This window comes from Cetorhinus maximus, unplaced genomic scaffold (assembly GCF_964194155.1).
Source record: "Cetorhinus maximus unplaced genomic scaffold, sCetMax3.hap1.1 HAP1_SCAFFOLD_138, whole genome shotgun sequence".
Taxonomy (NCBI): Eukaryota; Metazoa; Chordata; class Chondrichthyes; order Lamniformes; family Cetorhinidae; genus Cetorhinus; species Cetorhinus maximus.
In genome coordinates this window covers 819,598-942,897 of record NW_027596135.1, presented here as the reverse complement: position 1 = coordinate 942,897, position 123,300 = coordinate 819,598, and the positions used below count along the sequence as shown (strand labels likewise).

The 123,300-nt window shown below is 52.1% G+C and overlaps 2 protein-coding genes across 9 annotated transcripts; one reads left to right on the top strand and one right to left on the bottom strand.

The window, feature by feature from the left end:
• The first annotated feature begins 24,922 nt into the window (after positions 1–24,922).
• Positions 24,923–76,073, top strand: slc38a5b (solute carrier family 38 member 5b). 3 transcript variants are annotated; one of them, XM_078534865.1, is made up of 16 exons: positions 24,923–25,078; positions 40,813–41,022; positions 43,333–43,417; positions 45,046–45,161; positions 47,573–47,646; positions 51,405–51,497; positions 54,969–55,050; positions 60,816–60,898; positions 62,681–62,739; positions 66,823–66,966; positions 67,604–67,683; positions 68,873–68,973; positions 71,949–72,073; positions 72,241–72,385; positions 73,943–74,046; positions 74,984–76,073. In XM_078534865.1, exons 2-16 carry the CDS (start codon positions 40,922–40,924, stop codon positions 75,089–75,091), a joined length of 1,500 nt encoding a protein of 499 aa, XP_078390991.1. In that variant the 5' UTR covers positions 24,923–25,078; positions 40,813–40,921; the 3' UTR covers positions 75,092–76,073. The 3 variants fall into 3 exon arrangements, with proteins under 3 accessions (XP_078390991.1, XP_078390993.1, XP_078390992.1); XM_078534866.1 differs by lacking the exon at positions 24,923–25,078 and adding an exon at positions 25,328–25,370; XM_078534867.1 differs by lacking the exon at positions 73,943–74,046 and having other exon boundaries at positions 24,938–25,078.
• Positions 76,074–84,641: 8,568 nt separating this feature from the next.
• Positions 84,642–121,830, bottom strand: LOC144672878 (synaptonemal complex central element protein 1-like). Of its 6 annotated transcripts, none has more exons than XM_078534875.1 (12): positions 121,662–121,766; positions 119,960–120,022; positions 118,564–118,623; positions 116,224–116,298; positions 114,655–114,702; positions 101,368–101,422; positions 98,703–98,792; positions 97,886–97,949; positions 96,282–96,348; positions 95,721–95,838; positions 91,676–91,771; positions 84,642–85,037 (listed from the first exon to the last, which is right to left on the bottom strand). In XM_078534875.1, the coding sequence occupies exons 1-12, from the start codon at positions 121,672–121,674 to the stop codon at positions 84,953–84,955; spliced, it is 834 nt and encodes a 277-aa protein (XP_078391001.1). In that variant the 5' UTR covers positions 121,675–121,766; the 3' UTR covers positions 84,642–84,952. The 6 variants fall into 6 exon arrangements, with proteins under 6 accessions (XP_078391001.1, XP_078391000.1, XP_078391003.1 ...); XM_078534874.1 differs by having other exon boundaries at positions 119,960–120,025; positions 121,662–121,702; XM_078534877.1 differs by lacking the exon at positions 98,703–98,792 and having other exon boundaries at positions 121,662–121,830.
• Between the last annotated feature and the right edge of the window lie 1,470 nt (positions 121,831–123,300).

The window sequence follows — 123,300 nt, the reverse complement described above, 5'->3', positions numbered from 1 at the left end:
GTGCATGAGGGGCGTGTGAGGGTTATGCGTGTGAGGGTATATGTGAGTGTGTGTATGAGGGGTGTGTGTGTGTATGAGGGGTGTGTGAGTGTGTGAGAGGGTGTGTGAGGGGTGAGTGTGTGTATGAGGGGTGTGTGAGTGTGTGTATGAGGGGTGTGTAAGTGTGTGTATGAGGGGTGTGTGTGTGTGTGTATGAGGGGTGTGAGTGTGTGTATGAGGGGTGTGTGAGTGTGTGTATGAGGGGTGTGTGAGTGGGTGTGTGAGTGTGTGAGAGGGTGTGTGAGGGTGTGTGAGAGGGTGTGTGAGTGTATGAGAGGGTGTGTGAGCGTGTATGAGGGGCGTATGAGTGTGTGAGAGGGTGTGTGAGCGTGTATGAGGGGTGTGTGAGTGTGTGAGAGGGTGTGTGAGGGTGTGTGAGAGGGTGTGTGAGTGTGTGTGAGTGTGTGTGAGGGTGTGTGAGGGTGTGTGAGAGGGTGTGAGTGTGTGAGAGGGTGTGTGAGGGGTGTGTGAGTGTGTGTATGAGGGGTGTGTGAGAGGGTGTGTGAGTGTGTATGAGGGTTGTGTGAGTGTGTGAGTGGGTGTGTGAGTGTGTGTGAGAGGGTGTGTGAGTGTGTGAGCGTGTATGTGAGTGTGTATGAGGGGTGTGTGAGTGTGTGAGAGGGTGTATGAGCGTGTATGAGGGGTGTGTGAGCGTGTATGAGGGGTGTGTGAGCGTGTGTGAGTGTGTGAGGGGGTGTGTGAGTGTGTGAGAGGGTGTGTGAGGGTGTGTGAGAGGGTGTGTGAGTGTGTGTGAGGGTGTGTGAGAGGGTGTGTGAGGGTGTGTGAGAGGGTGTGTGAGGGTGTGTGAGAGGGTGTGTGTGTGTGAGAGGGTGTGTGTGTGTGAGAGGGTGTGTGAGGGTGTGTGAAAGGGTGTGTGAGTGTGTGAGAGGGTGTGTGAGTGTGTGTGAGGGTGTGTGAGGGGTGTGTGAGTGTGTGAGTGGGTGTGTGAGAGTGTGTGTGAGGGTGTGTGAGCGTGTATGAGGGGTGTGTGAGTGTGTGAGAGGGTGTGTGAGAGTGTGTGTGAGAGGGTGTGTGAGCGTGTATGAGGGGTGTGAGAGGGTGTGTGAGAGGGTGTGTGAGTGTGTGTGAGTGTGTGAGAGGGTGTGTGAGTGTGTATGAGGGGTGTGTGAGAGGGTGGGTGTGTGAGTTTATGTGAGGGTGTGTGAGAGGGTGTGTGAGTGTGTGTATGAGGGGTGTGTGAGTGTATGAGGGGTGTGTGATTGTGTCAGTGTATGTGTGAGAGGGTGTGTGAGTGTGTCAGAGGGTGTGTGAGAGGGTGTATGTGAGTGTGTGTGAGTGTGTCAGAGGGTGTGTGAGTGTGTGTGAGAGGGTGTGTGAGTGTGTATGAGGGGTGTGTGAGTGTGAATGGGTGTGTGAGTGTGTGAGAGGGTGCGTGAGTGTGTGTATGAGGGGTGTGTGAGTGTGTGAATGGGTGTGTGAGTGTGTGAGAGGGTGTGTGAGTGTGTGTATGAGGGGTGTGTGAGTCTGAATAGGTGTGTGAGTGTGTGAGAGGGTGTGTGAGTGTGTGTATGAGAGGTTTGTGAGTGTGTGAATGGGTGTGTGAGTGTGTGAGAGGGTGTGTGAGTGTGTGTATGAGGGGTGTGTGAGTGTGTGAATGGGTGTGTGAGTGTGTGAGAGGGTGTGTGAGTGTGTGTATGAGGGGTGTGTGAGTGGGTGTGTGAGGGTGTGTGTGTGAGAGGGTGTGTGAGTGTATGAGGGGTGTGTGAGTGTGTGTGAGGGTGTGTGGGTGTGTCAGAGTGTGTGAGTGGGTGTGTGAGTGTGTGAGAGGGTGTGTGAGGGTGTATGTGAGTGTGTGAGAGGGTGTGTGAGAGGGTGTGTGTGAGTGTGTCAGAGGGTGTGTGTGAGGGTGTGTGAGTGTGTCAGAGTATGTGTGAGAGGGTGTGTGTGGGGTTTAATATTATGCTCTGAGCCTGCTGTCTCCACTGGTCAGGTTCTGGTGCTGATCCCCCAGGCTCTCTGTGATCCCCCAGGCTCTCTGTGATCCCCCAGGCTCTCTGTGATCTCCCAGGCTCTCTGTGATCCTCCAGACTCTCTGTGATCCCCCCAGGCTCTCTGTGATCCCCCGGACTCTCTGTGATCCCCCGGGCTCTCTGTGATCCCCCAGGCTCTTTGTGATCCCCCAGCCTCTCTGTGATTCCCCGGGATCTCTGTGATCCCCCAGCCTCTCTGTGATTTCCCAGGCTCTCTGTGATCCCCCAGGCTCTCTGTGATTCCCCGGGATCTCTGTGATCCCCCGGCCTCTCTGTGATTCCACGGGATCTCTGTGATCCCCCAGGCTCTCTGTGATCCCCCAGGCTCTCTGTGATCCCCCGGGATCTCTGTGATCCCCCAGGCTCTTTGTGATCCCCCAGCCTCTCTGTGATTCCCCGGGATCTCTGTGATCCCCCAGCCTCTCTGTGATTCCCCCAGGCTCTCTGTGATTCCCCCAGGATCCCTGTGATTCCCCAGGATCTCTGTGATCCCCCGGCCTATCTGTGATCCCCCGGGCTCTCTGTGATCCCCAGGCTCTCTGTGATTCCCCCAGGCTCTCTGTAATCCCCCCAGGCTCTCTGTGATTCCCCCAGGCTCTCTGTGATCCCCCAGGCTCTCTATGATCCCCCAGGCTCTCTGTGATCCCCCAGCCTCTCTATGATTCCCCGGGATCTCTGTGATTCCCCCAGGCTCTCTGTGAGCCCCCCAGGCTCTCTGTGATCCCCAGGCTCTCTGTGATTCCCCCAGGCTCTCTGTGATTCCCCCAGGCTCTCTGTGATTCCCCCAGGCTCTCTGTGATCCCCCAGCATCTCTGTGATTCCCCGGGATCTCTGTGATTCCCCCAGGCTCTCTGTGATCCCCCCAGGCTCTCTGTGATCCCCCAGGATCTCTGTGATTCCCCCAGGCTCTCTATGATTCCCCCAGGCTCTCTGTGATTCCCCCAGGCTCTCTGTGATCCCCCAGGCTCTCTGTGATTCCCCCAGGCTCTCTGTGATCCCCCAGGCTCTCTGTGATCCCCCAGGCTCTGTGTGATTCCCCGGGATCTCTGTGATCCCCCCAGGCTCTCTGTGATTCCCCCAGGCTCTGTGTGATCCCCCAGGCTCTCTGTGATCCCCCAGGCCCCCAGTGATTCCCCAGGCTCTCTGTGTGATTCCCCAGGATCTCTGTGATCCCCCAGGCTCTCTGTGATTCCCCAGGCTCTCTGTGATCCCCAAGGCTCTCTGTGATTCCCCCTCTCTCTGTGATCCCCCGGGCTCTCTGTGTGATTCCCCCAGGCTCTCTCTGTGATCCCCCGGGCTCTCTCTGTGATCCCCCGGGCTCTCTCTGTGATCCCCCGGGCTCTCTCTGTGATCTCCCAGGCTCTCTGTGATCCCCCAGGATCTCTGTGATCCCCCGGGCTCTCTGTGATCCCCCAGGCTCTCTGTGGGACAGCGTGTCTGATGTGGTGGAACTCTCAATGCTGAGTGTTTGGAGGCCCCATTCCTCGAGGGGAGGGAGCACCACAAACAGGTGGATGAGGTTTGTATGGGGGGGGGGGACCAGCGACACAATGGGGGTCAGATTATAACAGAGATCACAGGCCTGTCAATGACCCCACATCAAAACAAAATCAAAACCAAGGAGCTGCTTCCAAACCCGCTAGAGAGTGAGCCAGGGAGCAAGTTGGATCAAAGCTCGACTAACACAGGAGGGCGAGGCTCAGGTCAAGAATAGAGCCTGTTACACAGGAACAGGAGGAGGCCATTCAGCCCCTCTCTCTCGAGCCTGTTACACAGGGACAGGAGAAGGCCATTCAGCCCCTCTCGAGCCTGTTACACAGGGACAGGAGAAGGCCATTCAGCCCCTCTCGAGCCTGTTACACAGGAACAGGAGGAGGCCATTCAGCCCCTCTCTCGAGCCTGTTACACAGGAACAGGAGAAGGCCATTCAGCCCCTCTCGAGCCTGTTACACAGGAACAGGAGGAGGCCATTCAGCCCCTCTCTCGAGCCTGTTACACAGGTACAGGACAGGCACGAGTTAAATGTCAGGCCCCAAACATGTAAAGGTTTTGCCCAGGCGGAGTGGGGTGGGGGGCAATTAAATTGCTGATTTAATTTTTTTCTGGCAGCTGTCACAAGGCCCCTGTGTTTATTAAAAAATGTTAAATTAAATAAGTCAGAAATAGGAGTTGAGAGTCATATGTTAAACTGGAGAGGTCAGAGCTGAGACGACAGCGAACGTTTTACTGAACACTCTCCACCCTCCATTCCTGGAATTCAGCCTCCTGTCAGAGTACAGATAATATGGGCAGATTCACCACCAAGACCTCACGCTACACTGGCAGGTCCACATGGTGAGGCTTCACATCCACTGGCAGCATCTTATAACCCACCTAGTGCAAATTACAACCTCCAATCCACAAACACCAGGAGCAGGAACCCTGGCTGATTTCCCCTCTCTCTCTCTCTCTAACCCAGGGATCACTGGACAGTGATCAGGAGCAGGAACCCTGACTGATTTCCCCTCTCTCTCTCTCTCTAACCCAAGGATCACTGGACAGTGATCAGGAGCAGGAACCCTGGCTGATTTCCTCTCTCTCTCTCTAACCCAGGGATCACTGGACAGTGATCAGGAGCAGGAATCCTGGCTGATTTCCTCTCTCTCTCTCTAACCCAGGGGTCACTGGACAGTGATCAGGAGCAGGAACCCTGGCTGATTTCCCCTCTCTCTCTCTAACCCAGGGGTCACTGGACAGTGATCAGGAGCAGGAACCCTGGCTGATTTCCCCTCTATCTCTCTAACCCAGGGATCACTGGACAGTGATCAGGAGCAGGAACCCTGACTGATTTCCCCTCTCTCTCTCTAACCCAGGGATCACTGGACAGTGATCAGGAGCAGGAACCCTGGCTGATTTCCTCTCTCTCTCTCTCTCAAACCCAAGGATCACTGGACAGTGATCAGGAGCAGGAACCCTGGCTGATTTCCTCTCTCTCTCTCTAACCCAGGGATCACTGGACAGTGATCAGGAGCAGGAACCCTGGCTGATTTCCCCTCTCTCTCTCTCTCTAACCCAAGGATCACTGGACAGTGATCAGGAGCAGGAACCCTGGCTGATTTCCTCTCTCTCTCTCTAACCCAGGGATCACTGGACAGTGATCAGGAGCAGGAACCCTGGCTGATTTCCCCTCTCTCTCTCTCTCTAACCCAGGGATCACTGGACAGTGATCAGGAGCAGGAATCCTGGCTGATTTCCCCTCTCTCTCTCTAACCCAGGGGTCACTGGACAGTGATCAGGAGCAGGAACCCTGGCTGATTTCCTCTCTCTCTCTCTCTCTCTCTCTAACCCAGGGATCACTGGACAGTGATCAGGAGCAGGAACCCTGGCTGATTTCCCCGCTCTGTCTCTCTCTAACCCAGGGATCACTGGACAGTGATCAGGAGCAGGAACCCTGTCCAGTGATCCCCGGGTTACTCAGGAACAGGAGTCCAGTTACTCAGGAACAGGAGTCCAGATACCCAGGAACAGCAATCCAGATACACAGGAACCGGAGTCCAGATACACAGGAACAGGAGTCCAGATACTCAGGAACCGGAGACCAGATACTCAGGAACAGGAGTCCAGATACTCAGGAACCGGAGACCAGATACTCAGGAACAGGAGTCAAGATACTCAGGAACAGGAGTCCAGATACACAGGAACAGGAATCCAGACACACAGGAACAGGAGTCCAGATACTCAGGAACCGGAGACCAGATACACAGGAACAGGAGTCCAGATACTCAGGAACCGGAGACCAGATACACAGGAACAGGAGTCCAGATACTCAGGAACAGGAGTCCAGATACTCAGGAACCGGAGTCCAGATACACAGGAACAGGAGTCCAGATACACAGGAACAGGAGTCCAGATACACAGGAATAGGAGTCCAGATACACAGGAACAGGAGTCCAGATACACAGGAACAGGATTCCAGATACACAGGAACAGGAGTCCAGATACTCAGGAACAGGAGTCCAGTTACTCAGGAACAGGAATCCAGATACTCAGGAACAGGAGTCCAGATACTCAGAAACCAGATACTCAGGAACAGGAGTCCAGTTACTCAGGAACAGGAATCCAGATACTCAGGAACAGGAGTCCAGATACTCAGAAACCAGAATCATATACTCAGGAACCAGATACTCAGGAACCAGAATCCAGATACTCAGGAACAGGAGTCCAGATACTCAGGAACCAGAGTCCAGATACTCAGGAACTGGGGGTCAGATACTCAGGAACAGGAGTCTAGATACTCAGGAACAGGAGTCCAGTTACTCAGGAACAGGAATCCAGATACTCAGGAACAGGAGTCCAGATACTCAGAAACCGGAGTCATATACTCAGGAACCAGATACTCAGGAACCGGAATCCAGATACTCAGGAACAGGAGTCCAGATACTCAGGAACAGGAGTCCAGATACACAGGAACAGGAGTCCAGATATACAGGAACAGGAGTCCAGATAGTCAGGAACAGGAGTCCAGATACTCAGGAACCAGAATCCAGATAGTCAGGAACAGGAGTCCAGATACACGGGAATAGGAGTGGGGATAATCAAGAACTGGAGTCCGGATGCTCAGGAACAGGATCCTGGATCCTAAGGAACAGCATAAATGCAAAATACTGTGGATGCTGGAAATCTGAAATAAAAACTGAAAATTCTGGAAAAACTCAGCATATCTGGCAGAATGTGTGGAGAGAGAGACAGAGCTAATGTTTCAAGTCTGTATGACTCTTCCTCATATACTCGGGAGCAGGAACATGGAGACTCCGGAGCAGGAGTGCGGAGACCCGGGAACAGAGGCATGGATACTCTGAAACAGGAGCTGGATTCTCAGGAACAGGAGCCCAGATACTCTGGGACAGGAGCCATAGATTCTGGAACAGGAGTATGGATACTCAGGACAAGGGTCCTGATACTCAGGTACAGGTGTATGGAGATGCAGGAGCCAGGAGTGCTGATACTCAGGAACGGGAGCAAGAGTACTTAGGAACAGGAGAAAGGATGTGTGGGGGCAGGAGTTCGGATACTCAGGAACAGGATCTGGCTACTCTGGAACCGGAGTTTGGATACTCAGGAAGAATCCAGATATGCAAAAACAGGAGCGCAGATGCTCAGAGCAGGGGGTCGGATACTCGGGAGCAGGAATCTGGATACTCGGGAACAGGAGTCCGCATACTCTGGAACAGGAGTCCGGTTACTCGGGAACAGAAGCTCGGGTAATGGGGAGCAGGTGCATGCATACTCAGGGGTAGAAGCACGGATACTCAGGAACCAGAGCCTGGATATTCGGGAACAGGAATCTGGATACTCGGGAACAGGAATCTGGATATTCTGGAACAGGAATCTGGATACTCGGGAACAGGAATCTTGATACTCAGGAACAGGAATCTGGATATTCTGGAGCAGGAGTCCAGATCCTCAGGATCAGGGTCCGGACACTGAGGAACAGGGGTCCAGACACCCAGGAGCAGTTGTCCGGACACCCAGGAGCAGGGGTCCGGACACCCAGGAGCAGGGGTCTGGACACTCAGGCTAGAGAGATGGTGCAGGAGGGAGGGCTTCAGATTGATGAGACATTGGGATCGTCTCTGGGGCAGTGGGACCCGTACAAGGCGGACGGGTTGCACCAGAACCGGAATGGGACCAACATCCTTGCGGGGAGGTTTGCTAGTGCCGTTGGGGAGGGTTTAAACTAACTTGGCAGGGGGATGGGATCCTGAGAGGAGGTTCAGCAGGGGGAGATGCACAGCCAAAATTAGAAGAGAGAGCAAGTGAGTCTGGAAGGCATAGAAATTATAGGCTAGTTAAGGCACAAGGGAGTTTGGCAAAGTTGGATGGTATTTATTTTAATAAGAGTCTGACGAATAAGGCAGATGAGTTGAGGGCACAAATTAACACATGGAAGTATGATGTAATTGTTATCACAGAGACATGGTTGAGAGAGGGGCAGGATTGGCAGCTCAATATTCCTGGATATAGGGTCTTCAGGCGAGACAGGGAAAGAGGTAAAACAGGAGGGGGTTTCGCAATATTGATCAAGGAATCAATTACAGCAGTAAGGAGGGATGACATCTTAGAAGGATCCTCAAATGAAGCCATATGGGTAGAACTGAGAAACAAAAAACGAGCAATCACATTGCTGAGTGTACTATAGGCCCCCAAACAGTCAGAGAAATAGAAGAGCAGATATGTAGGCAAATTTCAGAGAAGTGTAAAAATAATAGGGTAGGGATAGTGGGGGATTTCAACTTCCCCGACATTAACTGGGTTAGTCATAGTGTGATAGGTTTAGAGGGAGCAGAATTCTTAAAATGCATCCAGGAGAGCTTTTTAAGTCAGTACATAGAAGGTCCTACAAGAGAGAGGGGCAGTCCTCAACTTAATTTTAGGGAATGAAGCCAGGCAAGTGGTAGAAGTATCAGTGGGGGAGCATTTTGCAGGTAGTGATCATAACTCAGTTAGGTTCAAGGTTGTTATGGAAAAGGACAAGGATAGGGCAGAAATCAGAGTTCTAAGTCGGGGGAAAGGTCGATTTTAATAAGATCAGATATGATTTGGCCGGAGTGGACTGGGAGCAGCTACTTTTGGGTAAATCTGCGTCAGAGCAGTGGGACTCATTCAGGAAGGAAATAGGGAGAGTACAGGGCCAACATATTCCAGTAAAGATAAAGGGTGGGACCAACAAATCCAGGGAACTCTGGATGTCGAGGGACATACAGGATTGGATAAAGAGAAAAAGGGAGGCTTATGGCAGATACCGAGGGCTCAAAACAGCGGAAGCCCTAGAGGAATATAGAATGTGCAGGGGGGAACTTAAAAAGGAAATTAGGAGAGCAAAGAGGGGGCATGAAAAAGCATTGGCAGGTAAAATAAAGGGAAATCCAAAGTTATTTTACAAGTACATTAAGAGTAAGAGGATAACTAGGGAAAGAACAGGGCCCATCAAGGACCATAGTGTTAATTTGTGTGTGGAGCCGGAAGACGAAGGTAGGGTTCTAAATTAATACCGTGTGTCGGTGTTCACAAGTGAGGGGGACGACGTGGGTATGGAAATCAGGCAGAAGGTCTGTGATATAATTAAAGAAATTAGCAAAGGGAGGAGGTTCAAAGTTCTCTGGCAGGCTTAAAAGATAAATCTCGCGGCCAGAATGTAATGTATCCCAGGCTGTTGAATGAGGCAAGGGGGGAGATAGCAGGGGTGTTGGCAATAATTTTCAATACCTCTCTGGCCACAGGAGAGGTGCCAGAGGACTGGAGGACAGCCAATGTGGTACCGTGATTCAAGAAGGGAGGAAGGGATAAACCAGGGAACATCTAACTTCTTAGTCAGTCTAACCTCAGTGGTGGGGAAACTATTGGAAGCAATTCTGAGGGACAGAATTAACCTACACTCAGAGAGGCAGAGATTAATCAAGGACAGTCAGCATGGTTTTGTTAAGGGGAGGTTATGTCTGACCAATTTGATTGAATTTTTCGAAGAGGTGACCAGGTGTGTAGATGAGGGAAATGTATTTGACGTAGTCTACTTGGACTTTAGCAAGGCTTTTGATAAGGTCCCGCATGGGCGACTGATAACTAAGGTAAGAGCCCATGGGATCCAAGGCAATTTGGCAAATTGGATCCAGAATTGGCTGAGTGGCAGGAAGCAGAGGGTGATGGTCGAGGGGTGTTTTTGTGACTGGATGCCTGTGTCCAGTGGGGTTCCACAGGGATCGGTGTTTGGTCCCTCGCTGTTTGTGGTATATATAAACGATTTAGACTTGAATGTAGGAGGGTTGATCAGTAAGTTTGCAGATGACACGAAAATTGGTGGGGTGGTAAATAGTGAGGAGGATAGCCTTAGATTACAGGAGGATATAGACGGGCTGGTCAGATGGGCTGATCAGTGGCAAATAGAATTTAATGCGGATAAGTGTGAGGTGATGCACTTGGGCAGGACAAACAAGGCACGGGAATACACGGTGAATGGTAGGACCCTGGGAAGTACCGAGGATCAGAGGGACCTTGGTGTGCATGTCCACCGGTCCCTTAAGGTAGCGGGACAGGTAGATAAGGTGATTAAGAAGGAATATGGGACATTTGCCTTTATTAGCCGAGGCGTAGAATATAAGAGCGGGGAGGTTATGCTGGAATGTACAAAATGCTGGTTAGGCCACAGCAAGAGTATTGCGTGCAGTTCTGGAATCCGCATTATAGGAAGGATGTGATTGCACTAGAGAGAATGCAGAGGAGATTTACCAGGATGTTGCCTGGGCTGGAGAGTTTTAGTTATGAGGCGAGATTGGATAGGCTGGGGTTATTTTCCCTGGAGCAGAGGAGATTGAGGGGGGACATGATTGAGGTGTATAAAATTATGAGGGGCATAGATAGGGTAGACAGGAAGGAACTTTTCCCCTTGGTGGAGGGATCAATAACCAGGTGGCTTAGATTTAAGGTAAGGGGCAGGAGGTTTAGAGGGGATGTGAGGAAGAATTTTTTCACCTAGAGGGTGGTGGGAATCTGGAATTCACTGCCTGAAAGGGTGGTAGAGGCAGAAACTCTCAAAACATTTAAGAAGTATTTGGATGTGCACTTGCGATGACATGGCATACAAGGCTATGGGTCTCATGCTGGAAAATAGGGTTAGAATAGTTAGGTACTTGTTTGACCGGCGCAGACTCGATGGGCTGAAGGGCCTTTTTCTGTGCTGTAGACCTCTAAGACTATGACTCTATGACTATGAGGAGTCCGGGCACTCAGGAACAGGAGACCGGATACTCAGGAACAGGAGAACGGATACTCAGGAACAGGAGACCGGATACTCAGGAGCAGGAGACCGGGTAATGGGGAACAGGTGCACAAATATTCAGGAGCAGATGCACAGATACTCAGGAACTTGAGTCCGGATAGTCAGGAAGCGGAATCTGTATATTTGTGAAGAGGGATCCAGATCCCCAGGATAGGAGCCAGATAATCAGGAACAGAAGTCAGATACTCAGGAACAGGAGTCGGGACACTCAGAAACAGGAGAAAGGATACTTGGGAGCAGGAATTTGTATACTCTGGAACAGTAACAAGGATACTCTGGGACAGTAGTTTGGAAACTCAGGAACAGGAGTCCAGATATTCATGAACAGGGACACAGATCCTCGGGATCAGGAGCCAAGTTATTCATGAACAGGAGCCTAAATATTCAGGAACATAAGTCCCGACACTCAAGAACAGGAAACCGTCCACCCAAGAACAGGGGTACGGACACTCAGGAACAGGGGTCTGGACACTCAGGAACAGGGGTACGGACACTCAGGAACAGGGGTCCGGACACTCAGGAACAGGGGTACGGACACTCAGGAACAGGGGTACAGACACTCAGGAACAGGATCCCAGATACTCAGGAACAGGGGTCCGGACAATCAGGAACAGGGGTCCGGACAAACAGGAACAGGAACCCGGATACTCAGGAATAAGGGGCAGAATTTTCTGCCTGTTGGGCGGGGGGGCCGGACCCGATCTCCGGCGGGCGGGGAGCCGATCCCTGCTGGACAAGGGGGCCCCGCTGCCAATTAAGGCCCGCCCAGCGTGACGTCCGGCGGGAAGCGCTACGCGCTCCCTGTGCGGGTGGTGATTTCGCCAAAAGCGAAAGAGCGCACATCTCCCTCAGGCTAAGTGCTGCCTCAGGGAGATCGCTTCCACTTTTAAAAAGATTAAAAATAGAAAAATAAAATTCCCCAACACGTCCCCCTCATGTGACAATGTCGCATGAGATGGGACACGTTCATAATTTACAGAATAACTTTATTAAACTTTTAAAAACCCTGCATGAAACCTCGTCCCGTCGCTGGATGAGGTTTCATGTTTTCTCTATTTGCCGCCAGGGCTCCTGGCTGACCTGCCAACCTTAAGGTTGGACGGGCAGGTCCTTTAATCGTTTAAATGGTCCTGTCAATGGCCTCAATTGGCCATTGACAGGTCGGCAGGCCCGCAGCTGATTTTGCTGAGCCCCCGCCTTCCTGAAAATCTAAATGGGGCGGGATGACATCGGGGGATCCGTCTGACATCATCCCGCGTCGGCGAGCGGGCCCCGCACTCTGCTCGCCAACGGCAAAATTCTGCCCAACAGCTCGGATACTCAGGAACAAGAGCTCGGATACTCGGGACCTGGAGCTGGGCACATGGGAACAGGAGCTTGGATACTCTGAACAGGAGTCCTGACACTCAGGAGCAGGAGCCTGGTGCTCTGGAACAGGTGCCGGATACGCAGGAACAGGAGTACGAGACTCTAGAACGGGAGCTGGATACTCCGGAACAGGAGCCGGATACTCTGGACCAGAGCCGAATATTCAGGAGCAGGAGCCTGGTACTCTGGAACAGGTGTTGGATATGCAGGAACAGGAGTCCGAGACCCTGGAACAGGAGTGCGATACTCTAGAACGGGAACCAGATATTCCAGAACAGGAGCCGGATACTCTGGAACAGAGCCGGATACACTGGAGCAGGAGGACAGAGACTCTGGAATAAGAGTTTGGGTACTTAGGAGGGGTCTGGATACTCAGAAGCAGAAGCACAAATACTTGGAATGGGAGCCCGGATATTTGGGGCAGAATTCTGGATTATCACAAACAGGAGCCCGGATACTCTGGAACAGGAATCCGGATACTTGGGAACAGGAGTCCAGATACTTGGGAACAGGAGTCCGGATATTCACGAACAGGAACATGGATCCTTGGGATCAGGAGCTAGGTTATGCATGAACAGGAGTCTGGGTACTCAGGAACAGGAGTCTGGACACACAGGAACAGGAACTTAAAAAGCAGGACAAATCCAACCCGGCCAATTACTGCCCCATCAACCAACTCTCCATCATCAGTAAAATAATGGAAGGGGTCATGAGCAGTGCTATTAAGTGGCACTTGCTTTGCAATAACCTGCTCACTGGTGCTCAGTTTGGGTTCCGCCAGGGCCACTCAGCTCCTGACCTCATTACAGCCTTGGGTCATACATGGACAAAAGAGCTGAACTCCCGAGGTGAGGTGGGAGTGACTGCCCTTGACATCAAGGCTGCATTTGACCGAGTGTGGTATCAAGGAGCCCTAGCAAAACTGGAGTCAATGGGAATCAGGGAAAACTCTCCACTGGTTGGAGTCATACCCAGCACAAAGGAAGATGGTTGTGGTTGTTGGAGGTCAGTCATCTCAGCTCCAGGACATCACTGCAGGAGTTCCTCAGGGTAGTGTCCTCGGCCCAACCATCTTCAGCTGCTTCATCAATGACCTTCCTTCCATCATAAGGTCAGAAGTGGGGATGTTCACTGATGATTGCACAATGTTCAGCACCATTCGCGACTCCTCAGATACTGAAGCACTCCATGTCCAAATGCAGCAAGACCTGGACAATATCCAGGCTTGGGCTGACAAGTGGCAAGTAACATTCATGCCACACAAGTGCCAGGCAATGACCATCTCCAACAAGAGAGAACCTAACCATCGTCCCTTGACGTTCAATGGCATTACCATCACTGAATCCACTATCAACATCCTGGGGGTTACCATTGACCAGAAACTGAACTGGACCAGCCATATAAATACTGTGGCTACAAGAGCAGGTCAGAGGCTGGGAATCCTGCGGCGATTAACTCACCTCCTGACTCCCCAAAGCCTGTCCACCATCCACAAGGCACAAGTCAGGAGTGTGATGGGATACTCCCCACTTGCCTGGATGAGTGTAGATCCCACAACACTCAAGAAGCTCGACACCATCCAGGACAAAGCAGCCCCGCTTGATCGGCACACCATCCAAAAACATTCACTCCCTCCACACTGATGCACAGTAGCAGCAGTGTGTGTACCATCTACAAGATGCACTGCAGGAATTCACCAAGGCTTCTTAGACAGCACCTTCCAAACCCATGACCACTGGCATCCAGAAAGACAAGGGCAGCAGACACATGGGAAACACCACCACCTGCAAGTTCCCCCTCCGAACCCCACACACCATCCCGACTTGGAAATATATCGGCCGTCCCTTCACTGTTGCTGGGTCAAAATCCTGGAACTCCCTCCCTAACAGCACGGTGGGTGTACCTACACCACACGGGGACTGCAGTGGTTCAAGAAGGCGGCTCACCCCCCACCTTCTCAAGGGGGCAATTAGGGATGGGCAACAAATGCTGGGCCCAGCCAACGACGCACACAACCCGTGAACGAATTGAAAAAAGGATACTCGGGAACAGGAATCAGGATATGCAGGAACAGGAATCGGGATAAGGAATCGGGATATGCAGGAACAGGAATCGGGATACTCGGGAACAGGAATCGGGATATGCAGGGACAGGAATCGGGATACTCGTGAGCAGGAAACGCAGGGACAAGAGTCAGAAACTCAGGAACCGGAATCGGGATACTTGGGAACAGGAATCTGGATATGCAGGAACAGGAATTGGGATACTCGTGAGCAGGAAACGCAGGGACAAGAGTCAGAAACTCAGGAACTGGAATTGGGATACTCGTGAACAGGAAACGCAGGGACGGGAGTCAGAAACTCAGGAACAGGAATCGGGATCCTCGGGAACAGGAATCTGGATATGCAGGAACAGGAATCGGGATACTCGGGAACAGGAATTTGGATATGCCGGAACAGGAATCGGGATACTCGGGAACAGGAATCGGGATATGCAGGGACAGGAATCGGGATACTCGTGAGCAGGAAACGCAGGGACAAGAGTCAGAAACTCGGGAACAGGAATTGGGATACTCGTGAACAGGAAACGCAGGGACGGGAGTCAGAAACTCAGGAACAGGAATCGGGACACTCAGGAACAGGAATCCGGATATGCAGGAACAGGAATCGGGATACTCGTGAGCAGGAAACGCAGGGACAAGAGTCAGAAACTCGGGAACAGGAATCGGGACACTCGGGAACAGGGAATGCAGGGACAAGAGTCAGAAACTCAGGAACAGGAATCGGGACACTCGGGAACAGGAATCTGGATATGCAGGAACAGGAATCGGGATACTCGTGAACAGGAATCTGGATATGCAGGAACCGGAATCGGGATACTCGTGAACAGGAAACGCAGGGACAGGAGTCAGAAACTCAGGAACAGGAATCGGGACACTCGGGAACAGGAGCCGTCTCACTCGGGCACAGGGGTGGCGAATGTCCCCCCCCACCCCCACCCCCCCACTTTCCTCGCACAGGCCCTTCAGCCCATCGCCTGTGTGCTGTGCCGGCCCTAGTTCTGCCCCTTCTTAATAAACAGGCCCAGCAAGTTACAGAGCGTGTGGGGGGTGGGGGGATTGGAGGGAAGTTAAGTGGGTGGGTGTGTGGAGGAGGGGAGAGCAGGATCCTGATAATTCACCAGGCAAACAGCAGATAACCTCCAGCAGCGTCCACCCCACGACTGAAAATCTCCAACCTGCCCACCTCCTGTCTGCTCACAGGGGTGGGGGGAACTGGTGCCTTTTCCCCTTAGCACACTCTCCCTCTCTGGAGGGCTGTTGCGTCAGAAAAATCTGATGTAATCGAAACTTCTCATTTGAATGAAATTTTGCACTCCTCTCTCTCTCTCTCTCCCTCCCTCGCCTGAAGTGCCGAGAGGCTGAGGCTTCTGCATTCATTTCTTATTTTATTGTGTGTGCCAAAATAACTTCAGCATAGGTCTGTGTCCTCAAGATGGAAGTGTAAATCATAAATGCTGTTGTGTTGGGGAAGTGAAAAGCAGAAAGTAAGAAAAAGCAACTCCCCCCCTTTTTCTCTGCCTTTTCTGCGGCTCCCGGATCACAAGTAAGTAAGTAAGTAATAAAGTTCCTGTGAACAAAGTTTTCAACAAAAGTTTTCTCTGCTGGCGCACCACGTGTCACCAGATCACAGGCAGCGCCTTCTAGTCGGTTCAGGGGGGCTTTTCTAAACCCCCTTTGCTTCTCTCTAGGTTCAGTCATGTACAGATGTTTGATGTATCGGTTGCTGGGGTGGTATTTGCCCCCCTTCCCCTTTTTGTTTTTTTTACCCCGTTTTGTATAAAAGGCTTTTTTTTTAAAAAAAGTTTTGAGTGAAATTCGTTTTGGGTTTTTTTTTTGGCTTTGTTGCTGCTGGGAGGGTAGTTCAGATTATCGATTGTTAATCCCACACTTTTTACCCCCCCCCCCCCCCAAATAAATAAAGCAGCTGCTAACTGGCTATTGGCACATAGGAGGCATCACACTCGGCTCCTCCCTCCCTCCCTCTCTCTCTCCCGGCCATCTCTGTAATCTCCTCCAGCCCCCTACACCCCTCCCTATCTTTGTAACCTCCTCCAGCCCCCTACACCCCTCCCTATCTCTGTAACCTCCTCCAGCCCCTACACCCCTCCCTATCTCTGTAACCTGCTCCAGCACCGACACCCCTCCCTATCTCTGTAACCTCCTCCTGTCCTTACAACTCTCCCGATCTCTGTAACCTCCTCCAGCCCCCTACAACCCTCCCTATCTCTGTAACCTCCTCCAGCCCCCTACAACTCTCCCTATCTCTGTAACCTCCTCCAGCCCCCTGCAACCCTCCCTATCTCTGTAACCTCCTCCAGCCCCCTACAACTCTCCCTATCTCTGTAACCTCCTCCAGCCCCCTGCAACCCTCCCTATCTCTGTAACCTCCTCCAGCCCCCTACAACCCTCCCTATTTCTGTAACCTCCTCCTGTCCCTACAACCCTCCCTATCTCTGTAACCTCCTCCAGTTCCTGCAACCCTTCCTATCTCTGTAACCTCCTCCAGCCCCAACAACCCTCCCTATCTTTGTAACCTCCTCCAGTCCCGGCAACCCTTCCTATCTCTGTAACCTCCTCCAGTCCCTATAACCCTCCCTATCTCTGTAACCTCCTCCAGCCCCTACAACCCTCCCTATCTCTGTAACCTCCTCCAGCCCCTACAACCCTCCCTATCTCTGTAACCTCCTCCAGCCCCTACACCCCTCCCTATCTCTGTAACCTCCTTCAGCCCCCTACAACCCTCCCTATCTCTGTAACCTCCTCCAGCCCCTACAACCCTCCCTATCTCTGTAACCTCCTCCAGCCCCGACAACCCTCCCTATCTCTGTAACCTCCTACAACCCTCCGAGATCTCTGCGCTCCTCCAATTCCGTCTTCTTGACCATCCCCCGATTCCCATCGCTCCGCCATTGGCGGCCGGGCCTTCAGCTGCCTGGGGGGGGCCCTGAGCTCTGGAATTCCCTCCCTAAACCTCTGCGCCTCTCTCTCTCTTAGATACTCCTTAAAACCAAGCTTTTGTTCACCTGTCTCTACTATCTTCACATGTGTCGCGGGGTCAGATTTTTATATGAACGTATGATTTAGGAGCAAGTGTAGGCCACTCGGCCCCTTGAGCCTGCCCTGCCTGATCTGAGGCACTTCCATGAGTGACAGCTTGCCATAAGACATAGGAGCAGAAATTAGGCCATTCGGTCCATCGAGTCTGCTCCGCCATTCAATCATGGCTGATAAGTTTCTCAACCCCATTCTCCCGTCTTCTCCCCGTAACCTTTGATCCCCTTACCAATCAAGAACCTATCTATCTCGGTCTTAAATACACTCAATGACCTGGCCTCCACAGCCTTCTGTGGCAATGAATTCCATAGATTCACCACTCTCTGGCTAAAGAAGTTTCTCCTCATCTCTGTTCTAAAAGGCCTTTCCTTTACTCTGAGGCTGTGCCCTCGGGTCCTAGTCTCTCCTACTAATGGAAACATCTTCCCCACGTCCACTCTATCCAGGCCTTTCAGTATTCTGTAAGTTTCAATCAGGTCCCCCCCTCATCCTTCTAAACTCCATCGAGTATAGACCCAGAGTCCTCAAACGTTCCTCATATGTTAAGCCTTTCATTCCTGGGATCGTTCTCGTGAACCTCCTCTGGACCCTCTCCAGGGCCAGCACATCCTTCCTGAGATACAGGGCCCAAAATTGCTCTCAATATTCTAAATGTGTTCTGACCAGAGCCTTATAAAGCCTCAGCAGCACATCCCTGCTTTTATATTCTAGTCCTCTCAAAATAAATGCCAACATTGCATTTGCCTTCCTAACTACCGACTCAACCTGCAAGTTAACCTTAAGAGAATCCTGGACTAGGACTGCCAAGTCCCTTTGCACTCCAGATTTCTGAATTCTCTCCCCATTTAGAAAATAGTTTATGCCTCTATTCTCCCTACCAAAGTGCATGACCTCACACTTCCCCATGTTGTATTCCATCTGCCACTTCTTTGCCCATTCTCCTAACCTGTCCAAATCCTTCTGCAGCCTCCCCGCCTCCTCAATATTACCTGTCCCTCCACCTATCTTTGTATCATCTGCAAACTTAACCAGGGTGCCCTCAGTTCCTTCATCTAGATCATTAATGTATAAAGTGAAAAGTTGCGGTCCCGACACTGACACCTGCAGAACTCCACTAGTCAGCGGCCGCCATCCTGAGAAGGACCCCCTTATCCCCACTCTCTGCCTCCTGCCAGACAGCCAATCTTCTATCCATGCTAGTACCTTGCCTCTAACGCCATGGGCTCTTATCTTACTGAGCAGCCTCCTGTGCGGCACCTTGTCAAAGGCCTTCTGGAAGTCTCAGAAATGACCTATTTATGTCTACTCTCTGCTTCCTGTTAGCTAACCAATCCTCCACCCATGCCCCTACACCATGAGCTCTTATTTGGTGCACTAACCTTTGATGCGACACCTTATCAAATGCCTTTTGGAAACCTAAGTACACCACATCTACGGGTTCCCCTTTATCTACGTTGCTTGTTACTTCCTCAAGCAACACTAATAAATTAGTCAAGCACAATTTCCCTTTTATGAAACCAGGTTGACTCTGCCTTGAGATTTTCTCAGTGCCCTCGCTACAGCCTCCTTAATAATAGATTCCAGAATTTTCCCTACGACAGATGTTAAACTGACTGGCCTGTCGATTCCTGCTTCCTGTCTCCCTCCTTTCTTGAATGGAGGAGACACATTCGCTATTTTCCAATCTGATGGGAGCTTCCCAGAATCTAGGGAGCTTTGGAAAAGCGAAACCAATGCGTCTAGTATCTCAGCAGGGGAAGCCCAGCTAGGGGCTTGACAGGTTTTCGTTCGAGCGATCCCCTCGGTACCCGTCCCCCCGGTGATTGTAATTCTTTCAAGTTCCTCCCTCCCTCTCACCTCCCGATTCACAGTCATTTCTGGGACGTTAGTTGCACATCGTGAAGACAGGTACATTGGTCAATTCATCCGCCATTTCCTTATTTCCCATTAATAATTCCCCGTTCTCCCTCTCTAGAGGACCAACACTCACTTTACTTACTTTTTTCCTTTTTAAATACCTGTAGAAACTCTTCCTGTCTGCTTTTATATTTCTAGGTAGCTGTCTCTCGTGCTCTTAATTTCTCCTTCGTTATTATTTTCAGTCACTTTTTGCTTATTTTTAATATTCTGTCCGATCTTCTGCCCTGCCACCCATCTTCGTGGAATTATAGGCTTTCTTTTCAGTTTGATATTATCTTTATCGTCTTTAGTTAGCCACAGACGATGCATCCTTCTCACTGGAATGTACCTTTCCTGAGTATTCCCCGAGATACGATCTTAAATGTCCTCCACTGCATCTCTGCTGACCTAACCCTTAACCTAATTTCCCCAGTTCACTTTAACCAGCATGGTCCTCAGACCCTCATAATTGCCCTTATTTGATTCTAAAACTCTAGTCTTAGACCCGCTCTTCTCTCCCTCAAAACTGAGTGTGAAATTTAGTCGTGCTACGAGCACTGCAGTCTAGGGGCTGCTTCATGGTGAGGCCATTGCCAGCTTTGAAAAGCCTGCCCTCTGCTCAGCACTAGGATGTACCGCTCAAAGAAATTGTCCCGAAAATACTCTATGAACTCACCTTCCGAGCCACCTTTGCCAATCTGATTTGCCCAGTCTATGTGTAGATTAAAATCGCCCATGATTATTGCGTACTTTTTTCGCAAACCCCCATTATTTCTTCCTCTATACCCCACCCTACATTGTGATTACTGTTAGGGGGCCTATAAACCAATCCCACAAGTGACTTCTTACCTTTACTGTTTCTCATCTCTACCCAAACTGATTCTACACCCTGATCTCCAGAACTAAGGTCATCTCTCTCTCTCTATTGTACCGATGTCATCCTTCATTAACAGAGCTACCCCATCACCTTTTTTCCCGGGCTTCCTGTCCTTCCAAAATGTCAAGTACGTTGTTGCTCGCCGCTGCTCTGACCTCAGTGCGTGCACTATCCCGGACTGAGCCGTCACCTCCCGAGACCGAGGGGTCCTGAGGCCAACTCCAGTGGCCACGAGGACCCGACCAGGATTGCACCAGCGTATTCTGCACTGTCATTCTCACCACCTATGTAGGGCGTTGGAAGGCAGCCCAGCCTTGGAGTACAGCCACCACTCAATAATCCCAGTGCTCCTGTGAAGGTTGAATGTGTAGTTTTTCGTTGTGACGACAGTGCCAGGTGAGGGAAGAAGATTATGTTTGTGTTGTTTTTGGGTGTGTTGGTGTTGTTGGGGACAGGGAACAGGATGTCGGAATATCCTATCAAGGCAAAATTGTTCCCATTGAAGTTAGTGTGTATACAAATTAAACAGGTTCACAGTATTGGGGGGTATCAATTTCATCCCCTTAATATCTTAGACTCTCTCTGTCCTCGCTCCCCCTCTCCTTACTCCCTGTCCTCTCTATCTCGCTCACTCTCTTTCTCCCATCCCTCAAGTTCTCACAAACAGCAACGTGATAATGACCCTGTTCATCTGTCTTTAGCGATGTTGGTTGAGGGAACAAATATTGGCCCCAGGACACCGGGGAGAACTCCCACCACCCCCTCACCCCCCCCGACAGTGCGGCGCTCCCTCAGTACTGACCCTCCGACAGTGCGGTGCTCCCTCAGTACTGACCCTCCGACAGTGCGGTGCTCCCTCAGTACTGACCCTCCGACAGCGCGGCGCTCCCTCAGCACTGACCCTCCGACAGTGCGGCGCTCCCTCAGCACTGACCCTCCCACAGTGCGGTGCTCCCTCAGTACTGACCCTCCGACAGTGCGGCGCTCCCTCAGCGCTGACCCTCCGACAGCGCAGCGCTCCCTCAGCACTGACCCTTCGACAGTGCGGCACTCCCTCAGCACTGACCCTCCGACAGTGCGGCCCTCCCTCAGCACTGACCCTCCGACAGCGCGGCACTCCCTCAGCACTGACCCTCCGACAGTGCGGCACTCCCTCAGCACTGACCCTCCGACAGTGCGGCGCTCCCTCAGCACTGACACACCGACAGTGCGGCGCTCCCTCAGCACTGACCCTCCGACAGTGCGGCACTCCCTCAGCACTGACCCTCCGTCGGTGCGGCGCTCCCTCAGCACTGACCCTCTTGTCAGTGCGGCGCTCCCTCAGCACTGACCCTCTGTCAGTGCGGCACTCCCTCAGCACTGACCCTCTGACAGTGCAGCACTCCCTCAGCACTGACCCTCCGACAGTGCGGCGCTCCCTCAGCACTAACCCTCCAACAGTGCGGCACTCCCTCAGCACTGACCCTCCGACAGCGCGGCACTCCCTCAGCACTGACCCTCCGACAGTGCAGTGCTCCCTCAGCACTAACCCTCTGACAGTGCAGCACTCCCTCAGCACTGGCCCTCTGACAGTGCGGCGCTCCCTCAGCACTGACCCTCCGTCAGTGCGGCGCTCCCTCAGCACTGACCCTCCGACAGTGCGGCGCTCCCTCAGCACTGGCCCTCCGACAGCGCGGCGCTCCCTCAGCACTGATCCTCCGGCGCTTCCTCAGGTATGCACTGGGGAGTGTTGGCCGGGTTTATGGGGTCTAGTGCTCTGATGTAGGGGCTTGGACACGCGACCGAGATAGATAGGATCTTGATTGGTAAGGGGGATCAAAGGTTACGGGGAGAATGGGGTTGAGAAACTTATCAGCCGTGATTGAATGGCGGAGCAGACTCGATGGGCCGAATGGCCTAATTTCTGCTCCTATGTCTTATGGTGACGCTGTGACTGAAGAGGCGGGGATGTTCCATGGTGAGCCATGGCTGACACCGAGGGCAGTTGTCATGCGGCGCGCTCCCTTGAGTCTACGAGTGGGCACAGGAGTGCTGGTGCCACCCCCATTATCCCGCCCCGTGTTGCCTGTCCTCGGTGTCTTAGGGAATGTACGAGAGGGTTAATCCGACTCTGCTGCTGAGCAGAGCGGGAGAGGCGGAGAAAGGGGTAAACCCAGTTCCCTTGGGAACTGTCTCTGTGGAATAAGAAAAGGTGGGAGGTAGGGAAACAGAGTGTTCAGTGTCTCTGCTACAAGGAGAGTGGGCGCACAGAACTCCGAGATCCAGGTTACGTGCATGACCTGTGTTTGCTCCAACTCGGCTCCCGATTGTTCGGTGTCAGCGTCAGCAGAACCGAGAGGCACGAGACGACGGAGGGGGGAAATTTAAAACGCCAAACCGGAAACGCAAACTGGGCAGGTGGCAGATTCCAGTCATCGACGCTTTGCTCCCAGCGGCATGCACCTACAATCCTGGCAAACGCCCACCCGCTCTCAATCTTAAATGCACAGACCGTTCAAATCACCGATGCAGTCCTGAGGGAGCGCCGCGCTGTCGGAGGGTCGGTGCTGAGGGAGCGCCGCGCTGTCGGCGGGTCGGTGCTGAGGGAGTGCCGCACTGTCGGAGGGTCAGCGCTGAGGGAGCGCCGCACTGTCGGAGGGTCAGTGCTGAGGGAGCGCCGCACTGTCGGAGGGTCAGTGCTGAGGGAGCGTCGCGCTGTCGGAGGGTCGGCGCTGAGGGAGCGCCGCCCTGTCGGAGGGTCAGTGCTGAGGGAGCGCCGCACTGTGGGAGGGTCAGTGCTGAGGGAGCGCCGCACTGTCGGAGGGTCAGTGCTGAGGGAGCGCCGCACTGTCGGAGGGTCAGTACTGAGGGAGCGCCGCGCTGTCGGAGGGTCAGTGCTGAGGGAGCGCCGTGCTGTCGGAGGGTCGGTGCTGAGGGAGCGCCGCGCTGTCGGAGGGTCGGTGCTGAGGGAGCGCCGCACTGTCGGAGGGTCACGACTGAGGGAGCGCCGCACTGTCGGAGGGTCAGTGCTGAGGGAGCGGCGCACTGTCGGAGGGTCAGCGCTGAGGGAGCGCCGCACTGTCGGAGGGTCAGGACTGAGGGAGTGCCGCACTGTCGGAGGGTCAGTGCTGAGGGAGCGCCGCACTGTCGGAGGGTCAGGACTGAGGGAGCGCCGCACTGTCGGAGGGTCAGGACTGAGGGAGCGCCGCACTGTCGGAGGGTCAGGACTGAGGGAGCGCCGCACTGTCGGAGGGTCAGTGCTGAGGGAGCGCCGCGCTGTCGGAGGGTCAGTGCTGAGGGAGCGCCGCACTGTCGGAGGGTCAGTGCTGAGGGAGCGCCGCACTGTCGGAGGGTCAGTGCTGAGGGAGCGCCGCACTGTCGGAGGTGCCGTCCTTTGGGTTGAGACATTAAACCGAGGTCTCTCAGGCGGGTGAGAAAGATCCCAGGGCCACAATTGGATGAAGCGCGGGGTGGGGGTGGGGCAGGCAGTGGGATGGGGGGTGGGGGGTTAGTGAGGGGGGGGGCACGGGGGTGGGTAAGTTCTCCCCTGCACCCTGGGGCCAACACATATCCCCCAACCAACATCACTAGAAGCACGTTCCCGTTCGTGGGATCTTGCTGTGCGCGCAAACCTCCTGCCGCTTTTGCCGACATTCCAGCGGTGAGCGCACGGCGTCCGCGGTCCCCCGGTAGCTCTGAAAGCCCGGGGGGGAAGGTCCGAAGGTGGGTGAGACACGCCGGAAGGATGGGAGAGAGGGATTTCGGAGTGGGAGTTGGGCCCTCGCTGAGTTCCCGTGTGAGGAACGCACTTGGGTTTAGTTGTTCGGTGGCTGGTGTTCAGGACGCTGAATCTGCCCTGGAATAACTGGGAGAGCTGGAATGAGAGGGTCGCTGCTCTGTGCCTTATCCCTGTTGCTCCTCATCCCCGGAGACATTGTGTGTGTACTTTCTCTGGGAGAGGGCGATGGAATTTGCCCGCACACCTTCAGAGAGAGAGAGAGAGAGAGAGACATGGCACCACCACATCAACAGAGGCTGTGTTTGTGGTTCAGGTGGTGGGAGGTGGGGTGCGGTCTGTCTACGGTTGGGATGTCGGGAACGCGGCTTGCGCACAGCAAGATCCCACGGACAGACATGCCATGAGGACTCAATAATCTGGTTTACCCATTGAGGTTAAGGGCTGACAGAGACAACACTGACCCTCCGACAGTGCGGCGCTCCCTCAGCACTGACCCTCCGACAGTGCGACTCTCCCTCAGCGCTGACCCTCCGACAGTGCGGCGCTCCCTCAGCACTGACCCTCCCACAGTGCGGAGCTCCCTCAGCACTGACCCTCCCACAGTGCGGCGCTCCCTCAGCACTGACCCTCCGACAGTGCGGCGCTCCCTCAGCACTGACCCTCCGACAGTGCGGCGCTCCCTCAGCGCTGACCCTCCGACAGTGCGGCGCTCCCTCAGCACTGACCCTCCCACAGTGCGGAGCTCCCTCAGCACTGACCCTCCCACAGTGCGGCGCTCCCTCAGCACTGACCCTCCGACAGTGCGGCGCTCCCTCAGCACTGACCCTCCGACAGTGCGGCGCTCCCTCAGCGCTGACCCTCCGACAGTGCGGCGCTCCCTCAGCGCTGACCCTCCGACAGTGCGGCGCTCCCTCAGCGCTGACCCTCCGACAGCGCGGCGCTCCCTCAGCGCTGACCCTCCGACAGCGCGGCACTTTTACAGGACATATTACAGTCGGTGAGAGGGAGGGAGGAGGGCGGGCGGGTGATTAAGAAGGAGGAGATTGGGAGGGAGGGAAGAGAGAGGGGGAGGAATCATCGATCGTTCTGGTGCCTTTGGCGTCTCGAGTGTTGCTGGAGTGCAGACGCAGTGACATGCGAGGACTGGAGAGGGTTGTAAAAGTGTCTTTCTAGCACACGACTGTGGACCAGCTGAACCATCGAGAGCCCATCTGGAAGAGTGCATTATGTTTGGAATTAGGATCGGTGTCCTGAATCAGTGCGTGTGCTTGCTCATGTACTATTTTTAAAGTTACAGCATTCCTGGGATGTTTTGTCAGTGAATGCTGGAGCTCAATGATGTGTTTGGAACGAGAGTTTGACTGGTTAGAATGAGAGGGCTGTGCTGTCCTGTTCGAAAGCAATTACTGATCGAGCGGTCTGCTTCAGGACCCTGTGATTCATTCCGGCCGTCCCCAGTCAACTCTGTCGCAATTGGATGTCTGCCAGAGGGAAGTTGTTGGGGCTTTTGAAGTTAGTGCAATGCCGAGGTCAAGAGAGAATCAAATAGGGTCGGTGCTGAGGGAGCGCCGCTCTGTCGGAGGGTCAGTGCTGAGGGAGCGCCGCTCTGTCGGAGGGTCGGTGCTGAGGGAGCGCCGCACTGTGGGAGGGTCAGTGCTGAGGGAGCCCCGCACTGTCGGAGGGTCAGTTGCTGAGGGAGCACCGCGCTGTCGGAGGGTCAGTGCTGAGGGAGCACCGCACTGTCGGAGGGACAGCGCTGAGGGAGCCCCACACTGTGGGAGCTGCCGTCTTTCGGGATGTGACCTGAAACCGAGGTCCCATCTGCCCTCTCGGGTGGGTGTAAAAGATCCCACGGCCACGACTGGAGGAAGAGCCGGTGGGGGGTTGGGGGGCGGCGGGAGAGTGAGTTCTCCCCGGTGTCCCGGGGGGTGGGGAGCCAACATTTACCCCTCAACCAACCTCACTAAAAAACAGACGGTCCGGGTCCAGAAGAACCATAAGACATAGGAGCAGAAATTAGGCCATTCGGCCCATCGTGTCTGCTCCGCTCGTTCCCGAGTTGCTGTCCGTGGGATCTTGCTGTGCGCAAGCACGTCTGCTGCGGTGACCCCTCTCCGAAAAACAAAACGGGACTGGACGTGAGGGGGGGCTTTGGGGAAAGGGGGGCGGGGGCTGGAGGAATTTTAATGCCTGGACCGGGGGTGGGAACTACCCCCTGAGGGGACTTGCGCTGACCTCCTCTCGCTGAGGGTCGGCAGTGGTGCCGATCGTTGCTCGAGGAGCCTTGAAAGTGTTAAGACCGGGAGGAAGGGGGTCCTGTCAGCGCCCGAGGGCCTGCATTTGGCTTATATTTATGACGTGGGAATGGTTTCCTAGAAATCTGGAATAAAACCCCGCTCTATAAATAATGTTTGCTGAGGATCGGCTTTGAGTCTGACCTCGGGGGGGGTGGGGGAGGTGCTGTGGGGGTGGGGGTGTGTGGTGTGGGGGGTGGTTGCGTGTGTGGTGAGGGTGGGGTGGGGTGGGTTGACAGGTTGCCCTGATTGACCCGACGCTCACCGAGGGAGTCCCCCTCACCTTGGATTGTCTTCACTCCCTCGCGTCGAGTCTCCGCGGGAATGTCTGTTTCGGCGGCGATTGGGCTTTGTGGTAGCATGCAGGCCATTCGGCCCGTCACGTCCGCGCCGGCTCTCCTGAACGAGCGCTATGACCTACTGCCATTGCCCTGCCTTTTCCCCTGCGCATTGTTTCTATTCAAATAACCATCCAATTGCCCTCTCGAAAGCCTCGATTGAACCTGCCTCCCCTACACTTCCAGGCTGCGCATTCCAGACCCCAAACCACTCGCTGGGTCAAAAACATTCTCCTCATCTTCCCCCACCCCCTCTGGATCTTTTACCCATTCTCATCAATCTGTGTCCCCACCCCCTTCCTCTGGTTACTGACCCTCCCGCCACTGGAAACAGTTTCTCCTTATTCACTCGATCCAAACCCCCTCCCTCGTGATTCTGAACGCCTCGATTCGATCTCCCCCTTAACCTTCTCCGCTCTAAGGGATCTCCGAGTGGTCGTGCAGAGGCTGAGGCCAGGGTTGGGTTGAAGGCAGAATTGGACTTGGTTGCGACGCCTCTGTGGCCGAATGGCAGACGTCTCAGCTCCATGAAGGAAACGAAAAAGGCATTGAGCAAGAAAGTGTACTGTGTAACACTGGGGTACAGTACTGGTGGGGAGGGGGCTGTCACTGTGTAACACTGGGGTACAGTACTGGTGGGGACGGGTCTGTCACTGTGTAACACTGGGGTACAGTACTGGTGGGGACGGGTCTGTCACTGTATAACACTGGGGTACAGTACAGGTGGGGACGGGTCTGTCACTGTATAACACTGGGGTACAGTACTGGTGAGGACGGGTCTGTCACTGTATAACACTGGAGTACAGTACAGGTGGGGACGGGTCTGTCACTGTATAACACTGGAGTACAGTACAGGTGGGGACGGGTCTGTCACTGTATAACACTGGGGTACAGTACTGGTGGGGACGGGTCTGTCACTGTATAACACTGGGGTACAGTACTGGTGAGGACGGGTCTGTCACTGTATAACACTGGGGTACAGTACTGGTGGGGACGGGTCTGTCACTGTGTAACACTGGGGTACAGTACTGGTGGGGACGGGTCTGTCACTGTATAACACTGGGGTACAGTACTGGTGGGGACGGGTCCGTCACTGTATAACACTGGGGTACAGTACAGGTGGGGACGGGTCTGTCACTGTATAACACTGGGGTACAGTACTGGTGGGGACGGGTCTGTCACTGTATAACACTGGGGTACAGTACTGGTGAGGACGGGTCTGTCACTGTATAACACTGGGGTACAGTACTGGTGGGGACGGGTCTGTCACTGTGTAACACTGGGGTACAGTACTGGTGGGGACGGGTCTGTCACTGTATAACACTGGGGTACAGTACTGGTGAGGACGGGTCTGTCACTGTGTAACACTGGGGTACAGTACTGGTGGGGACGGGTCTGTCACTGTGTAACACTGGGGTACAGTACTGGTGGGGACGGGTCTGTCATTGTATAACACTGGGGTACAGTACTGGTGGGGACGGGTCTGTCACTGTATAACACTGGGGTACAGTACTGGTGGGGACGGGTCTGTCGCTGTATAACACTGGGGTACAGTACCGGTGGGGACGGGTCTGTCACTGTATAACACTGGGGTACAGTACTGGTGGGGACGGGTCTGTCCCTGTATAACACTGGGGTACAGTACTGGTGGGGACGGGTCTGTCACTGTGTAACACTGGGGTACAGTACTGGTGGGGACGGGTCTGTCGCTGTATAACACTGGGGTACAGTACTGGTGGGGACGGGTCTGTCATTGTATAACACTGGGGTACAGTACTGGTGGGGACGGGTCTGTCACTGTATAACACTGGGGTACAGTACTGGTGGGGACGGGTCTGTCACTGTATAACACTGGGGTACAGTACTGGTGGGGACGGGTCTGTCCCTGTATAACACTGGGGTACAGTACTGGTGGGGACGGGTCTGTCACTGTGTAACACTGGGGTACAGTACTGGTGGGGACGGGTCTGTCCCTGTGTAACACTGGGGTACAGTACTGGTGGGGACGGGTCTGTCACTGTATAACACTGGGGTACAGTACTGGTGGGGACGGGTCTGTCACTGTGTAACACTGGGGTACAGTACTGGTGAGGACGGGTCTGTCACTGTATAACACTGGGGTACAGTACTGGTGGGGACGGGTCTGTCACTGTATAACACTGGGGTACAGTACTGGTGGGGACGGGTCTGTCAGTGTATAACACTGGGATACAGTACTGGTGGGGACGGGTCTGTCACTGTATAACACTGGGGTACAGTACTGGTGGGGACGGGTCTGTCACTGTGTAACACTGGGGTACAGTACTGGTGGGACGGGTCTGTCACTGTGTAACACTGGGGTACAGTACTGGTGGGGACGGGTCTGTCCCTGTGTAACACTGGGGTACAGTACTGGTGGGGACGGGTCTGTCGCTGTATAACACTGGGGTACAGTACTAGTGGGGACGGGTCTGTCACTGTATAACACTGGGGTACAGTACTGGTGGGGACAGGTCTGTCACTGTATAACACTGGGGCACAGTACTGGTGGGGACGGGTCTGTCGCTGTATAACACTGGGGTACAGCACTGGTGGGGACGGGTCTGTCGCTGTATAACACTGGGGTACAGTACTAGTGGGGACGGGTCTGTCACTGTATAACACCGGGGTACAGTACTGGTGGAGACGGGTCTGTCGCTGTATAACACTGGGGTACAGTACTGGTGGGTACGGGTCTGTCACTGTGTAACACTGGGGTACAGTACTGGTGGTGACGGGTCTGTCACTGTGTAACACTGGGGTACAGTACTGGTGGGGACGGGTCTGTCACTGTATAACACTGGGGTACAGTACTGGTGGGGACGGGTCTGTCACTGTATAACACTGGGGTACAGTACTGGTGGGGACGGGTCTGTCACTGTATAACACTGGGGTACAGTACTGGTGGGGACGGGTCTGTCACTGTGTAACACTGGGGTACAGTACTGGTGGGTACGGGTCTGTCACTGTATAACACTGGGGTACAGTACTGGTGGGGACGGGTCTGTCACTGTATAACACTGGGTTACAGTACTGGTGGGTACGGGTCTGTCACTGTATAACACTAGGGTACAGTACTGGTGGGGTCGGGTCTGTCACTGTATAACACTGGCCGTTTGTGGGAGCTTGCTGTGCACAGGATCTCCAGCCGTGCAGCCAGGGAGCCCCCTCCCGGCCGGGACAGGACCCCTGCGGGCTGTCAGGCAATGCTGGGCATCTGGTAGGCAGGGCAGGGGTGGGGGGTGGTCATGCACTATCGGAATACACTTTCCCCTTCCCCTGTGTCTCGCTGGTGCAGAGTCACGGGCAGTAGGATCAGCAGCACATGTTCAGAGTCAAACCTGCCCTTCCATTCACAGCATCTTTGTGTCAGTTTGTTTCTGTGAGAATGTCTCCCAGGGACAGTGAGGCTCAGGACGTGCTGTCCCACGCATAAAGGAACTCGTTCTCCGAAATGTCAGAGCCGGAATCTAGAATTGAAGTAAGACCGAGACTATTTTTGGAAGGATGGCTTTAGAGGCGGAGAAATGATGTTCGACTGGCAATGACCAAGTTTAGAGCATGTAGAGGGTGTACGATAGCGGCCTCCCACTCACTAGGGTTCACGATTCGAGTCCCACTCCAGGTCTGGGGTGTGCTCAAATCAAGGTGGGCGCTCTGGTGCAGCACTGAGGGAGCGCCGCACTGTCGGAGGGTCAGTGCCGAGGGAGCGCCGCACTGTCGGAGGGTCAGTGCTGAGGGAGCGCCGCACTGTCGGAGGGTCAGTGCTGAGGGAGCTCCGCACTGTCGGAGGGTCAGTGCCGAGGGAGTGCAGCACTGTCGGAGGGTCAGTGCTGAGGGAGCGCCGCACTGTCGGAGGGTCAGTGCCGAGTGAGTGCAGCACTGTCGGAGGGTCAGTGCTGAGGGAGCGCCGCACTGTCGGAGGGTCAGCGCTGAGGGAGCGCCGCACTGTCGGAGGGTCAGTACTGAGGGAGCGCCGCACTGTCGGAGGGTCAGCGCTGAGGGAGCGCCGCACTGTCAGAGGGTCAGTACTGAGGGAGCGCCGCACTGTCGGAGGGTCAGTGCTGAGGGAGCGCCGCACTGCCGGAGAGTCAGTGCTGAGGGAGCGCCGCACTGTCGGAGGGTCAGTGCTGAGGGAGCGCCGCACTGTCGGAGCGTCCATTACAACAGTGGCCACACTCTATTGGCTGTGAGGTGCCGAGAGGTGTCTGGTGGTTGCAATACACTCGATATAAAAGCAGGTCAATCTTGTTGTCTCGACAGTTATGGTCTCTGTATACTCCAGTTAGGCCACACTTGGAGTGCTCTGTACAATTCCGGCCTCCATACTCTATAAAGGGGATGGGGACACTGGAGAATGGAATAAATAGATTCGCAAGGATGATCCCAAAAAACACTGGCACGGAGCGGAGGGGCCGAATGGCCTGTTTCTGTGCCGGACGTCCTTTGCCACGATGCGGACGGTGACTTCGCAGGCCGGACACCATTGGCAGAGGGCGAGGGTATACCAGAGAGTTAAGGCATCCGGTCAGTGCCCTGTCTTTGGAGCGGGGAGAGTAGAAGGGGGACTTCGGACAGCAAGAGGGGCAGGTTAAAGGCTTAAAAGGCTTTATTAGTGACAGTTGTCACCATTCTGATTCTCCAGGCGGAGAACGTTTAAAATTGAAACTGTCCTGTGGTTACAATGTGCGCATCCCATCCCTCTGAATAAACAGACACAGATACCACCTCCTCCTCCCCAATCCCGGATACAGGTGAAACCTTCTCCCGAATTAGACCCACCTCCCAAGGGGAGCCTGCAACCATTTTCACGGGGAGCGTTTGATGGGGGACGGTGTAGAGGGAGCTTTACTCTGTATCTAACCCCGTGCTGTACCTGTCCTGGGAGTGTTTGATGGGGACGGTGTAGAGGGAGCTTTACTCTGTATCTAACCCCGTGCTGTAACTGTCCTGGGAGTGTTTGATGGGGACAGTGTAGAGGGAGCTTTACTCTGTATCTAACCCCGTGCTGTACCTGTCCTGGGAGTGTTTGATGGGGACGGTGTAGAGGGAGCTTTACTCTGTATCTAGCCCCGTGCTGTACCTGTCCTGGGAGTGTTTGATGGGGACAGTGTAGAGGGAGCTTTACTCTGTATCTAACCCCGTGCTGTACCTGTCCTGGGAGTGTTTGATGGGGACAGTGTAGAGGGAGCTTTACTCTGTATCTAACCCCGTGCTGTACCTGTCCTGGGAGTGTTTGATGGGGACGGTGTAGAGGGAGCTTTACTCTGTATCTAACCCCGTGCTGTATCTGTCCTGGGAGTATTTGATGGGGATTGTGTAGAGGGAGCTTTACTCTGTATCTAACCCCGTGCTGTACCTGTCCTGGGAGTGTTTGATGGGGACAGTGTAGAGGGAGCTTTACTCTGTATCTAACCCCGTGCTGTATCTGTCCTGGGAGTGTTTGATGGGGATTGTGTAGAGGGAGCTTTACTCTGTATCTAACCCCGTGCTGTACCTGTCCTGGGAGTGTTTGATGGGGACAGTGTAGAGGGAGCTTTACTCTGTATCTAACCCCGTGCTGTACCTGTCCTGGGAGTGTTTGATAGGGACAGTGTAGAGGGAGCTTTACTCTGTATCTAACCCCGTGCTGTACCTGTCCTGGGAGTGTTTGATGGGGACAGTGTAGAGGGAGCTTTACTCTGTATCTAACCCCGTGCTGTATCTGTCCTGGGAGTGTTTGATGGGGACAGTGTAGAGGGAGCTTTACTCTGTATCTAACCCCGTGCTGTATCTGTCCTGGGAGTGTTTGATGGATTGTGTAGAGGGAGTTTTACTCTGTATCTAACCCCGTGCTGTACCTGTCCTGGGAGTGTTCGATGGGGACAGTGTAGAGGGAGCTTTACTCTGTATCTAACCCCGTGCTGTACCTGTCCTGGGCATGTCTGATGGAGACAGTGTAGATGGAGCTTTACTCTGTATCTAACCCCGTGCTGTACCTGTCCTGGGAGTGTTTGATGGGGACGGTGTAGAGGGAGCTTTACTCTGTATCTAACCCTGTGCTGTACCTGTCCTGGGCATGTCTGATGGAGACAGTGTAGAGGGAGCTTTACTCTGTATCTAACCCCGTGCTGTACCTGTCCTGGGAGTGTTTGATGGGGACGGTGTAGAGGGAGCTTTACTCTGTATCTAACCCCGTGCTGTACCTGTCCTGGGAGTGTTTGATGGGGGACGGTGTAGAGGGAGCTTTACTCTGTATCTAACCCCGTGCTGTACGTGCCCTGGGAGTGTTTGATGGGGACGGTGTAGAGGGAGCTTTACTCTGTATCTAACCCCGTGCTGTACCTGTCCTGGGAGTGTTTGATGGAGACGGTGTAGAGGGAGCTTTACTCTGTATCTAACCCCGTGCTGTACCTGTCCTGGGAGTGTTTGATGGGGGACGGTGTAGAGGGAGCTTTACTCTGTATCTAACCCCGTGCTGTACCTGTCCTGGGAGTGTTTGATAGGGACAGTGTAGAGGGAGCTTTACTCTGTATCTAACCCCGTGCTGTACCTGTCCTGGGAGTGTTTGATGGGGACAGTGTAGAGGGAGCTTTACTCTGTATCTAACCCCGTGCTGTACCTGTCCTGGGAGTGTTTGATGGGGACAGTGTAGAGGGAGCTTTACTCTGTATCTAACCCCGTGCTGTACGTGCCCTGGGAGTGTTTGATGGGGACGGTGTAGAGGGAGCTTTACTCTGTATCTAACCCCGTGCTGTACCTGTCCTGGGAGTGTTTGATGGAGACGGTGTAGAGGGAGCTTTACTCTGTATCTAACCCCGTGCTGTACCTGTCCTGGGAGTGTTTGATGGGGACGGTGTAGAGGGAGCTTTACTCTGTATCTAACCCCGTGCTGTACCTGTCCTGGGAGTGTTTGATAGGGACAGTGTAGAGGAGCTTTACTCTGTATCTAACCCCGTGCTGTACCTGTCCTGGGAGTGTTTGATGGGGACAGTGTAGAGGGAGCTTTACTCTGTATCTAACCCCGTGCTGTACCTGTCCTGGGAGTGTTTGATGGGGACAGTGTAGAGGGAGCTTTACTCTGTATCTAACCCTGTGACATACAGAGGTAAAGCTCTCTTTACGCTGTTCCGATGATCTGTATTAACATTTTGTCTGCTGAGGGTGTATCAATATTCCAAAAATGTTTTGCATGCCTGTTGTGAATCGGAGTGTCACTTCATTACCAAGCCTTCTATTGCTCTATGTCATGGGGCACACTTGCCATGTTACCACACTCGACCCACACTCCAGAAGCTCGACACCATCCCAGACAGAGCAAACCTGCTTGGTTGACACCGCCTCTACCACCTTCAATACTCAATCTCTCCACCACGGACGCACAGGGGCAGCAGTGTGTGTACCATCTACAAGATGCACTGCAGCAACTCGCCAAGGCTCCTTCGACAGCGCCGCCCAAACCCACCACCTCTACCGTCTAGAAGGACAAGGGCAGCAGACGCATGGGGAACACCCACCACCTGCAAGTTTCCCCTCCGAGCCCCACACACACCATCCCGACTTGGAAATATATCGGCCGTTCCTTCGCCGTCGCTGGGTCCAAATCCTGGAACTCCCTCCCTAACAGCGCAGTGGGTGTACCTACACCACACGGGGACTGCAGCGGCTCAAGAAGGTGGCTCACCCCCCACCTTCTCAAGGGGGCAATTAGGGATGGGCAATAAATGCTGGGTCCAGCCAGCGACGCCCACACCCTGTGAAAGATTTGAGAAATAGAAAAAAACATTTCAAATCCTGGCTCTAAATTGTGTTCTGATGTCCTGTGCTGGGTATAGGGCGTTATATAATTTTATTCAGTTATTGTGATGAATTAAGGAGCTATGTTTTTTGGTGATATTTGTCAATCAGTTACCACACCCTGTTTTTTTAGAATATATATTCATTCATGGGATGTGGGCTGTCGCTGGCTGGGCCCAGCATTTATTGCCCATCCCTAATTGCCCCTTGAGAAGGTGGGGGTGAGCCTCCTTCTTGAGCCGCTGCAGTCCCCGTGTGGTGTAGGTACACCCACTGCGCTGTTAGGGAGGGAGTTCCAGCATATTGACCCAGCGACAGTGAAGGAACGGCCGATATATTTCCAAGTCGGAATGGTGTGTGTGGGGCTCGGAGGGGGAACTTGCAGGTGGTGGTGTTCCCCATGTGTCTGCTGCCCTTGTCCTTCTAGGTGGTAGAGGTGGTGGGTTTGGGCGGCGCTGTCGAAGGAGCCTTGGTGAGTTGCTGCAGTGCATCTTGTCGATGGTACACACACTGCTGCCCCTGTGCGTCGGTGGTGGAGGGAGTGAATGTTTGTGGATGGGGTGCCGATCAAGCAGGGGCTGCTTTGTCCTGGACGGTGTCGAGCTTCTCGAGTGTTGTGGGAGCTGCAACTCATCCAGGCAAGTGGGGAATGTCCCATCACACTCCTGACTTGTGCCTTGTCGGTGGTGGACAGGCTTTGGGGAGTCGGGAGGTGAGTTACTCACCACAGGATTCCCAGCCTCTGACCTGCTCTTGTAAATATTCCATCACACTCCTGACTTGTACTTACGAAGGGTTAAGGTTGAGAAAGAGCAGCCGAGTGATTTCTTTTCCTGCTCTGTGTTTATAATCGCTGAATCAATTGCACCTCTCTCTCAGTGCAGAATACAGACAGTGGCTTGTGACTCTGACAGTAACTGTGCTTACATTCTGTGTGCTCTGTGATGTTCTGACAGAACCACACGTTAGGGCAACACCAGCTGATGCAATCCTCCAACAACTACAGCTTATATTGATATAGCGCCTCCAACCTTGCAAAACATCCCGAGGAACTTCACAAGTGGCTGAATCAAAGAAGTATCAGATCCCGCGACGTGTAAGGAGATATTAGGGGATTAGGCGATCGAGAGCTCGGTCAAAGAGATCAGTTTCAAGGAGCGTCTCAAAGGAGGAAAGTGAGAGAGGGAGGGAGAGGCGGAGAGGTTTAGGGAGAGAATTCCAGAGCTTAGGGTCCCCCCCAGGCAGCTGAAGGCACAGCCGCCAATGGCGGAGCGATGGGAATCGGGGGATGCTCAAGAGGCCGGAATTGGAGGAGCGCAGAGATCTCGGAGGGTTGTAGGAGGTTACAGAGATAGGGAGGGTTGTAGGGGCTGGAGGAGGTTACAGAGATAGGGAGGGTTGTAGGGGCTGGAGGAGGTTACAGAGATAGGGAGGGTTGTAGGGGCTGGAGGAGGTTACAGAGATAGGGAGGGGTGTAGTGGGCTGGAGGAGGTTACAGAGATAGGGAGGGTTGTAGGGGCTGGAGGAGGTTACAGAGATAGGGAGGGTTGTAGGGGCTGGAGGAGGTTACAGAGATAGGGAGGGTTGTCGGGGCTGGAGGAGGTTACAGAGATAGGGAGGGTTGTAGGGGCTGGAGGAGGTTACAGAGGTAGGGAGGGAGTCTTTGAGGGCTTTAAACCCGAAGAGGAGAAAATAGAAATGGAGGGAGCGATGGGCTAACAGTTCTCAGTGTGGAGCTGGACGTCTGTAACAGGAGGTGATGGGAGGCTGGGGGAGGTACAATCTGAAAGGGGAGTGGGTGAGGAAGGGAAAGCGGGAATTCGGGTTGCACGTGTGCTTAATTCTGGCAGAGAGGAACTCCTGCCGTGGAGGTATCGCTGCTCTACTTCAGGAACATGAGGAACGGGAGCAGGGAGGAGGCCATTCGGCCCCTCGGGGCCTGCTTTGCCATTCAGTTTGACGATGGCTGACCCGTCGCCTCATCTCTGCGTTCCCTGCCCTGTCCCTCGAGTTCCCTCGGCGTCCGTCTCGAACGTCTCGGCGACTGAGTGTCCACTGGGGTCGAGCATTCTGTCGATGTACAACCCTCGGAGTGAAGGAATCTCTCCTCATCCCGGTCCAAAATGTCCGTCCCCTTATCCTGAGAGTGTGACGCCCCCCCCACTCCAATGTTCGAGACTCTCCACCCAGGGAAGGGAGAGAGTGTAAATGGCGCCTCAGCATCGTCCTGGTCAAACCCCCCCCTCAGAGTTTTGTACACTCCTGCCTGCATCATTTCCCTCTTGTCATTTTGCCTTCCGGCTCCCGTTTTGCATATGGGTGGCTGTTTGACTGTGTGGGGCATCGATGGAAACATCATCGCTTGGGCTGCGCTAGTGAGATGTGAGGCACGTGTGCTTTTTTCCCCCCCCCCCCTCCACATTGTCCGGTTTCTCATATCCGGGTCGGACACTGGGGGAGCCCAGAGATTGGGAAGCTCTGGGAGAGGGTCACCGTCCGCTCCGTGACTCAGTGAGTTCCGCTCACACCCTCTCAGTCAGGAGATTGTGGGATCGAGCCCCCAGGCCAGACACCCTTGTGTCACGTGATTCAGGCCAACGCTTTCCTGCACAGTACTGAGGGAAGGCCGCATTGTCAGAGGGTCAGCGCTGAGGGAGCGCCGCACTGTCGGAGGGTCAGTGCTGAGGGAGCGCCGCATTGTCAGAGGGTCAGCGCTGAGGGAGCGCCGCACTGTCGGAGGGTCAGTGCTGAGGGAGCGCCGCGCTGTCGGAGGGTCAGTGCTGAGGGAGCGCCGCGCTGTCGGAGGGTCAGTGCTGAGTGAGCACCGCGCTGTCGGAGGGTCAGTGCTGAGGGAACGCCGCACTGTCGGAGGGTCAGTGCTGAGGGAGCGCCGCATTGTCAGAGGGTCAGTGCTGAGGGAACGCTGCACAGTCGGAGGGTCAGTGCTGAGGGAGCGCCGCACTGTCGGAGGGTCGGTGCTGAGGGAGTGCCGCACTGTCGGAGGGTCGGTGCTGAGGGAGCGCCGCACTGTCGGAGGGTCGGTGCTGAGGGAGCGCCGCACTGTCGGAGGGTCAGTGCTGAGGGAGCGCCGCACCGTCGGAGGGTCAGTGCTGAGGGAGCGCCGCACTGTCGGAGGGTCAGTGCTGAGGGAGCGCCGCACTGTCGGAGGGTCAGTGCTGAGGGAGTGCTGCACTGTCGGAGGGTCAGTGCTGAGGGAGTGCCGCACTGTCAGAGGTGCCATTTTTCAGGATGAGATGTTAAACCGAGGCCCCGTCTGCCCTCTCAGATGAATGTGAAAGATCCCACGGCCACTATTGGAAGAAAAGCCGGTGGGGGGGCGGGGGGGGATGAGTTCTTCCCAGTGTCCTGTGGCTAGTATTTAAGACTATAAGACATAGGAGCAGAAATTAGGCCATTCGGCCCATGGAGTCTGCTCCGCCATTCAATCACGGCTGATAAGTTTCTCAACCCCATTCTCCCGCCTTCTCCCCGTAACCTTTGACCCCCCTTACCAATCAGGAACCTATCTATCTCGGTCTTAAATACACTCAATGACCTGGCCTCCACAGCCTTCTGTGGCAATGAATTCCATAGATTCACCACTCTCTCTGGCTAAAGAAGTTTCTCCTCATCTCTGTTCTAAAAGGTCTTCCCTTTACTCTGAGGCTGTGCCCCTCGGGTCCTAGTCTCTCCTACTAATGGAAACATCTTCCCCACCGTCCACTCTATCCAGGCCTCAATTAACATCCATGTGCAATTCCAGAGAGCAGGGGGGATGTGTGAGGTTTGCAGGGTACGATACCAACTGTAGGACAGACCCCACGCACCCAGGGAGCAGAGACAAGAGTCATAGACACATCACAAGCTCACAAAACACAATCGAGATAAAGAATGTTCATCCCTCTCTCTTAAATCACTCCCAGCTTTGTACCAAAGTGGGATTCTGGAGTTTTATTCATTGACTCAACCCCTGGGTCGATTTCCGTTCCAATACTGATACTGTACTGCGGGTTTGTTCATGAGCTTCCCTGGGGCTGAGAGAGAGAGAGAATGTCGAGGGAGACAGTGTGACAGAATGAGGAAACAGGAGACAGCGAGGGGGAGAGAGAGAGAGAGGGAGACGCAGAGAGTGACAGGTAGAGAGAGAGAGATACGCAGAGAGAGAAAGAGACAGAGGAGGAGGGAGAGACAGGGGAAGGAGAGAAGGAGAGAGAGGGGGTTGGGAGGGAGGGAGGGAGAGACAGAGGGAGAGTGGGGGGAAAAGAGGGGCAGGGAGAGAGAGAGACAGAGGGGAGGAGAGACAGAAGGGGGGAGAGAGAGACAGAGGGGAGGAGAGAGGGACAGGGGGAGAGAGGGACGGGGGGGAGAGAGAGACGGGGGGTGGGGAGAGAGAGAGACAGGGGGTGGGGAGAGAGAGACAGGGGTGGGGAGAGAGAGACAGAGAGGGGGAGAGAGAGACGGCGGGGGGAGAGACAGAAGGGGGGAGAGAGAGACAGGGTGGGGAGAGAGAGACAGGGGGTGGGGAGAGAGAGACAGGGGGTGGGGAGAGAGAGACGGCGGGGGGAGAGAGACGGCGGGGGGAGAGAGAGACGGCGGGGGGAGAGAGACGGCGGGGGGAGAGAGAGACGGCGGGGGGAGAGAGAGACGGCGGGGGGAGAGAGACGGGGGGAGAGAGAGACAGGAGGTGGGGAGAGAGAGACAGGGGGTGGGGAGAGACAGGGGGGGAGAGAGAGACAGAGGAGGGGGAGAGAGAGACAGGGGGTGGGGAGAGAGAGACAGGGGGTGGGGAGAGAGAGACAGGGGGTGGGGAGGGAGAGACAGGGGGTGGGGAGAGAGAGACAGGGGGTGGGGAGGGAGAGACAGGGGGTGGGGAGAGAGAGACAGGGGGTGGGGAGAGAGAGACAGGGGGTGGGGAGAGAGTGACAGAAACACGGGGAGAGAGAGACAGGGAGCGAGAGACAGAGAGAGTGAAGGACTGTGAAACAGGAAGGTTTCAGAAAGAGGAATAGACAAGATGGATACTAAGGAGAAGGGATGTGAAAGAGGGAGGGAGAAATGGAGAGAGCTGTGTGTATTCAGGAGCAGGGTCAGACAGTTAAACAGGAAGGCAGGACGTGGCAGCCTGAGGGCTGGGTCAGCCCAGAGTAATTACACCTATCCCCGTCTCTCCCTCTCTCTCTCTCTCTCTCTCTGAGTGACGGAGGAACTGACTGAAACTTTACAGAGTGGAAAACCTTGCAGGGATCCCAGACACTCTGCAGCAAGGCACGGTGTGACTGCGGGGCGAAGCCTCCACAGTCGAATATCACTGTGACCAGGGAGCGGGGCAGGGCGGGTGTGGGGGGGAGAGACAGAGAAAGGCAGTGGCCCCTGCAACAGAGATGATTCATTATGGTCAGGGTTAAGGGGGACAGAGTGTGTGCTTTACAGGAACGAACCCAGCTGCCTGACCAGAATTTCATTTTAGATTAACTCAGTCCTGGAGCCACGTAACAGTCTGTGCAGGAATTCCCCTGGCCCTCGGCACTGACCAACGTTCCACCCCTGAAACTGGCACGGACCCAACAACCGATCCCACACAACACCGCCTCCTAAAAGATTCGCATTTCTCTAGCGCCTATCAGCACCTCAACACATCCCCCAGGCTCCTCACGGCCAGTGAAGGACTTTGTTTCCAAAGTGTGTTCACCGTCTGATTTTTTTTGTTCATTGGGCGTCGCTGGCTGGGCCCAGCATTTATCACCCATCCCTAATTGCCCCCTTGAGAAGGTGGGGGGTGAGCTGCCTTCTTGAGCCGCTGCAGTCCCCGTGTGGTGTAGGCACACCCACCGTGCTGTTAGGGAGGGAGTTCCAGGATTTTGACCCTAGCGACAGTGAAGGAACGGCCGATATATTTCCAAGTCAGGATGGTGAGTGGCTCCCCAAAGCCTGTCCCCCATCTACAAGGCACAAGTCAGGAGTGTGATGGGATACTCTCCACTTGCCTGGGTGAGTGCAGCTCCCACAACACTCAAGAAGCTCGACACCGTCCAGGGCAAAGCAGCCCCGCTTGATGGGCACCCCATCCACAAACATTCACTCCCTCCACCACCGACGCACAGGGGCAGCAGTGTGTGTATCATCTACAAGATGCACTGCAGCAACTCGCCAAGGCTCCTTCGACAGCGCCGCCCAAACCCACCACCTCTACCACCTAGAAGGACAAGGGCAGCAGACACATGGGGAACACCACCACCTGCAAGATCCCCCTCCGAGCCCCACACACCATCCCGACTTGGAAATATATCGGCCGTTCCTTCACTGTCGCTGGGTCCAAATCCTGGAACTCCCTCCCTAACAGCGCGGTGGGTGTACCTACACCACACGGGGACTGCAGCGGCTCAAGAAGGCGGCTCACCCCCCACCTTCTCAAGGGGGCAATTAGGGATGGGCAATAAATGCTGGGCCCAGCCAGCGACGCCCACATCCCAGGAATTAATTTAAAATGGAGCAGGTTTTCGAGTTGAGAGAAGATTTTTGTCCACGGTTGACCATTTATCGTTTATCTTTCTTTGCCTCTCTCCCAGGTTGAAGAAAAACGCTGCGCAGATTCCAGACAGACGTGAATAGATCTCCTGCAGATTCCCAACACAAACTTGCACCCCTATTTGTGAAATAAAAAAACCCTAAGGAAAGATGGAATTGGAGAAATTATCCAGCACGGAAGAGGGAGAAATGTTGAGCAATGGGAATCACTTGGGGGAGTTGAACCCGGAGAAGATGATGTTGAACGAAGGGTAAGTGTGACAACCTCTCCTCGTGCTCTCCAACATCAGGCCCGGCTTTAACAACAGGCAAAGCACTCAAACGCAACCACGTCACCTCAAAACCCAGCTAGGGTGCCCCTCGAGAGGAATCCAATTGAAAAGTAGAGAGGATTATGTTAAATATAGATCAAACCTTGGTTAGGCCACTCTCGGAGCACTGAGCACAGTTCCGGTCTCTGTATCCCTCAGTTAGACCACACTCGGAGCACTGTGCACAGTTCCGGTCTCCGTATCACTCGGTTAGGCCCCACTCGGAGCACTGTGCGCAGTTCCGGTCTCCGTATCCCTCGGTTAGCCCACACTCGGAGCACCGTGCACAGTTCCGGTCTCCGTATCCCTCGGTTAGACCACACTCGGAGCACTGTGCACAGTTCCGGTCTCCGTATCCCTCGGTTAGACCACACTCGGAGCACCGTGCACAGTTCCGGTCTCCGTATCCCTCGGTTAGACCACACTCGGAGCACCGTGCACAGTTCCGGTCTCCGTATCCCTCGGTTAGACCACACTCGGAGCACGGTGCACAGTTCCGGTCTCCGTATCCCTCGGTTAGACCACACTCGGAGCACGGTGCACAGTTCCGGTCTCCGTATCCCTCGGTTAGACCACACTCGGAGCACTGTGCACAGTTCCGGTCTCCGTATCCCTCGGTTAGACCACACTCGGAGCACTGTGCACAGTTCCGGTCTCTGTATCCCTCGGTTAGACCACACTTGGAGCACTGTGCACAGTTCCGGTCTCCATATTATTAAAAAAGGTACAGATGCACTGGAGAAGCTGCAAATATTCACAAGGATGATCCCAGAACTGAGAGGTGAAAACTTATCAGGAAAGATTGAACAGGCCGGGGCTCTTTACTCTAGAAAAGAGGAGGCTGAGGGGGGGTGACCTGATCGAGCTCTTTAAAATGATGGAGGGGGTTTCGATAGGGTCGACGTAGAGAAGATGTTTCCACTTGTGGGGTTAAGACCGGAACTGGGAGTGGGGGGCCCATCGATATAAGACAGTCCCTAATAAATCCAATCGGGGGGAGAATTCAGGAGAAACGTCTTTACCCAGAGAGCAGGGAGAATGTGGAACTCACTCCCACAGGGAGGGGTCGAGGTGAATCGTGTCGATGTGTTTAAGGTAGGGGGGAGGCTGGATAAACACATGAGAGAGAAAGGAATAGAAGGGTATGGGGATAAGGGGAGATGAAGAGGGGATAAGGGGAGATGAAGAGGTGGGGGGTGAGAGGAGGCTGGTGTGGGGCACAAACACCACACAGCAGAGGGGCCGAATGGCCTATTTCTGTGCAGCTTGCTCCAGTCAGAGTTCAGTTGGCAATGTGAATGAGATTGTGATGGTTATCAGTTTGTAAACTGTTATTAAGACCCGGAGAATGACGTGGGCTGTTCAATTCTCACGGCGTTGCCTGTATGTTTGCAGGATGTTATCTGAGGTTATCAATCGCACTCCATTAGTTGCGGCCTAACCTTGACTCCTGATTAACCATTAACTTCAGTTTCTCACTCTGTCCCCCTCATACCTGTCCACAGGCCCGGAAAAAACAGAGCAGCAAGGACAGTACTTCCTCAGAACTGACCCTCCGACAGTGCGGCGCTCCCTCAGCACTGACCCCCCGACAGTGCGGCGCTCTCTCAGCACTGACCCTCCGACAATGCGGCGCTCCCTCAGCACTGACCCTCCCACAGTGCGGCGCTCCCTCAGTACTGACCCTCCGACAGTGCGGCGCTGTCTCAGCACTGACCCTCCGACAGCGCGGCGCTCCCTCAGCACTGACCCTCCGACAGTGCGGCGCTCCCTCAGCACTGACCCTCCGACAGTGCGGCGCTCCCTCAGCGCTGACCCTCCGACAGTGCGGCACTCCCTCAGCACTGACCCTCCGACAGTGCGGCGCTCCCTCGGCACTGACCCTCCGACAGTGCGGCGCTCCCTCAGTACTGACCCTCTGACAGTGCGGCGCTTCCTCAGCACTGACCCTCCGACAGTGCAGCGCTCCCTCAGTGCTGACCCTCCGACAGTGCGGCGCTCCCTCAGCACTGACACTGGGAGAGTGTCAACCTCGATTCTGAGGCTCAAGTCTCTGGGGTAAATGTTCATACCTTCTGGACCTGAGGGGAAGGTACGAACATTTACAGAGCAGGGAAGGCCTTGGATTAAGCACGTGGGATAAGCCTGATGCGTCTCCTCTCCATTCAGTGGCTGTCAATGTAATGCCTCGAACGCTGCCAGTTCATGTTTGCACTCACCCGGAGAGTTTTCTGTGATGTTTCCCTCCAGTTATGAAGCCGCTGAATCTACTGCAGCCGAATGTGAAGAGTTCTTGCCTCACCTCTCCGACAAGAAACAGATCCAGTTCACAGACGTAAGCAAAACCATTCCACAGCATTTCCACTTTCTCAAGCCCAGTGAAGCGGCCAACGGGGAACTCTCCCCTGAGAAACCCCTGCCTGCTCCAGCGGGGAACTCTCCCCTGAGAAACCCCTGTGTGCTCCAGCGGGGAACTCTCCCCTGAGAAACCCCTGTGTGCTCCAGCGGGGAACTCTCCCCTGAGAAACCCCTGTGTGCTCCAGCGGGGAACTCTCCCCTGAGAAACCCCTGCCCGCTCCAGCGGGGAACTCTCCCCTGAGAAACCCCTGCCCGCTCCAGCGGGGAACTCTCCCCTGAGAAACCCCTGCCCGCTCCAGCGGGGAACTCTCCCCTGAGAAACCCCTGCCCGCTCCAGCGGGGAACTCTCCCCTGAGAAACCCCTGTGTGCTCCAGCGGGGAACTCTCCCCTGAGAAACCCCTGCCCGCTCCAGCGGGGAACTCTCCCCTGAGAAACCCCTGCCTGCTCCAGCGGGGAACTCTCCCCTGAGAAACCCCTGCCTGCTCCAGCGGGGAACTCTCCCCTGAGAAACCCCTGCGTGGTCCGACAATTCCCGAATTCCCATCCGCCTCACGCTCTATTTTAAAATTCAAATCAAGATGAATCCCACTCGGGACCTGCTTTGGGAGGTTGTAACAGGAGGAGGCCATTCAGCCCCTCCTCGAGCCTGCTACACAGGAACAGGAGGCCATTCGGCCCCTCTGGAGCCTGTTATATAGGAACAGAGGGAGTCCATTCAGCAGTGCAATCAAGGACTTGGACTTTACTCCGTGTCTAACCCCGTGCTGTACCTGTCCTGGGAGTGTTTGATGGGGACGGTGTAGAGGGAGCTTTACTCTGTATCTAACCCCGTGCTGTACCTGTCCTGGGAGTGTTTGATGGGGACGGTGTAGAGGGAGCTTTACTCTGTATCTAACCCCGTGCTGTACCTGTCCTGGGAGTGTTTGATGGGGACGGTGTAGAGGGAGCTTTACTCTGTATCTAACCCCGTGCTGTACCTGTCCTGGGAGTGTTTGATGGGGACGGTGTAGAGGGAGCTTTACTCTGTATCTAACCCCGTGCTGTACCTGTCCTGGGAGTGTTTGATGGGGACGGTGTAGAGTGAGCTTTACTCTGTATCTAACCCCGTGCTGTACCTGTCCTGGGAGTGTTTGATGGGGACGGTGTAGAGTGAGCTTTACTCTGTATCTAACCCCGTGCTGTAACTGCCCTGGGAGTGTTTGATGGGGGACAGTGTAGAGGGAGCTTTACTCTGTATCTAACACCGTGCTGTACCTGTCCTGGGAGTGTTTGATGGGGACGGTGTAGAGGGAGCTTTACTCTGTATCTAACCCCGTGCTGTACCTGTCCTGGGAGTGTTTGATGGGGACGGTGTAGAGGGAGCTTTACTCTGTATCTAACCCCGTGCTGTACCTGTCCTGGGAGTGTTTGATGGGGACGGTGTAGAGGGAGCTTTACTCTGTATCTAACCCCGTGCTGTACCTGTCCTGGGAGTGTTTTATGGGGACAGTGTAGAGGGAGCTTTACTCTGTCTGTAGGGGAGCTGGTTTAAGGGGAGACGCACACTTGGGCATTTCTAGCCGCTGTCCTACACCCAGTTTCTGACAGTTCCTCTTCCTCCACAGTTCGAAGGCAAGACCTCGTTCGGGATGTCCGTCTTCAATCTCAGCAACGCGATCATGGGCAGTGGCATTCTGGGCCTTGCCTACGCCATGTCCAACACAGGCATTGTCGTGTTTGTGTGAGTATCGCTGCTCGTGGGTGGTGTCGGGGAGGTGGGTTATGCAGGAGGAAGCCGTGGGGTGGGCAGGGAAGGTGAGGGAGCAGGAGGAGGTTTAGGAGAGTTTGGGGGGGTTGCGGGGGCTGGGGTGTGGCTGCACCAAGGGCCTCCAGGAGCAGAGCACGTACCCTCAGGAAGCACCGTTCAAGTAGCCCTCGGTACAGCCACCACCTCAGCGCCAGGCCGGGTGGGGGACGGGCAGCAGGCAAGCTGTTCGACTGTATGTGGCATCGCGGTTGAGGTGAGCCCAGAGCTGCTTTGTAGCGGCAAGTGAGTTGCCGGCTGACGCTGGCAAAGGGAGGTCCTGAAGCATTGACATGTTCCTTCGTTTGGAAGTTGCAATAAACTCTTTGTCTTGCATCATTCCTGGCTCGGACACTGTACATCTGGAACCTGTCCAAGCCGAGAAGTCTGTGCAGAGACACGGAGAGGGAGGGCCAGGTGACAGTCTCCCCGTTCCATTACTGACAAGCCTGCAGCCGAAGACTCTGCATTTCAAAAGCCTCCTTTACCACCTCAGGCCACACCGGACCTGGAGGTCGGGGAGAACTCTCCCCCACCCCGCCGCAGCCTCAGCCCTGCTCTCTTCCCATAGCGGCCGTGGACACTTTTACACCCACCACAAAGAGGTCTCAGTTTGACGTCTCACCCTGAAAGACGGCATCTCAGACAGCGCGGAGCTCCCTCAGCACTGACCCTCCGACAGTGCGGTGCTCCCTCAGCGCTGACCCTCCGACAGCGCGGCGCTCCCTCAGTACTGACCCTCCGACAGTGCGGCGCTCCCTCAACGCTGACCCTCCGACAGCGCGGCGCTCCCTCAGCACTGACCCTCCGACAGTGCAGCGCTCCCTCAGCACTGACCCTCTGACAGCGCGGCGCTCCCTCAGCACTGACCCTCCGACAGTGCAGCGCTCCCTCAGTACTGACCCTCCGACAGTGCGGCGCTCCCTCAACACTGACCCTCCGACAGAGCGGCGCTCCCTCAGCACTGACCCTCCGACAGTGCGGCGCTCCCTCAGCACTGACCCTCCGACAGTGCGGCGCTCCCTCAGCACTGACCCTCCGACAGTGCGGCACTCCCTCAGCACCGATCCCCTGACAGTGCGGCGCTCCCTCAGCACTGACCCTCCGACAATGCGGCGCTCCCTCAGCACTGACCCTTCAACAGTGCGGCGCTCCCTCAGCACTGACCTCCTGACAGTGCGGCACTCCCTCAGCACTGACCCTCCGACAGTGCGGCGCTCCCTCAGCATTGACCCCCTGACAGTGCGGCACTCCCTCAGCACTGACCCTCCGACAGTGCAGCGCTCCCTCAGCACTGACCCCCTGACAGTGCGGCGCTCCCTCAGCACTGACCCTCCGACAGTGCGGCGCTCCCTCAACACTGACCCTCCAACAGCACGGCGCTTCCTCAGCACTGACCCTCCGACAGTGCGGCGCTTCCTCAGCACTGACCTCCTGACAGTGCGGCGCTCCCTCAGCACTGACCCTCCGACAGTGCGGCGCTCCCTCAGCACTGACCCTCTGACAGTGCGGCGCTCCCTCAGCACTGACCCTCCGACAGTGCGGCGCTCCCTCAGCACTGACCCTCTGACAGTGCAGCACTCCCTCAGCACCGACCCTCTGACAGTGCGGCGCTCCCTCAGCACTGACCCTCCGACAGTGCGGCGCTCCCTCAGCACTGACCCTCCGACAGTGCGGCGCTCCCTCAGCACTGACCCTCCGACAGTGCGGCGCTCCCTCAGCACCGACCCTCCGACAGTGCGGCGCTCCCTCAGCACTGACCCTCCGACAGTGCGGCGCTGCCTCAGCACTTATGCGCTGACAGTGCAGCACAGTCAAGATTAATTCCCTAACCAACATCGCTAAAAGCAGGTGACGTGGGTCATGACTACATGGCTGTTTGGGGGAGCTGGCTGTGCGCAAATTGGCTGTCGCGTTTCCCTGACTACAACAGGGAGCAGGCTTCAGTGTCGCTGCTCCTTTGGTTGTGAGCCGCTGAGTTATATCCCGAGCTGGTGAAGGGGGCTGGAGGAATGCAAGTTCTTCCTGAACATAAACCAGGCGATGCAGTCGTTCGCTCACCCACTTCCTGGCTGTTGGGGGCCCCCTGCTCTGTGGGGCTCGAGTCTCTGGAGTGGGGCTTGAATCCAAGACAGCCTGACCCATCTCGCCTCCTCGAATCGCTGGCGCCACAGCTGAGGCTGGGCAGCTGGAAAGCCCCCATCCCTGACTCAGTCCGGCGGGTATTTCTCAGTCTGTCCCACACCCTGGGAGGCGGTGAATGAGTGTGGGATGGAAGGAATGTCTCAGTAAGACAGGCGCAGTCCCTGTCTGCGCTGGCTCTAACTCCTGTCTGTTTGTCGTTGCAGAATCTTGTTGGTATGTATCGCCATGCTGTCTGCTTACTCCATCCACTTACTCCTCAGGTCGGCCGGATTTGTTGGTGAGCTTTACCCACTCTCTCTCTTTCCCAGCACCTACCCCATCCCCCACCCCCAGCCTCCCAATGCCACCCCCTCACCCACACCGATATTCACCACATCCAAAACTACATCGCCCTGTTTGTTATCTCTGTAACCTCCTCCAACCCCCACAACCCTCCCTATCTCTGTAACCTCCTCCAACCCCCACAACCCTCCCTATCTCTGTAACCTCCTCCAGCCCCCACAACCCTCCCTATCTCTGTAACCTCCTCCAGCCCCTACACCCCTCCCTATCTCTGTAACCTCCTCCAGCCCCTACACCCCTCCCTATCTCCGTGACCTCCTCCAGCCCCTACACCCCTCCCTATCTCTGTAACCTCCTCCAGCCCCTACAACCCTCCCTATCTCTGTAACCTTCTCCAACCCCCACAACCCTCCCTATCTCTGTAACCTTCTCCAACCCCCACAACCCTCCCTATCTCTGTAACCTTCTCCAACCCCCACAACCCTCCCTATCTCTGTAACCTCCTCCAGCCCCTACACCCCTCCCTATCTCTGTAACCTCCTCCAGCCCCTACACCCCTCCCTATCTCCGTGACCTCCTCCAGCCCCTACACCCCTCCCTATCTCTGTAACCTCCTCCAGCCCCTACACCCCTCCCTATCTCCGTGACCTCCTCCAGCCCCTACACCCCTCCCTATCTCTGTAACCTCCTCCAGCCACTACACCCCTCCCTATCTCTATAACCTCCTCCAACCCTACACCCCTCCCTATCTCTGTAACCTCCTCCAAACCTACACCCCTCCCTTTCTCTGTAACCTCCTCCAACCCTACACCCCTCCCTTTCTCTGTAACCTCCTCCAACCCTACACCCCTCCCTATCTCTGTAACCTCCTGCAACCCTACAACCCTCCCTATCTCTGTAACTTCCTCCAACGCTACTACCCTCCCTATCTCTGTAACTTCCTCCAACCCTACAACTCTCCCTATCTCTGTAACCTCCTCCAAACGCCACAACCATCCCTATCTCTGTAAGCTCCTCCAACCCCACAGCCCTCCCTATCTCTGTAACCTCCTCCAGTCCCTACACCCCTCCCTATCTCTGTAACCTCCTCCAGTCCCCACAATCCTCACTATCTCTGTAACCTTGTCCAGCCCTAATACCCTCCCTATCTCTGTAACCTCCTCAACCCCTACAACCCTCCCTATCTCTGTAACCTCCTCCAGCCCCTACAACCCTCCCTATCTCTATAACCTCCTCCAGTCCCTACAACCCTCCCTATCTCTGTAACCTCCTCCAGCCTCTACAACCTTCCCTATATCTGTAACCTCCTCCAGTCCCCACAATCCTCACTATCTCTGTTAACCTTCTCCAGCCCCTACAACCCTCCCTATCTCTGTAACCTTCTCCAGCCCCTACAACCCTCCCTATCTCTGTAACCTCCTCCAGCACCTACAACCCTCCCTATCTCTGTAACCTCCTCCAGCCCCTACAACCCTCCCTATCTCTGTAACCCCCTCCAGCCCCTACAACCTTCACTATCACTGTAACTCCTCCAGCCCCTACAACCCTCCCTATCACTGTAACCTCCTCCAGCCCCTACAACTCTCCCTATCTCTATAACCTCCTCCAGCACCTACACCCCTCCCTATCTCTGTAACCTCCTCCAGCCCCAAAAACCTTCACTATCACTGTAACTCCTCCAGCCCCTACAACCCTCCCTATCTCTGTAACCTCCTCCAGCCCCTACAACCCTCCCTATCTCTATAACCTCCTCCAGTCCCTACAACCCTCTCTATCTCTGTAACCTCCTCCAGCCCCTACAACCCTCCCTATCTCCGTAACCTCCTCCAGCCCCTACAACCCTCCCTATCTCTGTAACCTCCTCCAGTCCCAACCACCATCCCTATCTTTGTAACTTCCTCCAGCCCCTACAACCCTCCCTATCTCTGTAACCTCCTCCAGCCTCTACAACCTTCCCTATATCTGTAACCTCCTCCAGCCCCTACAACCTTCCCTATTTCTGTAACCTCCTCCAGCCCCAACAACCTTCACTATCACTGTGACTCCTCCAGCCCCTACAACCCTCCCTATCTCTGTAACCTCCTCCAGCCGCTACAACCCTCCCTATCTCTATAACCTCATCCAGTCCCTACAACCCTCCCTATCTCTGTAACCTCCTCCAGCCCCTACAACCTTCCCTATCTCTGTAACCTCCTCCAGTCCCAACAACCATCCCTATCTCTGTAACCTCCTCCAGTCCCTACAACCCTCCCTATCTCTGTAACCTCCTTCAGCCCTGACAACGCTCCCTATCTCTGTAACCTCCTCCAGCCCCTACACCCCTCCCTGTCTCTGTAACCTTCTCTAGCCCCCACACCCCTCCCTATCTCTGTACCCTCCTCCAGCCCTGACAACCCAGTGGTCAGGTACATATCCCACACCAGAGCACAAAAATACAAGTAGTAAGGGAGCCCTGCACTATGGGGGGGTCAGTAGGGGGGGAGCACTGCACTGTCGGAGGGACAGTATCGAGGGAAAGCCGCGCTGTCGGAGGGTTAGTACAAAGGCAGTGGCACACTGTCGAAGGGTCAGTATTGAGGGAGCACCGCGCTGTCAGAGGGTCAGTGCTGAGGGAGCACCGCATTGTTGGAAGGTCAGTACTGAGGGAGTGCCGTACTGTCGGAGGGTCAGTGTTGAGGGAGCACCGCGCTGTCAGATGATCAGTGCTGAGGGAGGACCGCACTGTCGGAGGGTCAGTACTGAGGGAGTGCCGCACTGTTGGAGGGTCAGTACCGAGGGAGCACCGCACTGTCGAAGGGTCAGTGTTGAGGGAGCGCCGCACTGTCGGAGGGTCAGTGCTGAGGGAGCGCCGCACTGTCGGAGGGTCAGTGCTGAGGGAGCGCCGCACTGTCGGAGGGTCAGTGTTGAGGGAGCGCCGCACTGTCGGAGGGTCAGTACTGAGGGAGCGCCGCACTGTCGGAGGGTCAGTGCTGAGGGAGCGCCGCACTGTCGGAGGGTCAGCGCTGAGGGAGCGCCGCACTGTCGGAGGGTCAGCGCTGAGGGAGCGCCGCACTGTCGGAGGGTCAGTGCTGAGGGAGCGCCGCACTGTCGGAGGGTCAGTGCTGAGGGAGCACCGCATTGTCAGAGGGTCAGCGCTGAGGGAGCGCCGCACTGTCGGAGAGTCAGTGTTGAGGGGCCCTGTTGTGCCATGAGGTTCTGTGATCCCAGTGCTGGGATCGTGCGATGTTTGGGTAAATCACCTGCTTTGTTTCCTGCTTTAGAGCAGTGACCACAAAGATAACTCCTTGAATATCGCTGAGGGGAGAGACGTGTTGCCGAGGCTTTTCGTCTCGCACTCATCAGGATAAACAACAAGAATGCCGGAGTTCAGACTATCACAAGGATTTATACTGCAGGGGGAGAAGGGTGCCGATTGGTCGGCAAGTTGACTCCGATTCACTGAGGCGTTGCCATGGAGAAAGCTACCTGTCTGGCACTTCTGGCAAGTGTTACCAGCGCAACTGGTTATCTTAACTTGGTTGTCCGTGTCACTGTCAGCGCACTCAGGATTGTACCGCAGGTGCTGTCCAATTGGGAGTCGCACTGGATCCCAGGCATTCTGTTTTGGGTTTTGCAGGCCATGGAAAGCATTTCAGGGGCGTTCTGGGGCTGTGAGAGACGAAGGATAGAAATTGCTCTGAGCTTTGAGGCCTTTCTTCTTCCCGATTGACATTTGTCCGTTCTGCTGAGACCCTGTCCTCTCTTTTTATTTAGGGATCCGGGCCTATGAGCAGCTGGGCCACAAGGCGTTCGGGCAGCCTGGTAAAATCGTCGCCGCCGTCATCATATCATTGCACAACATTGGAGGTGAGATCACGCACGTCATTGTATTTCTGTCTCTGTGTCCCTCACTCTCGCAACACCAGGAGCAGGCCATTCAGCCCCTCTCTCTCGAGCCTGTTACACAGGAACAGGAGGAGGCCATTCAGCCCCTCTCCTCGAGCCTGTTACACAGGAACAGGAGGAGGCCATTCAGCCCCTCTCTCTCGAGCCTGTTACACAGGAACAGGAGGAGGCCATTCAGCCCCTCTCCTCGAGCCTGTTACACAGGAACAGGAGGAGGCCATTCAGCCCCTCTCTCTCGAGCCTGTTACACAGGAACAGGAGGAGGCCATTCAGCCCCTCTCTCTCTCGAACCTGTTACACAGGAACAGGAGGAGGCCATTCAGCCCCGCTCTCGAGCCTGTTACACAGGAACAGGAGGAGGCCATTCAGCCCCTCTCTCTCTCGAACCTGTTACACAGGAACAGGAGGAGGCCATTCAGCCCCCCTCTCGAGCCTGTTACACAGGAACAGGAGGAGGCCATTCAGCCCCCCTCTCGAGCCTGTTACACAGGAACAGGAGGAGGCCATTCAGTCCCTCTTGAGCCTGTTATACAGGAACAGGAGGAGGCCATTCAGCCCCTCTCAAGCCGGTTACACATGAACAGGAGGAGGCCATTCAGCCTCTCTCGAGCCTGTTACACAGGAACAGGAGGAGGCCATTCAGCCCCCCCCCCTCGAGCCTGTTACACAGGAACAGGAGGAGGCCATTCAGCCCCCTCTCGAGCCTGTTACACAGGAACAGGAGGAGGCCATTCAGCCCCCTCCTCGAGCCTGTTACACATGAACAGGAGGAGGCCATTCAGCCCCCTCTCGAGCCTGTTATACAGGAACAGGAGGAGGCCATTCAGCCCCTCTTGAGCCTGTTACACGGGAAGAGGAGGAGGCCATTCAGCCCTTTGACCCTGCTCCCTCAATCAATGAGGCTGATCTTGGCTCAGCATGTAATCTCCAGAATTTAGAAGGTTAAGGAGGCGATTTGATCGAGATTTTCGAGATATTCAAGGAGCTGATAGGGTCGATAGAGAGAAACTGTTTCCCGCTGGTTGGGGAGTGTCTGGGACTAGGGGGTGGAATCTGGGACTAGGGGACAGAGTCTAAAAAAGGAGAGAGAGACCTCTCAGAAGAGAAATGAGGACAGACTCCTACACACGTAGGGTGGTCGGAGTTTGAAACTCTTCCACAAAAGGCAATTGATGCTGGGTCAGTTAATTCTAAATCTGAGATTGATAGAGTTTTGTTATCCAAAGGTATTAAGGGATATGGGGCGAAGGCGGGTAGATGGATATAAGCTACAGATCAGACATGATCTCATTGAATGGTGGAAAAGGCTTGACGGGGCTGGATGGCCTCCTCCTGTTCCTGTGTAACAGGCTCAAAGGGTGCTAAATGGTCTCCTCCTGTTGCTATGTAACAGGCTCGAGGGGCTGAATGACCTCCTCCTGTTCCTGTGTAACAAGATCGAGGGGCTGAACGGCCTCCTCCTGTTCCTGTGTAACAGGCTTGAGGGGGTTAAATAGCTTCCTCCTGTTCCTGTGTAACAGGATCGAGGGGCTGAATGGACTCTCCCAGTCCCACGATCCTCAGAGAGACAGGTGGTCAGATGGAAGGTGGGAGCTGGTAACTGTAGGTTGGGAGTGGTTGCTGCGTATTTAAGCATGAGTAGGGATTTGAACGAATGAGGGAACAGGCTCGAGGGGCTGAATGGCCTCCTCCTGTTTCTGTGTAATGGGCTCGAGAGGGGTAATGACCATCTCCAACAAGAGAGAATCTAACCATCGCCCCTTGACGTTCAATGGGCATTACCATCACTGAATCCCCCACTCTCAACATTCTGGGGATTACCATTGACCAGAAACTGAACTGGACCCAGCCATATAAATACTGTGGCTACAAGAGCAGGTCAGAGGCTGGGAATCCTGCGGAGAGTAACTCACCTCCTGTCTCCCCCCAAAGCCTGTCCACCATCTACAAAGCACAAGTTAGGAGTGTGATGGGATACTCCCCACTTGCCTGGATGAGTGCGGCTCCCACAACACTCAAGAAGCTCGACACCATCCAGGACAAAGCAGCCCCCGCTTGATCGGCACCCCATCCACAAACATTCACTCCCTCCACCACCGACGCACAGGGGCAGCAGTGTGTGTACCATCTACAAGATGCACTGCAGCAACTCACCAAGGCTCCTTCGACAGCGCCGCCCAAACCCACGATCACTATCACCTAGAAGGACAAGGGCAGCAGACACATGGGGAACACCACCACCTGCAAGTTCCCCTCCGAGGCACTCACCATCCCGACTTGGGAAATATATCGGCCGTTCCTTCACTGTTGCTGGGTCAAAATCCTGGAACCTAACAGCGCCGTGGGTGTACCTACGCCACACGGGACTGCAGCGGCTGAAGAAGGCAGCTCACCCCCACCTTCTCGAGGGGCATTTAGGGATGGGCAATAAGTGCTGAGCCTGGCCAGCGACACCCACAGTCTGTAAACGAATGAAAAAAGGGACAATCGATGAATGCTGAGTTACTGGACCAGTAATCCTGAGGACTGGATAATGCTCCTGTGACATCAGTCCAGATTCCAAGTTGGCAGAGAGGGAACTTAAACTCGCCCAATGAATCTGGAACGTTGACAACCAGTCGCTTCCTTCAGTAAAAGTTTCTCATTTCGCACTCATCCGGACAGATGCTAGAATGCCAAATTTCAGGCGGTGACAACAAATTGATATCGCGTGAGAAAAGGGCAGCGATTGGTTGGCAAATTGTTGTAAAAAAACCCACGTGGCCTGCGAGGGAGGGAGGGAAATCCGCCACCTTTACCCGGTCTGGTCTAGGCTTCCACTGCACAGCAATGTGGTCGGGTCGTGACTGCCCTCGAGGGCAATCTGAGGTGGGCAATAACCTTGCCAGTGATGCTCATGTCCCAAGGAGGAGTAAAAACAGACAAATCCCAGTTGGATTTCTGTGTGTGAGTACATAGGGCAGGCCTGGATAGAGTGGACGTGGGGAAGATATTTCCATTAGTAGGAGAGACTAGGACCCGAGGGCACAGGCTCAGAGTAAAGGGAAGACCTTTTAGAACAGAGATGAGGAGAAACTTCTTTAGCCAGAGAGAGTGGGGAATCTATGGAATTCATTGCCACAGAAGACTGTGGAGGCCAGGTCATTGAGTGTATTTAAGACCGAGATAGATAGGTTCTTGACTGGTAAGGGGGATCAAAGGTTATGGGGAGAAGGCGGGAGAATGGGGTTGAGAAACTTATCAGCTATGATTGAATGGCGGAGCAGACTCGATGGGCCAATTGGCCTAATTTCTGCTCCTATGTCTTATGGTCTCTCCGTACTGCTTAAGTGATTGGATTTGTACTGAAGTCTCGCTTTGCAATGAGGAATATCGTTGACTGATGTTTGTAACTCCTCTCTCTCTCTCTCTCTCTCTCGGCTCCTTTTCTAGCCATGTCGAGTTACCTGTACATCGTGAAGTATGAACTCCCGCTTGTCATTCAGGCTTTCCTTCAGCTACAAGAGAGCAACAGGTGAGTCGTAGCAACAGGCGGAGCCACGCTCCACCGATCTGTAAGATGGTGGCTGATCCTGTCAGCCCCGCTTTCCCCGCACTGTCCCCTTGGCGTCCGAAAATCTCCCGATTTGGCATCTCGAATCTACTCGCCGGCTGAGCCTCCTCTGGGGTCGAGATTTCCAAAGAATCTCCACCCCACCCCCGGAGTGAAGACATTGCTCCTCGTCTCAGTCCAAAATGGACGACCCCCTTAACCTGACCTGTGACCCCTGGGGAGGGCGGTGGGGGAGAACAGCCTCTCAGCATCGACCCTCTCTAACCCTCTCAGACATTTCACAGTGAGATCACCCTTGTTCATTTATTCCGTGAGGCCACAGCTGATCATATCTCATCTCTATCCAGATGTTTTCGCTCCTTTTCCCTTAATACCCTTATGCGACAACTATTGATCAACCGATTGTTCAAAATGTAAAAAGTCATTATTGCTGCAAAAGAGGCACACTGTCGAATCTTTTCGTCGAGCACTCATCTGGGCAGTCTGGTCAGAATACCAAATCTCAAAGGGAACAACAATTTGTACTGCACGAGAAGAGAGTGCTGATTGGTTGGCCAGCTACGATTGATAGGGAAGCCAGAATCGGATTGGTAGAGGCATTGCCAACTCCAAACCAGGGTCCCCTTGCCATGCAATCAGCACTCTCTTCTCATGCAGTATAAATTGTTGTTTCCCTTTGAGATTTGGTATTCTTGCAAACCTGTCCTGATGAGTGCTCAACGAAAAGGTTCAACAGTATGTCTCTTTTTTTTTCCAGATTCTGACTTATCAGGCGACTATTAAAATGATTACTTGGGCTAGCATCTACAGCTCTTCGTGGGAGAGAGTTCCACAGTCCCTACCACCCTGTCTGTGATGAAGTGTTTCCTAACTTCTCGGCTGAGTTTACCTGGTTCTGGTTTTGCTGTGATGTGCCCCTTACCCTTAGGTGGTCCTGTGGAGCAGTGGGCAGTGTCGCTACCTCTGAGGCAGAAGCCCCAGGTTTGAGTCCCACTCCAGGATTTGATGGTCGGGGAAGGAGCATTCATAATGAGGCCAAACAGGTTGAGTGTCAGCCTGTAAATCCTTCCAACGCACACGGCAATGACAGGCAGTAAGAGCGGGAGAGATTCCTGGTCAGCCGTAGGATAGAAAGAAAAACTGGAGCTTCTACCATCACTATGACCTCATCCGCGGAGGACCAGACTCACCCCACGGAGGTCCGGACTCACCCCGCGGAGGACCAGACTCGACCCCCCCCCCCCGGCGGTCCGCACTCGCCCCGTGGAGGTCCGGACTCGCCCCGTGGAGGTCCAGACTCGCCCCGCGGAGTTCCGGACTCGCCCCGCGGAGTTCCGGACTCACCCCGCGGAGGTCCGGACTCGCCCCGTGGAGGTCCAGACTCACCCCGCGGAGGTCCGGACTCGCCCCGTGGAGGTCCAGACTCGCCCCGCGGAGTTCTGGACTCGCCCCGCGGAGTTCTGGACTCACCCCGCGGAGGTCTGGACTCGCCCCGTGGAGGTCCAGACTCACCCCGCAGAGTTCCGGACTCGCCCCGCGGAGTTCCGGACTCACCCCGCGGCGGTCCGGACTCGCCCCGTGGAGGTCCAGACTCACCCCGCGGTGGTCCAGACTCGCCCCGCGGAGGTCCAGTCTCACCCCGCAGAGTTCCAGACTCGTTCCATGGAGGTCCGGACTCACCCCGCGGAGGTCCAGACTCACCCCGCGGAGGTCCGGACTCGCCCCGCGGAGGTCCAGACTCACCCCGCGGAGGTCCGGACTCACCCCGCGGAGGTCCAGACTCACCCCGCGGAGGTCCGGACTCGCCCCGCGGAGGTCCGGACTCGCCCCACAATTGTCTAGAATCGTCCATAATTGTCAGGACTTTCCCTTGCTAGTCTAGACCTGCCCACGATGGTCTAGACTCACTCATAATGGTCTAGACTCACCCACAATGGCCTAGACTCACCCACAATGGCCTAGACTCACCCACAATGGCCTAGACTCACCCACAATTGCCTAGACTCGCTCACAATGGCCTAGACACATTCACAATGGCCTAGACTCACCCACAATGGCTTGGACTCACTCACAATGGCCTAGACACATTCACAATGGCCTAGACTCACCCACAATGGCCTAGACTCACCCACAATGGCTTGGACTTGCTCACAATGGCCTAGACACATTCACAATGGCCTAGACTCACCCACAATGGCCTAGACTCATTCATAATGGCCTAGACTCACCCACAATGGCCTAGACTCGCTCACAATGGCCTAGACTCGCTCACAATGGCCTAGACTCGCCCACAATGGCCTACACTCAGCCACAATGGTCTAGACACACTCACAATGGCCTAGACTCACCCACAATGGCCTAGACACACTCACAATGGTCTAAACTCACCCACAATGGTCTAAGCCCAGCCGCAATGGTCTAGACTCGCCCTTGACAGTCTCGAGACGACCACAGTGGTCTAGACTCACTGCACGATGCTCTAGATTTGTGCGTGAGGGCTGATATTGGATGGCACTGCTGCTCTGTATCCCAGTAAGTCAACACCCTGGGGAAAGGAAGGGTTAAAATCCAAAAATTTGGTTTTATGACCTTAAGGCAACATTCTTGTTTGATGTGGTTGATGGATGCGGAACGGTGTTGGGGTTGAGAAGCCAAACTCTGTCGGCACTGGTTACAGTCTTACAGGATTTGGCATACAGGAACTGAAGCTATTTCCTAACATGTGATGGCAGTTTAGTATTCGGGCGTTATTTTTAACCGTGAGTTTCTGGAACATTCTGTTCCTGCTCCTGCTGCACGCCTGGCTGATCCAAGGAATCATTTGGACTGTGAGAAATTAATGATGCCAAACTTTGCCCCCAGAGACCCACAACAACAACTTGCCTATCTCTAGCGCCTTTAACCTTGCCAACGTCCCCAAGGCACTTCACAGGAGCGTAAGTCAGACAGATTTTGACCCCGAGCCACATGAGGGGATATTAGGGACTGGCATCCAAAAGCTCGGTAAAAGAGGCCAGTTTTAAGGAGCGTCCTAAAGGAGGGGAGAGAGAGAGAGGCGGAGAATTTAGGGATGGAATTCCAGAGCTTAGGGCCCCCCAGGCAGTTGAAGGCCCGGCCGCCAATGGTGGAGCGATGGGAATCGGGGGATGCTCAAGAGGCCGGGATTGGAGGAGCGCAGAGATCTCGGAGGGTTGTAGGAGGTTACAGAGATAGGGAGGGTTGTAGGGGCTGGAGGAGGTTACAGAGATAGGGGAGGGGTTGTAGGGGCTGGAGGAGGTTACAGAGGTAGGGAGCGGTTGTAGGGGCTGGAGGAGGTTACAAGAGATAGGGAAGGGTGTAGGGGCTGGAGGAGGTTACAGAGATAGGGAGGGGTGTAGGGGCTGGAGGAGGTTACAGAGCTAGGGAGGGGTTGTAGGGGCTGGAGGAGGTTACAAGAGATAGGGAGGGGTTGTAGGGGCTGGAGGAGGTTACAGAGATAGGGAGGGTTGAAGGGGCTGGAGGAGGTTACAGAGATAGGGAGGGGTTGTAGGGGCTGGAGGAGGTTACAGAGATAGTGAGGGGTGTAGGGGCTGGAGGGGGTTACAGAGATAGGGAGGGTTGAAGGGGCTGGAGGAGGTTACAGAGATAGGGGAGGGTTGTGGGGGCTGGAGGAGGTTACAGAGATAGGGAAGGTTGTAGGGGCTGGAGGAGGTTACAGAGATAGGGAAGGTTGTAGGAGGTTACAGAGATAGGGAGTGGTCAAGGAGGCCAGGGAGGGATTTGAAAACGTGGAGGAGAATTTGAGTTGTATATTAGTTGAGTATTTTATTACATCTGGGCAGCGGGTATTAACTGGGGAATCACTTGTGCTCCAGACTGGAAAAAAAAACTGCTTGGTGTGTTTGGAGGTGCAGGCACACAACGCAAATAAATGCTTATAAAGTGTGCCAGGATGACGCCACAGCTCTCCCCTTGACTGCCTGGCCTCCGGGAGTAGAGCAGAGGAGTTTGAAACCTGGGGTTGCTGGTGGAGGGGGTGGAAGTGTAGGTTGAGGAGCGCAGGGGTGGGGTGGGTGCGGTGATGGGGGGACAGGATGCGATTTAGTGCGGCCGTGCATTGCGATCGTAATAGGGTGGTAAATCGATCAAGCAGGCTGCCTGGCTGGAAGGCCAGACAGAGGCAGGGGGGCGTTGGCAGGAGCAGGTTGGGGGGGGGGGGGGCAGATGACCGCTAGGTGCCCGCTGGCTATGGGGGTCGGAGCACAGCCGGGCACCTTCCGATCTCGATTTGTATCGGTGGGGGGAAAAGGTAACGCAGGGACAGGGACGCCCTGAATGAGTTAAACTCTGAAGCCGAGGGAAAGGACTTGCCAAGTGGTGCTGGAGCCAACAGCCCCAGTGGCAATCGGGCACAGATTCCTAACTATATATGGAGTGTTCCCAGTTTGCAGCTGAAACCTTCCACTGCTTTCACGTGGCGCCCCTTTACTAAAGGGCGGTGGGGTGTGGGGGTGACATGGTGAGGCCTGGTCCAACTCCGCCCGCTGCTGTGAGACCCAGCGAAGGAGCTGAACTCGAGCAGGAAGATTCACTCTTTAACCCTTCCGGTGCTGGTCGGAAGCCCCGGTCGGCCTCCGAGCTGAAGGAACCCGGGAGCCTGCATCGGCCCTGTCACACCCCCGGGGGGTGGGGGGGGCGCTGTCACGGAAGCACGGCAGCCGACTGGGGCACAGCAAGATCCCACGCGCGGCAGCTTCTTGAGTAACCCAGCTTGTTTTTTTTGGATCGATGGGATAACTATCGAACCAGGGCTCCGGGGGAGAACTCCCTCCCGTTCCCTCACACCCAGTCACGGGGGTGATGTCGCAGTCCGCGGCGTCTGTGCAGCCGCTTATCACCGGCTCAGTGCCCTCTGTGAAGTTCAGCTGATCCCCAACGCCCCATATCCCAACCTGCACCAAGTCCCCTCCCCCCTCCAAACCCCCTACCCGCCCTCCTCACTCACCAGCACTGACTCCCCGTTTGGCACCAGTTCCATTTTAAAATTCTCATCCCTGCTTTCAAATCCCTCCATGGCCTCGCCCCCCCTCCCTATCTCTGTAACCTCCTCCAGCCCCTACAACCCTCCCTATCTCTGTAACCTCCTCCAGCCCCTACAACCCTCCCTATCTCTGTAACCTCCTCCAGCCCCTACAACCCTCCCTATCTCTGTAACCTCCTCCAGCCCCTACAACCCTCCCTATCTCTGTAACCTCTTCCAGCCCTTACAACCCTCCCTATCTCTGTAACCTCCTCCAGCCCCTACAACCCTCCCTATCTCTGTAACCTCCTCCAGCCCCTACAACCCTCCCTATCTCTGTAACCTCCTCCAGTCCCTACAACCCTCCCTATCTCTGTAACCTCCTCCAGCCCCTACAACCGCTCCCTATCACTGTAACCTCCTCCAGCCCCTTACAACCCTCCCTATCTCTGTAACCTCCTCCAGCCCCTGCAACCCTACAGAGAGGCGGCTGGAGGAGGTTACAGGAGATAGGGAGGGGAAGGGGGTGGCCCTGGAAGGATTTGGAAACGTTGTTGGGATGGTTTCGGAGAGAGGAATGAAGGTGATGCGGGGATATAAATCTTGTTCATTCCCTTCCCTTCCTCGTTCTCGGCTCTGTCTGGAAGGAGAGAAAGACTTTTTGTGACCTTTGAATTTTTTCTGGTTTTGCGATAATGATTTGTTTTCTCTCTGTGTTCTGTTCCAGAATGTGGTACATGAATGGGAACTATTTAATTGTGATTGTCAGCATACTCATCATTTTGCCTCTTGCACTCATGCGTCAACTTGGTAAGTGACAGACTGGGGCTTGTGTACCCTCGAGTGACGAAGGTTAAGGGGGCGATCTGATCGAGGGGTTTAAGATGGTTAAAGGATTCGATAGGGTCGACAGAGAGAAACCATTCCTTCTGCTGGGGAGGGGGCGTTGGGGAATCCAGATCGAGGGGGGTAGAACCTTAAACTGAGAGCCAGGCCGTTCAGGGAGGGGGGATGTCAGGAAGCTCATCTTCACACAAAGAGGGGTGGGAATCTGGATCTCTCTCCGCCTCCCCTACAGGAAGCTGTCCAGGCTGGGGTAGAGGGGAGGAGGGGGTGGGGGGCTCAATTTGGAACTTACAGAACTGAGATTGAATAGATTTTTGTTGGGTGAGGGGGATTACGAGGAGGTCTTGTGTTGCCGTGGGGGAGTGTCCCTGCCTCCGAGCTGGAAGCCCTGGGTTCGAGTCCCCCACCCACCCCAGGTTTTGAGACTAATGGAAGGGGTGCCATAACATGTCAACCTGCACAGCACAGCCATGGCAGACGGCAGAAGCTGGTGAGCCGCCTGGTCAGCCAGTACCTGCTGTGCCATGCCAAGCATAACCACGGCCAAAGCGGCCAATGTCCAGGCTTGCCAATGTCCTCTGGGGGTGTGGTAACTGAAGAGACAGAGAGAAAAGGGATTAAGGATGGCAGAGCCAAGGTAGGTAGACGGACTGAATACAGGTCAGCCATGACGTAACTGAATGTTGGAACAGGCTTGAGGGGCTGAATGGCCAGCTAACAGGGCAGCGCTCTGTCAGTACTGACCCTCCGATAGTGCAGCGCTCCCTCAGCACTGACCCTCCGACAGTGCAGCGCTCCCTCAGTACTGACCCTCCGACAGTGCGGCGCTCCCTCAGCACTGACCCTCCGACAGTGCGGCGCTCCCTCAGCGCTGACCCTCCAACAGTGCGGCACTCCCTCAGCACTGACCCTCCGACAGTGCGGCGCTCCCTCAGCACTGACCCTCCGACAGTGCGGCGCTCCCTCAGCACTGACCCTCCGACAGTGCGGCGCTCCCTCAGCACTGACCCTCCGACAGTGCGGCGCTCCCTCAGCACTGACCCTCCGACAGTGCGGCGCTCCCTCAGCGCTGACCCTCCGACAGTGCGGCGCTCCCTCAGCACTGACCCTCCGACAGTGCGGCGCTCCCTCAGCGCTGACCCTCCGACAGTGCGGCGCTCCCTCAGCACTGACCCTCCGACAGCGCGGCGCTCCCTCAGCACTGACCCTCCGACAGTGCGGGGCTCCCTTAGCACTGACCCTCCGACAGTGCGGGCGCTCCCTCAGCACTGACCCTCCGACAGCGCGGCGCTCCCTCAGCACTGACCCTCCGACAGTGCGGCACTCCCTCAGCACTGACCCTCCGACAGCGCTACCTCAGCGCTGACCCTCCGACAGTGCGGCGCTCCCTCAGCGCTGACCCTCCGACAGTGCGGCGCTCCCTCAGCACTGACCCTCCGACAGTGTGGGGCTCCCTTAGCACTGACCCTCCGACAGTACGGCACTCCCTCAGCACTGACCCTCCGACAGTGCGGCGCTCCCTCAGCGCTCCACTAGAGCGTCAGCATTGGTTTCGGTGCTTGCTTTTCGGGTTGGGTTTGAACCCAGCCTCTCCTGCCTCAGAGCCATGGCTAACACCTAAACATCTTCGAACATTTCGATGGCGCCAAGTTCAAATGTGGCTCTTGCGAATCCACTGACCCGCTGCTTTTATTGACGTTGGATGGTTCCTGGGAGTGTCTGATCTTGTTGTATTTCTGTTTCCAGGTTACCTGGGGTACACCAGCGGTTTTTCGTTGACTTGTATGGTCTTTTTCTTGATCTCGGTGAGTCAGTATCTTGTGGTCACCAGCTGCAGAGCTTGTGTGACTCATGCTTTGAATGCAAATCACCAGCCAGCTCCTACCTTGCTGCCAACATCCTGCCAGTCCAGACATGCCGTGTTGCTTTCTCCCAGTTACCCTCTCCTCTGAGCTGGGAGGGTCACCGTCACACAGCCCTCGCTGCTGACAGCCCCTCGCATGTCACGCTCTGTTCCTCTCGGGTGCACTCAGTGACTCGGGCTATGTTGAATGCCCATCGCAGAAACAGGCCATTCGGCCCCACTGCTCCATGCTGGCGTCTGTGCTCCACGTGAACCACTACCCGACCCCCCCTCCTCGTCTCCCCCCTGTCAACGTGTCCTTCAATTCCTTTCTCCCGCTTGTCCTTATCCAGTTTCCCTCAATTGTACTGTCGGAGGGTCAGCGCTGAGGGAGGGCCGCACTGTCGGAGGGTCAGTGCTGAGGGAGCGCCGCACTGTCGGAGGGTCAGTGCTGAGGGAGCGCCGCGCTGTCGGAGGGTCAGTGCTGAGGGAGACCCGCGCTGTCGGAGGGTCAGTGCCGAGGGAGCGCCGCACTGTCGGAGGGTCAGAGCTGAGGGAGCGCCGCACTGTCGGAGGGTCAGTGTTGAGGGAGCGCCGCACTGTCGGAGGGTCAGTGCCGAGGTAGCGCCCCACTGTCGGAGCGTCAGTATTGAGGGAGCACCGCACTGTCGGAGGGTCAGTACTGAGGGACCGCTGCACTATCAGAGGGTCAGTACTGAGGGAGTGCCGCACTGTCGGAGATGCCGTCTTTTGGGATGAGGCGTTAAATCAAGGCCCCCATCTGCCCCCTCAGGTGGGTGTAAAAGATCCCATGGCCACTATTGGAAGAAGAGCAAGTGGGAGAGTTTTCCCCAGGGTCCTTTGGCCAAAATCTATCCCTCAACCAACATCACTAAAAACAAATGATTTGGATCGTTATCACATTGCTGTTTGTGGGAGCTTGCTTTGCGTAAATTGGTTGCTGTATTTCCTGCATTATAACAGTGACCACACTACAAAGCTAGGCGAGGAGGGCCCTCAGTTGAGCACACACCTCCGCCATGCTGCGTTAACTGAACCTTATTCCAATTATGCAGCTCTTCCTTGAGGCTTTTCCCTGCCTGGTCGATGCTCTGTAACTACAAAGCTGAACACAGAAAACATTTTTATTAAGAGCTGCAATCTCACTGGGGAGGCTTCAGGCCGATCCATGTCCAACAACCTGCTCTGAAAACTCTGCTCACGTTTTGCCAGCTGTGACCACTTCCACTCCAGCAGCTGAGACATACGAAATAGGAGCAGAAGTAGGCCATTTGGCCCCTCGAGCCTGCTCCGCCAATCAATAAGATCATGGCTGATCGGTTTGTGTTTCGAATTCCACATTCCCATCTACCCCACAATGACCTTTGACTCCCTCGCCTAATCAGAATCAATCTACCTCCCACCTTAAGAATATGACCCCGCCTCCATCGCCTTTACAGGCAGAGAGTTCCAAAGTCACACAACCCTCAGAGAGAAAAAAATTTCTCCTCATCCCTGTCCTAAAGGGCAACGCCTAATTTTGAAACCGTGTCCCCCTAGTTCTGGACTCACCCACAAGAGGAAACATCCTTTCCACGTCCACCTTCTCAAGACTGTTCAGGATCTTATATACTTCAATCAAATCACACCTCACTCTTCTAAACTCCAGTGGAAACAAACCCAGTCTGTCCAACCTTTCCTCATAAGACAGCCCACTCATTCCAGGTATCAATCTAGTCAACCTCCTCTGTACCACCTCCAATGCATTTACATCCTTCCTTAAATAAGGAGACCAAAACTGCACACAGTATTTGAGATATGGCCTCACCAATGCCCTGAATAACTGAAGCATAACATCCTTACTTTTATGTTCAATTCCTCTCGTAATAAAGGATAACATTCATTTAGCCTTCTTGATTACTTGCTGTACCTGCATACTAACTTTTTGTGACTTGTGCACTAGAACACCTAGATCCCTCTGCACCTCAGAATCCTGCAGCCGTTCTCCGTTTAAGTAACACTCTGCTTTTTTATGCTTCCTGCCAAAGTGAACAACTTCACATTTTCCCACACTGCACTCCATCTGCCAGATCTTTGCCCACTCACTCAATCTATCTATATTCATCTGCAATCTCCTTATGTCTTCTTCACAACATACTTTCCTACCTATCTTTGTGTCATCTGCAAATTTAGCTACCGTGCCTTCACTCCCCTCATCTAAGCCATTGGCATAAATTGTACAAAGCTGAGGACCCAGGACAGACCCCTGGGAGACTCTACTCGTCACATCCTGCCAATCAGAAAAAGACCTATTTATGCATACTCTTTGTTTTCTGCCTGCCAGCCAATCTTCTATCTATGCTAATGTATTACCCCCTGCACCATGAGCTTTTATTTTCTACTATAACCTTTGATGTGGCACTTTATCAAATGCCTTCTGGAAATCCAAGTACAGCACATCTACAGGCTCCCCTTTATCCACAGTGCATGTCGGACAGTTCAAAGAATGCCAATAAATTGGTTAAACATGATTTCCCTTTCACCAAACCATGTTGACTCTTCCCGATTACCTTGAGTTTCTCTAAGAGCCCAGCTATAACATTCTTAACTGAGGGCATCCTGGCTAAGTTTGCAGATGATACAAAGATAGGTGGAGGGACAGGTAGTATTGAGGAGGCGGGGAGGCTGCAGAAGGATTTGGACAGGTTAGGAGAATGGGCAAAGAAGTGGCAGATGGAATCCAACGTGGGGAAGTGTGAGGTCATGCACTTTGGTAGGAAGAATAGAGGCATAGACTATTTTCTAAATGGCGAGAGAATTCAGAAGTCTGGAGTGCAAAGGGACTTGGGAGTCCTAGTCCAGGATTCTCTTAAGGTTAACTTGCAGGTTGAGTCGGTAGTTAGGAAGGCAAATGCAATGTTGGCATTTATTTTGAGAGGACTAGAATATAAAAGCAGGGATGTGCTGCTGAGGCTTTATAAGGCTCTGGTCAGACCACATTTAGAATATTCTGAGCAAATTTCGGCCCCGTATCTCAGGATGGATGTGCTGGCCCTGGAGAGGGTCCAGAGGAGGTTCACGAGAATGATCCCAGGAATGAAAGGCTTAACATATGAGGAATGTTTGAGGACTCTGGGTCTATACTCGATGGAGTTTAGAAGGATGAGGGGGGATCTGATTGAAACTCACAGAATACTGAAAGGCCTGGATAGAGTGGACATGGGGAAGATGTTTCCATTAGTAGGAGAGACTAGGACCCGAGGGCACAGCCTCAGAGTAAAAGAAAGGCCTTTTAGAACAGAGATGAGGAGAAACTTCTTTAGCCAGACAGCGGTGAATCTATGGAATTCATTGCCACAGAAGGCTGTGGAGGCCAGGTCATTGAGTGTATTTAAGACGGAGATAGATAGGTTCTTGATTGGTAAGGGGATCAAAGGTTACGGGGAGAATGGGGTTGAGAAATTATCAGCCATGATTGAATGGCGGAGCAGATTCGATGGGCCGAATGGCCTAATTTCTGCTCCTACGTCTTATGGTCTTAATGATCAATTCTAACACTTTCCTCACAACAGATGTCAAGCTAACTGGCCTATAGTTTTCTGCCTCCCTCCCTTCTTGAATAGAGGGGTTATGTTTGCTACTTTCCAGTCTGATCAAACCTTTCCAGAATGAAGGGAATTTTGGAAAATTAACACCAACGCACCTACTACCTCGCTAGCCACCTCTTTTATGACCCTAGGGTGGAGTCCATCAGGACTGGAAACAATCCACGACATTCTGAAACAGTGAACCACGTTGTAAATAAAACACCCCACAGCATTTGAAGAAAAAAGTCAGTTCGCTCTATCTCACAATGTTAACGGATCCTTAATAAATGCCAGGACCTGGATCCAGGTGTCCGTGAAAAGCTAGTCAGTTCTTCATTGGGCCATCAGTGCCAGAGGTTTAAAAAAAGTGCTTCAGTGGCTGTGAAGGGCTGTGGGATGTTACGACCGTGTGAAAGGCACTAGAGAAACACTAATCCCCTCTTTCTGTCCCCCTTCAGCTGATCTACAAGAAGTTTCAGATCCCGTGCCCGCTGCCTGTCTACGGAAATGACTCCCACCACAGCCAGATCGTTCATTCCAATGCTAAAAACATCACGATCGAGGAGCAATGTACGGCAAAACTGTTCACCATCAACCCTGAGGTAGTTTCCAACCCTGTTCTGATGCGGACGGTGTAGAGGGAGCTTTACCCTGTATCTAACCCCGTGCTGTACCTGTCCTGGGGAGTGTTTGATGGGGACAAGTGTAGAGGGAGCTTTACTCTGTATCTAACCCCGTGCTGTACCTGTCCTGGGAGTGTTTGATGGGGACAAGTGTAGAGGGAGCTTTACTCTGTATCTAACCCCGTGCTGTACCTGTCCTGGGAGTGTTTGATGGGGACGGTGTAGAAGGAGCTTTACTCTGTATCTAACCCCGTGCTGTACCTGTCCTGGGAGTGTTTGATGGGGACGGTGTAGAGGGAGCTTTACTCTGTATCTAACCCCGTGCTGTACCTGTCCTGGGGAGTGCTTGATGGGGACAAGTGTAGAGGGAGCTTTACTCTGTATCTAACCCTGTGCTGTACTTGTCCTGGGAGTGTTTGATGGGGGCGGTGTAGAGGGAGCTTTACCCTGTATCTAAACCCGTGCTGTACCTGTCCTGAGAGTGTTTGATGGGGACAAGTGTAGAGGGAGCTTTACTCTGTATCTAACCCCGTGCTGTACCTGTCCTGGGAGTGTTCTTTAATGAAAATGTGTTCCATTTACAGTGTTTAATGTTGGCATGTAATTTGTTACACAGACAGCCTACACCATCCCTATTCTAGCCTTTGCTTTCGTGTGTCACCCAGAAGTTCTCCCAATCTACACTGAGCTCAGGAGGTAAGATTAAACTAGACAGGCTGCATGGTGGGGACATAAGTTAACAAGGGGCTGGTAAAGCGCATTGGGTCAAACATTGACCTTACAAAGCATTATTTGGAGTTACACAGCACAGAAACAGGCCATTCGGCCCTCTGCTCCATGCTGGTGTTACTGCCCCACACCAGCCTCCTCCCACCCCCCTCTTCATCTCCCCCTATCCTTCTATTCCTTTCTCCCTCGAGTGTTTATCCAGCTCCCCCACTTAAACACATCGACACATCCTGTGGGAGCGAGTTCCACATTCTCCCCACTCCCTGGGTAAAGAAGTTTATCCTGAATTCCCCCCCACTGATTGGATTTATTAGTGACTGTCTTATATTGATGGCCTTCGGGTTCTGGTCTCCCCCGATAACTGAAAACATCTCTCCACATCTACCTTGACCAAGCACTTACACTGGGAGTGTTCAACCTTCGACCCGGCAACACCTACATTTTACAATTCTCATCCTTTTTCAAATCCCTCCATGTCCTGCTCACCCCCTTCCTCTCTGTAACCACCTCCAGCCCCGACAACCCTCCCTATCTCTGTAACCTCCTCCAGCCCCCACAACCCTCCCTATCTCTGTAACCTCCTCCAGCCCCCACAACCCTCCCTATCTCTGTAACCTCCTCCAGTCCCCTACAACCCTCCCTATCTCTGTAACCTCCTCCAGCCCCTACAACCCTCCCTATCTCTGTAACCTCCTACAACCCTCCGAGATCTCTGTGCTCCTCCAATTCTGCCCTCTCGAGCAACCCCCGATTCCCATCGCTCCGCCATTGGTGGCCGTGCCTTCATCTGCCTGGGGGCCCTAAATCTGGAATTTTCTCTTTGAACCCCATCTCCATCACTCTCTCTCTCCTCCTTTAAGAGGCTCCTTAAAACTGACCTCTTCGACCGAGCTTTTCCTCACCTGTCCCTAATATCTCCTCGTGTGGCTGGGGGTCAAATTCCTGTTTGACTAACGCTCCGGTGATGTGCCTTGGCGACGTTTTGCTATGATAAAGGTGCTATTTCAATGCAAGTTGCAGGTGTGTGTGACGGTGCCCCGTCCATCTTCCCCCTCCCAACACCCTGTTGTATTGGCCGGAACTTCGGAAAGGCTTTGCAGTTCCCACGATAATTGAGCCAGGATGATATTCCAAGAAATCTTCCTTTGTCTTTCAGCCCAACTAAGCTGAGGATGCAGAAAGTTGCAAACGTCTCGATCGCAGCAATGTTTATTATGTATCTCATTACCGCCCTGTTTGGATACCTGACCTTTTATGGTGAGTACGGCTTACGGTGAAAAGTATGGCTTCATTTTAAGTCAGATAAAGGGGATTATTTTCAGACAGATAAAATTGAAAAGCTCAGATGTTGTGTCAAATGTGTATTGGATTTACTTAGGCCACACTTGGAGCATTGTGCACAGCTCTGGTCTCCGTATCCTTGGGTTAGACCACACTCGGAGCACTGTGCACAGTTCCGGTCTCCGTATCCCTGGGTTAGACCACACTCGGAGCACTGTGCACAGTTCCGGTCTCCGTATCCCTCAGTTAGACCACATTCGGAGCACTGTGCACAGTTCCGGTCTCCAAATCCCTCGGTTAGACCACACTCGGAGCACCGTGCACGGTTCCGGTCTCCGTATCCCTCGGTTAGACCACACTTGGGAGCACCGTGCACAGTTCCGGTCTCCGTATCCCTCAGTTAGACCACACTCGGAGCACTGTGCACAGTTCCAAACTCCGTATCCCTCAGTTAGACCACCCTCGGAGCACCATGCACAGTTCCAGTCTCCGTATCCCTCAGTTAGACCAGACTTGGAGCACTGTGCACAGTTCCGGTCTCCGTATCCCTCAGTTAGACCACACTTGGAGCACTGTGCACAGTTCTGGTCTCCATATCTCTAAGACCACATTCGGAGCACTGTGCACAGTTCTGGTCTCCATATCCTTTGGTTAGACCACACTTGGAGCACTGTGCACAGTTCTGGTCTCCATTTCCCTTGGTTAGACCACACTCGGAGCACTGTGTACAATTCTGGTCTCCATAACCCTCAGTTAGACCACACTTGGGGCATTGTGCACAGTTCCGGTCTCCATATCCCTTGGTTAGACCACACTCGCAACACTATGCACAGTTCTGGTCTCCATATCACTGGGTTAGACCACACTCGGAGCACTGTGCACAGTTCTGGACTCCGTATCCCTCAGTTAGATCACACTCGGAGCACTGTGCACAGTTCCGGTCTCCATATTCCTCGGTTAGGCCACACTTGGAGCACTGTGCACAGTTCTGGTCTCCATATCCCTTGGTTAGACCACACTTGGGGCATTGTGCACAGTTCCGGTCTCTGTATCCCTTGGTTAGACCACACTTGGGGCATTGTGCACAGTTCCGGTCTATATATCACTTGGTTAGACCACACTTGGAGCATTGTGCACAGTTCCAGTCTACGTATCACTCGGTTAGACCACACTTGGAGCATTGTGCATTGGCAAAGTTTTGAGAAAAAGATTTACAAGGATAATGCAAGGAGAGGTTTATCAGGAAAGATTGAACAGGCCGGGGCTCTTTTCTCTAGAAAAGAGAAGGCTGAGGGGGGTGACCTGATCGAGCTCCTTAAAATGATGAAGGGGGTTTTGATGGAGTAGATGTAGAGATGTTTCCACTTGTCGGGGGAGACCAGAACTAGGTTCCATCATACAACAGTCACTAATAAATCTAATCAGGGATTTGATGAGAAACATCTTTACCCAGAGAGTGGGGAGAATGTGGAACTTGCTCCCACATGGGTTTTTACGACGATCTGCAATGGTTTCATGGTCATCATTAGATTTTTAATTCACTGAATACAAATTTCACTATCCATCATGGTGGGATTCGAACCTGGATCCCCAGAGCATTACCCTGGGTCCCTGGAATACAAGCCAGTGACAATATCGCCTCCCTGCGATTAGGGAGATGGTGTTGTGAATTGTGATTCCAAAGCTCCTGCAACCCTAGGCTCTAGCTGCACGGGAGGCCATTCAGCCCATTGTGCCTGTCTTAGCTCTTTGAAAGATCTATCCCATTAATCCCACCCTCTCCCCCCACCCCGGCTCTTTCCCCCACAGCTCTGCAAATCTTACCCCTTTCAGTATTTATCCAATTCCCCCTTTTGAACGTTCCTATTGAATCTGCTTCCACCGCCCTTTCAGGCAGCGCCTTCCAGATCACAACAACTCGCTGCGTCGAACTTTTCCTCATCTTCCCCCCCCTCTGGTTCTTTTACCGATTCTCTTCAATCTGTGTCCCCCTCTGGATTCCGACCCCCTCCCTGCCACTGGAAACAGTTTCTCCTGATTGACTCTCTCCAAACCCCTCGTGATTTTGAACGCCCTCGAATAAATCTCCCCCTTGACCTTCTCTGCTCTAAGGAGAACAATCCCAGCTCCTCCAGTCCCTCCGCATGAACTGAAATGAAGGTGTTAGCTAGGGAGGGAATATGTCGGTTTCTTTGGAGTGTAGGATTAGGAGCTCAGTGTGTGACTTCTGCCTCGAATGATGTTGGGCACCAGAGCTCCGCAAGAGGTCTTCGATGCAGTGCAGTACAGATTCAGCAGATTGGTACCAGTGCTCCCAGGAGTTAGATTAGGAGGATAAATTACCATAAACTAACTTTGAATCCCTGAACTATGTATGGTTAAGGGATGATTTGACTGATATTTTTAGGATTTTGAAGGGAATTGATCAGGCAAAGAGAAAGCTTTTCCCACTGTTGGTGGTGGTCATGGGCATGGGTGTGTGTGGGGGTGGGTGGGTGGGTGGGGGGGGGGGGGGGGCGGGGCAGTGGGGAACGGGCAGCAGGTGTCCAAGAAAAGGGGCACATTGCCTTAAAATCAGAACCAGGACATTCAGAAGCGAAGATTGGGGACACTCCTTCAGGCACATTGAGCGGCGGGTGGTTTCAGTCGATTAGTTGAACCGATTTGACCAATTGATTCGAAATTGCAGATCAACAGATTTGGGTCATAAAAACAGAGAGTGCCGGAAAAGCTCGGCAGGTCTGGCAGCATCTGTGGAGAGAGCGTTTCAACTCTTTGGGATTTAGGTTGGCTGTTAGTGGGGTACGGAGCCAAGCGGATGGAACGCAATTACGGTCATCTGGCCGATTGGTGGACGAGGCTCGAGGGGGCTGATCGATGGACAGTGGGGTCGATGTAAAATTGGCTTCTTACTGAGACTTTAACAGAATTCCGTTCGCTGGTTGCTGCAGGGAATGTGGAGCCGGAACTCCTGCACACGTTCAACACAGTCGACCCCCTGGACACGCTCATTCTGTGTGTGCGTCTCGCTGTGCTCGTAGCGGTGACGCTGACCGTACCTGTCGTCCTCTTCCCGGTGAGTCACCTTGTGGAGGTGGGTGGGGTGTGGGGGCGGTGGGGGAATGTTGTGCTTTTTACCTTTCCCTTGTTTGTCTCGAAACGGAGCTACAGCCAAAGGTGTTCCCGGTTTAACCAAACGGCCATGTTTCTGCTTTCTCTCCCCCGCGCCTTCTCCTGTTGCAGATCCGCCGGGCCATCCAGCAGCTCCTGTTCTCCAGGAAAGACTTCCACTGGCTCAGGCACATCGTCATCGCCGTCGTGCTGCTCATCTGCGTCAACCTGCTGGTTATCTTCGTGCCCAACATCCGAGATATCTTCGGCATCATCGGTAAAGGTCGAACTCTCGTCCCTGAAGGCAGTGCCTGGACTTCTGATTTTTGCGGCACAGGAAACAGGCCGCTCGGCCCCTCTGCTCCCTGCCGGTGTTTCTGCTCCACACCAGCCTTCTCCCGCCCTCCTCTTCATCTCCACCTATCCTTCTATCCCTTTCTCCCTCTTGTGTTTATCCAGCTTCCCCCCACCCTTTAAATACATCGACGCTATTCACCTCAACGACTCCCTGTGCTAGTGAGTTCCACATTCTCCCCAATCTCTGGCTAAAGAAGTTTCTCCTAAACTCCCCTGATTGGATTTATTAGTGACTATTAATGGCCCCCTAGTTCTGGCCTGTCCCCCACCCCCACAAGTGGAGACATCTTCTCTATGTTGACCCTATCGAACACCCCTCCTTCATTTTAAAGACCTCGATCAGGTCACCCCCTCAGCCTTCCCTTTTCTAGAGAAAAGAGCCCCGGCCCGTTCAGACTTTCCTGATGAGAACTGCTCAGTTCCGATGTGAACTGCTTGTATTTATTTTGCGCCTTTGACGTGAAAGAACATCCAAAGGTGCTTCACAGGAGTGTTTATCAAACAAAATTTCACCCCAAGTCACAGGAGCAGTTATTAGGGACAGGTGACCAAAAGCTTGGTCAAAGAGGTGGGTTTTAAGGAGCGTCTTAAAGGAGGAGGGAGCGAGAGAGAGAGAGAGGATGGAGAGGTTTAGGGAGGGAATTCCAGAGCTTAGGGCCCCCCCCCCAAGGCAGCTGAAGGGCCCGGCCGCCAATGGTGGAGCGAGGGGAATCGGGGGATGCTCAAGAGGCCGGAATTGGAGGAGCGCAGAGATCTCGGAGGGTTGTAGGAGGTTACAGAGATAGGGAGTGTATAGGGGCTGGAGGAGGTTACAGAGGTAGGGTGGGTTGTAGGGGCTGGAGGAGGTGACAGAAATAGGGAGGGTTGTAAGGGCTGGAGGAGGTTACAGAGATAGGGAGGGCTGTAGGAGGTTACAGAGATAGGGAGGGGTGTTGGGGCTGGAGGAGGTTACAGAGATAGGGAGTGTGTAGGGGCTGGAGGAGGTTACAGAGATAGGGAGGGGTGTAGGGGCTGGAGGAGGTTACAGAGATAGGGAGGGGTGTAGGGGCTGCAGGAGGTTAGAGAGATAGGGAGTGTGTAGGGGCTGGAGGAGGTTACAGAGATAGGGAGGGGTGTAGGGGCTGGAGGAGGTTACAGAGATAGGGAGGGGTGTAGGGGCCGGAGGAGGTTACAGAGGTAGGGTGGGTTGTAGGGGCTGGAGGAGGTTACAGAAATAGGGAGTGTGTAAGGGCTGGAGGAGGTTACATAGATAGGGACGGGGCCCTATTTTTCGAGGAGTTGAATTTTAAAATGAAGCTGTTGCTGGACTGGGAGCAAACATAGGTTGGTGTTTGGGGCTGATGAAGGAACGGGTTTGGTGCAGGTTATGACATGGATTTGAATGTTTCTTAATCCGATGCCTCTACATCCTTTTTACAAAATGGCAACTGCAACTACACAGTTCTCCAAGTAAACTTTGTTTCTTGTTTCAATTAAGGTGCCACCTCAGCTCCGAGTCTGATCTTTATATTGCCTGGTTTGTTCTACGTTCGCATAGTGCCGAATGACAGAGAGCCCTTGAAATCCAGATCAAAAATCCAGGTATTACTGGGAGAGCTGTGGGTCACACTTGCTCATTCTCATGTTCTGTTACAATCACAATGCGGCGCTCCCTCATCACAGACCCTCTGAAAATGTGGAGTTCCCTCAGTATTGACCCTCCGATAATGCGGGGCTCCCTCAGTACTAACCCTCCGACAGTGCGGCGCTCCCTCAGTATTGACCTTCCGACAATGCGGGGCTCCCTCAGTACTGACCCTCCGACAGCGCAGAACTCCCTCAGTACTGACCCTTCGACAGTGCGGCGCTCCCTCAGTACTGACCCTCCGACAGTGCGGCGCTCCCTCAGTACTGACCCTCCGACAGTGCGGGGCTCCCTCAGCACTGACCCTCCGACAGTGCGGGGCTCCCTCAGTACTGACCCTCCGACAGTGCGGGGCTCCCTCAGCACTGACCCTCCGACAGTGCGGCGCTCCCTCAGTACTGACCCTCCGACAGTGCGGCGCTCCCTCAGTACTGACCCTCCGACAGTGCGGGGCTCCCTCAGTACTGACCCTCCGACAGTGCGGGGCTCCCTCAGTACTGACCCTCCGACAGTGCGGCGCTCCCTCAGCACTGACCCTCCGACAGTGCGGGACTCCTTCAGCACTGACCCTCTGACAGTGCGAGGCTCCTTCAGCACTGACCCTCTTACAGCGCGGCGCTCCCTCAGCACTGACCCTCCGACAGTGTGGCGCTCCCTCAGCACTGACACTGAGAATGCATTATGTGCTGAGGTGTGTGGAATGTGAGCTCTAAGCCACACCTTTCCGACTCAGCAGTTGAGGCTCGTTGGAACCTGCATTCCTAATTTAACCCATTTAGAATGGCTCGCTGTGCGTAATCGGTTTTGTTTTTCACCTGGCCTTTTGAATCTTAAGTTATAACGCTCTCTTCTACCCCCTTCACCCCTGTCTGTCCCCCTCTTATTTCCTCGTAGGCTATCAGCTTCGCAACACTTGGATTCATCTTCATGATCATGAGCTTGAGCTTCATCTTCAGGGACTGGATCATCAATGACGGAAGAAGTCACATCAGTGGACACTAGCCAGAATCCGTCACCAACCTCACCACTCCCCGCCCACCCACTTCCCCCAGACCCTCACTCCTCACAGCTCTCGTTTAAGGAGGACGGGAAGGGACTGTGGGGCGAGAAGCACAGCAAGGAGGAATGAAATGGACCGACTGCTCTGAGACTATATGTCTCGGCCTTCCTCGCCTCTCTTTTCCCCTGACCCCTGAACTACCTCTCCCCCCCTTTGCCTTGGAAGTAATCCCTAGCCCCACCCCAAACCAGGAACCCCTCTCCCTGTGTGCCCCTGCCCTCATGGGGCAAATGCTTGCTAACATTCCAACGTGTCAAAAGCAGCGACAAAGGAAGATGCCCATGGGGTGGTAAAGGGGTGCAAGACGATCAAAGCTAGTCGCTGAACGCCTGCAGGATTTGCTAATTTATTGCGGACTGTTGCACTCAGGGTTCAGCCCCGCCAGGTGGCAGGCTCCCTATTTATTCAACACAGAGAAAAAGACGAAACAGGCCAACGTTTCGAAGGATCCACGGCCACAGACCTCCTCTTTATCACGAGATTATTGTGAACCATTCAGATTGGAGAGAGTGGAGGGCGCTCATGGCAAAATGGAGGCTGAGAAGTGGAGATTGAGGCGCTTACCACGCTGACCAGATTTCCCGGAGCTGCCCTGGGTTGGAGGTGTTGGGGGTGGCAGGTGGTTCGCTGGGTGTGGCGGTGGCTGGTTTGAATCGGCGCCCTCCCCTTCCCCAGCTCCGGTCCCCTTTCGGCGCTGCGGGCTGGCTGTGTCCAAGACCCTTTTGTCCCATTGCTCCCATGTGTCAAACGCAACAAAAAGGTCCAGTGAAACACTTTCTCTTAGCCCGGGGAGGCGATGTCGTAGTGGTGTTGTTGCTGGGCTAGTAATCCAGAGACCCGGGGTGATGCTCTGGGGACCTTGAATCCCACCACGGCAGATGCTGGAATTTGAATTGAATTAAAAGTCTAATGATAACCATGAAACCATTGTCGATTGTTGTAAAAACCCACCTGGTTCACTAATGTCCCTTTAGGGAAGGAAATCTGCCGTCCTTACCCGGTCTGGCCTACATGTGTGGTTGACTCTTAAATGACCCTGAACAAGGGGCAACCAGGGATGGGTAATAAATGCTGGCCCAGCCAGCGAAGCTCTCATCCCGTGAATGAATAAAAAAAAAGCTCGCACCCAGCGTTACATCTCACCTCACCCTCTGAGCAGATGTCTTAAACTGTGCGATAAAAGCAAAATACTGCAGATGCTGGAAATCTGGGATAAAAGCTGAAAAGGCTGGAAAAACTCAGCAGGTCTGGCAGCCTCTGTGGAGAGAGAAAAACAGAGTTAGCGTTTCGAATCCGTGTGACTCCTCTTGTTCACAGGAAGAAGCTCTGAGAGGACTCGAAATGTTGACCCTGTTTCTCTCTCCACAGACGCTGCCGGACCTGCTGAGATTTTCCAGCATTTTCTGTTTTTTCATCTTAAACTCTGCGCTGGACCCTTGGTTGAACATGCTCGCAGAATATCCACCTGTTACAAGGCAATGTTATTGTCAATATATATGTTATGATATTTTAGAATCAACCACGAGGCCACTCGGCCCATCATGCCTGTGCCTGCTCTTTATTAGAGCTATCGAATTAAACCCCATTCTCCACCCTGCTCTTTTCCCCCCGCGGCCGTGCAGGCTCTTCCCCTTTGAGTATTTATCCGATTCCCCATTCTGGGCGTTCCTGATGAATCTGCTTCCACCGCCCTTTCAGGCAGCGTCTTCCAGATCACCACAATTCATCGTTTTCCCCCTCTGGTTCTTTTTGCCAAATGTCTTAAATTATTTTAACGTTGAAGTTATGAGTTTACAGCGCAGAAACGGGCCACGCGGCTAAACCGGTACATGTTTATGCTCCAAACCAGCCTTCTCCCACCCGACTTTATCTCACTCCACCAACATGGCATTCTGTTTCTTTCTCCATTGTCTGTTTAGCTAAGATTCTTAAGATGCTATGGAGTATGTGTTTTTGTGAGAGAGAGAGAGAGTGAGAAAGACATTCCGTTTACGGTCAAATACCCTTCCCAGGCTTATCTGGGATACTTTCAACCTGACTCTGCGGAAATTCCACTCTCTCGGGAAACGCACAAGATCAGACAGAAACTGAATGGGTTGGCTGGGGTAAAATCTCCCCCCTACAGGCTAGGCTTGCTCAAAGAATTGGCTCTGGTGACAGCCAGCAGCTTCGCAGGGGTGGGGAGGGGCAGCGGTGCAGGAGAGGGCTGCGGTTGGGAGAGAAAATCCTGTCTACCTTGAAGAGGAGCAGGAGAGAAGGAAAGCGATACTTGAACAATACTATCCACTTGAATTTGCCACGAGGGACCGGCAACGCAAGTTGTGATTTCTCAGGTAAAAAGTCTGGATAATGCATGGCGTCTGATCTTAACTTCTTTGCTGTGGCTGAACTTCTAATTGTCTGCCCAGATTCTAAATCCTCCATCTTTTACATATGTGCGCGACTGTGTGTGCTTGAGTGTGCGTGTGTGTGATGTGCATGTGAGAGTGTGCATGCGTGTGTGTGTGTGTGCGATGTGCATGTGAGTGTGCATGTGTGTGTGTGTGTGCGTGACTGTGTGTGCTTGAGTGTGCGTGCGCGATGTGCATGTGAGTGTGCATGCGTGTGTGTGTGTGCGATGTGCATGTGTGTGTGTGTGCGTGACTGTGTGCGTGCGTGACTGTGTGTGCTTGAGTGTGCGTGTGTGTGCGCGATGTGCATGTGAGAGTGTGTGTGTGCGCGCGATGTGCATGTGAGTGTGTGCATGTGTGTGTGTGCGATATGCATGTGAGAGTGTGCATGCGTGTGTGTGATGTGCATGTGAGAGTGTGTGCGATGTGCATGTGAGAGTGTGCGTGCGTGTGCATGTGTGTGTGTGATGTGCATGTGAGAGTGTGTGTGTGTGTGTGGTGTGCATGTGAGAGTGTGCATGCGTGTGTGTGTTGTGCTTCTGTAAAAAATTTGTGCCTTAATTTTTATCTTCTGAATTAAGGGCACTTTCTGATTGCAAAATGGGAAACGTGTTTCTGAGTTTGCGTGTACGATTTCTCTACTCATGATTATCCTTCCTATTCACCCACAGTTTGTCTCATGCATGTTGTATGAGTTGAACTGTTCAATATTATACAGTTAAAAGAATTTTCTTAGCAATAACGTAGAGGGTATTAGAACAAGGTTTTTTTGCACAATGTGCTGTGCATACTGGTTATGTTACTGGACTAGTAATATGGAGAACATGAATTCAGATCCCACCAACTGGTTCACTCGTGGGCTTTAGGGAAGGACACTCGCTGTCCTTAGCCACTCTAGGCATTTATGTGGCTCCAGTCCCACACTCACATGGCTGATTCTTAACTCTCTGAGCAAACCACACAGTTGCATCAGTCGCCAGCATTTGTTTCACATCCCTATTTTCCCCCTGAAAAGGTGGCAGCTAATTGCCTTCTTGAACCGCTTCAGTCCGTGTGGTGTAGGTACACCCACAGTGCTGTTAGGGAGGGAGTTCCAGGATTTTGACACAGCGACAGTGAAGGAACGGCCGATACATTTCCAAGTCAGGATGGTGTGTGTGGGGCTCGGGGGGGAACTTGCAGGTGGTGGTGTTCCCCATGTGTCTGCTGCCCTTGTCCTTCTAGATGGTACAGGTCGTGGGTTTGGGTAGCACTGTCGAAGGAGCCCTGGCGAGTTACTGTGGTGCATCTTGTACCTGGAGCAACACTGCTGCTACTGTGTGTTGGTTGTTCCCTGGTGGCTTAGTGCATGAGGCGCACTTCCTGATTTCGTATTAATGACCCAAATTCTCAACCTTGGTCAGGGCCAAAGTTAGCTGGGACAGTGCAAGGGCTGTCAGGCGTCCTGATTAGGGAGTGGTGAGACGGAGGGGGTGGGGGGGGCGAGGAGTTCAGTCAGGATTCCCATTCCTCGTGAGGCAAAGGCCATTTCAGATAGATAGAATAATGCAGTTCGCTGCAGTGAACCTGGGCCCCACCACAAGTTAGTGCCTTGAGGGTGCGTGTTGGCGGGTGGTGAGGAAGGAAGCGATTTTACTGTAAACACTAAGATAAAAGCAAAATGCTGGAAATCTGAAACAAAAACAGAAAATGCTGGAAAAACTCAGATGGTCCGACAGCATCTGTGGAGAGAGAAACAGGGTTAACATTTCAAGTCCGTATGACCCTTCTTGAGAGCTATGGAAGCTCTGAAGAGGCATACGGACTCGAAACGTCAACCCTGTTTCTCTCTCCACAGATGCTGTCGGACCTGCTGAGTTTTCCCAGCATTTTCTGTTTTTGTTTACTATGAACATGTCCACTGAATTTGCTGTTGTTGGTACGGAGTAGCCTGAGGGGACCTCGCCAGGCGAGGAAGCATTTCATTAACACAAGGCAAAGAATGTGCTATTAATTAAATAAAAGACTGTCCCTGTCACATTGCACTTAGAGATTTGGTAAGTGCTTTCTTTTTTAATGCACAGGCACAAAAGTAATGCCAGCGCTGGGAAACCTTTGCGGTGGTTGGATCTAATTTACATTGTGTAGGTGTCACAGCAGTACATACAAATTGGGAACAGGAGTAGGCCATTAGGCCTCTTTAACCCTGCTCCCCCATCCAGTAAGATCATGGCTGATCTGATTGTGGCTTCAACTCCACATCCCTGCCTACCCCCATTGACCTTTGACTCCCTTGTTAGTCAAGAATCTATCTACCTCTGCCTTAAAAATATTCAATGACCCTGCCTCCGCCGTTCCCTGGGGAAGAGAGTTCCAAAGACTTGCAATCCTGTCTCTGGGAGGAAAAATTTCTCCTTGTCTCCGGCTTAAATGGGCGACCCCTTATTTTTAAACTCCTAGTTCCAGTCTGCCCCACAGGGGGAAACATCCTTTCAGCATCTGAGCTGAGCATCTGTGTCTTACCGAGGTTTAACCGCACCAGTGATGTCCCTTCACTTCTGTTGCCCTCCTGCATTTGTAGCAAAGCTCCCCTCCGTCATCCTCTGTTTCTCCTTCTCCTCCTGAAGGCTTAAGATCCAGTTCTGTTGAGCCAATTTCTTGCCAAGAGGCACTCGGAATGGAGCAGATCCGTCTGTGTGCCTCTTTCCCCCACCTCAGATATCGCTGCTCCTTATTTTTGGGGGAGGGGGGAGTTGTGGAAAGTAAGCAAGTTCAAAACAGAATTTTAAAACGATTGAATGATTCAGTGAAAATGACATGCTGTCAAAGCACCATAAAAGAACTAATGCTGCTCAATGAGCATGTCTGAGATTGCTTTACTCCCCCACACGAGTAGCCAACTTGCCTTTAATTATGTTTGCTGTTTTTTTTTAAATCTAGGAATAAAAAGTTGAAATGTCTAACATGATGGCAGTAAACTGTTACACAAGTTCATCTTGTTGAATTAAAACTCCAAAATGTTGACGTATAATTAAATATTTGCAAATTAATTGAATGAAAATCACCAGTTGTCAATTTGGCCATCGTCCTGTCCCTGAATTTTTTTCTTAATTCCACTTTAAACTTCTTTTGCTCCATCCCAGTTGTTTGTGTGATGTTATTCAAAGATTAAGAAGTGCAAAATGCATTCAACGTTTCATTTCAGTTATTTTTTTTTGGTATTTGCTAAAACCTTTTTTCCAGTCATTTGGGACTATGTATATATGGAAGTACCATTATCTTTTAATACTTAGCGCAGGCTAGAAAACTTACACTCGCCAAACCTACATGAGCCAGGTGATACTGGAGGTGAATACATTGTACTTTCTGTTTTTACCCGCTGTGTTACTTTACGTACAGGACTTAAAATTGACATGCACAGGAGCCATAGCGTGCCAGACATTAAGTGTCTCATACTGTTTACCTGCTGTGTTACTGTATTTACCCGTTGAAGTACTCTCACCCACACAAGCTGCACTCTAATCAGACAGGAGGGAATTATAATTTCATTCTTGTAATTCTGTACTGCTTTCAGTTTGGGAATAGTGTGACGAAAGAGGTGACTTGACTGGGGATGGCTGTCTTGCATGTCAGAAATCCCAAGAGTATTTTTTGGGGGGTTGGGGAGGGGCGGTTGAACATGCAACATTTTTCAAAAAAAAAATGCATTGAAATCGTTCTCTGCCATTTTTAAGATGCCGCGACTCGGGGTGCTTTACACTTGAACTGAGACTCTCGAGTCAAGAACCGTTCAACCCTCCTGTGTTGGGATTTTGAATCTCAAAGGGCCTGCTGAATCTGCTAAATCCACCATTTGGCCAAACCTTCATAGGTTCATAGGTGGGTGTAATGCCATCCACAGTTCAATGGCCTGTCACCACTCACTCGCCATAGTCATGTACTGCAGTGCACCTGATGCTCCTGGAACATACTGTAGAGTGTGTCTCTCTGCACAGGACTCCGCCAACTCCACTGACTCCATTCTCCTCCCTGGCTACTCACTCACGCCTGATCAGATCACTTGCCTTCTGGCCAAGGTCCTCCTGCTTGACCTCCAGGGCTGGTGCAGACCTTGTTCCATTGCCAAAGCTGCCCATTTCTGCCTTCATGTCCTCCAACCCACCCACCTGCCCCTACCCTCGCCACCAAGATATGTTGTCACTGACAAACCTGCCTCCACTCCCCTGACCCCTGTGCCAACGATATCGGCCGTACCCTCTGCAATTCCCTCCGTGAACCTCTGCTTCTCTCTCAGAGCCCTATTATCTTGGAGCTCACTTTTCACTCTTAAAAATGGCAGTGGGTACCTCAGAATGGTTTCAGCCGTGTTGCTGCACTCAGTAACCCTCCGTGTAATATTTTAATCCGTGCAATGCTGTTCGCACTCTGGGCAGTGCTAGGTTTTTTTTGTTAAAAGGATAAGGCACTTTGCCTTGTATTGCAGTTTGTGAATTTACACTAATGCAAAACCCCTCAAAACCTTCACTGTTTGTCCATTTTATAGGCTGGAATGTTGGTCTGTGTTGTTATTTTTTAAAACTTCCATTTTTCTAAATGACTTTGCTTGTCTTATATTGCTTGTTAATCCTTTTGGTGATGGATTCCAGTGCTTGATGTAACTGCTGTACGACCCCACCCGCCCACTCTGAGACTGAAACAAATTTTCAGCCATTTTAATAAAATCAAGAGTAAAACGTGTGTTTGTGGTCTTTGGATTTATACATTCTTCCCTTGTGGCTCCCAACGCTGACATACTTTTTCCCCCCACACCCCCAATTGTCTTGCTCCCTTTTCTCCAGGTGCTAAATCCTGGTGGGATTATGGGTGTCAACCAGTCGTCTTTAGATGCGTCGCAGGCAGCCTTGATGCTGGCCTCGCACACTGCCCACACAATAGGATAGAAAACAGGAGGGGAAATCCTGCTTGGTTGGCTCCTCTCTTTCCGAATCCCAATTGACCTTTGCATCCCAAATCGTCAGACACCAGGACCTCCTGCTCCTTTTTGGTTTCCCAAAAGGCTAACGGCCACTATGAAGGGGGGTGATCAGTTCTCATTTGCAGCTGGGAGTGCTGATGACTACTCTGCTGGCAGATTGGAGGATCAAACCTGCACCGCGCTTCCTTTGAGGCTCTCGACCAGCGTGTTGTGTAGCTGTGCAGCACACACAGACTCACACTTACTCACTTTCTCCCTTACACATACACAAACTCACTTTCTCCCTCACACACATACACACACTCACTTTCTCCCTCACACACTCACTTTCTCCCTCACACATACACACACTCACTTTCTCCCTCACACACATACACACATTCACTTTCTCCCTCACACACTCACTTTCTCCCTCACACACATACACACAATCACTTTCTCCCTCACACACATACACACAATCACTTTCTCCCTCACACACTCACTTTCTCCCTCACACACATACACACACTCACTTTCTCCCTCACACACATTCACTTTCTCCCTCACACACTCACTTTCTCCCTCACACACATACACACATTCACTTTCTCCCTCACACACTCACTTTCTCCCTCACACACATACACACAATCACTTTCTCCCTCACACACTCACTTTCTCCCTCACACACATACACACACTCACTTTCTCCCTCACACACATACACACACTCACTTTCTCCCTCACACACATACACACACTCACTTTCTCCCTCACACACATACACACACTCACTTTCTCCCTCACACACTCACTTTCTCCCTCACACATACACACACTCACTTTCTCCCTCACACACATACACTCACTTTCTCCCTCACACACATACACTCACTTTCTCCCTCACACACACACTCACTTTCTCCCTCACACACATACACACACTCACTTTCTCCCTCACACACATACACACATTCACTTTCTCCCTCACACACTCACTTTCTCCCTCACACACATACACACACTCACTTCCTCACACATACACACACTCACTTTCTCCCTCACACACATACACACACACACTTCCTCACACATACACACACTCACACACTTTTTCCCTCACACATACACACAGACACACACTCACTTTCTCCCACACACAGACACACACACTTTCTCCCACACACACACACGCATACACTCGCACTCTTCACATACACACACACTCACTTTCCCTCACACACACGGATACACACTCACTTTCTCCCCCACAGACACACACACTTTCTCCCACACACACACACTTTCTCCCTTACACACTCACTCACTTTCTCCCTCACACACACACTAACTTTCTCCCTGACACACATACTCACTTTCTCCCTCTCACACATACTCACTTTCTCCCTCTCACACACTCATAAACCACACACACACACACTTGCACTCACGTACACACACACTCATTCACACTCACACAAACACATACAAACCACTCACACATACATGCGCTCACTCCCTCACACACACACTCACCCTCAAACACACTACACATTCTCACCCTCACATACACACACACAGACAGACACTCACTTCCTCACACACTCTCTCAGTGCCTCTCACACTCTCACTGCCACACACACACTCACACACACACACACACACTCCCTCCCTCATACACTCTCTTCCTCACACACACACTCTCCCTCACACACCACACATACACGCCACACGCACTAACTCACTCCATCACACACACACCACACACACTCACTCCCTCACACACCATGCATACTCCCTCACGCACACACCACACACACTCCCTCACACATATACCACACGCACACACACTCACTCACTCTCTCTCACACACACACCTCACACACTCATTCCCTCACACACAAACACACACACACTCACTCACACACACTTAAGCCGACTCGGCTGCGCACCCGCCAAACTGAAAATCGAAATGACGCGCAGTGACATCGTGGCACCAGCCTGACATCACCGTGCGCCATTTTACGTGTTGGCGAGTGGGCCCTGCCCCCGCTTACCGACAGGAAAATTCTTCCCACTATCTCTCTCTCACACACACGCCCCACACATACTCTCTCCCTCAAGCACTCTCTCCCTCTCTCTCACACACACACAACCAGAACATATGGAGGGAAAAGCAGTTTTTATTAACTTTTCACTGTGACAGTTAATTACTGAACTGCAAACAGAATCGATGCTTATCAAAGCCAGCCACTCCTTTTCTGGGTGTTGCTTTATTTTGTTCCATGTTAACAAGCCTTTACTCTGCGATTCTTGAACTACTGTTAAAGAATATGCGTTTTCAATTGGACTCTAATATATTGCTCCAAGGGAAAGCCATTCACACGGTTTTCTCACTGTGGGAAGAATCCCCAGTGCCTGCTGCTCTACCTGGCCATGTTCAAACGTGCACATGCACCTGTTTTGAGTGACCTTCCTCACACTCTGTCCTCACTTTCGTCCATGTCATTGTCCCTGCGTTGGACGACGATATTCCTCCTGGATTCCCATTCCTTCTGAAACCTATCCCAAGAAGAGAGGATTAAACAGTGAGAATCAATAGTAAAAGGAGCTCTCATCAAGCCAGCCACTCATTTGGCCAGCTAGGGTTTCATTCTGTTATTTGTCCAGCTAAGTCTATGGAGGCTGACGCTCTGTAATTTTTAAACTATAGGTAGTTTAAAAAGAAACAGTAAGATTTGAGTTAGCTGATTTCTGTCAGGGATATTCTATCCCTGAGGAACCCACCATCTGTGAACAAACGCCCAGCATTATTTACTTATTTATTTTAATGTCCCTGGGATGCGGGCATCGCTGACCACTCCAGCATTTATTGCCCATTCACAATTGCCCCTTGAGAAAGTGATGGTGATGGGGTGTCGATCAAGCAGGGTTGCTTTGTCTTGGATGGTGTTGAGCTTCTTGAGTGTTGTGGGAGCTGCCCTCATCCAGGCAAGTGGAGAGTATCCCATCACACTCCTGACTTGTGTCTTGTAGATGGTGGACAGGCTTTGGGGAGTCAGGAAGTGAGTAATTTTCTGTAGTTTGGAAATGATGCATAATTGAAGGCAAATCTGGGACTGTAAGTTGATTGATGAACGGCAGGAATGGATCAACATAAATACTGTGTGGATGAATGGCATGGGAGTAGCACACCGATGTTGGACACTCAGAATCCATATTAAAGGAACAAAAGGAAAGAGGGTTTTTCTGAGCCCTTCTACAGCTTTGTCCATGGTCTTGACATTTGCTAGTGCTGATGGACAGTCCTTAAAGTACAGATTATCTGTAACTCATTGTGAACATTGTTCACATCTGCTGCACATCTGTGTGTTTTTGCACAATGTGGTCAAACGAGATGAGACTTAATTGCCACATGAGTTAAGATTCAGAGGAGGTGAGTAAGCACCTTATTACAACACTGCTTTTAATATAATTGTACTTTGATGTTTGCAGTTCCAATTAATATTCATTGCTGGAATGTGGGCTTCGCTGGCTGGGCTCAGCATTTATTGCCCATCCCTAACTGCCCCTTGAGAAGGTGGTGGTGAGCTGCCTTCTTGAACCGCTGAATGCCGTGGGGTGAAGGTACACCCATTGTGCTGTTAGGGAGGGAGCTCCAGGATTTTGACCCAGCAACAGCGGCCGATATATTTCCAAGTCGGGATGGTGTGTGACTTGTATGCACTGCTGTGACTGCATCGGTGGTGGAGGGAGAGAATGTTTGTGGATGGGGTGCCTATCAAGGGGGCTGCTTTATCCTGGATGGTGTTGAGCTTCTTGAGTGTTGTGGGAGCCGCACTCATCCAGGCAAGTGAGGAGTATCCCATCACACTCCTGACTTGTGCCTTGTAGACGGTGGACAGGTTTTGGGGAGTCAGGAGGTGAGTTACTCGCTGCAGAATTCCCAGCCTCTGACCTGCTCTTGTAGCCACAGTATTTATATGGCTGGTCCAGTTCAGTTTCTGGTCAATGGTAAGTCCCAGGATGTTGATAGTGGGGGATTCAGCAATGGTAATGCCATTGGATGTCATGGGGAGATGGTTAGATTCTCTGTTTTGGAAATGGTCATTTGTGTGGCATGAATGGAACTTGCCACTTTTCGACCCAAGCCTGAATGTTGTCCAGATCTTATTGCATATAGACAAGGACTGCCTTAGCATCTGAGGAGTTGCGAGTGTTACTGAACATTGTGCAATCATCAGTGAACATCCCCACTTCTGACCTTATGCTGGAGGGAAAATAATTTAAGAAGCAGCTAACTAGGGCTCCTAGATGCCACACTCGGTCAAATGCTGCCTTTATGTGAAGGGCAATCACTCTAACCTCAACCCTAGAATTCAGCTCTTTTTTCCATGCTTGGACCAAGGCTGTAATGAAATCTGGAGCCCAGTGGCCCTGGCAGAAACCAGACTGGACATTAATGAGCAGGTTATCAATGATTAAATGCCACTTCATAGCACTGTTGACATTCCCTTCCATCACTTTGCTGATGTAGGTACTTGTCCCAGAGGAATTTTCCAGTTGCATGGGAGAGTGGAGACAAGTGGGTTAGACGGTGATCAGGGCAGGCTGATCGCTTCCTATCCTTCTTACATCTGTCATTATAACTCCTCTGATCTGATAGTCTCCAGCTCTCGGGTGCAGTTCCTGTGTTTCTCAGTATTAAATTGTTCCTCTCTCATTGAGAATTCCAGAGTATAACCCATGTGCCAGTGGCTCACGCGTTGAAACAGCCCCTGACTGTGTTAGTTGAGGACGCAATGAGAAAACCGCAGCAATTAGTCATTCTACACAGTAATCTCGGCCTCTGGAGGAGAACATATGAATTAGAATTAGGAGCAGGAATAGGCCACTCGGCCCCCCCAAGTCTGCTCCACCATTCAATAAGATCGTGGCTGATCTGATTTTAACCTCAAATTAACATTCCCGCCTACACCTGATAACCTTTCACCCCCTTGCTTATCAAGAATCTATCCACCTCTACCTTAAAAATATTCAAAGGCTCTGCCTCAACCACCTTTTGAGGAAGAGAATTCCAAAGTCTCTCAACTCTCTGGTTGAAACAGGCGACCCCTTATTTTTAAACCTCGGCTCCTAGTTCTAGATTCTCCCACAAGAGGAAACATCCTCTCCACACCCAGCCTGTCAAGACCCCTCAGGATCTTATAGGTTTCAATCAAGTTGACTCTTACTCTTCTAACCTCCAGCAGATACAAGCCTAGCCTGACCAACATTTCCTCATTAGACAACCCTTCCATTCCAGGTACTAGTCTAATAAACCTTCGCTGAACTGCTTCTAACGCATTTACATCCTTCCTTAAATAAGGAGACCAGAACTGTTTACAGTACTCCAGATGTGGTCTCACTAGTGCCCTGTACAACTGAAGCATAACTTCCCTGCTTCTTGTATTCAATTCCCTTCGCAATAAATGAGAACATTCTATTAGCTTTCCTAATTACCTGCTGTGCCTGCATACTAACCTTTTGTGATTTGTGCACTAGGACACCCAGATCCCTCTGCATCTCAGAGCTCTGCAATCTCTCACCATTTTAATAATATGCCTCTCTTTTTTATTCATCCTGCCAATATGGGCAATGTCACACATGCTCACATTATACTCCATTTGCCACATCTTTGCTCACTCACCTAATCTATCTATATCCTTTTGCAGCTTCCTTAAGTCCTCTTCACAACTCACTTTCCTACCTATCTTCGTGTGATCAGAAAATTTAGCAACCACACCATCGGTCCCTTCATCCAAATCATTTATATAAATTGAAAAGAGTTGAGGCCCCAGCACTGATCCCTGTGACATACCACTCGTCACATCTTGCCAACTAGGAAATGGCCCATTTATGCCTACTCTGCTTCCTGTTAGCCAGCCAATCTTCTATCCATGCCAATTTGTTATCCCCTACATGAGCTTTTATTTTCTGAAATAATCTTTGATGAGGCACTTGATCAAATGCCTTCTGGAAATCTAAGTACAGTACATCCAACTGGTTCCCCTTTATCCACAGTGCATGTTATTTCCTCAAAGAACTCCAAAAAATTGGTTAAGCATGATTTCCCTTTCACAAAGCCATGTTGACTCTGCCTGATTACCTTGAATTTATCTAAGTTCTAATCTAAATCTAATAAAAGCTTCTAACATTTTCCCTGTGACAAATGTTAGGCTAACTGGCCTATAGTTTCCAGTTTTCTGTCTCCCTCCTCTTTCGAATAAAGGAGTTACATTTGCTATTTTCTATTCTAATGGAACCTCTCTTGAAGCTAATGAATCCTGGAAAATTCAAACCAACGCATCAACTATCTCACTAGCCATTTCTTTTAAGACCCTCGGATGAAATCCATCACGACTCAGGGACTTGTCAGCCTGCAGTTCCAACAATATGCTAAATACCGCTTCCCTGGTGATTGTAATTTTCTTGAGTTCTTCTCAAGAGTTCTTCTCCTCAGAAGGGAGTTCCATTTCCTGACTTACAGTTATTTCTGGGATGTTACTTGTATCCTCGATATTAAAGACCAATGCAAAATACCCGTTCAATTCATCTGCCATCTCCTTATTTTCCCTTATTAATTCCCCAGACTCACTTCCTATAAGACTAATGCTCACTTTGTTAAATCTTTTCCTTTTTAAATATCTATAGAAACTCTTACCATCTGTCTTTATGTTTCTAGCTAGCCTTCTCTCATATTCTAATTTTTACCTCCTTATTAATCTTTTAGTCATTCTTTGCTGCTTTTAATATTCTATCCAATCTTCTGATCAATCTTTTTATATTCTATCCAATCTTCTGATCAATCTTTTTATATTCTATCCAATCATCTGATCAATCTTTTTATATTCTATCCAATCTTCTGATCAATCTTTTTATATTTTATCCAATCTTTGCACAATGATATGTTTTTCCTTTAAGTTTGATACTATCTTCAATTTTTTTAGTTAACCACGGATGGTGGATCCTCCCCTTGGAATTTTTCTTTCTCATTCGGAAGAATCTATTTTGTATATTCTGAAATATCCCCTTAAATGTCCGCCACTGCATCTCTATTGACCTATCCCATAAGCTAATTTGCCAGTTTACTTACCCTGGCTCTCCTTTCATGCCCTCGTAATTGCTCTTATTTAAATTTGAAATATTGTCTTAGACCCACTCTTCTCTCCCTCAAACTGAATGTAAAATTCAATCATATTATGGTTGCTGCTACCTAGAGTGCCTTCACTATGAGGTAGTTAATTAATCCTATATTGTTGCACAATACCAGGTCTGGTATAGCCTGCCACCTGGTTGGCTCCAAAACGTGCTGATCTAAGAAATTATCCCAAAAACATTCTACGAATTTGTCATCTATGCTACCTTTGTCCATCTGGTTGTTCCATCTATATGTAGATTAAAACCCCCCATGATAATCGTCATACCTTTTTGACAAGCTATTTCTTCTTTGATACCCCGTCCTACCGAGTGATTGCTGTTAGGGAACCTGTACACCACTCCCACAAGCGACTTCTAGCCTTTATCATTCCTCATCTCTACCCAAACTGCTTCTATATCCTGGCTTCCTGAACTTAGGTCGTCCTTCTCTATTGTGTTAATGTCGTCTTTAATTAACAGAGCCGTCCCTCCACCTTTTCCTAACTTCCTATCCTTCCTAAAGTCACATACCCTTCACTATTCAGGTCCCATTCTATGCCATCTTGCAGCCATGTCTCTGTAATGGCTATTAGATCATACTTATTTATCTCTATTTGCACTATCAGTTCATCTGTTTTGTTGCAAATGCCAAGTGCATTCAGATACAGAGTCTTACATTTTGACCTTTTATTATTTTTGTAAAGTCTAGCCTTATCTGTTGGTTTACTCTTAGACTTATACTCTCTGTCCCTTCCTGTCATGGACTGTTTATCATTTCCCATATTAATAACTTCCTCTCTTACCTTGTCTCTACTCTTTGATAAACCACTTCTTCCCACATTTGATCCCTTGCCCCCACAAGGTGCAGTGCCTTTCACCCCCAAAAACTGACCTTTACAACCAATTAATGACTGTTGAAGTGTGGTTGCTAGTTTTGTAGGCAAACCCTGCAGTCGGTTTGCACAGAACAATGTCCCTCGGAACACAGGAATAGCCAGGAGGCCACTTGGCCTGTTCTACCATTCAATTAGATCGTGGCTGATCCATATCTTACCCCCACCTGCACTTTCCCAGCAATAATCTAACAGAAAAAGAGATGAATAAACAATGTGATGAACTGACAAATTCCTAGTCTAGTCAAGGGATGGGGCGAGGGCCTACGGTGCAGGGACACCAGGGAAAGGGCCCACGGTGCAGATACACCAGGGGAAGGGACCATGGTGCAGGGACACCAGGGGAAGGGATCATGGTGCAGGGACACCAGGGGAAATGCCGAGGGCCCACGGTGCAGGGACACCAGGGGAAGGGCCCACAGTGCAGGGACACCAGGGGAAAGGCCAAGGGCCCACGGTGCAGGGACACCAGGGGAAGGGCCGAGGGCCCACGGTGCAGAGACACCAGGGGAAGGGACCATGGTGCAGGGACACCAGGGGAAGGGCCGAGGGCCCACGGTGCAGGGATACCAGGGGAAGGGATCATGGTGCAGGGACACCAGGGGAAATGCCGAGGGCCCACGGTGCAGGGACACCAGGGGAAGGGCCCACAGTGCAGGGACACCAGGGGAAAGGCCAAGGGCCCACGGTGCAGGGACACCAGGGGAAGGGCCGAGGGCCCACGGTGCAGATACACCAGGGGAAGGGACCATGGTGCAGGGATACCAGGGGAATGGCCGAGGGCCCACGCTGCAGGGACACCGGGGGAAGGGCCCACGATGCAGATACACCAGGGGAAGGGACCATGGTGCAGGGACACCAGGGGAAGGGCCGAGGGCCCACGGTGCAGGAACACCAGGGGAAGGGCCGAGGGCCCACAGTGCAGGGACACCAGAGGAAAGGCTGTTGTCCCATGGTGAAGGAACTCTTTCTTTCTCTTGGTCATTTGGAGAGGATGGTCAGTCAGTGGTACATCTGCAGTCACAGTTCTGGACCGTCTTCCTTCAGGCCCTGCAAAGGAACCTGCACGTTTATAACCTCCTGAAGTGTTGTGTACTCAGATTCGAGTGCTACTGTTTTTTATCTCACCTGCTTAACTTTGGGTTCTGCTGAAGATCTAAGTGACACTCTGATGCCTCTCTGAGCAATTCTTTTGCTGCCTTGTTCTCATCCTCAAACAGTTGGCTACAAATCAGAAGACAGAAAGCTGCTATTGAGTATGGAAACATGATTTCATATTGCCTTTTAAAAAATTCTTTCAGACATTCCTCAAAATCGGAGCATTTAAAAAAAAAATCTCAATAGCCACGGGAAGACCCCATGCTGCAGATACAGCAAGGGAAGGGCCCACAGTGCAGGGACACCAGGAGAAGGACCGAGGGCCCGCACTGCAGAGACACCAGGGGAAGGGCCCACGGTGTATTGAGGAGGCAGGGAGGTTGCAGAAGGATTTAGACAGGTTAGGAGAATGGGCAAAGAAGTGGCAGATGGAATACAACATGGGGAAGTGTGAGGTCATGCACTTTGGTAGGAAGAATAGAGGCATAGACTATTTTCTAAATGGGGAGAGAATTCAGAAATCTAGAGTGCAAAGGGACTTGGGAGTCCTCGTCCAGGATTCTCTTAAGGTTAACTTGCAGGTTGAGTCGGTAGTTAGGAAGGCAAATGCAATGTTGGCATTTATTTCGAGAGGACTAGAACATAAAAGCAGGGATGTGCTGCTGAGGCTTTATAAGGCTCTGGTCAGACCACATTTAGAATATTGTGAGCAATTTTGGGCCCCGTATCTCAGGAAGGATGTGCTGGCCCTGGAGAGAGTCCAGAGGAGGTTCACGAGAACGATCCCAGGAATGAAAGGCTTAACCTATGAGGAATGTTTGAGGACTCTGGGACTACACTCGATGGTGTTTAGAAGGATGACGGGGGGGATCTGATTGAAACTTACAGAATATTGAAAGGCCTGGATAGAGTGGACGTGGGGAAGATGTTTCCATTAGTAGAGGAGACTAGGACCCGAGGGCACAGCCTCAGAGTAAAGGGAAGACCTTTTAGAACAGAGATGAGGAGAAACTTCTTTAGCCAGAGAGTGGTGAATCTATGGAATTCATTGCCACAGAAGGCTGTGGAGGCCAGGTCATTGAGTGTATTTAAGACGGAGATAGATAGGTTCTTGATTGGTAAGGGGATCAAAGGTTACGGGGAGAATGGGGTTGAGAAACTTATCAGCCATGATTGAATGGCGGAGCAGACTCGATGGGCTGAATGGTCTAATTTCTGCTCCTATGTCTTATGGTCTTATGATGCAGGGGCACCAGGAGAAGGGCCCACGGTGCAGGGACACCAGGGGAAGGGCCCACGGTGCAGGGACACCAGGGGAAGGGCCAAGGGCCCACAGTGCAGGGACACCAGGGGAAGGGCCAAGGGCCCACGGTGCAGAGACACCAGGGGAAGGGCCAAGGGCCCACGGTGCAGAGACACCAGGGGAAGGGCCCATGGTGCGGGGACACCAGGGGAAGGGATACCAGGGGAAGGGCCCATGGTGCAGGGACACCAGGGGAAGGGCCCACAGTGCAGGGACACCAGTGGAAGGGCCCACGGTGCAGGGACACCAGGGGAAGGGTCCATGGTGTGGGGACACCAGGGGAAGGGATACCAGGGGAAGGGCCCATGGTGCAGGGACACCAGGGGAAGGGTCCATGGTGCGGGGACACCAGGGGAAGGGATACCAGGGGAAGGGCCCATGGTGCAGGGACACCAGGGGAAGGGCCCACAGTGCAGTGACACCAGGAGAAGGGCACACAGTGCAGAGACCAGGGGAAGGGCCCACGGTGCAGGGGACACCAGGGGAAGGGCCCACGGTGCAGGGGACACCAGGGGAAGGGCCCACGGTGCAGGGGACACCAGGGGAAGGGCCCACGGTGCAGGGATGCCAGGGGAAGGGCCCACGGTGCAGGGGACACCAGGGGAAGGGCCCACAGTGCAGGGACGCCAGGGGAAGGGCCCACAGTGCAGGGATGCCAGGGGAAGGGCCCACGGTGCAGGGGACACCAGGGGAAGGGCCCACAGTGCAGGGACGCCAGGGGAAGGGCCCACAGTGCAGGGACGCCAGGGGAAGGGCCCACAGTGCAGGGACGCCAGGGCAAGGGCCCACAGTGCAGGGACGCCAGGGGAAGGGCCCACGGTGCAGGGACACCAGGGGAAGGGCCCACGGTGCAGGGATGAAAGGGGAAGGGCCCACGGTGCAGGGACGCCAGGGGAAGGGCCCACGGTGCAGGGATGCCAGGGGAAGGGCCCACGGCGCAGGGGACACCAGGGGTAGGGCCCACAGTGCAGGGACATCAGGGGAAGGGCCCACGGTGCAGGGACACCAAAGGAAAGGCTGATGTCCCATGGTGCAGGAACTCGCCCTTTCTCTTGGTCATTTGGAGAGGACGGTCAGTCAGTGGTACCTCTGCAGACATAGTTCTGGACCGTCTTCCTTCAGACCCTGCAAAGGAACCTGCATGTTCATAACCTCCCGAAATGTTGTGTATGGGTGACGTTTTTCTCTTGCCAATTGTCCAGGCTGAATTATGATTCTAGAATTCCTCTTGTTCCAACCTCCTTTGGGCTGCTCCCAGGAGCTGCTAAAAACCTGGAGCTTTCTAATAAGATTGAAGTGACCAAGGCAGTCATCCCAATCCCCAAATTGAGTATGTCTTGCTTTACCGGTATTTCGGTAAGAGAGATGCCAAGCCCAGCACACTGGACAAACAGGTCAGAGGATCTCCTGGTGCCTCTGTTCCTGAGCCTGGTAAATTCCACAGGGTGTAGGTGCAGCTTACATAAGATCACTCAGTTTCTCTGACTTTTTTATTCTTTCATGGGATGTGGGCGTCACTGCCCAGACCAGCATTTTGTTGCCTATCCCTATTTACCCCTTGAGAAGATGGTGGTGAGCTGTCTTCTTGAACTGCTGCAGTCCATGTGGTGTAGGTACAACCATATTAGGGAGGGAGTTGCAGGATTTTGACCCAGCGACAGTGAAGGAATGGCCGATATATTTCCAAGTCAGGATGGTGAGTGGCTCGGAGGGGAACTTCCAGGTGGTGGTGTCCCTATGTGTCTGCTGCCTTTGTCCTTTTAGATGGTAGAGGTTGCAGGTTTGGAAGGTGCTGTCGAAGGAGTCTTAGCGAGCTGCTGCAGTGCATCTTGTAGATGGTACACACTGCTGCCACTGAGCGTCGGTGGTGGACGGAGTGTGGATGGGGTACCAATCAAATGTGGCTGCTTTGTCCTCGATCGTATTGAGCTTCTTGAGTTGTGGGAGCTGCACTCATCCAGGCAAAGGAAGAGTTTTCTATCACACTCCTGACTTGTGCCTTGTAGATGGTGGACAGGCTTTGGGGGGGTCAGGAGGTGAGTTATTCAGTGGGACAGGCAGGATGAACCTTCTGGTGTCTACTGGTTTGCTAGAAGCTTTCCATGGTAAGTGGTTTCTGCAGAATACTGAATCATTGAATCATAGTGCATACCCAACTCCCATTGCACCACCCTGGCCCCCTAAGCTCTGGAATTCCATCCCCAACCTCTCCGCCTCTCTCTTCTCCTTCAAACCTAACTCTCTGACCAAGCTTTTGGTCATGTGCTGCTAATGTCTCCTACTATGACTTGGTGTCTGATTGACCCTACTGTGAGGCACCTTGGAATGTTTTATAATTTAAAGGTACCATATAAATGGGAGTTGTTTTGCAGTGTTGAGCTAGGTTACTGACAGATTTTCAGATTTAGGTTGGGCAGGTTGACAGTATTCATCCCCCTCAATCTGATAGATGCTGAAGGCTGCTCTTACCCAACACCATCCTGCCAACCTGTATGAAACAGTTCCTTTCCCACTGATTACAAATATTGATTTTGCAAACTGGTACTTCTCCCCAAACCAAGAGAACTGGTATTGAGACAAATTATAAACACCCTTACTGCTAATCTGCCTGAGGAACCGGATTCGGGACTGGTTCTAGCCTGAATGGCTCAGCTGAAGCCCTAGGGGTGGGTGACCCTGATGTCCTCCCAACTTGGCCATCTTAATGCTTCATGTGCCACCTGACCCTGTCTGATGTTTGCATGTTGACCAGCTTGGCATTACTCTACATACTGGGTGAGTTTAGCCTCTTTGCTGTGCAGGAAGATAACTTCGTCGGAGGCAGCTCCTTGCTGCTGGAGAGAATCCAGTTCCTTATCCAGGGTGCTCAATTTCTCTGTCATTACGTGCTCTGTTACAAAGAAACACAAACACAAAGATAAAGGAGAGAGCTGCAAGCATGTAGTACCTTAGCCCTCACACCTCTCCTGTCCTTCACATACTATCAGTTACTATTAATCCCAGTTACTGTGGTCATGTAGTGTGCGCACAGTAAGATGCCATGAATAGGAGGCCATTTGGCCCCTCAAGTCTATTCTGCCACTCAATGAAATCATGGCTGCTCTTTCAACATGTCATTGGACTCTCCACACAGGATTGCTGTGGGCGGAGGCCCAGACAGGTAAAGGGCAACAAGCTCAGGCCTCTGGAAGCATACAGATAGTTGCTGCCGTCGAGAAGTAGGGCTGATCACGCAACCTGGGGAGTTGAGAGGGAGGGGTGGGGAGGAAGGGTTACATTTATAAATCACAAGCAGCTTTATTTAATTCTAATTGGGATTGGGAAAGCAGTTACCTTCAGTCAGAAGCTGCTGCTTAGAATTTTCAATGTTACGCATCTCGAGTTCAAGTCTGGCTGGAGTCTGATGGAACAGAACAGGCAAAGATTACACTGACTGTGGAGTAAAGGCAAGCATTGGCAGAGCAATCCTGTTTCAGGGAGAGAATTATGAGCTTTTGTGTTTCCTTAATTTTCCATGGGTATATTCTTCATTTTCTTGGAGTGTGTTTCTCAATATATATATATATTTAAAGCTCTTTCCCATGTGAATGGGATAATGAGTAGGGCACTAACAGTTAGCCTTTAACCATGGGCTGCCAATCCTGTCCTCCTGTCCTGTTCACAAGGTAATTAATGAAATATCGTGTCAGACTGTACCAGGCAGGCTAAGACCAACAGTTGAATTTATTTCCAAGATATAAAATTATATTGATGCAGAACAATACACCCCAGAAACTAATAGCACAATAGTCAACTACTTCATGCATGATGAACACAAAATAAATAGTTTTCAGGAACTTTGGGATACTTTCATGACCGCTCAACTCCTAAAAAGTTTGGAGTGTTTGTCAGGCCCTCTTCTTTGTTTAGAAGTCTAAAAGGCACTATACAGTGATTGATCTTATCTTCTCCTCTATGTTTTTCAACCTCGCTGGTGTCCTGTGCTATGTAGGCATTAGCTCTCCATCTGGCTTTCTCACATGTTATTATTACATTTTAAACAATTACAGATGAGTTCAGTTATAGTGGCGTGAACACACCACTCCCCTAGTGATAGAACTCTCTGTAGCTCTCCCAGCCTACCCAGGACAGTCATGCATCAACTGTAAGGAAGGAAATGGGTGAAATTCTTGCATTTCTGTAGTGCCATTCATCCCAAAGTGCTTCACAGCCAATGAAGCGTTTTTGAAGTGTAGTCACTGTTGGTTTCAATGTAGAAAATGCAGCAGCCAAATAGCATACAGCAAATAATGGCTAAATAACCTACTCTAGTGATGTTGGTTGAGGGATAAACATTGGGCAGGAAGAACTCCTGCTGCTCTTCTTCCAAGAGACAGGTTAAATAGTGAAAAACTGTTCTCACTGAAGAGAGCATCAAGAACTCGAGGGCACAGATTCAAAATAATTGGTAAAAGAAGTAAAAGTGATCCGAGGATTTTTTTTTTCACCCAGAGGGTGGTTGTAGTCTGAAATGAACTTCCTGAGAGGTTGGTGGAGGTAGGTTTGATCGAGGTATATTCAAAAGGAAATTGGATTGCTACCTGGAAAGAGAGAATGTGCTAGGTTACATGGATAAGGCAGGGGAGTGGGACTAGACAGAAAGCTCTTTAGGAGAGCCAGTGCAGACTCGATGAGCTGAATGGCCTCCTTCCGCGCTGTAAAGGTTCTGTGATTCAAACATCTGTTTAAATTGAGTGCCTGTGGGATATTTGGTTGTGCTGGCCTAGATGTTGTTTTCAAGTCTCTGGAGTGGGGCTGGATCAAAGGCAAGTGTGCTTTTGGATCAGAGGCAAGTGTGCTGCCCACCAAGCCACGGCAGTGACTACATGCAGTAATCTCGCCCTCGGGCTCAGAAGGTTTTCCTGAAGTACTTTTGTTCCATTCACCATTTTACTTACATAAAATTCAGCCATCCATTTGTGCTTTCCTATGAGTTCTTCAAGTTGCTGCTCAAACGCCTTCCTGAAAGTGTTAAAAAGATTGCAGACACTGCAACATTTTCCATTTCATCTAAATGTGTATTTTTCAAAACTTGATAAATGCAGCACAAAGTAATAGTCTAAAGATATATAGACTAGTTACACAAAGCACAGAGCTCTAAAGTGCTGCACTTCACAAAAATAAAACACCATTAGGTACACCTCAGTGGCAGACCTAGAATTTAAGAGAAAGGAAAACAGAAAATGCTGGAAAAGCTCAGCAGGTCTGACATCATCTGTGGAGAAAAAGAGTTGACATTTCGAGTCCGTATGACCCTTCTTCAGAGCTACGAGTTTAAGTGTGGACAGTTATACGATGAGTCAGAGAGTGCGGAAGAGCACTGACTGTATGTGGGGACGATGATGGTGTAGTGGTAATGTCACTGGACTAGTAATCCAGAGGCCCAGGCTCTGGGGGCATAGGTTCAAATCAATTAACAAATCTGGAATTGAAGGCTAGTCTCAGTGATGCTGACCATGAAACTATGTTGTAAAAACCCATCTGGTTCACTAATGTCCTTCCTTTAGGGAAGGAAATCTGCTGTCCTTACCTGATCTGGCCTACATGTAACTCCAGACCCACCCTCTGAAATGGCTGAGCAAGTCACTCAATTCAAGGACAATTAGGGATAGAAAACAAATGCTGGGCTTGCCAGTGATGCACACGTTCCATGAGAGAACAAAAAAATTTAACTTTTAGTAGACAGGTACCGCCTGCAACACTGGTTCTTGTTACCTTTCTCTCCTCCTCTTCAGCTTCTCTTCCTCTATCTGAGTAGTTAATGCTTCTATTCTTTGCTTGCTCTCTCTGCTCACTTTCAGCTGTCTAAACAAATCACACAAAGTACTATTAACATTTTGGGGCCAAGGGAGGATTTCAGCACAGTGCAACCAGAACTGGCTGGCAGTGGCTGCATGTTCTGACGTGATGAGTAACACATTGGATTTGGTCACTTTTTCCATGAGCTATCCATTAGTTGCTCCCATGCCTCTTCCTTTATTAGGCAATCAGAGCTGCTGGATGAGAACGGGCGGGCCAGATAATTGGTGAAAGGCCTTTGCCAAGGAGGTTCCAGGTGGGCGAGCAAGCGAGAATTGCTGGCCATGATTAAACACTAGGAATTTACAACTGAAATTCCTCAGCTGTATTTTGGTAGTGGGGCCCTGCATAGAGTGATGAATTCAGCTCATGGGTAGAGAGTCTGGATGTGTCTGATTCTTGCATACATCAGTAGCGCACAATGCACTCCACAATTCTTTACTCTTTACATCGTGAGGAGGACACCGATTTAAGGCAACTGGAGTTGAGGCCACAATCAGATCAGCTATGATCTTATCAAATGCCGGAGCAGGCTTGAAGGGCTGAAAGGCCTACTCCTGCTCCTCATTCGTATGTTCGTTTGCATGTACATAATTGGCAAAAGAACCAAAGGCAACATGAGGAGAAACCTTTTTCACGCAGCGAGGTGTTAGGATTTGGAATGCACTGCCTGAGTGGGTAGTGGAGGCAGATTCAATGGTGGCTTTCGAAAGGGAATTGGATAAACACCTGCAGGAAAAAGATTAGCAGGGTGACAGGGAAAGGGCAGTGGAAGGAGGACTAGCTGAGTTGCTCTTGCAGGGAACTAGCACAGATATGATGGGGCAAATGGTCTCCTTCTGTGTTGTAGAACCATAGAAACCATAGATCCATAGGAATGTTACGGCACGGAAAGAGGCCATTCAGCCCACTGTGCCTGTGCTGGCTGTAAAATAAAAAATAAAAACTAACTGCCATTCTAATTCCACCTTCTAGCACCTGGTCCATAGCCTTGCAGGTTACAGCATTTCAGGTGCAGATCCAGGTACCTTTTAAATGAGTTGAGGGTTTCTGCCTCAACCATCAAACCAGACAGGAAATTCCAAAACCCACCACCCTCTGGGTGAAGAAGTTTTTCCTCATGTCCCCTCTAATCCTTCTACTAATCACTTTAAATCTGTGCCCCTTGGTAATTGACCTCTCAGCGAGAGGAAATAGGTCTTTCCTCTGTACCCTATTTAGGCTCCTCATAATTTTGTACACCTCAATTAGGGCACCCCTCAGCCTCCTCTGCTCTAAAGAAAACAACCCCAGCCTATCCAATCTCTCAACATAGCTGCAATTTTCAAGCCCTGGCAACATTCTTGTAAATCTCCTCTGCACTCTCTTCAGACCAATTCTGTCCTTCCTGTAATGTGGCAACCAGATCTATACACAAAATTCCAGCTGTGGCCTAACCAGCATTTCATACAGTTCCAACATATATCCCTGCTTTCAAATTCAATACCTCGTCCATTAAAGGAAAGCACTCCATATGCTTTCTTTACCACTTTGTCCACATGCCCTGCCACCTTCAGGGACCTGTGGATATGCACTCCAAGGTCTCTCACTTCCTCTACCCCTCCAAATATCCTTTATTGTGTATTCCCTAGCTTTGTTTGCCCTCCCCAAGTGCATTACCTCATACTTCTCTGGACTGAATTCCATCTGCCACTTTTCTGCCCACTTAACCAGACCATTGACATAATTCTGGAGACAGCAGCTATCCTTTTCACTATCAACTGCACAACCAACTTTTGTGTCATCTGCAAATTTCCCAGTCGTGCTACCCACATTTATATATACAACAAACAGCAAGGAACCCAACACTGAGCCCTGTGGAACACCACTAGAAACTGTTTTCCATTCGCAAAAACATCCATCCACCATTACCCTTTGTTTCCTGTCACTGAGCCAATTTTGTAACTAACTTGCCACATTCCTCTGTATCCCATGGACTTTTACTTTTCTGACCAGTCTGCCACGTGAGACCTTGTCAAATGCCTTACTAAAATCCATGTAGGCAACATCCACTGCACTGCCCTCACCAATCCTCCTTGTTATTTCCTAAGCACTCCATGATTCCCAGAATAGGCCCAATACCATTCCATGATTTCTGCTGATCTCAAGTGGGGTGGCAGTCAAGTTACCACAACGGGCTTGAATAGCCATCTGAAGGGAAGCTGAAATCCATCTGCGGGCGTGTGTACAAATCTGCCAAGGATACCATCAGCCAGTCTGCAATTAAATCATCTGCTAATACTTACTGTCTGCCATCACACCTACTTGATGGGGTCACAGAGCAGAAAAGAAACATGGAATGAAGGCCATGAGCACTGGGAAAGCAGGAAAGGAGCAGAATGAGTTTTCTGTGTGGGCTGGAGGACAGAAACAGGCACTTCTTTGGCTAATCAAAGCAGGTGCTTGGATTAATTTCTAAAAATAAAGGCCGGAATGATTTATTTTAACGGACTGGACTGCCGAGCTGGTTAACTTTTGTTATATTTTACTGTACGGAGATTTGGGTGGCATGATACAGCTTAAATTCAGCTTTCTTCCTTACCTTTCAGTCTGAGCTTGACTCTGTTCATACTGAAAACGCAGCCGCTTCAGATTTGCTGGAAAGGAAGATTGTTGGAAAAGGAGCTGAAAACAACTGCTTAAAGTACTTACATTCGACTCTCCTGCTCCTTTCCCCAGCTTCCACTGCCCTCTTTTAGTTCCCCCTATGTACCGTTGTCCACCAGAATTACAGAATATCTCAAAGGCCTAGCAAATGGAGTATAATGTGGGAACGTGGGAAATTGTCAATTTTGCTAGTGTGTAAGACCTCACTCTATATTTTTATAAAATATGTATATATCAGCATGGCTAATTTATAACATCTTTAAAAAAACTGGAAAAAGGCTTTAAAATGACTGGAGCCATACCTAGCTTTGACTCAAATAAAAGAAACATTCTGGCATTCAGAGAAGCAGACACCTCATTATCTCTAAAGAGATGCTAGTGAACCCCGCAACTGCAGAGGTCAACTCCAAGGGAATTGTACAAAGGCCATTTACATTTTTAAGGCCAGGCCTGTCCAACAGAGACTACCAGTCTAATAGGACAAAGGACCCTGAAACCACTTTTGAAATTATTAATGGTTGAAACATCAACCATCTCAAGAATCCAGACAAAGGAATATACATCCTTTTTCCAAACCAAAGTGGAGAAGTGGGAGTCATATGACATGACTCACCCTTTAGCTGGGAGAACCAGCTACCCTGCCTTGTGGAGCTGCAAAGCAGACTGCCATCTTACATCTGGCAGGCAGCAGCTTGGAACCAGAGCTCTGTCCAGATTTACCTGCAAGCCCACGTCTACACTGTTTCTACTGGAACTTCTCTACTGGTGCCTACAAGACTAATTCATCACTACATGCCCATTCCATTCTGTAAATCATCTCTACTGGAAAAGTGAATTATCCAGTATCAGTCTTCAACCTGCCGACTCTGTGAAAGAATACACCATTGGACTTGGATGCTGGACTCATGTGAAACAGTAATTCTTTATTCTGTGGGTTTTGTCCTGTCAACCCCTTTCTTTTTCTATGCCCCTTATTTTACTGTATGAGTGAAAAGGAAGGCTATGTTGCAACCCCTCCTCTCAGGTTTGAGTGTGTGTGAATATACTATTCAACTGTGTTTACCCTATCTCAAGTTTGCTGTGGAGTTGTTAATAGAAATTGGATCACACCAAAACTGAGGAGTTGGGAAAACTATATCACCACTTATAAAGAGGGAAATCAAAATTAGAACGCCTTTCTGTTTATGGGCGGGTGGTGTTAGAAGAAATCAGGGCTGTTTAATCCCCCTTCTGTCCATAAAAGCCAGGAAAAATAAAAAAGCATTTTAACTAAATGATGAGAAATTGCAGAGCTCTGAGATGTAGAGGGGATCTAGGTGTGCTGGTGTATGCATCACAAAAGTCTAGTATGCAGGTACAGCAAATAATTAGGAAAGCTAATAAAATGTTATCATTTATTGCGAGGGGAATTGGATACAAAAGTAGAAAGGGTATGCTTCAGTTGTGCAGGGCACTGGTGAGACCACATCTGGAGGACTGTGAATGGTATTCTTATTTAAGGAAGGATGTGAATGCGTTGAATTCAGTTCAGAGGTTTACTAGACTAATATCTGGATTGGTTGGGTTGTGAGGAGAAGTCGGACAGGCTAGGCTTGTATCCACTGGAGTGTAGAAGAGTAAGAGGTGACTTGGTTGAAACATATAAGATCCTGAGGGGATTTGACAGGCTGGATGTTGAAAGGACGTTTCTTCTTGTGGGGAAATATAGTACTAGGGACCACTGTTTAAAAATAAGGAGTTGCTCACTTAGGACAGAGATGAGGAGAAATTTTTTCTCTTAGAGGGTTATGAGTCTTTGGAACTCTCTTGGAAGAGGAGTCTTTGACTATTTTTTAGGCAGAGATAGATTCTTGATAAGCAAGTGGTGAAAGGTTATTGGGGGTAGGCAGGAATATGGAGATGAGGTTATAATCAGATCAGCCATGATTTTATTGAATGGCAGAACAGGTTCAAAGGGCTGAGTGGCCCAATCCTGCTCCTAATTGCGTATGTTTGTATTTTCAGCCTGGTAACTTGCTGTCATGATCCAAAACAGATGGTCATTTGTCAGAGGGGGGGTGATCACAAACACACACCTGCATGGTAGCATTCTTACACAACATAACACACAGCAGACGTCACTGAAACTAGCAGTGGTGCTCAGAAAGGAAGAGTTTGTCTTTTGATTTCCCCTTTATTACATTACCAAAAGCCTCAGGCAGTTATGAATATCTACTGAAGTATGATTACTCAGCTGGCAGCCAATCCTCACACAGCAAAGTTCTTTAATCACAAAAAAATACACCCAGATAAACTGGCCCTGGTGGTTGATGGAGAAATGTCGGCCAGGGCAATGTCAAATATATTTTCCCCTCTTCTTTCTGCATTCCAGAGAGGCCATTCCCTCTATCCCCTTCCCACAGGAGATGCAACAGCCGACCTTCCTTCCCACTGTACAGGGGGCTAAACGCCCTTTCTAAGTGAGACAGTGATTTTCTTCTATGTCTTTCACTTAGATGCATTTGCTGCTCACAGTGCAGCCTCTTCTATATTCGGGAGACCAAACACAGCTTGAGTGACTGCTTTGTGGATGATGCTGCTGTTTATTTAATCTTTCCTGCCTTCACAGACCTTCCCTTTTGTTCTTTCCTCATCCCCCCGCCCCACCAACTTTCCTTGCTCCTGGACTGACTTAAAACCTGCTAAATCGGTACCACATTCCTGCTCTGAGGAAAGGTCACAGACCTGAAAAGTTAAATATACAGCAGAACAAATTCCTGCTCCTTAAATCGTGCCACGGGATCTTTATCAGCTATCTGCACAGGCAGATGTGGGCTTTTATTTAATGTCGCATTCAGAAGGTGGTACATCCATCAAGGCAGTGCTCCATACTGCACTGAAATATGTTGGGGCTTGAATTCATTCACAATCCACTGACTCAGTGAAAATGTGGCGCTTGTGTAATAGGGAAATTTTTTGGATGGTTGCCAACATTAGAATACGAACTATTGTTCAGAAAGTACATTAATGGTTTGAAAACACTTTGGGACATCCTGAAGTCAGGAGAAAGAGGTACTGTAGAAATTCAGGCTTTTTTTCCTTAACTCAAGTGATTTCTAATGAATAATAGAGGCACAAAAGGAATTCTTTTAGGAGGGAAAGTTTAGCCCAGCTGTCATATACCAACTGAAAGGGTTTTTCAGGAGAGAAGTATTGCCCCCTCTCCACACACCGGGAGGTTGTTCTTACCATACAGGAAGTGCTAGGCAGTCACTTGGGAGCTGCCGATAACGACTTGATGAGGGACTTGCCCTGACAGAATGGAAATCCACAAGGTTTCACATACCATCACTCAGTGTAGCAGCATTCCTGAGACTAGAGACTAGTCCTGCCACTTTGCTTGGGATTGTGGGTCTCTGTAAAAGTTTGGCAATGCCAGGTGATTTAAAAAACCAAAGGTGGCACATAACTGTGAAAGAATACCTATGATAGCCGCTGATGTGCTGCACTCTTTACAGTTTTCTCCTCTAACTCTCAAAACATTGCCAAATACTAAAATACTCCACAGATACTGCCTGACCTTGAGTATTTCCTGTATAAAATACTCCATAGATACTGCATGACCGTCTGAGTATTTCCTGTATAAAATACTCCACAGATACTGTCTGACCTGTTGAGTACTTCCTGAGTATTAACTGTATTAAATACTTCACAGATACTGTCTGACCTGTTGAGTACTTCCTGAGTATTACCTGTATAAAATACTCCACAGATACTGACTGACCTGCTGAGTATTTCCTGAGTATGACCTGTATAAAATCCTCCACAGATACTGGCCAGAATTTTCCTGTCGGTGATTTGGGGGCGGAGCCCGCTTGCCGACGGAAAAATGACGCGGGATGACGTCAGGAGGAACCCCCGATGTCATCCCAGTCCCTTTAACTATTCAGGAATGCGGGCGGACAGCGAAATCAGCTGATTTCGCTGTCCGCCCGCCGACCTGTCAATAGCCAATTAAGGCCATTGACAGGCTAATTAAGATCATTAAAGGCCTGCCCGTCCAACCTTAAGGCTGGCAGGCAGGCCAGGTAATACATGAAACCTCATCCACTGGCGGGATGAGGTTTCATGTCCATTTTTAAAAAGTGTAATAAAATTTATGTCGTTTTTATTAACATGTCCCATCTCGTGTGACATTGTCACATGAGGGGGACATGTTAATAATAATTTTATTTCCCTATTTTTTAACTTTTGTACACTGTCACTAATCTCCCTGAGACAGCACTTTGTCTCAGGGAGCAGTGCACTCTTTTGTGCCCATGTGCTAAAGAGCGCACTTTGACAGCTGGGGTTTCCCTCCATCCCCTCACAGGGAGCGCATAGCGTTTCCTGTCGGGCAGGCCGCTGAGCGGACCTTAATTGGCCCGCCCACTCAAAATGGCGGTGGGCCCCGTTTCGGTGGTGGGGGTCGGCTGTCTGCCCACCACCAAGCCGGTGGGGCCTGCAGACCCACTAAGGGCAAAATTCTGCCCACTGTCTGACCTGTTGAGTATTTCCTGAGTATTAAGCGTATAAAATCCTCCACAGATACTGCCTGACCTGCTGAGTATTTCATGAGTACTAACTGTATAAAATACTCCACAGATACAGTCTGACTTGCTGACAATTTCCTGTACTGCCTGTATAAAATACTCCACAGATACTGTCTGACCTGTTGAGTGTTTCCTAAATATTATGCATATAGCATACTCCACAGATATTGTCTGACCTGCTGAGTATTTCATGAGTACTAACTGTATAAAATACTCCACAGATACTGTCTGAACTGCTGAGTATTTCCTGAGTATTATGCGTATAAAATCCTCCACAGATACTGTCTGACCTGCTGAATATTTCTTGAGTATTACCTCTATAAAATACTCCATAGATACTGCCTGACCTGCTGAGTATTTCCTGTATAAAACACTCCACAGACACTGCCTGACCTGCTGAATATTTCCTGAGTATTACCTGTATAAAATACTCCACAGATACTGTCCAACCTCCTGAGTATTTCTTGAGTATTATTCATATAAAATACTCCATAGATACTGTCTGACCTGCTGTGCATTTCCTGAGTATTAACTGTATAAAATACTCCACAGATACAGTCTGACTTGCTGACAATTTCCTGTATTACCTGTATGAAATGCTCCACAGATACTGTCTGACCTGCTGAGTATTTCCTGAGTATTATGTGTATAAAATACTCCACAGATACTGTCTGACCTGTGTATTTCCTGAGTATTATGCATATAAAATCCTCCACAGATACTGTCTGACCTGCTGAGTGTTTCTTGAGTATTTCCTCTACAAAATACTCCACAGACACTGCCTGACCTGCTGAATATTTCCGGAGTATTAACTGTATAAAATACTCCACAGACACAGTCTGCCTTGCTGACAATTTCCTGTATTACCTATATAAAATACTCCACAGATACTGTCTGACCTGTTGAGTATTTCCTAAGTATTATGCGTAAAAAATACTCCACAGATACTGTCCGACCTCCTGAGTATTATGCATATAAAATACTCCATAGATACTGTCTGACCTGCTGAGCATTTCCTGAGTATTAACTGTATAAAATACTCCAGATAGTCTGACTTGCTGTCAATTTCCTATATTACCTGTATGAAACACTCCACAAATACTGTCTGATCTGTTGAGTATTTCCTGAGAATTATGCATAAAAATTACTCCATACTGTCTGACCTGCTGACCATTTCCTGAGTATTATGTGTATAAAATACCCCACAGATACTCTCTGACCTGCTGAGTATTTCCTGAGTATTATGTGCATAAAATAATCTACATATACTGTCTGACCTGCTATTTCCTGAGTATTATCTCTATAAAATACTCCACAGATACTGTCTCACCTGCTGAGTATTTCCTGAGTATTATGTGTATAAAATTCTCCATAGATGCTGTCTGAGTATTTCCTGAGTATCTGTCTGTACAGGGGTGCTGCTTTGGGTGAATAGAGTGCAAAGTGGGAGTTTGGTGTATGAGGGAGTTCAGTGAGGGAGTTGCTCCTTTCTTTTTCTACTTTTTTCAGCCTTGATTAATTGGCCCTGACTTCAGTACAAAGGAGAAGGTTGATTGGCGAGTAACTGGTAATTATATACTTATTCTGATTGTAATAAATAGCTTGTAAAGTTACGGTATGGCAGGTCAGCACAGCCGAGTGGAATGTGCGTCCTGTAGTATGTGGGAAGTCACAGATGCGTCATGTATCCTAGATGAGCACATCTGCAGGAAGTGTCACCGGCTGCAGAAGCTTAAGAGCCGGGTTTCAAAACTTGAGCAGCAGCTGGAGTCACTGTGATGCACCCACGAGGCAGAGAACTATGTGGATAGCATGTTTAGGGACGTGGTCACACTGCAGGTTAGGAGTGTACAGGCAGAGAGGGAATGGATGACCACCAAGCAGTCTAAGAGAACCAGGCAGGGAGTGCAGGAGTCCCCTGAGAGGATCTCGCTTGTTAATCGGTTTTTGTTTTGGATGCTGGTGAGGGCGATGGTTTCTTAGGGGAGTGCAGCCCAGACCAAATCCGTGGCACCACAGAAAGAAGGAAGAAGAGTGGAAGAGCATTGTGATGGGGTATTCGATAGTCAGGGGATCAGACAAGTGTTTCTATGGCAGTAAATGTGACTCCAGGGTGGTGGGTTGTCTCCCAGTGCTGGGTCAAGGATGTCACAGAATGGCTGCAGGACATCCTTCTGGGGAAGGGTGAACAGCCAGAGGTCGTGGCCCACATTGGTACCAACGGCATAGATAACAGGAGTGATGAGGTTCTGAAGGGAGATTTTAGGAAATTAAGAAGGAAATTAAAAAGCAGGACCTCAAGAGTAATAATCTCAGGATTACTCCCAGTGCATGCACGAGTAAGCATAGGAATAGGAAGACTAATTGATTGAACACGTGGCTGGAGAATTGGTGTAGGAGGAAGGGCATCAGATTGCTGAGGCAGTGGGACCAGTTCTGGGGCAGGTGGGACCTGTACAAGCTGGACGGGTTACATCTTAACAGGACTGGGACTGATATACTCGCAGGGAGATTGGCTAGTGCTGTTGGGGAGGGTTTAAACTAGCTTTCAGTGGGATGGGAACCAGAGGGTTAGCTCAAATTGGAAAGACCTAAAGCTGGTACAGGGAAGTAAAAAAGTAGCAAGTGAAATAGGAAGGCAGGCGAAACAAAGGCGAGCATCAGCTAAGCTTAGAATGCGGAATAAAGTCAAAGCACTAAGTTAAGAGCACACTACCTGAATGCATGCTGCATTCGCAACAAGGTAGATGATTTAAAGGCACAAATAGAGGTAAATGGATATGATCTAATTGCCATTACAGAAACGTGGCTACAGGGTGACCGAGACTGGGAACTGAATATTCAAGAATATTCAACATTTAGGAAGGGCAAGCAAAAAGGAAAAGAAGGCGGTGTAGCGCTGATAATAAGGGTTGAGATCAGTACATTAGTAAGGGAGGTTCTCAGATCGGAAGAACAAGATGTGGAATCTGTTAGGATGGAAACAGCAAGGTACAGCAAACATTGGTGGGAATTGTTTATAGGCCACCAAGCAGTGATGGTAGGGTGCGGCACGGTATTAATCAGGAGATGAAAGAGGCATGTAGCAGGGGTAATACAGTAATAATTGCCGGAATATTGTCAGAGCCCATAGCCGTTGCAGTATCTTTGAAGAGACCCTAACGGCCCACCTGTGGACTGCAGAGACCAAATTCAAAGAGAACTATACAAAGGTCTTCTGCATTTCAGACCCCGAGCTGACCAACCAGAGTCCATTCATCTGCTAGGACAAACAACTCGGCAACCCTCCTTTCAATCCTTAATGGGTGAGACAATTAACCACCTTGGGGACCCCAGACAACGTGAGGCAGTGGTGTAGTGGTACGGTCACTGGACTAGCAATCCAGAGGCCCAGGCTAATAATTTCGGGATCTGGGTTCCAATCTCACCATGGCCAAGAGTGGAATTTGAATTCATAAAAATCTGGAATTCAAAGTCTAATGATTTTTTCATTCATGGGATGTGGGCATCGTTGGCTAGGCCAACATTTACTGTCCATCCCGAACTGCCCCTTGAGAAGGTGGTGCTGAGCTGTCTTCTTGAACTGCTGAAGTCCATGTGGTGTAGGTACACCCATAGTGCAGTTAGGGAGGGAGTTCCATGGTTTTGACCCAGCAACAGTAAAGGAGCGGCCGATATATTTCCAAGTCAGGATGGTGAGTGGCTTGGAGGGGAATTTTGAGGTGGTGGTGTTCCCATGTGTCTGCTGCTCTTGTCCTTCTAGGTGGTAGAATTCACGGGTTTCGAAGGTGCTGTCGAAGGAGCCTTGGCGAGTTGCTGCAGTGCATCTTGTAGATGGTACACACTGCTGCTACTGTGCGTTGGTGGTGGAGGGAGTGAATGCTTGTGGATGGGGTGCCAATCAAGCAGGACTGCTTTGTCCTGGATGGTGTCAAACTTCTTGAGTGTTGTTAGAGCTGCACTCAACCAGGCAAGTGGGGAGTATTCCATCACACTCTTGGCTTGTGCATTGTAGCTGGCGGGCAAACCTTTGGGAGTCAGCAGGTGAGCTACTCGTCGCAGGATTCTTAGCCTCTGACCTGGTCTCGTAGCCACAGTATTTATATGACCGGTCCAGTTCAGTTTCTGGTCAATGGTAACCCCCAGGATGGTGATAGTGGAGGATTCAGTAATGGTAATGACATTGAATGTCAAGGGGAGATAATTAGATTCTCTCTTGTTTGAGGTTGTCATTGCCTGGCACTTGTGTTGTATGAATGTTACTTGCCACTTATCAGAGCAAGTCTGGATATTGTCCAGGTCTTGCTTCATTTGGACATGGACTTCTCCAGTATCAGACCAAAAACCATGGAAAGTTTCACTCTGATTCCCATTGGCTCCAGTTTTGCTAGGGCTCCTTGATGCCACACTTGGTCAAACGTGGCCTTGATGTCAAGAGCAGTCACTCTCACCTCACCTCGGGAGTTCAGCTCTTTTGTCCATTTTGAACCAAGGCTGTAATGAGGTCAAGAGCTGAGTGGCCCTGGCGCAACCCAAACTGAACGTTAGTGAGCAGGTTATTGCTAAGCAAGTGTCGTTTGATAGCACTGTTGATGACCCCTTCCATCACTTTACCGATGATCAAGAGTAGACTGATGGGGCTAAATTTGGCCAGGTTCGATTTGTCCTGCTTTTTGTGTACAAGACATACCCAGGCAATTTTCCATATTGCTGGGTAGATGCCAGTAGCTGTACTCGAGCAGCTTGGCTAGGGGCACGGCAAGCTCTGAAGCAAAATATTGCCAGGGCTCATAGCCTTTGCAGTATCCAGTGCCTTCAGCTGTTTCTTCATATCACGTGAAGTGAATCGAATTGGCCGAAGACTGGCATCTGTGATGCTGGGGACCTCTGCAGGGGGCCATGAAACCATTGTTGATTGTCGTAAAAACACATCTGGTTCACTAATTCCCTTTAGGGAAGGAAATCTGCCATCCTTATTTGATCTGGCCTACATGTAACTCCAGGTCCTACAGAAAATTGGAGAAGGAATGAGAGCAGATGAGCCACCCAGCATTGACCTAGGCCCCAGAAATGACGACGGCAAACTCAGCCCTGCAAAGTCCTCCTTCCTAACACCTGGGGGCTTGTGCCAAAATTGGGAGAGCTGTCTCCCAGACTAGTCTAACAACAGCTTAACATAGTCATACTTACAGAATCATACCTTACAGATAATGTCCAAACACCACCATCATCATTGGGTATGTCCTGAACCACCAGTAGGACAGACCCAGCAGAGGTGGCAGTAGAGTGGTATACAGTTGGGAGAGAGTTCCTCAACATTGACTCCAGATGCCATGAAGTGTCATGGCAACAGGTTAAACATCGGCAAGGAAACCTCCTGCTGATTACCACCTATCACACCCTCCCCCCTACCCCCCCACTCCCCAATCGCCCCGCCTCAGCTGATGAATCAGTTCTCCTCCATGTCGAACACCACCTGGAGGAAACACTGAGGGTGGCAAGGGTGCAGAATGTACTCTGGGTGGAACTTCAATGTCCATCACCAAGAGTGGCTCGGTAGCACCACTACAGATGGAGCTGGCCGAGTCCTAAAGGGCATAGCTGTTAGACTAGGTCTGCAGCAGGTGGTGAGGGAATCAACAAGAGGGAAAAACATACTTGCCCTCATCCTCATCAACTTGCCTGCTGCAGGTGCATCTGTCCATGACGGTATCGGTAGGACTGACCACCGCACAGTCCTTGTGGAGACGAAGTCCCGTCTTCGCATTGAGGATACCCTCCATTGTGTTGTGTGGCACTACCACTGTGTTAAATGGGATAGATTTCGAACAGATCTAGCAACTCAAGACTGTGCATCCATGAGGTGCTGTGGGCCATCAGCAGCAGCAGAATTGTACTCAACTACGATCTATAACCTCATGGCTTGGCATATCCCCCACTCTATCATTACCACCAAGCCGGGGGATCAACCCTGGTTCAATGAAGAGCGCAGGAGGGCATGCCTTGAGGTGTCAACCTGGTGAAGCTAAAATACAGGACTACTTGCGTGCCAAACAGCATAAGCAGCAAGCAATAGACAGAGCTAAGCGAATACACAACCAACAGATCAACCTAAGCTCTGCAGTCCTGCCACATCCAGTTGTGAATGGTGGTGGACAATCAAACAACTCACTGGAGGAGGAGGCTCCACAAATATCCCCAACACATCAGTGCAAAAGATAAGGCTGAAGCATTTGCAACAATTTTCAGCCAGAAGTGCTGAGTGGATGATCCGTCTCGCCTCCCCCAGAGATCCCCAGCATCACAGGTGCCAGCCTTCAGCCAGTTCGATTCACTTCACGTGTTATCAAGAAACAGCTGAAGGCACTGTATAGTGCAAAGGCTATGGGCCCTGACAATATTCCAGCAATAGTACTGAAGACTTGTGCTCCAGAACTTGCCGCACCCCTAGCCAAGCCGTTCCAATAGAGCTACAACACACCCTGCTATGTGGAAAAGTGGCCAGGTATGCCCTGTGCACAAAAAACAGGACGAATCCGACCTGGCCAATTACTACCCCATCAGCCTACTCTTGATCATTGGTAAAGATGGAAGGGATCATCAACAGCGCTATCAAGTGGCACTTGCTTAGCGATAACCTGCTCACTGACGCTCGGTTTGGGTTCCCCAAGGGTCATTCAGCTCCTGACCTAATTTACAGCCTTGGTTCAAACATGAACAAAAGAGCTGAATTTCAGAGGTGAGGTGAGAGTGACTGCCCTTGACATAAAGACAACATTTGACAGAATGTGGCATCAAGGAGCCCTAGCAAAACTGGAGTCAATGATAATCAGGGGGAAAATTCTCCGCTGGTTGGAGTCAAACCTAGCACAAAGGAAGATGGTTGTGGTTGTTGGAGGTCAATCATCTCAGTTCCAGAACATCAATGCAGAAGTTCCTCAGGATTTTGTCCTAGGCCCAACCATCTTCAGCTGCTTCATCAATGACCTTCCTTCCATCATAAGATCGGAATTGGAGATGTTTGCTGATGATTGCACAATGTTCAGCACCATTCGTGACTTCTCAGACACTGAAGCAGTCCATGTCCAAATGCAGCAAGACCTGGACAATATTCAGGGTTGGTCTGACAAGTGGCAAGTTACATTCACACCACACAACTACCAGGCAATGACCATCTCCAACAAGAGAGAATCTAACCATCGCCTCTTAATGTTCAATGGCATTACCATCACTGAATCCCCCACTATCAAAACCCTGGGGGTTACCATTGACCAGAAACTGAACTGGACCAGCCATACAAATACTGTGGCTACAAGTGCAGACCAGAGGCTGGGAATCCTGCGACGAGTAACTCACCTCCTGACTCCCCAAAGCCTGTCCACAAGGCAGAAGTCAGGAGTGTGATGGAATACTCTCCACTTGCCTGGGTGAGTGCAGCTCCAACAACACTCAAGAAGCTCAACACCATACAGGACAAAGCAGCCTTCTTGACTGGCTCCCCATCCACAAATATTCACTCCCTCCATCACCGACACACAGTAGCAGCAGTGTGTACCATCTACAAGATACACTGCAGGAATTCACCAAAGTCCTTCAACAGTACCTTCGAAACCCATGACCTCTACCACCTAGAAGGATAAGGGCAGCAGACACATCGAAACACCACCACCTGGACGTTTCCCTCCGAACCGCTCACCATTCTGACTTGGAAATATATCACCATTCCTTCACTGTCGCTGGGTGAAAATCCTGGAACTTCCTCCCTAACAGCACTGTGGGTGTACCTACAACACATGGACTGCAGCGGTTCAAGAAGGCAGCTCACCACCACCTTCTCAAGGGCAATAAGGGGTGGACAATAAATGCTGGCCTAGCCAACGACACCCACATCCCATGAATGAATATAAACTAAATAACGAGGTGTCTAAGTTCCTTCGAAACTGCCAGGTAGCTCCTTTTGTTCAGGGGTCACTGGCAGACATAGATTCAGCCATGTTAAAAAGTCTTTGTTCAGTTTTTAAAATCTTAGTAATAGCACTGAGGGCATGTATATCTATTTTATAAAAATATACAGGGTGAGGTCTTAGTCCCTTCACAAAAGGAAGGGAAGAAGGAAGAGAGGAGCATAGAGGAGGAGAAGGACAAGGAAGGGAGAGCATAGGAAGGGAGGAAGGGAGGATGAAGGTGAAGAAGGAGGAGGAAAGGTGGAGCTGGAAGGCAGTAGAAAGCTGGAAAGCGGAGGGGACTGAGGAGGGGAATGTGGAGAGGAAGGGCAGGTTGGAGGACGGAGGAGGAAAGGTAGAGGGAGGATTGCAGATGTGACCTTACATGTGCATAGGAACAAACCATATTACCTACAGTGAACTGTGCAGCAGTTCTGCTTCAGCAGCAAGGCTGCGACAGCTAGAGTAGCACAAACTGGGATCCAGAACTAGGTCACACGCTACATTGCCTGTGCCTCTGAAGGTGACTGTGGCCCTGAATTTCTACATCTCCGGGTCATTCCAGGCTACAGCAGGTGAGATCAGCAATGTCAGATCATACCTGCAACTGGCAGGTTGACAGGTACATTCTTCATTCAGTGAAACAAGTGAAATGCATGTTCACTGTTCTCCAATCTGTTGATCTATTCTCAGCCAATTTCCTCTCACCTTCCTTGGTGTTGCAGTTCCCCTCCAGGTGAAAGATTTCCTGATTTACTATTGAGAAACAGAAGTGGCATTGTAACACAGTGACATTCAGAACGCTTCAAAGATAAAAGAGATTGTGCATTGATCAGTCATCATTACGGGCCAACAACCCCCTCCCCGGTTCCATAGAAAAGCTCCAACAATCTCAAGGTAAAGGTACCACGGGCCTGGACAGGGCAGGAGCTGGTGCTGTATGATTGAGTGCACTGCCTCTTTATTTGTGCGAGGGAACCAATCAGCTTTCCGGATCCTGATCTCTGGGTCCTCCTACGGATAGGACATATGCACGGGTGCCCAAGTGCAAAGTGATTGGGCTGAGCCTGAGCTCCGGATGTTCCCCACAGACGAAGTGCCTGTTGGCACACACATTAAAATGGAAAGGTGGGCACTTGGTACAGGAGGACACCAGTGAAACAGCCTAGCAAGTGCCAGTCAGGGACTGAGAGGGAAGGAAAACGAGAAAAGGATAGATGTTTGGAGGATAGGTTTCTGTCTTGACCCACTGACATTCTCATTCAAGCTTCTCACCAGGTTAGGGTGAATTTTACCAGGCTTGGGCAGCAGAGATGGGGGTTTGGGTTGGAATGGGAGGAATCTCCCTTCACAGTTCCACTTAGGGTGACTCCTTGGTGAAGGAGAGAGGGTGGTGTAATGGTAATGTCACTGGTTTACTAAATACACACCCTGATTACTGTTCAATTGATAAATCTGGAATTAAAAGCTACACGTCAGTAATGATGACCATTAAATGATTATTGTGTGTTGAAAAAATCCATCTGGTTCACTAACACCCTTTAAGGAGGAAAATCTGCTGTCCTTACTTGGTCTGGCCTACATGTGGTTGACTTGTAACTGCCCTCTGAAATGGCCAAGCAAGCCAAGGACAATATGTGGTAATGAATGCTGGCCTTGCCAGAGATATCCACATCCCATGAAAGAATCAATTTAAAAAATGTTAACCCTGCAGCATTGATTGAGCGCAAGAAATAACTTGCACTGTCCTACCCTCCACATTGAGGTGTGTATTTTTGAGGAAATTAAGATGCTTTGCACCAAACCAATTGAGCACAAAATGTACTGAGAGCGATGAACCTCTGGGAGTGACTGGTTAAGAGAAAATTATCTAGTCTAAGAGATTTCAGTGGGAGCTGTAAATCACAAGAGCCTGAGGGTTATACCTATCTCCTGACTCGCCCGTCCTTAGGTAACCTTTGGGAAATTCCTATCCTCCACAGTGTGCTTTTAACCACAGTTTTTTTTTTCTATTTTGGAAGCAGTTAGGCCAGCAACCTACAATGTGGCAGTGGCTGTGACATGGCCACCAGCAAACTGCTATCACACACACACTGCACATTCCTGAGAAATAGGTCGCGGTTGTTTACCTGAAACGTTTTAATGGCCTTGCCAAGTGTTACATGTGGGAAGAGACGTTGAAGTATGAATGCATTACACAAAAGCTGCTTACTAACCGCCGCACTGTCCTGCCCTCCCACTGGAAATCTCACCAAAGGGGAAATTGTACATACGTACACTCATCAAGTTCCTTTTCCATTGCTCCTCGGTGTGCCTGCAACTTCTTCAGTTCCTCATCGTTCACCCTTTTCTCTGAAATACATGTGCAAGTGAGAGTGAGCGTCATCGGAGGCCATGCTCAACGGACAGCAACTTTGGTATTTGGGAACTGGAGTTTAATTTGGTTGGGGGAGGAGGGGTTAGTTAGGTTCACTGCTAGTTGAAGAGAGGGGCATTTTCCTAAACATTTGGTACATTATCCAGCTTGACCGGCTGACTTAGAGTGGGGAGTCCAGGGTCTGGTAACGGGCGAGTTAGCTGCAGGGTAAAGCTCCTTCTGCACCACGCCAACAAGGTGCTACCTACCACCCCAACTTCAGCCCACTGCACCACTGTGACCGTATTCATTTATCTACAGCTGGCATTCTGGAAGAGATGACAAACGTACAACTGAATGAGGAGCAGTTTTCTGCTCCAAGATCATTATCTGTCAGCTTCTAACAACAGTTGCCTGAAGATAGCAGACAGTGTTACAATTTCAACTTGTAAGTTTGGACTCGATTTCACCAAAGATCAAAGGCTAGTGTCTAACCAATTTTTGAAATGATTAATTGTAGTTTTTCTTCTCCCTGCTCTTTAACTGGGTTTTCAACCTCTTTCATATGGTATCACACAATTCTCTATCCTGGAAACTGGGCTGGGCTGCTCATCTGCCAACATAGCTCTTAGCTCTTCAGAAGTGTGATTCTGCTGCTCAGGTATCATGGGGAGGGGTTTTAAAACCCCCCCCTCCCCAACAAAAAAAATGGATGGGCTTGGAACGGGTGAGATGTGCAAATTTTCGAAAATCTCCATCCCGATTCCAAATTGCCCACTTCCAGTTTTAACGGAAACAGGGCAGGAGGGTGGTCAGCCAATGTGTTCTTAGGAGGTGAGGCAGGTTGGTCATTTACATATCATAGGGCAGAATTTTCTGCCTGTTGGGCGGGTGGGCCCAACCCAATCTCCGGCGGGCGGGGAGCCGATCCCTGCCGGAGAAGCGGGCTGTGCCGCCATTTTACGTGGGCGGGCCAATTAAGGCACGCCCAGCGTGACGTGCGGCAGGAAGCGCTACACGCTTCCTATGCGGGCGGGGGGATTCCCCAAAAGCGAAAGAGCGTACATCTCCCTGAAGCTAAGTGCTGCCTCAGGGAGATCGTTTCCACTTTTAAAAAGATTAAAAATAGAGAAAAAAAAAAATTCCCAAACATGTCCCCCTCATGTGACAATGTCGCATGAGATGGGACATGTTCATAATTTACAGAATAACTTTATTAAACATTTTAAAACCCTGCATGAAACCTCATCCCGTCGCTAGATGAGGTTTCATGTTTTCTCTATTTGCCGCCAGGGCTCCTGGCTGACCTGCCAACCTTAAGGTTGGACGGGCAGGCTCTTTAATCGTTTAAATGATCCTGTCAATGGCCTCAATTGGCCATTGACAGGTCGGCAGGCCCGCAGCTGATTTTGCTGAGCCCCCGCCTTCCTGAAAATCTAAATGGGGCGGGATGACATCGGGGGTTCCACCCGACGTCATCCTGTGTCATTTTATGCGTCGGCGAGCGGGCCCCGCCCCCTGCTCGCCAACGGCAAAATTCTGCCCATAATGTGGCCGGTGTGCCTCAGATTTAATCTGCCTTCCAGCTTTAACCTTGGTCCAGGGCCTGGGAAAATCCAAGAGCTGAAAGGGGGCGAGGGCTGCTGAGTGGAAAAGGTCAGTGTCTTTACAGCACTGTTTGTGGGTCAAGGAGCGGGAGGGATTCCTCCCCACACGTAACTGCTTCCCCACCTGTTAGAGGCATCCCTACCACCCCTCCCCCCCGACCTCCACCTCATCCCAATCGGATGTCCTGGGATCCAAAAATCCCTGTTGAAGTGGAGCAATAGGAGGCATTTTTTAGACGGTGGCGGAGTGGTAATGTCACTGGACTAGTAACCCAAAGGCCCAGCCTAACGGTCTGGGGGCACGGGTTCAAATCCCACCACGGCAGCTGGTGGAATCTAAATTCAATAAATAAATCTGATATATAAAAAAAACTGGTCTCAGTCACAGTGACCATGAATCAACCAAATGGTTATTTAAAAACCCATCTGGTTCACTACTGACCTCTAGGGAAGGAAACCCGCCACTCATATCCTATCTGGCCTACGCGTGACTCCAGACCCACAGCAATGTGGTTACCTCTTAGCTGCGCTCTGAAATGGAACTAGCAAGCCACTCAGTTCAAGGGGCAATTAGGGATGGGCAACCAACGGTGGCCTCACCAGCAGCGCCCACCTCCCATGAAAGGACAACGACGATAGATAATGTCATATTACCTTCAATTAAGGTCTTGATTTTTTTCACAATTTCTCCAATTTGGGGTTCCACTTTCTTCCCTAAAACACAATTTTTGACATTAATTAGAAACAGGATCACTCTGGGGAGGCAGGGAGCGGCCGTGGAGCCGACTGCCCCCCCACGATCGGCTGCGTGCTGCCATTTTGCGCGGGCAGGCCAATTAAGGGCCGCCCAGCGTGACGCGCACTCTGATGCGCTCATCACTACCTGTGCGGGTGGTTGGGGGAGGAGGGAGAATCGGGGGCCTGCACTCTTTCGTGCATGTGCGCGGAAGGGCGCAGAAATCTCCCTGAGGCACGGAGCTGCCTCGGGAGGGGGGGGGGGATTAATTTCATAATGCGAGCTTTAAATAAAGAAGCTAAAAAAAAAAAAATTCACTTCCACGTGTCCCCTCACGTGACAGCGTCACACGCAGCTGGGACACGTCTTTGAAATGTTCGAAAAATATTTATTAATGTTGCAAAACTTTCACGAAACCTCACCCTGCCCGTGGATGAGGTTTCATGAAAAATGCAAAGGCCGCTTGGGCTCTTTGTTTGTCCCCCACCAACCTTGAGGTTGGACGGGCAGCCCTGTCATTATCTTTAATTGGTTGATTAGTCGCCTTTGACAGTTCGGCGGGCGCGCAGTTGATTCCGGCACGCGCCTGCCGAGTGGAAGATCGGAATGGCGGCCCGCCTCTGCGCGCCGGACAGTCTGAAGCTTTGGAACTCTCTCTCCCCCCCCCGCCGCTGAAGGTTACAGATGCACCATCGTCAAAGACATTGAAGGCTTGGGTGGGCAGACTTGTTTTTTTGGTCTCCCGGGGAATCGAGGGACACGGCGGAGGCGGGGGTGGAGGTGGGGGTGGGGTGGTGATGGGGTGAGGCGGGTGGGAAAGCGGGGTCGAAGCCCAAGGTCAGCCGCGTCCGCACTGAATGGCGGAGCGGGCTGGACAGGGCGCCAGGCTGGGCGTGCTGTGGAGGAGAAGCTTAGGGAAGGCCGCATGGAAGACATTGAAGGGTTTTGGCGAAGTAGATAAGCAGACCCTGTCTCCAATGGCCGAAGGGTTCCAGGGGTTTAAGGCGATTGGCAAAAGCAGGGGGGGGGGGGGGGGGCGGGGAGCAACGTGAGGTTATTTTTAATGCCGCGAGGGTGGTTAGGGTTTGGGACGCAATGTCAGATAGGGTGGCGGACGCAGATTTAACATTCAAAAGGGCATTGGGTAAATCCCAAAGGGATTGCAGTGACTTGGGGAGGTGGGTGGTGGTGGCGGGGGGAAGTGGGGCCAATCGGGCTGCTCTTTCGGAAGGGCTAGCACTGGATGCGGTGGGTCGAGCGGCCTCCTCCCGCGCCGTCGCCGAGCCTCCCTCTTCTCGCCCTGGCTGTCCATACCCAGCTCCAGCTCGGTCAGCAGCCCCGGTGGGTCGTCCAGCGCCGGGGTGGTTTCCTGGCGGCCTGCTGGAAGAAAGTGGGAGAATCAGTCAAGGAAAGCGGCACCCGGCGAGGCGAAAGCGCTGGTGGTCCACGTGTCGCTGCCAGGGGTGGGGGGGAAGGGTAACCAATTCGGCGCTGCCGACCGGGCCGTTGCCCGCGAGGGACGGGCAACAGTGACCACGCCTCATTGCCAATGGCGGCTCCCTTCTAAAGGAAAAACCCCAAGGGGCGAAAAGGGGGGAAAGATTCAATCCCGGGTCCTTCCAAACCACCCCAATGCTCCCCCCCACCCGACCCCAAACCCGCGCTCCCCCCCACCCGACCCCAAACCCGCGCTCCCCGCCACCCGACCCCAAACCCGTGCTCCCCGCCACCTGACCCCAAACCCGTGCTCCCCGCCACCCGACCCCAACCCGCGCACTCACCCCCCACCCCCGCGCTCCCCCCCACCCGACCCCACCCCCGCGCTCCCCCCCACCCGACCCCACCCCCGCGCTCCCCCCCACCCGACCCCACCCCCGCGCTCCCCCCCACCCGACCCCACCCCCGCGCTCCCCCCCACTCGACCCCACCCCCGCGCTCCCCCCCACCCGACCCCACCCCCGCGCTCCCCCCCACTCGCGCACTCTGCCCCCCCACACGACCCCACCCCCGCACTCTGCCCCCCCACACGACCCCACCCCCGCACTCCCCCCCACCACCCCCGCACTCTGCCCCCCCACACGACCCCACCCCCGCACTCCCCCCCCCACCACCCCCGCACTCCCCCCCCCACCACCCCCGCACTCCCCCCCCACCACCCCCGCACTCCCCCCCCACCACCCCCGCACTCCCCCCCCCACCACCCCCGCACTCCCCCCCCCACCACCCCCGCACTCCCCCCCCCCACCACCCCCGCACTCCCCCCCCCCACCACCCCCGCACTCCCCCCCCCCACCACCCCCGCACTCCCCCCCCCCACCACCCCCGCACTCCCCCCCCCCACCACCCCCGCACTCCCCCCCCCCACCACCCCCGCACTCCCCCCCCCACCACCCCCGCACTCCCCCCCCACCACCCCCGCACTCCCCCCCCCACCACCCCCGCACTCCCCCCCCCACCACCCCCGCACTCCCCCCCCCACCACCCCCGCACTCCCCCCCCCACCACCCCCGCACTCCCCCCCCCACCACCCCCGCACTCCCCCCCCCACCACCCCCGCACTCCCCCCCCACCACCCCACCCCCGCATTCCCTCCACACCCTACCCCCCCACCCAACGACCCCACACCCTAACCCCCCCCACACCCTAACCCCCCCCCACACCCTAAACACCTCCCCCCCCCCACACCCTAACCCCCGCCCCCCCCCCAAAAGCCAAACCGATGACGCCGCCGTTAAAAAGAACACGTCAATTCCTTCAATCCTGGGCATTAGTGTCAGACGGAATTTCAAGATGGTTTTTTTGGGGAAGGTTTGTCCAGCTTTCCGAGGCTGAGGGCTAAGATCAGGTGGGTTAATTGGAAAGGGCTAGTACGGTCAGGACGGGATGAATGGCCCTCCCTCTCTGCGGTGGGGTTCGTAATCGAATTATTTCTGCTCCTTATGTGTAGGAATTGGTCAGAAATATGATTTTTCCCCCCACTCATTGTCCTCCTTCCCCGAGGTTGAAGGCCCCTCACCCACTGCCGCCATCTTGTCTTCACTCGGAAAGCCCCAGCGACCGTTGGAATTTGAAAATAAAGCGGCGGGAGCCGATCACGTGCCGCGCGCCCGCGGGATTGGGTGGGGGGGGGGTGCGGGGGGAGATGCACGTGGCTGTTGAGCTCTGGGCGATGCCTGAGTGAGTGGACATTGGGCGGCGGGGGGAGGCGTGAACGTGAGGGGGCGGGGGCTTGTGTTGGGTGGGGCGGAGCTTGTGCTGGAGAGGTGGGGCTTGTGTGCATGGGGCGGCCTTTTGGGGGCGGGATGGGGCATGCGCTGGTAAGGGGGGCGGTGGCTGTAGCGATAGGGGGCGTGGCTTGTGTGGGAGGGGGCGTGCCTGGTGCTTGGAGGGCGGGGCCTGTGCTTGGGGACGGGGGCTGGTGTGGGGAGGGACGGGACTTGTGTGGGTGGGGCGGGGCTTGTGTGGGGTGGGGCGGGGCTTGTGTGGGGTGGGGCGGGGCTTGTGTGGGAGTGGGCGGTGCCTGAGTGGGAGAGCACGGTGCCTGAGTGGGAGGGTGGGGCTTGTGTGGGATGGGGCGGGGATTGTGTGGAATGGGGCGGGGCTTGTGTGGGATGGGGCGGGGCCTGAGTGGGAAAGGGCGGGGCTTGAGTGGGAGAGGGTGGGGCTTGAATGGGATAGGGCGGGGCTTGTGTGGGGCGGGGCGGGGCTTGTGTGGGGCGGGGCTTGTGTGGGGTGGGGCGGGGCTTGTGTGGGATGAGGCGGGGCTTTTGTGGGAGGGGACGGTACCTGAGTAGGAGAGGGCGGGGCTTGTGTGTGAGTGGGCTGTGCCTGTGTCGGATGGGGCGGGGCTTGTGTGGGAAGGGGCGGGGCTTGTGTGGGAAGGGGCGGGGTTTGTGTGGGAAGGGACATGGCTTGTATGGGAAGCGGCAGATATTGTGTTGGAAGGGGCGGGGCTTGTGTGGGAAGGGGCGGATATTGTGTTGGCAGGGGCGGTGCTTGTGTTGGTCGGGAGTGGGGCTTGCATGGGGGTGCAGGGCTTGTGTGGGGGTCAGAGGTTGTACTGGGAAGGGTGGGGTTTTATGTGATAGATGGCAGAGTCTCTGCTGGGAAGGGTTGATGACTGTGCTGGGAGTGGGGCCTGTGCTGGGAGTGGGGCCTGTGCTTGGTGGGAGTGGGGACTGTGCTGGGGGGTGCGGGGCCTGTGTTTGGTGGGAGTGGGGCCTGTGCTTGGTGGGAGTGGGGACTGTGCTGGGGGGTGCGGGGCCTGTGTTTGGTGGGAGTGGGGCCTGTGCTTGGTGGGAGTGGGGCCTGTGCTGGGGGGTGCAGGGCCTGTGCTGGGGGGTGCAGGGCCTGTGTTTGGTGGGAGTGGGGCCTGTGCTGGGGGGTGCAGGGCCTGTGTTTGGTGGGTGCGGGGTCTGTGCTGGGGGGTGCGGGGGCAGGATCTGTGCTGGGACGGGCGTGGTAATTACTGGGAGGGGTGGAGTCTGTGCTGGGAAAGATTGGAATCTGTGTTGGGCGGAGGCAGGGTCAGTTTGGGAGGGGGCAGTGTCTGTGCTGGGAGGAAGCGGGATCTGTGCTGAGAGGGGTTGGGGGCGTCTGTGCTGGGTAGTGATAGTGGGGGTCAATGCTGGGGGCGAGGGGATGTCTGTGCTGGA

Bases quoted from the DNA above. Each gene is read 5' to 3' on its own strand.
- slc38a5b (XM_078534865.1), top strand. From the start codon at position 40,922: ATGGAATTGGAGAAATTATCCAGCACGGAAGAGGGAGAAATGTTGAGC. The intron at 60,899-62,680 runs GTAAGTGACAGA...TTCTGTTTCCAG, and splicing joins TGCACTCATGCGTCAACTTG to GTTACCTGGGGTACACCAGC. The intron at 72,386-73,942 runs GTAAAGGTCGAA...GTTTCAATTAAG, and splicing joins AGATATCTTCGGCATCATCG to GTGCCACCTCAGCTCCGAGT.
- LOC144672878 (XM_078534873.1), bottom strand. From the start codon at position 118,786: ATGAGCGCATCAGAGTGCGCGTCACGCTGGGCGGCCCTTAATTGGCCT. The intron at 98,793-101,367 runs GTAAGGAAGAAA...TGATTTGTTTAG, and splicing joins AGTCAAGCTCAGACTGAAAG to ACAGCTGAAAGTGAGCAGAG. The intron at 91,772-95,720 runs GTATGTAGAGTA...TCTGATTTGTAG, and splicing joins AAAGAGGCTAAACTCACCCA to CCAACTGTTTGAGGATGAGA.